At 53.2% G+C, this 139,630-nt stretch overlaps 5 protein-coding genes across 8 annotated transcripts; 2 read left to right on the top strand and 3 right to left on the bottom strand.

Moving 5' to 3' along the window:
- Positions 1–598: 598 nt before the first annotated feature.
- Positions 599–21,246, bottom strand: MMP15 (matrix metallopeptidase 15). 2 transcript variants are annotated; one of them, XM_082677371.1, is made up of 10 exons: positions 20,808–21,246; positions 10,128–10,276; positions 9,336–9,461; positions 7,232–7,539; positions 6,734–6,895; positions 5,546–5,799; positions 5,046–5,184; positions 3,887–4,037; positions 3,639–3,754; positions 599–2,566 (listed from the first exon to the last, which is right to left on the bottom strand). In XM_082677371.1, the coding sequence occupies exons 1-10, from the start codon at positions 20,967–20,969 to the stop codon at positions 2,100–2,102; spliced, it is 2,034 nt and encodes a 677-aa protein (XP_082533497.1). In that variant the 5' UTR covers positions 20,970–21,246; the 3' UTR covers positions 599–2,099. The 2 variants fall into 2 exon arrangements, with proteins under 2 accessions (XP_082533497.1, XP_082533496.1); XM_082677370.1 differs by lacking the exon at positions 20,808–21,246 and adding an exon at positions 14,559–14,672.
- A 12,601-nt stretch (positions 21,247–33,847) lies between these two features.
- Positions 33,848–53,854, bottom strand: USB1 (U6 snRNA biogenesis phosphodiesterase 1). 3 transcript variants are annotated; one of them, XM_082677385.1, is made up of 7 exons: positions 53,695–53,854; positions 52,667–52,833; positions 50,721–50,904; positions 40,033–40,086; positions 37,644–37,749; positions 36,008–36,091; positions 33,848–34,954 (listed from the first exon to the last, which is right to left on the bottom strand). In XM_082677385.1, exons 1-7 carry the CDS (start codon positions 53,790–53,792, stop codon positions 34,850–34,852), a joined length of 798 nt encoding a protein of 265 aa, XP_082533511.1. In that variant the 5' UTR covers positions 53,793–53,854; the 3' UTR covers positions 33,848–34,849. The 3 variants fall into 3 exon arrangements, with proteins under 3 accessions (XP_082533511.1, XP_082533512.1, XP_082533513.1); XM_082677386.1 differs by lacking the exon at positions 36,008–36,091; XM_082677387.1 differs by lacking the exons at positions 33,848–34,954; positions 36,008–36,091 and adding an exon at positions 36,719–36,838.
- A 3,307-nt stretch (positions 53,855–57,161) lies between these two features.
- On the top strand, positions 57,162–58,919 carry ZNF319 (zinc finger protein 319; the record flags this gene model as incomplete). The annotated part of the gene is made up of 1 exon (XM_082677815.1): positions 57,162–58,919. The coding sequence occupies one exon, from the start codon at positions 57,162–57,164 to the stop codon at positions 58,917–58,919; it is 1,758 nt and encodes a 585-aa protein (XP_082533941.1).
- An 8,625-nt stretch (positions 58,920–67,544) lies between these two features.
- SPMIP8 (sperm microtubule inner protein 8) lies at positions 67,545–74,076 on the bottom strand (the record flags this gene model as incomplete). The annotated part of the gene is made up of 7 exons (XM_082677017.1): positions 67,545–67,725; positions 68,862–68,894; positions 69,248–69,312; positions 69,525–69,586; positions 70,016–70,190; positions 70,416–70,477; positions 73,806–74,076. The coding sequence occupies 7 exons, from the start codon at positions 74,074–74,076 to the stop codon at positions 67,692–67,694; spliced, it is 702 nt and encodes a 233-aa protein (XP_082533143.1). The 3' UTR covers positions 67,545–67,691.
- A 7,344-nt stretch (positions 74,077–81,420) lies between these two features.
- CNGB1 (cyclic nucleotide gated channel subunit beta 1) lies at positions 81,421–137,953 on the top strand (the record flags this gene model as incomplete). The annotated part of the gene is made up of 30 exons (XM_082677209.1): positions 81,421–81,575; positions 84,085–84,142; positions 84,448–84,520; positions 85,308–85,428; positions 85,530–85,575; positions 85,768–85,804; positions 87,413–87,488; positions 87,688–87,727; positions 88,103–88,262; positions 89,346–89,421; positions 90,694–90,730; positions 96,350–96,509; positions 97,476–97,544; positions 99,819–99,851; positions 103,924–104,017; positions 104,671–104,707; positions 112,628–113,042; positions 115,954–116,052; positions 118,115–118,272; positions 119,739–119,894; positions 121,027–121,235; positions 122,269–122,319; positions 122,583–122,669; positions 124,819–124,883; positions 125,778–125,900; positions 131,646–131,787; positions 132,458–132,617; positions 134,441–134,538; positions 134,635–134,718; positions 137,663–137,953. The coding sequence occupies exons 1-30, from the start codon at positions 81,429–81,431 to the stop codon at positions 137,951–137,953; spliced, it is 3,402 nt and encodes a 1,133-aa protein (XP_082533335.1). The 5' UTR covers positions 81,421–81,428.
- Positions 137,954–139,630: the final 1,677 nt, after the last annotated feature.

Raw genomic sequence — 139,630 nt, 5'->3', positions numbered from 1 at the left:
CTGCACTCCTGGGCATCGTCTGCCCCCTGCCCGGGGCGAGGTTTTCTGCTTCTTCGAAGAGGGCAGGTCCTGGGTGGCCCCTCACCTTCTGGGCAGAGCATGCGGATGAGGGGAACTTCTGGAATCCACGGTGGCATCGTTTTTCATCTCTTCCTGTCCAAGCTGGGTCTTCAGGCTGCCTAGAACCAGTCCGGATGGGTGGGAAGGCTGGGTGGCCTGGACTGGTTATCCCACCCTTCCTAGACGTGCAGGGTGTGCGGGAAGCTGGGTGCCCTTTCTCACCATGAAGGAATGGCCAGTAAGTTCCCCACCCCTTCTCTGCCCGACCCCAGCAGGGCCACCCCTGGTCCCCTGCCTCACCCTCCTCTGGTCTATTGAGGGCAGCCGCCTCCCACTCTACCCGAGTTCTGCCCCTTCCAGGGCCATCGGGAAGGAGCCCCCGCAGAACTGTGAACGAGGTCTCTTTGGCGTGGTGGGGGGCAAGTCCCCTAATCCCAGCCTGGACCACGCCCTCCCCACCCTAGTCACCTGCAGCCCCTCCAGCTGTAAGCTCCAGCCCAAGGCCTCTTACAAAGGAGGCACATTCGCCGGCCGTACGATTTAATCAGTGCAGATTATTTACAGAAAGAAACGTATGGGGGTGGACACTGACCCCCTCCCTCCCCACCCCCCTTGGCTGGCTCACCGGTGGTTCTGAGGATGGAGCGGGGAGGAAGCTGCTGGACCCGCACCGGGGCCAGCCCATGAGGAGCCCCTCCCCGCAGGGGCCTCAGGGATTCTGGGCGGCAGACCTGCTTGCTCAGGGCTGCAGGGAAGCAGAGGGGACAGAGCCGGCTGTACAGTACCATTTCCCACAGCAGCCTCGCCTCCTGCTTACTTTGGGAAGGAAAAGAGGGAGGAATCATCTCCACGCTCAGGGCTGAGCCCAGGACGGGGAGGATCTCCAGGCTACCACTAGTGGGCTCTTCTGGGGGCTCCACAGCCCTGTCCCACAGCCTGTGTGAGGGGATGAGCAGCTGGCCTCTCCCTACCAGTGCCCCTGGGGGACAGGGAGCTGGCAGGGAGGAACACCCCCAGGCTGGTGGGCACGTGTTTGTGGACACCTACCGTGCCAGCCTGGGCGCCCATCCGCCCGTCTCTCCCCGGGAGAGCCAGGACACTGGCAGCTGAGCCTGAGGCTGCTGGGGTTCTGAGACCTCTGAGGATGGTGGTGTGGGTGACAGAGGGAGGGAGGAGGCTCACGGAAGGGTCACGGCTCAGAGAGGAGAAAGTGGGCGGGGGTGGAGACCCAGCCTGGGGCCGAGGCTGGTGCTACCCTTGGGGAAGGGGCCTCGGCAGACCCCCTTTGGTCCTTGGTAAGGCAGGCCCAGGGCCCCTTCTCCAGAGAGGGAAGGGGGTGTGGGCTCAAGGGGTCCAGGGGAGCTGGGGGCTGTTGGCCCTGTGCTGGCCAGGGCAGGGTAGGTTCTTAGGCACAGGGAACCAGGCTGCTGGAGTTGTCAGAGGTGGGTGGGAAGGAACCAGACCTCAACAGGACACAATCAGCGGGCCACCTCCCCCTCTGCCCCCTCTGGCCTGGGGCTGCCACCGGGTGAAAGCTCTTTCTAAGACCACAGAGACTCAGAGGGCTGGAGACCAGTTAGGCCCCACCAAGCTCCAAAGCCAGCAGAGCCCTCGGTTCTGGCCCTGGTGCTCAGGCTGAAGCACAGCCCAGCAGTCCTTTGGCCACTCTTCCAGCCGGGCCTTCTGACCCTCTGCTCCTCTGGCTAAGCCAGAGCGGGTGGGAGCCTAATTCCCTGTCTGGTGCAGAACTACTTTTAGAAAACTCTAACCCCCTGCCCTGAGGGACCGCCCTGGTCAGGAAAGTAGGAAGAAATGCTCAATTAGTGTGCAAAAAAAAAAAAAAAAAGATACCTGGGCATAAATAAACAAGGGAACAGGCCTGGCAGGGATGTTAGAGGGCCTGGAGGGGCCCCCACCCAGGGGCTGAGGGAACCACTGAAGGCTCTGGATGAAAGGCCCCAGGAGCTGTCTCAGAACCACAGGCGCAGCCAGCCCGGCCCCTTAGCACCCTGAGGAGCAGGACGGGCTGGTGCGGAGGGTCAGACCCACTCCTGCAGGGAGCGCTTGCAGTAGAGGAGCATGCGGGGCGCGCCCTTGCGCTGCATCTGCACCAGCGCGTAGGTGAGGCCCAGGATGCAGAGCAGCAGCAGCATCGGCGGCACCAGCACCATCACCATGTTCACCGTCCGAGTGACCTCCTCCATCTGCACCACCACGCGGCTGCCCCCGTCCTCGTCCGTCCCCTCCCCGAAGTCCCCCTCTTTGCTGCCGGGGCCCGCCTCGTGGCCCTCGTTGCCCTCCTCACTGTCACCGCCCGCCCCGGGCTCTGCACCCCCGTCAGGGTTGAAGGGCGGACGGGCCACGTCAGGCCATCGGGGCCCCGGCTCCACGTGCTCTTGGCAGCCCATGAAGTCCCGCAGGATGGACTTGGGGTAGCCGGGCTCCATTCGCAGGCGCTCGTTGTCAAACTTCCAGTATTTGGTGCCCTTGTAGAAGTAGGTGTAGGCTGCGAGGGCAAGCAGACCGGAGGGGTGTCAGGCCGGGGCCCACCCACCGGCCAGAGACCTCGAAGAAGACCAGGGCGAGCTGAAGGGGCCCCAGCTTTAAAACACCATCCTTCTCACTTGCTTACCAACTTATAGGAGCCAGACCATGCTCAGAGAAGAACAGGGTTTAGGTCAGGGGCACGACTAGAATCCTGTGCTTCCCGGCTGGGCTGACATTGACTAGGGCAGCGCACAGAAGGGTCCGGTAGCCTGCTGGGTTGTGGGCTACAGTCAGGGGACCCAGGCCTGGCTTCTTCCAGCACCAGAGAGGCCAGTGTCTTGCTCAAGGCCACACAGTCAGCCTGCATCAGACCTGGAGAGGGGACTGATGCCGCCTCGGACCAGATCTCTGGTCTTGGGCACTCCACCCACATCCCTTTTAACTCCAGGAAGGGCCAGGTTTGAACCACCAGGTGCGTCTATACTCAGCTGAGCACAAAGAGGTCAGAGCAGCTGCAGAGTGAAACCATCACGCATGGAAGCTGTGTGACACGCACAGGCAGCTGTGTGACCCACCCGAGCATTAGCAAAGCCAGCCGGGTCTCCCCTGAGGCCGAGAACCCAGAGGCTGAGAACCAGGGCTGATGGGTTTTCTTAAACTCACCAGAGACCCTGCTGGAGAAATAAAAGCCACAGCTCCCTGTTGCTCAGTTATAACGACAGAGATCATGCTTCCCTGCCAAGCGGGTGAGGGGGCACCCCGGGAGGACTCCCGCTCCCGTCGCTTTGAGCCAAGCTCACCGCCCACCCCCGCCAGGCTCAAGGCTCTGTGGGGATCGGGCAGCTCTGAGCACCAGCTCTGGACAAAGGCAGGTCTGGCTGGACTCCGTAACTTCCTCACTGCGGGATTTGGGGCCCTTTACGCAAGCTCTCTTTGGCCTCTGTAAATGGGGTAAATGGTAGCCTGGCACAGCTGTGTCCCCCATGCATTCCATCTCGATGCTGGTGACCTCAGGCAAGCCCTGTTCTCTGTGTATGGAGGAGGGGGGAGGGTGAGTGCTGGGTAGACTGGGAGGGGGCTGGCCCCGGTACCTGCATCGTTGCTCAGGAAGGCCCCTTTAGGGGAGGTGGGGATCCCCTGCCACACGCTGATGGGCTTGGGATAGCCGGGGTCTCCACGCTGCGTGTCCTCATTGAAACGCCAATACCTGTGACCAAAAGCACCAGGCTGCGGGCCAGCTGGGGACTGGAGCCCGGTCCGCACGGGCCATGGGTTCTTTCTGGGCAGGCCTGAGGGTGGGGGCCCAGTGCAGGCCTTTTCCCTTTCGAGGGGTGCTCACCTGTCCTCTTGGAAAAAGAAGGTGTGACCTGTGGGCTCCCACCAGATGGCTGTGTCAATGCGGTCGTAGGGGATACCCAGGCCGTAGCTAGTCAGTGGCTGTGGGTAGCCAGGCTCCAGGTTCGCTTCTCGGAAGAGCCAGTAGCGGCCACCTGTGGGAGGGGCGTGGGGGTGAGGACAGGCCTGGGGCCAGTGGGGGCTGTGCAGGAAGGGGGCACCGGGAGGGATATTCTGGGCTCCCAAATCTGTTCACATCCATTACCACACTCACCACACACACACACACACACACACACACACACACACATCCTCGTACACAGGACAGGCACTGATACCTACACACCCATGACAACATACAGCACAACTCACCCTTGCATCACACACAGTGGACACTCGTGGACACCTGCGACACACCCATTTACACACATACACATTGCCAGGTCACACCTGTACACACACCACACACAGTCGCACTGTATACGGGCCTCCATTCCCACTTGAACATCCACCCCCCACACAGTTCTTATACAGAGAGAGGAAAGAGGGGGAGCCCTGCTTGGCCTCTGGGTCTGGGGGCTGCATCCCTGGGGCACCCCAGTGCATGGCCCAGGGCTCCTTACTTTCAGTGTGGACCCAGCCCTGTCCTCGGGGAGTTCCTGCCTGGTTGAGGCTCAGGCCAGTGGGGCTAGGGACACAGCTGATCCATCAGGGGTGCTGCCCTTGAGGCCCTCCCCAGGAAGGCAGGCCCCAGAGGGAGGGCTGAGGGGAGGGAGCGCCATTGTCTCCACAGACAGACTCAGGAATCCTGCCCCAGAGTGGGCTCGGGGACCCATTGTTATGAGGAAGGGGCAAGGAAGGGGCACAGGATGCAAGGAAGGAGGGCGATGGGGCAGAGGTCCTGTGCTGCAGAAGATGGACACTTGCCTCCAATCAGAGCAGCCTCTGCCGCCCAGTCCTTTGGTCTCTGTCTACGTCCCCAACCCCTGCCTTGCTGCCAGAAGGACTCGGCTCCCCCGAGTAAGCCCGCAGTGGGCAACAAGACGAGATGTGCACGGTCCTTCCCTCTCCTCCTCCCTCAGTCCCGGCTGGGTCAGAGGTCAGGCCAGAGGTAAGGGCAGGAAGGCCGCCCAGTCCCCTCCCTCCTACCTGCCCCAGCTCACCTTTGAAAAAGACAAAACGCCCATCTTGGCGCTCGTAGGCAGCACTGATGTCACTGGGCAGACCACGCCAGAAGTGCCCGATGGGCATGGGGTAGTTGTCCAGGACCCGGTTGTGCCGGACCCGCCAGAACCAGCGGCCCTGGGGAGGGCATGGGTGTGAGCGAGCATGGCAGGCTTGCTGCCTTGGCCTGGGGGGAGGCCCTCCTCAACCCACCCCTTCCCCGGTCAGGGAGAGTCCAGGGGGAGGTGGCTTAGGAAGCCAGGGCGGCACCAGGGAGAGAGCCCGGGTGGGGTGTGGACTCCTAGGCTTATTGTACGATCCCGGGCAATCCTCTTGTCCCTCAGGCTGGTTTCTTCTTGGTCTAGGGTCTGATGGCTCCCCAGGGGCAGCTCAGTGAAGCAGGGGTGGAGGCGGGGCAAGGGTCTGGGGGAGAAGTGGGAGGGTGCTCTCTGCTCTGAGCCTGGGCCAAGGGGCTGGGGAGGCACAGGCAGGGCCAGACCTTGAACACGAACATCTCCCCACGCAGCACGGCCACTGTGTCAAAGTCCCCGTCGCAGATGTTGGGGCCATACTGGTCGGGCCGCTCCGTGGCTCGAGGCTGGGCTGGGGGGCCTGGCTTTGGGGGCTGCTCCGGCTTCCCGCCTGGGGGAGGTAGCTGAGGGGGTCTGGGGGGCCGGTGGTCTGGCCGGCCTGGCCGCCGGGGGGTCACAGTGGGAAGAGGCCGGGTGGGCTGTGGCTGGCCATCTGGGGTGCCTGCGGAGGGCGGCAGGGGGAAGTGAGGGGGTAGCCCTGGAACTCAGCCAGGATGCCAGGGTCTCCTACTTAGAGCCGTGGGAGCCTGGGGTCCCTAGCCTGGGGAGACCTGTGCTCCATGGGCAGCCCACCCAGGCAAAAGGCCCTATCTGGCCACAGCAGACCCCTCCCCTGCACGGCCATCAGCCCTGGGAGGACCTCCATCCTCCTCCACACAGCCCCTTCCTTGACCTCCCCACACTGGGCTTGGGTCACTGCGCCCCTGAGGCTGCCGCTGGCTCCACCCCGGCTCGGTGATGTTCCCCTCAGGATGCCAGCCTGCTCCAGTGGAGGCTCCAGGAAACAGTGGACACAAGCAGAGGGAAGAACTTGGTTCCCAGGTGGCCAGGAACACAGTGAGGGCTGAGGGTGGGCACTGAGTGTGGCCCTGACCCACCGAACTGGCCCCCAGGACACCTCCCCACTGGAGGCCTTCTCTGGTGGGGCCTGGTTGCAGTGGGACGGCAGGGATGCCACCTGCCTCAAAGGCACTGGGAAGTGATAAACCAGCAACACTCAGTGGAGAGCCTGGGACAGGCACGGGCTGGGAGTGACAGTGGTAGGAATGGGGGCCTGGGACCCCAGGGACACCCTCGGTCTAATAAGAATATCACTCAGGCTGAGGAGGAAAGGGGGGCAGTGAGGAGCCCTGGGGCCATCATGAAAGCTCTGGGTGAGGGCCTTGAGGGAGGGCCAGGTCCTGGAGTTGGCCAGCCCTGGGTTTGATTTCTAGCACCACCATTTACTCACTGAATGATGTGGACAACCACTAATGCTCTCTGGGCCTCAGTTTCCTCGTCTACAAAATGGGGTAGCAGTAGTAGCTACGCCTCATAGGGCTGGGAGTTGAGAGCAGCGTGCAGAGACCACGGCCACACCCATGCCGCCCGCTCACCGTACAGCTGCTGGATGCCCCGGAGGTCGTCCTCGGGCAGCTGGAAGTTGTCAATGTCCATCCACTGGTAGAATGGTGCCATGATGGCGCTGGGGTTGCTTGAGTGCTCCAGCCCCAGGGCATGGCCCAGCTCATGCACTGCTACCAGGAAGAGACTGTTCCCTGTAGTGGGGGCAGGCAGCACAGTCAGCTCTGACCTGGCCCAGGACCTGGACACCCCAGACAGGGCTGGGGTGGGCTGAGGGGGCCAGAGAGCCTGGCCATGCTTTACTCTTAGAAGAAGCTAAACTGCTCTGACTTCTGGGCCTCTAGCTTCCCCATCTGGAAAATGGGTACGATGATCCCTTCCCTTCCCTACCACCCCCGCTTGGAGATGATGGGCAGGAGACTGAGACCAAGCGTCACTGCTCCCGAGGACTGCACAGGGGATGCTCTCTCCTCTGAGCCCTGAGGCTCCAGCTCGCCTCCCCTGTTGTCACCCTGACCAGCTGTTCTCACCATGCAGGTCAGTGCTGGAGAAGGTCCAGGGCTCATCTGCATCGAAATGGGTGTCCCCGCCCAGACCAGGGCCAGGGAAATAGGCGTGGGCCAGAAAGCCACCTGTGCCATCAAACGGTGAGCTGTCGCCGTGGAAGCCAGAGGCAAAGAGTACCATGATGTCGGCCTCCTTCTGCCGCCGCAGCCGGATGTCCTCATAGGGTACCTCCTGGAAGACCAGGGGCGTGGCCTGCTCCCACACGCGGAAGGCCCGACGCACCGCCTCCAGCGAGTGGTACCAGCCCAGCTTCTCCGTGTAGTTCTGGATGCTGCAGGTGGGCAGAGAGAGGTGTGAGTGAACACAGGGCCTGGGGCTGCTGTCCACTGCTAGCACTCACTGGGCTGGGGGCGGGGACACATGGTCTGAAGGAAAGGGGATAAGATCTGAGCTGGTTCACGGACAATGCTCATCAATATCAACTGTTAGTTTACTTTGACATGAATTTAAAAAAAAAAAGAACGAACGTGAAGCCAAGGAATTCATTAGGAGATCACTGAATAAGGTTGCAATGTGCCAAATAAGCTTATTTTAAGAAAGAAAAACATTAAGTAATTAAAAGTATAGGTGACACAGAGCCAAGAGAAAGACCTAGAAAGTGGGATGCAAATGGCTGAGGTTTGGGAAACACAGGCCAAGAGGTTCTGAATGTTGGGCTCCAGGGTCAGGGTGACCTGAGTTCAAGGCTTGGCTCTAACATTTTCTGTGTGACCTTGGGCAAGTGACTTAGTCTCTCTGAATTTTAGTTTCATCACCTGTAAAGTGGGAAAAGGAGGACAGCGCTTTCATCATGGAGCGCCTGGGAGGATTAAATGACTGAACTCAGGTAGAACATGGGCATATATGAGCCTGCACATGACAAAAGCATGATGAAGCCTGTTCAAACTCAGGACTGCTGGCTTCCAGAACATACCTCTTTCCAACATGCCATGCTGTTTCTCTACTACCAATGTTCTGCAATTTAGTAGGTTAAATCTATGTATAATTCTAAAAGAGCTCTTTCTCCCCTTATATTTTACCCTACTATGCATATTCTCCTAAAAACAATTCTATCATTCTTGCAGATAAATATTAAGCAAATATACCAGCCCCTAATAATAAGTATCTGTCCTTCTAGATTTCCACTGCCTTGAAGAGTACAGACTAAAGGCAACTCTGCCTCACACTTGACCCAAACAAAACTGTGATGCCTATAAAGGGTACATATTCTGACTTTTTCTTTCTTACATAATTTTATTCTGAGAACATGTAAATGTTAAACATTAACAAGCATCACACACACAGACACACACAGACACTCACACACACACACACACACACACACACACACACAGCATGATGAAGCCTGTTATCTCCCACATAAAGCAGATTAAGAGTCCATGTGCTGGACAGATCTCCATCAAAGATCACGAATCAACTCATGGATCATGAATTCACTCTGGCAGCCTGGGTCTATGCGACCCTGTGGGCTGCTCTTCCTCAGGAGATGGAGCTGCGGGTGGGGTCGTGGCTGGATTGGAACAGGAAGGGGGAACCCTTGGGGCCTGCCACAGAGCTCAAGGCTCAGGGGGGTTTCTTGCCAAAGGACTCAGTGGAAAGGAGGAGGGTGCTTGAACCAGGGTCTGCGCGGGTGACTTGCTGCTTGCCTGCTTGCATCTGCCTGGATTCAGGCACCCCAGTCCTCCCTTACCCTTCAGACGCCTGAAGCCCCCAGTTTGCACTGGTGCAGGAGCCCATCTGGGCAGGTGAGGCCAGCCCTAGGTTGCTGGCGGGTCAGGGGATGGAGGGAAGGAGGACAGAGCAGAAGCAGTTCAAAGGTCCTGCCCTTCTCTGGAGGGAGACTTCCTGGGGTGGGTGGGTGAGTGGGGTGACCGATCTAATCAGCATGGGAGCGGGATTGGCAAGGTTGGATGGCTAGGCCGGACACCCTGCAGTGGGCTGCTGGGAAAGGAAGCCTTCCAGAGGAGCCCACTGGGAAGCCTGAGGCCTCAGGCCAGGCAGAGAGGGGCCAGCTGCTTCTGGAGGGTACCCTGGGGGGACACCACCCTGGGCAGCCAGGTTCCCTACCTGAAGGTCAGGTGGTGGTTGTTCCACTTCCTCCCGGTGAGGGCATAGCGCTTCCGCCGCCGCAGATTGGCTTTCACGCGTACCCCGAACTGGTCTGGTACTCCACAGCGGGGCCGCTTCATCCACCTAGGTGCACAGAGCCTCCCCTCAACACGCCTGCCTGCTGGGCTCTGCCTCTTCCAGGCAGTCCACCGTCTCCCACCCTCCCCCCACTGGCCTCCAGCTGCCCCTTATATGGGTGTGGAGGGGGTGAGGGACTCTCTCAGCTTCGAGCTCCTCATCAGGAAAACGGTAGTGACCTTGTACTGGAAGACTGGGTGCCCAGCAGTGGCTCTGCAAAGGTGAGCCCCTTTTCAGCACTATCACCCAGGAATGGGAGGAGAGTTACCCTGAGGCTTCTTATCCCTGATACCTTATGCTCTGTGCGTGCTCATCAAGGATGTGGCTTTGGGTCACATCACCTCTGCCAGATTCAGAGCAAGGCCTAGCTAGGCAACCACATGTGTGCATGTGTGCTGCACCTCCCCATTCCCATGCCTGTGGCAGACATCACTAATCAATCCTATGCTCCTTGCTGCTGAACTGGGCTTTGGCCTCAGGAGCTTTTTCAACACTAGGCAGCCGGCAGCCATTCCCAACCAATCAGAGCTAGCACGGAGGATCAAGCCATATGCCATCTCTTATCTAGGCCACTCTTTTCTGGAAACTGCACATGCCAAGCCTTCATCAGAGCAGGCCAGAAGGAGGGCAGGTGCCAGTGGGGTCTGGGAATGGCCCGACCGAGGGACTCACGCCTTGGTCTCTTCGTCCAGCACACCCGTGATGGGGATCCCGTAGAAGCGCTGCATCTCGGCGAGGGCCGAGGCCAGGATCTGGGCGGAGCGCATGGTGGACATGTGGCGGCTGGGCTGGGGCAGGTAGCCATAGAGCCGCAGCCAGTTCTGCAAAGGAGAGGCCATGACCTGGTCAGCAGGTTCTGGCTCCGCTACCTCCAAACACGCATGGCCTGCATCCCACCACCTCTCACCTCCACCACCATCACCTCCCGTCACCACCTCCCTCCAGGTGACCATGTGAGCTTCTGTACGCTCTCCGTGCTTCCACTTCCTACGGTCTGTTCTCACACAAGAGCTGGAACAAAAGGCCTTTACAAGTCAGGTCTGGTCAGTCTTCTGTCTAGAACCCTCCAAAGACTTCCCATCTCAGAGGAAAAGCCAATTCTCACAGGAACTACCTGTGAGGCCTCAGGGCCTTTGCACTTGCTCTTCCTGCTGCCTGGAGTGTTCTCCCCACAGAAATCTGCATGGCTCATGCCCTCATTTTCTTCAGATCTCTGCTTCATCACCTTATTGGAGGAGTGTTCTCTGACAAATGCAAAAAAGACACCCATCCGCTGTACCCTGTACTCCCTCTCCTGCTTCCCTGCACTTGCCACCATCTGACACGCTGTATGTTTCACTTAGGTGTTTATTATTTGCCTTCCCCCATTAGGACAGAAGCTGTGTCTCTGAGGACAGTCCAAAGTTGCCGTCCTTATTACTGTGCCGGCCCCTCCAGGGTGGGGCCTTCTACCATTCCAGGCAGACCACTGGGGACCCTACAGGGTTCAGAAGCTCTTCAATTCTCACCAAGTAGGAAAACCCGCCCCTTGGTGCTGCTCCCCAACAGACCCTGAACCTTCCGGAGGGAAAGCAGGTGGGTTCAGGCCGCCCACCCAGGCCCAGGAGGGTGGGACAGGAGGCCTGAAGTCCAGTCTCTGCTCTGCCACAAACTCTCCTCTCCGGGCCTGAGTGTCCTCGTGTGCAAAATGGGAGCCATGGGGTTGTCAGGGGGTGGGGTGAGAGAGATGGACCTGGGAAAAGCAGCTGGGACACAGTGGGGGTGCCCGTCCCCTTCAAGACTTGCTGGGCAAGTCTTTTCATCCATCTACCCCCATCTGTCTGTGTGTCGGCCCACCCAGCCAGCCATCCTGCCAAGTGTTTCTGAGCACCCTGTCTGGTGCCAGGTGCCATGCCAGCTGGAGGCCGTGGAGGAGGCGGCTGAAGTGTCCTGACCTCCAGGGGTTTATTATCTCCTTGGGGAGACCCGGTGCGCACGCAGAGTGAGGAATTCACGCTGGCAAGTCTGTGAGCAGACAGGACCACTGCAGTCAAAACCGGTGGACGGGATCCCCAGTGAGCCAAGCTGAGTGGTGGTAAGGAAGGGAACTCTGCCCTGCCCACCTGGTGCTCCCAAGGCCACGAGAACATGGTGACCACTGTGGGAGGCTGGTGAGCAGAGGCAGGGACTGCTGTGGGCCTGGGCTACATGGAAGCATGTCCTTTGAACCCTTCCTTGTCTATCTTTGGTCTCTGGAAACCCCCAGAGTGAGGGGACCTAAAGGCCTGCTCTCTGAGACGCTCTGGAAGGTGAGGGCTGCACATCAAGGGCCCACGGGGCAGGATGGCAGCTGGACATGGTAGTTGCTCTGGGCTGACAGCGATGTGTCAGCTGGCCTGGGCCACGCTCACATCTGTCTGCCACCAGGGTCACATCCAGCTCCAAAGGTACTGGCTTCCCTCAGTGCCACTCGCCAGCCCAGCCCTGGCCCCTGCCCAGGCCCCTGGTATGGATGGGTTGCCCACACAGCCCGGCTCAGCACTGCCCAGGCTGCTGCTGGAGGGAGCGGAGCCTGAGCCAACGAGGGCGGCGCGGGGAGACTGCCAGAGCCTAAGGATGCCCAGCCACAACTTCGAGGCCTCGCAGGACAACGCGGCAGACACCGAGTTGAGAAACGACCACGGCTCTGGGTACAGATCCTGGCCCAGCCACTTTGCTCGCTGTGCCTCAGTCCGTAAAAGGGGGTTGAATCAAGACCTGCCTCATCTCATGGATTTCTGTGAAGATGAAATGGGCAAGTCCACAGGAGCCCTTGGCACTGTGCTGGGCAGGGGAAAGTGCTCAGTCAACATGGTATTAATGACAGAGGCTGCTGGGGGCAGGGGCACTGCCCGGTTGTTCCTAGAGTGGCAGCCTGTTGTGTCGGTCGACAGGGTTGAAGGATCCAGGCTCCGACAAGGCAGCCTTGGGTGGGGGCAGGGCAGCTGGGGGAGGCAGGAGCACCCTGTGGCATCCCCCATGGACCCCCCTCACCCCTCCTGCCCAGGGCTCCCTTCCTTTAGTTCCACCAGACACTGGCAGTGTTACGGGCGCCCTCCCCATTCTTCCCAAGCATGGAAACCTTTCCTGAGGCTCCTGTGTGTCTGTGAAGGGGGATGTCCACCACCTTTAATGGACACGGTTTGCCTGAAGAAGCCTGGAAAGATCTAGAAGGCGAGGCTGTGATGCTCGGCCAGCTCTAACAGTGAAAGGAATCCAGCTGGAGGTGGGGGGAGAACTGGGGCTGCTGCTGACAGATGAGGGCACCTCTATATCACCTATTTGCATAAGGTAAAAATATCCTGGGGAGCGCAATCACAGGCCACCAAGGGACTGATTAGCAGTGTGGCGAGTGACAGGAGGAGGGCAGGGCGGGGGAGGCTCAGGCTGGGGCCCTGGGGAGGGGAGGGAGCTGGGCCTGTCTGCAGTGAAGAGCTCCAGAGCCCGGTGGGGGATGGGGCAGAGGGGCCCCTTCAATACTGGGCACAGCTCAGGGGGCTGACGGGAAAGGCCCGAGGGTGCCTGTGGACCCTCATTCACACAGACAAACACCCTCTGAGTCCCAGGGAAGCCAGAAGCTTCCATCTCGGTATCAGCCAAGGCTTCCTGATGACAAATGTCTCTCGGCCACTGCTGGGTAAAAAGCTGAGGCTGAGGACTGGTGACATGAGTGGGCTAAGCTGAAATACAGCCTTGGCCCAGAGCAGCTGAGGCCCCGGAAGACAAGGAGCTGACTGAGCCCGCCTGACGGGCAACGTGCCAGTCAGTCTACACTGCCCGCGGGGCTGGGGCTTTTCTTTCCCCCAGTGTCCAGGAGAAGTTTCTCATCACCTTACTGCTCTGCTAAGTTCGACAAGCCCTGGGGGTGGAGGGGAAAGACCATGGGGGGCACAGGTGCATGGCAGGTGCTGCCCTAACTCCAGCCTCCTGAGGGGCTCTGCAGCCCTGGGACAAAAGCGGGAAGCAATTCCCAAGGTCATGACTGACCCCTGGTCTCAAAGTCGGGGAGGGGCTGTGCTCAAGCCCCTGCTGCTCCTACCGGTACACTGTCCCTTCCATAAGGTGTCTCCTCCTTCCATAAGGTGTCTCCTTTTCTGTCTGGTCACCTCGAGTCTCACAGGTGGGGTGAGCCAAGCAGTGAAGCTCTGTTGCTCAGCTGGGGAAACTGAGGCTCAGGGAGGTCAGTAAGCAGCAGAGTGGTGGGCCCTCCTCCATGAGGACCACTGTCCAGTGGGAGGCAGGTAAGGGTTCTGCAGAGAGAGCTCTGGGCCACGAGTCCCCCTCCTGCCTGCAGCCCAGGGAGGGAGGCCGCTGCAGGAGACCCCACCCACCCTGGTTCTTTCAGCCATTTCTTTCTCAAGCTCCAGACCCCATCCCATAAGTGTGTGTAGAGGCTTCAGGTGAGTGGTTGGCCCCAGGCAAAGAGATGTAGAGCCATCAAGAGTCTGAGGGGGAATTCCTGGCCCCCTGGCCCCCAGGAGAGGACATAAATGCAGCAGCCAGGGGCTGAGAATCTGCTGGAGGCCAGACTGTCCACTCTCGTCACCCCATTCAATGTTCACAAGTACCCCATCCCCATTACACAGACAGCAAGTTTCAGAGAGGGTGAGGGGCCCACCCAGGGTCACGCAGCTGGTCTATGGCTAGAACCGGAGCCCATAAGCAGTGCTATTGGACCAGGCTGTTTGTGAAGCAGCAGCAGCTCCTCTGGGCCTGAGGCAGGGGACAGTGGGCTCTGGCCCTTCTCGGGAACAGCGCCCAGCACGGCACTGGGGGAGGGCGCCCAGCCCTCCCCACACTCCACATCTCCGGCTGGGTCTGGGCGCTGGGCCACAGTCAGCAGGGCTGCCCCCCAGGACTGCCGAGACAACCCCGAGGCAGGCCCTCCCCACGGGGTGGGCGTGTCTGGGAAGGAGCTGCCCGATCAATACTGTGCATTAAGCAGCGGTGGGGGCAGGGTGAGCGTGCTGCTGCAGACGCATCCAGCTCCTTGGGGCTCAGACAAACCAAGCCGCCTCCCACCCGGCCTTATCAGACCCTGTGCGATAAGAAAAATCTCTCCTGGCTCTGCTTTGCTTCACTCACCCACGGCTCTCTCTGCAGGCCAAGCAGACCCTAGCAGGGCTGCCCAGACAGGCACAAAAGGCGTCTTGTCAGGCGCGCCAGCGATGGACGCAGACCTTTCATGGTGTGCTGAGGTCCTCACTGTGCCCGCAGACGGCATAACTAGTCCGAGGCCAGGGAAGAAAGGGGGGCGCCCAGCCAGCCCAGCCTGTCCTTAGTGGATCATTTACTCCCTTTCGAGGCAGCATAGTCCATATTTAAGCAGCTCTGGAAGAACACACTTGCTCATTTGGGGCTCAAATCTAACCCACCCCCCCAAGATGGGAAAGTTGCAGGTGGGGAAGGGGCTCTGGGTGGTGGGGAGAGCAGGCCGGGTGGGGGACGTCCAGCCAGGGAAGCAGGAAGGAAGTGGACGCCACTTCTTTACCCTGTGGCCTCCCAGCCTGCCCCGCACTCCTTAACCCGGAGGGAAAAGCAGCCGGAGTCCTTCGGCCAGTGGGCGGGCAGGGGTGGGGAAAAGGGTCCTGTTTGCTAGTGGTTTCGGGCTGGCCGATGGCCAGGCCTGGGGCCTCACCTGGAAACCCCCTGTAGGTGTTGTCTCTTACATGGGGCTGCTTTCCAGGCAGAGCCTGGGTGGCTGGACAGGCAGGGGTAGGGCTCCAGGCTCACTTGCTTGGGGGCGGGCCCTGGCTCTACCTCCACACCCTCCTTCCCACCTGGCTCAGGCCCAGCAGGCTCCTGCCTGGCGGCACTTCCAAAGGATGACACCCTGGGCTCTGACCTGTAGCCTTTAACCCAGCTTGGGGGCTGGGAGCTCAGGCTCCTCTGCCACCACCCAGGCTGGGGAATCGGGTAATGTCTCTCACCTCAAGGTCTCAGCTTCCTCTTCTGTACAATGGGGTCATGACTGCACCTAAACTTACAGTTAATACAGGATTATATGTGAAAATGCTTATAAAACACCCCTAGGCCCTTGCCCAGGATAGCACCAAGTATGTTGAAGGTGCTCAAAAATAACACTTGATCCTCCATGGGCCCCACGTGAGGGGCATCGTACATAGCATTCGGCATTTTACACATAAACGCACTGAATTTCCCCAGTAACTCTATCCAGTAGATACTATTACTAGTCTCATTTTGTAGACAAATGAGAAACTCAGGCTCAGATGGGGTCAGTGACTTGCCCACAACAGCAAATGCCATGTGCTTCTCATGGTCACTGTATTTTGTCACCATTTTGTAAGCGCTTCCTATGTACCAGGCGCCAGGCCCATGTGTGGTGGACACGAAGCTGGGCTCCCACCCCTCTGGGGGGTGGGGGAAGCTGCTTCTGGGAGGACCAGGTGGTGTCCAGGGCTAAGGGCAAATCCTAGAGAGCAGTTCCAGACCCTGACCTCCAGGCTCCGTGGCTGTGGGGCATCTTTTGAGGGCTGGCTGATGGCTGGGATTCAGGTCCCCATCTGTCTGTCCAGATACTGGAGGTTGAGTTGGGTCTTTTTGCTCATTTCCTGCTATTCCCACAAGGGAAATGGGATCTGGTTAAGAGGCATCCCTCTTTGTCTCTCTGATCCAGGACCACCTCATACATCTCTGCTGTACCTGCCCGGGGCTGCAAAATCTGTACTACCTCCCCTAAAGGGCTCAGGCATCCCCAGAACCACTGTTCTTCTGGGGAACGGCCTCATATGAGCTCTAACTCAGCGGGGGCTTGTCCAGTCAGAAGGCACCTACTGTGTGCCTCAGGCCTGGAGTGTTCAGCTACCTGCAGGGTCCCGGGTCCTCACATTCATCTGTGGACTCCTCCCTGGGCCCTCTTTGAGCTGGAGAAGGATCTAAGCAGAGAGCCCCCAAGTCCTCTCTGCTTCTGCTGACTCACAGAACACATCTCCACGCCCAGGGCAGAGCTGGCCATGGGGCTTGACCCCTGCCCGAGTGGTCAGCTGTGTGAACTACATGAATGTTGGGACGATACTGAAGATGCCAACTGCCTTAATCCACCCTGGCTGCTATAATGAAAATACCATGAGCTGGGTGGCTCATAACAATATTTATTTCTCACAGTTCTGGAGGCAAGAAGTTCAAGATCAGAGCGACAACGTGGTCTGGTTTGGTGAGGGCTCTCTTCCTGGCTGCTAACTTTTTGCTGTGCCCCCACATGGTGGAAGGGGCAAGGGAGCTTTCTTAGGAAGTTTTAATTATCTTTTTTTTTTAATTTATTTATTTAATTTACTTTTGGTTGCGTTGGGTTCCACATTGCTGCACACGGGCTCTCCCTAGTTGCCATGAGCGGAGGCCCCTTTGTTGCAGTGTGCAGGCGTCTCACTGCGGCGGCCCCCACGCACTGCAGAGCACGGGCTCCAGTAGTTGTGGCACGTGGACTCAGTAGTTGTGGCTCACGGGCTCTAGATCGCAGGCTCAGTAGTTGTGGCACACAGGCCTAGTTGCTCCGCGGCATGTGGGATCCTCCCGGACCAGGGCTCGAACCTGGGTCCCCTGCATTGGCAGGCGGATTCTCAACCACCGCACCACCAGGGAAGTCCCCTCAGGCAGTTCCTATAAGAGCACTAATCCCACTTACGAGGGCTCTGCCCTCATGACCTAATCACCTCTCAAAGGCCTACAGCACCAACTTTAATTGGAGGTGGGAAGCAGTGGCCACCACTACAACCACCGCAAGCTGGCCTCAGGCAGAAGTCAAACTTCCAGCTGGGCAGAGGCGTCGATGGCAAGGGGCATCTGGACCAAGCAACAAAGGGGGCATGGAGGAGTGACCAGAACCAAGTGCTTGGCAGGGAGAGGATTTTCCTTGCCGGGCAGCATTGCTATTCTGAATTGGCATCAGAGAACATGGGTAGTATTTGGAGGGATTTGCAGGAAGTCTTCTAAGGGGGGTCTGGGTGTGTTTCTAGGTTGCTTCCTCTCCACCCTCCTTGAGGTGGGGCAAAGGAAGGCGTCTTGAGTCCAGGGGTCAGAATGGGCAGGCCAGGTGATGCACACACATGGAGCACACACTGGGCTGTTCTCTGCAAGGAGGAAGCTAACTGACTGGACCCCAGGGCAGACCTAACACAGGGCCCCGGCAAAGGGCTGGGCATGAAAGGCACAGCCCAGTCGGATCCCAAGTGCCTGGCAGCACCAGTCAGCCCAGTTCTCTCTGGGTTTTGAAATAAAGTATGGAGAGCAGTAGCTTGTTAGTGATAAGAGAACAGATTAAAAAGCAGAGAGGGAGAAAGAAGGCGAGAAGATTCAGCTTCTGTAGGTTCCCAAAGACAAGCCCTCACATTAACCCCTTCTCTTCGCAGGTGGGCACGGGGGCCCCTGCTGCTTCTGCTCCAGTTAGGAAAGGGCACTAACAGGAGCACACGGTGGGGCCCCAGCGGCCAGCATGGAGGCGCGGGCAGAGACTGGAGCACAGGAAGCCTGGGGCTGCGGCGCCACAGTCAGACCTGAAGGTCAAAAGCAGAATTCCAGCTGACTCCTACCCCTTTTTTTGCTCTCCTGCTGAGCTGCCAGGTAGGGGCAAGGAGGTGGGTGTGTCCATGTTTTAGTGGCAGTGGCACCACACCTTTGAACTCTAGCGGCCTGAGTCACCTCCATGCGGAGGCGTGGGTGGGCTGAGGGCCTAGAGGTGTGTCTGGGGGGTAGGGAGAGGTGGGGAGAGCCAAAGCTTCTCTGGTGAAAAATCAAAGGCACTTAAGTGGAGTATGTGCTACAGCCAGAAAGAGCAAGACAGAAATCTGAAGGAGGGCCTGGACTCTCAGGTCAGCGAGGCCAGGAGCTGCAGCTGGCACCTCAGTCAGGTGGGGCCTAGGTCTATGTGGGCCAGAATGGCTGGAGACTGGGACCTGACAGCCAAGGGAGGGAGCGGGACAGGGCAGAGTAGCTCAGTGGTGGCTTCCCCAAGGAAGACAGCCTTCTCCAGGCTGAGGCCTGGCAGCCTGCCGGTATCTACTGGCTCCTAGCACACGTCTGATTCCTTAGTCTGATGAGATGCCTCTGGTTTCTGCCCTGGGAGGGAGAGGGGCTGGCCTTGCCTCAGTTTCTAAGCTGCTCAGAGACAGTCCCAGCCATTGACCTGGCTGGAGGTCTGGAGCTGTGGTCAAGGACCAAAACCCTTCTCCAAGGGACAGAGCCTCTAGAAACAGGGTGCAGCCAGGCCCAGGAATCTCTGATGCTGGTTCTTGGTTAGCATGGACCTGGGGACAGTTTTCACAGCCTCCGGGCAAATGCGCTGGCTGCTGAAGCCATTTGACTCTTTAGGCCCAGCTCCGGCCAGACTTGACGGGACTCCATGGAACAGCCTGTACTCCAAAGCCACCTCTAGGCTCTGGGATAGCCCAGCGGTCTCTAATCCTGCGTCTACCTTGGCTTCCAGCACTCAGGGGTGCCCTGTACTTTCCAGAGTTTCTTCCCACAATAGCCCAACCCAAGTTTCTCCCGAGGGGAGGGGCTGCAGGTCAGTCACAGAATCCCTAGTCAGTGCCACACAGGCATAGGGCCATGGCCATGGTCTGTGGCCCAGTGCAGGCCCTGGGCTTTGGGTACTCCCGCAGCTGGGAGAGGAGGAGGTGATGGAGGAGCAGAAGCAAAGGAAAGAGAGAACGAAGGCCCTCAGACCACAGGTCCCAGTGCCCCAGCTCCTGGCCATCTAAAATGCCAAATCACAATGCCTGGCTACCAAATTCCAGTTTGGTCTGCAATTGCTTTCTGTGTGGAGATGCCGTTTCTAAGTATAGATTATAAACTCCTCGGGGGTGGGTCTATGACTTGCAATTCTTTGGTATTCAACTCCAGAGAGTGGCAGGTGGGCCCAAACAGCACTCTCTGCCTAGTACCTGGATGCAGGCTGAGGGGCAATCCCCACCAGCAGGGGTCCCCAGTAAGCCCCTGCCTGCCTGCCTGTGTGAATCGGGGGTGGGGTGGTGGAGCTGGACTGGGGATGGCCTGGGGTCCCACTCTGCCTCCTGCCAGGGCCTGGCTCCCTGTAGCTTTCCCTGGCCGGGCCGAAGAGGGAGGGCAGAGCAGGTGGGGAACTGGCTGGGAGGTGTAACTTGAGCTGGGAGGAATTCCCTGCCCTTCCTCAGTGCTTTTATTAAAGTAGGGCGGGGAAGGGCAGGCTTCCATCGGAAAAATCTCCCAGGCAGCCGGGGAGGTGGGGAAGCCGCTGAGAGCTGGGAGGGAGCACCGGCCTGGCTGCAAATAGAAACGTCACTCAGGGCAGCAGCCCGGACAGCAGGAGGCTCCCGGCCGGCGCAAGGGCACCGAAGCCCGAGCCTACCGGGGACGCGCTGAGGGGGGTGTCTCCCCACCATGCCAAACCTCTCCCCTTCTCCTGGGCGGGGAGCAGGGTCTTAGAAGTCGGGAAAAAACGTCTACGCTTTTGCTCTGGGTCAACGGAGCTAGTGCCCTCACTGTCCCTAATCCGGAGGACGGCGCTCGGCGACCCCATGGAGCCGGGGGCGCTGGCTGGACGCAGCTCTGCGCCAGGAGGCGGCGCCTAATCACCCACGGGACCGCTCCAGAGATGGGCCCCGGTAGGGACGTCTGCCGGGCTCCTGGTGAAAAAATGCTCGGGGTCCACCCTCTTCGGCCCGGGCCTTGGCGTAGGGGCGCTGGTGGAGGAAGCGCCGGGTGAGACCGGGTCTCCCTCTTAGATGCCATCTGGCCGTGGCGCGGCTTGCGCGCAAGAGTCTGAGAAAGTCGCCAAAGCGCCCCCTCAACCCGAATGGGCTACCTCAGAGGTTCGTACCCCCTCCCCCTATCCCAGCCCGCCGCGCGAGGCTCAGTGTCACCCAAACTGGAGTCTATCTAGGCGGGAGCGCTGCCTGCTGTGCCCAAGACCCACCCCCCACACACAGAGCAGCCCCCTTCCCATTCGCAAAGAACGTCACCGTGCGTCCGCAGAGCTCTCGAGGAATCAGGAGTCCGGTAGGGAGGGAAGGAGAGGAGCAAGGGCTGGGGGCAGCAGAAGCGGCTCCCGGGACGCGGGCTGGGAAGGATCAGTGCCCAGGGCGGGGCTGTAGGGGTAGAGAGCGGGCGCAAGCCCTACGCCCTCCAGGGTTTGGGAAGAGGTGCACCACCAAGGGCTAGCTGGGGAGGGGCAGCTTGCCGGGTCCCCTTTCTTCCCCGCCCCCAACTCCGGGACTGGGGTTCATCTCCGCGCCCTTCCTCTCCACGCTTCAGGCTGCGGGCGTGGCTTCCTTCCCACCCCAAGTCCCCCAGCCCCAAGTCCTCCAAGCCGTGGCAAAGGGACTGGGCGAGGGTCCTTACCTCGGCATTGACTTCTGCGTCCTCCGCCGCTGCGCCGCGGCCCAGGCAGCCCAGAAGCACCAGCAGCAGCGGCAGCAGTCGCGGCCGCGCAGCCGACTCCCGGCCGCTAAGGAGACTGCCCGCCCAGCCCGGCCGTCCGGGCGCGCTCCGGTCGCTGCCCATGCTTCCGGCGACCGGCCTGGCCCGGGGCGCTGCTGCACGCGCGGCTCGCCCGCTCGCCGGGTCCACGCACGCGGCTCGGAAACTTGCGACGCTCCCTGGCTTCCCGCCCGGCGGGCGCGAGGCAGACCTCCCGGTCCCGGCCACCGCGGAGCCGCTTAGGTCTCCTCGGCAAATTCCCACGCCCGAGGAAAAGCGGGCCGGGCAGGGCCGGGCGCGCGGAGCCTGCCCACGGGGGAGAGGGCGGGCCGGAGCCGCCCGCCGCGGGGTCCTGCAGCCTCGGCGCCCGCGGCCCGGCTCTCGAGAGCAAGCGCAACTCCTGAGCCTTTGTCTGGCTCAGCGCTCCGGCCGCCCGGTCCCGCGGCGCCCCCTGCGCGCCCAGCTCCTTCTGTCCATGTCCGGGGCCAGGCGCTGCCCAGAGCGTGCGCCTCCCGCCCGTGGATCCTGCTCGCCCCGCGCCCGACCGGGCCCGGGTCCCCGCGCAGCCCAGGGATGAGGCGCAGGGAGCCGGTCGGAGCGAGTGAGCGAGCCAGAGAGCCGGCGCCAGACGTTCCCGGCGAATTCCGCACAACCCCGAGCGCTCCCGGCCCTCCTCCCCGCGATGCACTACCGCCGCTCTTAAAGGGCCAGTGCTCTCGTGGCGGGCGGACCTAGGCGGGGTCCAGGGGCGGTACCTCAGCCAGAGGCTTCTTGGTAGCAGGTGCCGGCGGTGGAGCCGGACAGGCGACCCTTTTACTCTTCCCAGACGGCGGGAATCCTCCCCAGTCCGCCCCCGTCACTCCCCTCCTTGCTTTTGGGGAGCTGGGTTGACCCCCAAGAGACCCGCCCCACAGAGGGAGGGGCAAAAAGGAATGAAGACGCCTCTTTCTCCCGCCTAGTGGGTGGGTGGGGACACTGAGGCAGCGGTGAGCAGGGAGAGCCGAGAAGGAGAGACCCAAGTGTCTGGTCTTAGGCCAAAAAAAAGGAAAAAAAAGATAAAAATCTAGAGATTTGTTGGCCTGAGGTCTCTTTTCAAAAGCCTCAGGGTGTCTTTGGCCCTTCAGGACTTTTCTCAGTTGCCAAGTGAAGCGTTGGGTACCTTGGATGGGCAGTGCCAAGCGACAGAGACGCGGTTGCAGTCCTGGGTTGCCACATACTTGCTGTATGGAGGTGGGCAAGTTACTTAACTTTTCTGAGCCTCCAAGTCCTTATCTGGAACGCAGGGCAAAGGGCTGGGGTGGGGGGTTAGATATACTTCTGGCTGCTGGCCTAGCACACATTAGGTGTCCGAGCAAAGAACACTATTTTGTGCAAATGAAATGTGACAATGCAGCCCCACAGGGTGCTGGGCGGGTGGGCAAAACTCCCCGCAGAGCGGAGCTTAAAGTGCTAGTTTAATTCTATTCCAAGAGCGGCTTGAGATCCGGTCGGTTTGGATGCTGAAGGCTTGAGGTGGGAGGCCTGTGTCTAAGGTCCACAGAGGCTGCGCATCCAGACCAAGGGAAGTCCGGGAGGGGCAGAGTCCTGAGGTGAAGGCCCCCGCGGGAGGGCAGGAGGGCGGAGACCGTCCCTCTCCGACGCCACCTCCCAGCCCCGGAAATGGGAGCTTTCCTTACCTGAGGGCGGGTTTCCCTAACGTAAGCCCTCAGGTCGCCCGGCAGGCCTCACGTCCTGGAAATCCACAGAGATCTGGCAGAGCTTCAGAAATGGCCTGTTCACCGACCTGCCAGGTGAAGAAAAAGAGCCCTGTTAAAGAGAACAGGCAGTAAAGTGATGAAGATAGATTTTATTTAAAAAAAAAAAAAAAAAAAAGATTGCAGTAGAGACTCCGATATAGAACTGGGCCTGATTCAAAATACAACTGGAACAAGTGGGGATTTACTGCCAAGGAGCAAGTGGGGGGCGGGGCGGCATTGGTGGATGGAAAATTACTAAGGGGAGACATCAAGTCTGGGGGGATTCTGGCTGAAGGCAGGTGAGGGTGAACAGATATCCCCTGGGGCATAGTGGGGATGCTGCGTTTGATCAGATATCAAGGGTGGGGCATTCAGCTAAACTGACTTAGCAAGATTCTTGCCAAAACTGGATTCTGGAAGGAAGTACAGAGATGGGTTGTGTTGGGGAGAAGGTTCAAGGGAGACTGACTAAAGTTTGGTTAAGCAAAGGGTCTTTTTCACTTCCCACTTTTATTCAAGCGAAGGAGAGGCATTCTTTCCTCTGATCAATATACATCCATTTCTCATTTTATTGCTTTTTATTCATTTAGAACCAGCTGAATCATCTGTTGAGACTTGATGGTTGCTAATTGCTGTACTGCAGGATCCACAGACATTTGATGAGAGGAATACCTTGAAGATAAATGGAAAGATGAAGGTTAGAGGCTGAATTGGTCCTTGTGCCCAACTTTGGAGACCTTCAGGGATCTACCAGAAGTCCCAGGACCTGTTGTTCTTCCTCAGTGGGTGGTGTCAGCGCGACGGCGGTGATGCACACATTTCTTCGTTCACAGCTCGAACCTTCCTGGTTATGGCAAAGATGTCAGGTAGATTGCTGAGGACAAAGGTGCAGCAGTTGCTTCCAACCACTGTACACGTGCCCCCTTTTTGGGTCGTATCAAGGGCAATGCAGGTATGGAGAATAGCACACTGGGTTTCTCATTGTTGGTGAGTCACTGATTTCAGGCCAGTGGTGATGTTATCTGGGGACAGGGTGACTTGCTTCAGCAGTGAGTAGCTGATTCTGTCATTGAGTCAAGCTTCTTTTGTTTTTATTCATCTTTTAAAAAAATTATTTATTTACTTTTGGCTGCGCACGGGCTTTCTCTAGTTGGGGTGAGTGGGGGCTACTCTTCGTTGTGGTGTGCGGGCTTCTCATTGCGGTGGCTTCTCGTTGCAGAGCATGGGCTCTAGGTGTGTGGGCTTCAGTAGTTGTGGCACGTGGGCTTCAGTAGTTGTGGCACATGGGCTTCGGTAGTTGTGGCATGTGGGTTTCAGTAGTTGTGGCTCATGGGCTCTAGAGCACAGGCTCTAGAGCACAGGCTCAGTAGTTGTGGCACACAGACTTAGTTGTTCTGCGGCATGTGGGACCTTCCTGGACCAGGGCTTGAACCCGTGTCCCCTGCATCGGCAGGCGGATTCTTAACCACTGCGCCACCAGGGAAGTCCCGAGTCTAACTTCTTGAGCCAGGCTATAGATTCCTGGGAATGGTACCCAAAAGGTGGCAAACTGTTTCCCCCAAAATAGTGAGGTCGTGGATGGAATGTAGGCCCAGTTCCGTAGCTGTTTTTTTCTAAATTGTCTCCCCGCGAACCAAGATCATCTACAATGATCCTGGATACCTTTTGTTCCTACAATGAGAGGAGATGAACCTGAGGGAGTGAGTGATTGTTTTAGAGACAGTTTAAGAGAGGAAGGAGGTTGTGGGGAATAGAGTAAGATGAAGGGATTGGTAAGATTGGCAAGGTAGAAAGATCTGGCCCAGTTGGCAAGTAACAGCCAATAAACTTGGGTTCCATGCACAAAATAAGAATCATCTGGAGTTAGCGAGGGGCCATAGAGATAGTTATCTGATGGCTGAGGGTAACCAAAGGGTGCTAAATTTAGGGTGGGGAAAAGATTTGTTTGAAGGTGTCGTGCGGGGTTGGTCTGGGTCCCAGAAATTAGGCTGGGAGGGGCAGTGGGGTCATTGCCACTCATGTGAGGGATATCCAGGGTTCCTATAGTGGCTTGGGGGTTTTATGTTTGATCTAGTGGCAGCTAAGGAAGTATAATGGTGAATGCTCACTCTCAGAGGGGAGCCTGTGGTAAAATGACGATGGCAACAGACTTGACTCTTGTGAGGATAGACTGGAATAGGTGCAAGGGTTTCTTACAGTATAAAATGGTGGAGGGGTGACTTCCCTGGCGGCCCAGGGGTTAAGACTCCGCACTTCCATTACAAGGGACACGGGTTCCATCCCTGGTCGGGCGGGGAACTAAGATCCCGCATGCCACACAGAGCAGCCGAAAAATAAAAAAATGGTGGAGGGAAAGAGAGGGAGGGTTTTAGCAAAATAGATATCCTGATTGATCAAGGGATCTGGGAAATGCCAGATCAGATGTGCGCACAGGAAAGGGAGGACAGTACCAATAGTCTGTGGCGTTAATGGAAGTGGCAACTAGTTTAGCCAAGCTTACAGGTTCTGTGGGCAAAATAGTCTTGCTGAGAGAGGGAAAAGCAGGGCGTGGAAGAGGAGCAGGAACTCATAAATTTAGAAATGAAAGTGGAGACTCATCTCAGGTGAGGAAGTCATAGTTAAGGCAGAAGGTTATTGTGGGAAGAGCAGGAGGGTCTCCACGCAAATGCTAAGAGTAAGAAGCAGAGGAGAAAGGGGAGGGACCCAGGTGGGTCTTGTTTTGTGGTCTTGAGTGGAAATTGACTCCCTCCTGACCTCATTTACTGTTCCAAGGTTCTTGGGGCAACTCTCTGCTCTGGCTGTCATCTGCTTATGGAGGCTCTCAATAGAGACCCAGTTTGAAGTCCCACTTGATACTTCCATGGTCTGATTTTTTTTTTTTTTGCCGTATGCGGGCCTCTCACTGTTGTGGCCTCTCCCGTTGCGGAGCACAGACTCCGGACGCGCAGGCTCAGCGGCCATGGCTCACGGGCCCAGCCGCTCCGCGGCATGTGGGATCTTCCCAGACCGGAGCACGAACCTGCGTCCCCTGCACCGGCAGGCGGACTCTCAACCACTGAGCCACCAGGGAAGCCCTGTATTTCTTTTAAAAAAATTTTTATTTTATTTTATTTTTATTGAAGTTTAGTCGATGTACAGTAATATTATGTAAGTTATGGGTGTATAATATAGTGATTCACAATGTTTAAAGGTTACACTCCATTTATGGTTATTATAAAATATTGGCTATATTCCCCACGTTGTACAATATATCCTCATAGCTTATTTTATACCTAATAGTTTATACCTCTTAATCCCCTACCTGTATATTACCTCTCCCCCTCCCCTCTCCCCACTGGTAACCACTAATTTGTATTCTATACTTGTGTGTCAGCTTCTTTTTGTTATATTCACTAGTTTGTTGTATTTTTTAGATTCCACATATGAGCATACAGTATTTGTCTTTCTCTGTCTGATTTATTTCACTTAGCATAATGTCCTCCAAGTCCATCCATGTTGCTGCAAATGAGAAAATTTCATTCTTTCTTATGGCTGAGTAGTATTCCATTATATATATATATATATATATATATATATATATATATATATATATATATACCCCACATCTTCTTTATCCATTCATCTGTTGATGGACACTTAGGTTGCTTCCATATCTTGGCTATTGTAAATAGTGCTTCTATGAACACTGGGGTGCACATATCTTTTCAAATTAGTGTTTTGGTTTTTTTCAGCTATATACCCAGGAGTAGAATTGCTGGGTCATATGATAGTTCTATTTTTAGTTTTTTGAGAAACTTCCATACCATTTTTCACAGTGGCTGCACCAATTTACATTTCCTTCAACAGTGTGCAAGCGTTCCCTTTTCTCCACATCCTCTCCAGCATTTTTTATTTGTGTTCTTTTTGATAATGGCCATTCTGACAGGCATAAGGTGATATCTCACTGTGGTTTTGATTTGCATTTCCCTGATGATTAGTGATGTTGAGCATCTTTACATGTGCCTATTGGCCATCTGTATTTCCTCTTTGGAAAAATGTCTATTCAGTTCTACTCATTTTTTTTAACTGGGTTGTTTGGTTTTTTTTGACATTGAGTTGTATGAGTTATTTGTATAAGACTCTTGTGTTTCTTGGGCTTCCCTGGTGGCGCAGTGGTTGAGAGTCCGCCTGGCAATGCAGGGAATACGGGTTCGTGCCCCGGTCTGGGAAGATCCCACATGCCGCGGAGCGGCTGGGCCCGTGAGCCATGGCCGCTGAGCCTGCGCGTCCGGAGCCTGTGCTCTGCAACGGGAGAGGCCACAACAGTGAGAGGCCCGCATACCGCAAAAAAAAAAAAAAAAATAGACTCTTGTGTTTCTTTAGTTGTGAAACATGAGCCCAAGGTTGAATACCCTGTGATTTGACAGCAGTGTTAGCAACGAGTAAATCAGTATATGGTCATTTTTGGGCTCAAGATTGGTTTTCTAATGGTGGCATTTCTAGAATACCAGATGGCCTACTTGTAAAGCACATGAGGGATCAGGAAGTTCTAAAGGGAAGGCAATCAAGGGAAGTCTCGACTTGTTGATTATAGGATCGAGTATATTTTGTTAATCCTTGACAGTACCTAAGGATGTTGCATTGAATTAAGTTAGAATCTTCCACTAGACAAGATGAATAAGGCGTCTTTGTGGGCCTTCCTGTGATCATTTCTAAAGGGGATAGCTTGCCTGGAGAGAGGGGTGGTGATCTGAGAGTCTTAAGAGCAAGGAGCAGTGCTTGTGGCCATGTCAGTCCAGTCCTTCAGACAGTGGAGCCCGTTTGGTCTTGAGGATGCTGTTTCTATGCTCTTCCTCTGGCACCTGATGGCTGAGGATGGTGAGGATGGTGGAGTCTTTGACTAAATGTGTTCCCTTTTCAATTTCCTGTATAATTTTACCGATGAAAGGTGATCTTCTGTCACTAGAGGTGGCAGAGGGGATGCCCCAAGTGGGGAAGCGTTGTCGCAGGAACACTTTGGCATCTGATGCTGCTGAGGCATTTGGGCAGGGGAAAGCCTCTAACCGTCTAGAAAACAGGCAGACGACAGTGAGAACACGTTGGTAGCCTTGTGCTTTTGGTAACTGGATAAAATCTATTTGCTAGTGAAGGAAGATCTGAGGGGGAGGTGCCTCCCTTCCTGCCTTTACCCATCAGTGGGTAAAGGAAGCAAGGTAGCAGGGTTAAGGTTTTGACAGTGACGTATTGTGATGTGAGAGGGAAAGAGTAGTAAGATTTCATAAGAGGTAAGTCGAGATGCAGAAAAGTACTGTGTGTTTTCATTAGGCAATAGGGTCTGTGCAGCATGAGGGACATGTATGTTAAGCAGATGACCTAATACTCAGTCAGAGGTAGCCTGGACAAGTTTGGTGGTTGTAGCCATGGCTCACAGGCAAGGGGGATATGCCTTAGCTGCTGGGTCAAAGGCCAAACTATAATATCCCAGAGGTCTTTGGTGTCCATTATGCTTCTAGGATAACACTGAGGGCATGACCCTCTCATTCGTGCACAAACAAGGAAAAAGACAGGGCGTCGTTGGAAAGTTCAAGGGTGGGAGGTGAAAGCAGAGAGCCCTTAAGGTTCTTGAAAGCATCTTTGGATAGGGGGCCCCGGACTACTGGGTCTGGGGGGTGCCTCCCCAGTCACAGCATAGAGGGGTAAGGCAATCATAGAGAATTAGGTATCCACGGCCTACAATATACCACAAGACCCCAAAACCCTGTCCGTTGCCCTTCTCTTTCAGGGAGAGGAAAATGTTGAATAGCAGAGGCTCAGTCTGTGATCATTTTCCCTGCAGCTGAAATATCATGACCCAGATATCAGACACACAGAGAGCATATCTGAATTTCGTCTCTAGCCACCTCAGGGCTCTTTCTTGCGAATGCCTTAAAAAGGTATTCAGCGTCCAAAAGGAGTTGTCCTAACTGTCAGAACATAGAAGGAGGTCATCTGCATACGGGATTAAAGTGGAGTCTCCTGGGAATTTAAGTCCCTCAAACTGGCATTCAGGGTGTGTGAGAAGGAAGTAGGAGCCTTAGTCAATCCCTGGGGCATAACAGTCCAGGTATATTACTGGTTATCCCAGGAGAAGGCAAACAAGTACTGGATTCCTTATAAAGGGGAATCCTAAACAATGCGCAACACAAATTGAGGGCTGGGAAATATTGGGTGTTGGGAGGAACAGCAGACAGGATAGGGCCGGGATTGGGCACCAGGGCAAATCTGAGTTTCACGATTTTGATAAATCTCAGATCTGGACTAATGAACATCCTTGCCCATTGGGGGCTTTGATGATCCAAATGGGAGTTGTGCGTGGACTGCAAGTGGGAGCTCGACGTTTCCTGTCTGATTAATCTTGGATTATGGGGCAGAGCCTCTCAACGCCTTCTGGCCTTCAGTGCTATTGGGGAATCCTGTGGAGGGGCATGGAAAGATCGACTTCTACCTTAAGCGGTAGGCTTCCCCTCCTCTCGAGGTCTGGCCACTCCCAGACCCATGTCTTTTTTTCTTACAATTTCAGCAAGGGTCTTGATCCATAGGAGACCGTGATTTTGGAGCTTGCCATAGATTAAAATTTTCATGTCCTTCTAGCTCTTTTAACTGAAATGCCATAAGCTTGTGTTGTGTATTTTCCAATTTTCTGGAAATAACATCTTCATAATGCTGGGCAAATGTCTGGAGCTCAGACATGTTTGCATTTTGCCAGTTAATATTATTTCTCTGTAACGTGTCATGAAGCTCTGGTCTGAGGCCATGTACAAAGCTTGTGGCCAGAGCAGAGGCTGTTAGGGAGGTCAGGTCCAGCCCCAGATGCTCTTTCCTGTTGTTCCTAATTGATGGTGATGGTCAGCCACAGTTCATCTCTTTGCTGTTTACAATTTTGAATACACAGCCGGCCAGTTTTGGTGAGAGGGACCCGAGGGATGGCTCCTGGTAACTTTCCTCTTACTTCCTTCGTTCTCCAATGAGAATCAGGGTCATCTGAGACCCTTGAGGGTCTTCAGGGATGGTGCTCCATTTGGCCTTTCCAAGCCAAAGGGAGGTATCCCCAGGGCCAGTCAATAGGTGGATAAGTTGACATAAATTGGGGAATCTGGAGAGTATGCTCCCAGAACAATCTTCAATTGAAGACTGAATAAATCTTCAAGAAATCTTTCCTTTTTCATTCGGGACTCAGGAAAATTCTTTTCTTTTTAAAATTAACTTATTAATTAATTTGGCTGCATCGGGTCTTAGTTGTGGCGCGCAGGATCATTCCTTGAAGTACGCGGGTTCTTCATGGTGGCGCCCGGGCTTCTCTCTAGTTGTGGGCTTCTCTCTACAGGTTCAGTAGTTGCAGTGCGCGGGCTTCAGAACACGTGGGCTCGGTAGTTGTGCACATGGGCTCTCTAGTTGTGGCACGCGGGCTCTAGAGCACATAGGCTTAATTGTCCCGCGGCATGTGGGTTCTTAGTTCCCCAACCAGGGATTGAACCCACGTCCCCTGCATTGGAAGGTGGATTCTTTTTTTTTTTTTTTTTTTTTTGTGGTACGCGGGCCTCTCACTGTTGTGGCCTCTCCCGTTGCGGAGCACAGGCTCCGGATGCGCAGGCTCAGCGGCCATGGCTCACGGGCCCAGCCGCTCCGTGGCATGTGGGATCTTCCCGGACCGGGGCACGAACCCGTGTCCCCTACTTCGGCAGGCAGACCCTCAACCACTGTGCCACCAGGGAAGCCCGTGGAAGGTGGATTCTTAACCATTGGACCACCAGGGAAGTCCAGGAAATTTCTTGATGATGGCATGTAATTCTGAGAGAGACCAAGGTTTAAATGTTCTCTTTTCTGTTTGCCTCCCTTGAGAATGGGTAACAACCACACCCTGAGCTTCATCTACAAGAGGTGGGGATCTGGAGAACCTTACAGTTTCAGGGAGTTGAGGGGCTGGGGTGCCGCTGGTGAAGGACGTTCTGGGAGAGAGGGACAGATATCATGGAGAGCTGGGAGGGGAACTCCGGGGCACTATGAAGGTGTCTAGGTTTCCTGGGTCAGAAAACATTTTCTTTTTAAATATTTATTTATTTGGTTGCGCTGGGTCTTAGTTGCGGCAGGCGGGCTTCTTTAGTTGTGGCTTGCAGGCTCCTTAGTTGTGGCAGGCAGGCGGGCTCCTTAGTTGTGGCATGTAAACTCTTAGTTGCGGCATGCATGTGGGATCTAGTTCCCCTACCAGGGATCGAACCTGGGCCCCCTGCATTGGGAGCGCAGAGTCTTAACCACCACGCCGCCAGGGAAGTCCCAGAAAACATTTTCTGAAGACATTATTTAAGAACTTCAATAGTTTGAATGAGGTTTGAATCATTTAGCTGTTTTCGGCCTCTTCATACCGAGTGAAGAAAGTGGACCACTGTGCATCAGAAATTTTAGTTCCCTTTTGCCCTAGGGCTTCCCCTTGGGTGGACTAATTTGAGCAGATCCCAGGAGCCCCAGAGGGGCTGTGTTAGCTTAAGAGAGTTTGTGGTCAAGTTTTGCCAACAAAAGCAGACAGTACTAGGGCCGTAGAAGCATGTGGCCAGCAGGAGTCTGAGGAGAGTTCCCGGTGATTAAGAAGCCCCCATGTTCTTGACTAATAGTGCCTTTACACGTACGAACAGAAAAACATGGGATTCTAACCCAGCCTGTCCCTTACAGGGACCAGCCTCGTACCAACAGAAAAGCCTAGGACTCTGACCTAGCTTGTTACAGAGAAACCCAGGACTCTAGCCTGGCTTTGGCTTGTCTAGGGCTCTAACCCAGTTTCTAGAGTATACTCTGAGTCCTAAGAATCAAGATCTGTCCTCATTCCGCGTCAATGGACATTTATCCAGAGCACTGGGTTTTGGAGTCGGCCTCACCACTGGATCCCCAAACCAGCAAGCAGACCGGAGACAAGACGTGTAGGTAGGTGTGCCCTGTGAGGCCTGGCTGTCGCATCTGAGGATTCAGTGGTGGTTCTGATCCAGATCTGAATCATGGCACCAAAAACTGTTCAAGAGAACTAGAGCTGGACGGAGGTTAAAGTAGTAAAGAGACATTTTATTCAGAAAGACTATTGCAATAGGGGGAGAGTGATTCAGTTAGATATATGTATATCTAACTGAATGTAGCCTCAGTCACCCAGCTTTAAACCACCACCCCCATCTCACCTCTATCTTTTCATCTAGCCCCTAACCTCCCCGCTTTTTTTCCTGGAGTCTTTTGAATTAAAGCCCAGACACCTCATTTCACAGCACAGTTTCATTCTGAGACCCTGCTGTGGTGTGAGAGGTTATACAAACAGCTCTGGATCCGAAGCCAGGCCAGGGGTTCCTGCCCAGCACGAATTTACTCACTGGGCAACCTTGAGCAAGTTATCTCCCTTCTTTGGGTTAGCCTCCTCATCTGTTAAAGGCAGATTCTGGCTCAGGTAGAGACTGAGATCCCTCGCTCAGGAAAGGAAAGGCACTGTGGGCTGGAGCCAGGCCCAGAGACCCCACCCCCACCCCTGGCGCCCCCTGCGGGCCCCCTGGGCTTCTGGTACCAAGACAGGGAATAAACAAACAAGCCGAGGTAATTTCCCGCTTCCTTGGAAACAAAGCTGGGGTGGTCTGGAGAGGCGTGTGGAGAGAAGGGAGAGTGCCAGGTGGAAAAGGGCCAAACAGGCCGAGAGATGATGATTTCTCTGCCCTGCGGGGAACATCTGAGGACACCGAGGCCAGATGTGTTGATTTTGCACCCTCCCTGGTGTGATAAGATCCCCCTCGAGAGCGTGTCTTTATTCCGAGCCAGCCTGCCGAGGGGTGGACCCCAGCCTGCTCTGGTCTTGCCTCCTGTCTCCGGAGCACATCTCCTCTTATGGAAGAGCCCCAGCTGCTCTTGCACTGTCAGCGCGGCGCCCGTGAACGCACCCTCTCCAGCTGCACTCTCAGTGTCTGGGTGCCCGCCAAGCCCTGCCGCCTGCTGCCCCTCCCCGCTTGGTAGATCTCCTGCTTCCTTCCTCTATCACCACCTTCCATCCTCTCTTGAAGAGCCGGTTATTGATCTTGGCCCATTTATCAAAGTCGCTGTACTCTAATTCCATCCGTGCCACATCTTCCCCCAGGGGCCTGGCCGGCCAGTCTGTCCTCCTGGGTTTGTTAATGGTGATGCTACATGACATGGGGGCCCCTCCCAGGAAGAGCGAGTGCCTGAGATGCAGGCTCCATGTCCCTGATGAGGAAGATCAGGGGGTCTGTGCCCACAGAACCCGCCTTGTTGGAGGCTTGCCTCCATCCTGAGGTTGGAACCTGTAGGAATTTCGGTGGCTTTGCTTGTATCTCCCAGTATGAGATGTGCGAAGGTTGGGGATGGGGATTCTTCTCTGCACCATGTCTGCTACCACCATCCCCCCGCATCACTGCGAGTATCCAGAGGGCCGGAGGAGTCTGATTCACCCAACTGCCCAGGTCAGGGACTGGCACAGAGCAGGTGCCAGTAAGTGCTGGCTGCACAGATTTGCCAGGAAGGATGGCCGGCTTCTCCCTCTCCAGCCCGCGTGACCGCAAAAGCCAGAAGAACTGACTGGCCAGTCCTAGTTGAATCAGCAGCTCAATGCAGAGGGCTTGGGGAAGAAGGGCACAGAGTGTGATCTCCTGGGTCTCTCAGCATGGCGATGGGGAGCTGGCCTCAGGAAGCGCAGATGGGAGGCACAGTGGGGGCCAGAGCCACAGGCCCCCTCTCCCCACATCTTTCCCTTGGGGGCTCGGGGTGGAGTAGGGAGAGCAGGCCTGGCAGGCTGCAAAGGGCAGCATTGAGGTTAGGGCCTTACCTGACTTCTCATGTGACCCCAGGCAAGTCATGGAACCTGCTTTTCTGGAAAAGCAGAATAATCATTCCAACCCAGTTTACTTTTCATGGGTTCTTGGGAGGAACAGCTGAGAGGGTCCTAGAAAGGACTCAGAAGTGTTATAGCAGGATCGCGTCTAAATGTCTGTGCTTACGCCCTGGTCTAGGTGTGGTGTGTGCGACCCTCTGGCCAGCAGGCCTGGCAGGCCAGGTGACCCCACCCTGTACTGAGGGACCCTGTACTGAGGCATCGCTAAGGCCTCTCCCAGCCACCTTAGACGTCATAACAGAGACTCCCGAGAGCACCGCCAAACTGTGAAGCAGGCTGGGGAAGATGGGGGCAGAGGAAAGTCATCTTTGCACCTAGTTGAAAAGAAGTGGTCCAAAACAAAATCCAGAATAAAAATTGCAATTTTTATTTGCTGAACCTAATTTTAAACTAAAACATCAAAGTGTCTCTTCCTCCATCACTAGAAATCAGATGGCAACTGGTACTTTGCTCCCCGAGAGGGCTCGAAGAAAAACAAAAACCCCTGTGCAGCCCCTGGCCTTTCCTCTGCAGCCCCTGGGGTTGCCCGCAGGCCACAGCAGGCAGCTGGAGGCAGGAGAAAGAGAACTCTGCCTGGTGAAGGCTCCTCTCTGCTTCTTTGGGAAGCTGATGGGAAGCCAGAGGTCACAGAGCGTTGGAGGCCTGGCTTAAAGCCACCAGTCAGGCCAAGATGAAACATCTGCTCAAGTCTCCCCAGGCACCTGGCTGGGGGTGAGTGGGAGGAAGGAATGGAGAAAACTGATGCTAAACCACAAATTAGCACCCTGGGCCTTGGCCCTGAAATGGCCTCTGCTGGCATAGGAGGGGGTGAGACTACAAACAAATAAATAAAAGCGACACCGTGTCAAGGAGGGAGGATGACAGGCCGGTGGAAGCATGCTATGTCAGGCTTGAGCAGAGATGAGCCAGGGCATGATGGCTTACAAAACTCCTCATCTGGGGCCAATGGCATCAAAATGCAGACAGCCCACGGAGCTGTGGGGAAGGGGCCATTTGTTGGAGGGACTACAGTGGGGATTCAGGCTGAGTCTGGGTGGGCTCACCAGGTGACCCCCCATCTTTTGTTGTGTCTTGTTTTAGGCATAACCACCACAGACCTAGAACTAGGAAGCCCTGGCTGCCCTCTACTGGTGATTTCTGGGGATGATCGCAACGCAGCAGCACCCAACCTGCAACCCCAAAAGGGCCAAAAGAGAACCAGCTCCCGGGGAGGACCAGAAGCGGCTGCACATTTGGCCGGGCCTCCCAGTGGTGGGACTGGCAGCGTCCCCATCAGTCTGAGTGGGTTCCTCCATCTCTGCCTGGCTGTAGAGGGCGGGGCCCAGGACAACGAGGGCCTCTGGTGCTCACTTCAGAGGCATCGAGAAGAATTTGTTCCCAGACTTGCAGCGGATCTGCTCGGCGTGCGCACGCAGCAACGTCTCGGAGTCTTCAAACTCACCCACGATTTCCTTAAACCAGGAGAGGACCATCACGTTAAGGGGAATCAGGGACCCCGAGGGCACTGCAAACAAAGCCAGCCTACTGAAATCCTTCAGAGGTTAGGCCTGCTCGGGGGAGGCTGAGGGCCACGCAGGCGCCAGGCTCTCCAGGTTACCTTGTCTAATCAGCTCTGCAGTCTTGTGAGGTCAGTCCTATCATCCCAACTTTGCGGGTAAGGAAATGGATGCTCAGAGCCCTGGAGCACAGAATCCAATAAAACCAGGCTTGGGACCTGGGTCTACTGGAGCCTGAGACCGGAGCTCCTTGCTGCCTCCAGAATGATTAGACCAAGAGCAGATGTGGCTACTTGATGATGGCCCACGGGCTGTGTCCCGTCTGCACATGTGTTGTCTGGCTCGCAAAATGTTTTCTTAAAAAATACATATTGGTTGCCAGCATTTGAAAATAGAGGGATTACCCACAAAAATTAAGATTTCTGGCTTCTCTTGAAAAACAGAAGTGCTTGCAACACGAGGTCCACATTCCTGCATGGCAGCTGCCTGCACCAGGGGTGAGTACCGGCTTCTCTGAGGGCACTGACGGGAAAGTGAAAGATATCCCCTACTTATCACAATATGAGAAAGGCTGTGAGGGTGGACGTTCTTTAGACCTGGTGCGTTTCACTCATTTCCAGCACCTGCCAGGCCCCTGGGAGCACCCGAGCCTTTGACCTCTGGGTGAGGGTCTAGGACTTCAGGGGAGGCCCGCAGCATCCTCTCAGATTAGTGTTCTAGGGCAGGGCTTCTCAAATTTTAACGTGCACACAAATCCCTAGCGATCTTGTTAAATTCTGATTTCTTAGATCTGGATTGGGGCTTCAGTGAGTGTTGCTAATAAGTTCCCAGGTGGTCTGGGACTGCACTGTGAGGCGCAGGGTAAGGTGTTGGGGTCTCTGGCTATGCCAGTTACTTCCTATGTCAGGATTCAGGTTTGCATGCCTAATCCTCAGCGCCTGTCAGCTCCCCTCCATCCCCCAGCTTCTGGGGTTCAGCACCTTCCATGCTCCTGCCCTGGGAATTCACCTGTAGTTCCCGCAGGCACTGCCCTTCCAGCTGGAGACGTGCATCACCCACGCACCAGGCCAGACTGATGTGGAATGAGGGGTCCTGCAGAGGAACGGCGGGGAGACAGGCGGTCACCTGGAGGTCGTGGCAGGCGCAGACATCAAAGCAGCTCTGTGACAGAGTTGTCACAGTATCCCTGCTGCATCCCTGACCTGATTCATGGGAGACTAGATCCTCAGTGTTGATCCCAAGCACCCTCCACAGACAGATGAAATAGCCCTGGATTGGTCCCTGCTATGGACTGAATTGTGTCCCCCAAATTCATATATTGAAGCCTTAACCCCCACTGTGATGGTATTTGGAGAAGGGGCCTTTGGGAGGTAATTAGGTTTAGATGAGGTCCTAAAGGTGGGGCCCTCATGATGGGATTAGTGCCCATATAAGAGACGGCAGAGAGCTGCTTCCTCTCTCTTTCCATCATGTGAGGACACAGTGAGAAGACGGCCATCTACAAGCCAGGAAGAGAGGCCTCAACAGAAACTGACCGTGATGGCACCTTGGTTTTGGACGTCTAGCCTCCAGAACTGTGAAAAAGTAAATTTCTTCTTTTAAATCATTTATTTAGTTAGTTTTGGTTGCATTGGGTCTTTGTTGCTGTGCGCGGGCTTTCTCTAGTTGCAGCAAGTGGGGGCTACCCTTCGTTGCAGTGCGCGGGCTTCTCATCGCGGTGGCTTCTCTTGTTGCGGAGCCCAGGCTCTAAGCACGCGGGCTTCAATGGCTGTGGCGCTCGGGCTCTGTTGCTCTGCGGCATGTGGGATCTTCCCGGACCAGGGCTTGAACCCGTGTCCCCTGCATTGGCAGGTGGGTTCTTAACCACTGTGCCACCAGGGAAGCCCGAGAAAGTAAATTTCTATTGTATAAGTCATCCAGTCTATGGTATCTGGTTATGGCCGCCTGAGCTAAGACAGTCCTGTTCTGAGGCTCTCCTTTACATATCATAGAGAGTCATTACCTCTGGAATGTGGAAGAGAACACACGTCCCAGATTTAATGTTTTCTGATCAAAAATATTTCAAGAGATGACATACTTTTTAAGATGAACAAAAACCAAAATGTCTAAAATTATAAAACTATAAATTATCTCCACTCAAATTCATACTTATATCTCTCAGCATGATTTTAAAAGAATATATCAAGCAAAACCACTGGCCCTTTAAAGCCTTGATATTCGACTTGGAGTTCAAGTTCCCCTAGAGGGCACGGGGCAAGGCACAGGAAGGCACAGGAAGGTATGCGAAGCTGCAACTCTACCTGGAGTGTCAACGTGACTAAAAAGTATTGGGGAAAACTACTTCCTAAAAAATATAAAAATAAACATGGATACATTATAGAGTAGAAGACATAAATCTCATGCATATTGAAGAGAGACCAGAAGATTTGTAAGAAATGTTGGACCTCCGCTGGGCTGCATCCGACTACACCTCAGACCCTCAACTCTCCAGGGTTGTGTGTCCTCTGAGGGCTGGCCGAATGGACACTTCCCACGGGCAAGTTCTAGAGGGCTCTTCGGTTTGCCTCTAACAAGGGTTTCTTTAAGACTGATTTTATTCCTATTAGAGATGGGTCAGTGGAGAGAAAAAGACGCTGCTGATTACCTGGTAGAAAGTGGTGAGGTCAAACTCCTCCATGACCCTGTCCACCTCTGAAACCAGGTCCAGGAATTGGGTGTGTCCCGAGGTGACCTCGAGTCCAACAAAGGTCCTGGGGGGAGACAGAGGTGGAGACCACACGGGCATGAGACGCAGCCTGAGAACAGAAACCATCCTCGAGGGGGCAGAGGATGCGACAGAGGAAAGCCGGGAGGGAGGGAGGTCTGGGCCGTGAGTTCAGTTCGTTTCCCTGCTCTCCGAGCTGGCTCTCCATCCTTCCCTGGCTCTAATCGCACATCCCCCCTCCTTCCCCAGGGTCTAAGAGCCCTAGCAGGGCCGTCTTCATCTGCTGCTGCCAAGGCTACGGACCCCCAGGCTGTGGCGCCCAGGCTTGCCGGCCTAGCTCCCATGTCGGACTCTTTCTCCAGGGCTTCCCTCTCTGGCACTTCCCTCTCCCTCCCGTAAGCACCCTCTAATCTCTAAAACCCCTCCCTTGAACCCACACCCTCAGCCAGCCCCCATCCCCTGCCCGGTAAAACTCGCGTTCTGACGATTTGTCTCCCTCGGCAGTCTCTCACGCCTCCCCGCCCATCTTCAGTCCACTCGGCCAGGAACCGCTCCCGTCAAAGCTGCCAACCACCTGTGTTCCTGAACTCAGATACTTGACTCCTCCCTCCCTGAAGCCCTTTTTTCTCTTGGCTTCCAAGAGACCACCCACCACACAGTCCTGGTGTGACCCCACCTCTGGCCTCCTGTCCAGTCTCCTCTGCCGCTCTCTCCTTTCCAGCCTCTAAATGGTCAGGGGCTGCAGAGCCGGCGACGCCTGCCCTCCCCCGCAGGCTGATCTCACCCAGCCCTGCTTTCAGTATCACACAGCCCGATGGCTCCCACATTTCTATCTCCGGCTGGCACCTCTCCTGTATACCCACTTGTGTGTGCGACTCTTCCACCCGGGGGTCTCACAGGCGGCAAAATCCACCAGGTACAAAGCAGAACTTCTCATCTTCCTCCCACAGGTGTTTCCCATCACAGACAACGGGGCCATTTGTCTATATTTACCTAGCTGTTCAAACCCCAAACCCAGGAATCTACTTTGATTCTTCCCCTTACTGTGCACAGACCCAACCCACTGGTAACTCCAGTTGATTCTACCTCCAGTATATCGGGAATGTGTCTGCTTCTTGGCTCTTCCACTGCCATCGCCCTAAGCCAGGCCACCACTGGCGCCTCACCTGTCTGCTCTCCCTGCATCCAACCTTGCTCTTTTAGATCTTTTCTCCACTCAGGAGCCACAGACACAGACAAGATAGGGCCGGACTGACGTTTACAAACGTAAATCGGATCACGTCTCTGCTTAGATCCCTCCGATGGCTTCTGTGACACTGAAAATCCAAACTCCTGACCTTGACCTTGAAGGCCCTGCGGGAGTTAACCCTGCCTGACTCATCTCCTCACACTCTCCCACGTGCTCCCCAAGTTCTGCTTCACTGGCCTCCTCCAACATGCCAGGCTCTTTCCTCCTCAGTCACCTCCTTGGCTGTGTCCTCTGCTTGGAGGCTCCTGGGGTAGCTCTTCCCAAGGCTGATTCCTTCTTGTCCTCATGTCGCCATCAAATGCCACCTTGCTAGCGCCCTCCTCGGCCACTTGCTCCAGACTATCGTTTCACACGATAGTTATTAACGATCTCATTTCCTTGTTTATTGTCTGTCTCCCCTGCAGAATGTGAGATCCCACAGAGCAGAGACTATGCCGACCTTTTCACTGCTGATCTGTAGTGTACAGCAAGTGCCTGGCACCGGGAGGTGTTTAACAAGTTTGTGCAGCATAGAATGAATGAATGAATGAGCGAATGAGTACTCTTCTTAGAGGTGCTGCGAGCAGAAGGCAGCTCAGATCCAGTGAGTGGATCTGACAGGGAGGCTTGCTTTGAAGCCTTGATAACAACAGTTTCTTCTTATGTTCATCTCATCCTTGAATGCTTTTATAAAACTTGTTTCGTTCATCTGAGCTTCACAACTGCCCAATGATGGATGCTTGGAAATGGGACAGGATGTGATGGATGATGTGACAGCTTGGAAATGGCAGGTCACAGAGGTTGAAGGTATGAGCTCAACGTTAAATTGCAGGCAGAGCTGGTCAGGCACCCAGGTTTTCTTTGAGTCTCAGACTTTTCCCACTAAACCAAGATGTTGTTCTCTCCCTCTGTTCCTCCTCCCATGCTCCCTGAGTTATTTTTCTTAATGAAAGGTTCAGATTTGGGAACAGTTGCCCTTGTAGTCATAGGGCCGGTTAAAACACAAACAAACAAAAAATTGAGAGAGACAAGGCCTCCTCAAGTCTTTACTCCAAAGAATCCTCTTCTGGAAACAACTGGGGGCAGAGTGGGGAGACCCACCTGGTCTTCTCTTGATTGGTGTAAATCTTTACCCGGTCGGCAGTAAAGCAGAATCTGAAATTTAGAAGAAGGACCACATTTCAGGAAGAATAATAAGGAAAAAAATCAGAGAAAATAGTGTATATTAAAAAACATCACTTTGAAAATTCAGTTAACTCATTTCACATTTAGTATTGTCACCCTATTATACAGGTGGTAAACTGAACCCTAAAATATTAGAGCTGGGCAAGACCTTAAATAATCACCCAGTCCAGGTAACACATAGCTTGACTCAGATGCCAGCAAAAATTTTACTTTATTAAGAGCAGCTGATTCCAATAAGCGATTTGCGACTACCCCAGCTTTACTGATGGGAATGGAGAAAGTCATTAGGCCGGTGATAATAGATCACTTAAGAGCCAGTTTTTTTCTTTGCAGGTTAACAAAAACCAATTCTGATCCAGTCTAAGCAACAAGAACATTTCCATGTGCCTGGGCTGAGCTTGGGGATCCTCATACAACTCTGTGAGGCAGGTGCTACAATGACACCCATTTTACAGACACAGAAACTGAAGCTTGGTGAGGCTGAATTTGGTGAGTCACAATTTGAGCTTCAATCTGCCTGATTCCAGAGCCCTTCCTCTCACCTGATGCTTTAGTGAGGGGTCTCTGTTGGTGTGAGATTGCCGCAGAAATACCGTCACCCACCTCTCAGATCAGTTACACGGGGACCATCAAATTCTGCCAGGTAAGTGCTCTGACCCTGGCTGGTTCCGCCTGTGTTCTCTGGGACACCAGGTGATCTCAGGGAACAAACTGGCTTCCTGCCCTTCCTGGACCAACTTGGCAAATCCCATTACAGGAAACACTCATTTTACAGGCTCCAGGCCAAGCTCTCACCCTCATCTGAGGGAACACAACAACCCAGCTTGCCGGTTAGAAGCTCACAACTTGTCCGAGGGCACGAAGTCAGTTAACTTTTGGCTTTCCTGTCAGCCTTCAGCCTCCTAGTGCATCCCTTCTGGGGAAAATGTAAGGGGTGATAGAAGCAGCAGGAGCTCGGTTAAGTGTAGAGTACCTGCCAGATGTCCTGGGGTGGACATGGGGCGTTTGCACCCAACTATAAAGGGTAATTTTATGCATTGACTTGACTGGACTAAGGGTTGCCCAGATAGCTGGTAAAACATTATTTCTGGGGTGTCTGTGAGGGTGTTTCCAGAAAGATTAGCATTTGAATTGGTGAACTGAGTGGAGCAAATTGCCCTCTCCGGTGTGGGTGGGCATCATCCTACTTTTCAGAATAGAACAGAAAGGCAGAGGAAGGGCAAATGCACGCTCTCTCTGCTGGAACTGGGACATCCAGCTTCCCCTGCCCTTGGACGTTGGGGTCCTTGGTTCTTAGGCTTTCAGGCTCATATCAGTCATTACGCCACCGGTCCCCCCACCCCTCCCCAGTGCTCAGGCCTTTGGACTCATGCTGAATGACACCACTGGCTTTCCTGGTCCCCCAGCTTGCTGTTGGCAGATTTGGGACCTGACCTTCATAACTGCGTGAACCAATTCCTACAGTGCACTTCCTCCTATCTCTATTTACTCTCTCTATCCTGTTGGTTCTGTTTTTCTGGGGAACCCTAATACAGGTGTTGGCACTGAGAATGGTTCTACAGGAACAGAATTTTAAGGATGAGTTTTCTGAATTGGTTCTGGGATTTCTGGAATTCGCTCTCTAATCTGATTCGATTCAAAGATGCTAATGACTGTTATCTCCAGTAGTAAAGAGAGCACTGATAGGCTGCACGGACTGTTTCTGGAGATGTGAAAATGTCTTCCTTGATGCCACTCATCAGCCATTTATTAGAAGCAAGGAGCTGAGTGACCCTATATGCTACTTGCGAACATTTTTGGAAAACTAAGGAATATAATGATGTTGGTTGGCTGCTCCTAATGTTGCTGGACAAAGTGGTGAAATGAAAAGATGAGCTCAGGGTATTGAATTCCCAACTCAAGCATAAAGGACCTAAGAGCTTCTCGGTGTGCCCTAAAGGAGACCTTGATTCCCTGTAGCTGCAGGGCTGAAATTGCTGAAAATCAAATCTGGAACCTTATCCTGCCATTTGCTGAATTATAACACAAGTTGAACTCCTCGAACAAGCAGGATTTTACAGTTACAGTGAGGGCACTGATTGGGAAAGTATGGGGACTTGTGGGAAACTCTGATGAAGCTCGGCATATTGAGCCCTTAAATTCTTTTTTTTTTTTACTTTATTTTATTTTTGGCTGCATTGGGTCTTCGTGGCTGCGTGCAGGCTTTCTCTAGTTGCGGTGAGTGGGGGCTACTTTTCCTTGCGGTGCGTGGGCTTCTCATTGCGGTGGCCTCTCCTGTTGCAGAGCATGGGCTCTAGGTGCACAGGCTTCAGTAGTTGTGGCTCGCGGGCTCTAGAGCACAGGCTCAGTAGTTGTGGCACACAGGCTTAGTTGCTCCACGGCATGTGGGATATTCCCGGGCCAGGGCTCGAACCCGTGTCCCCTGCATTTGCAGGTGGATTCTTAACCACTGCACCACCAGGGATGCCCGAGCCCTTAAATTCTGATGAGTCTTCTCCGACGCAGTGGAAGTGTCCTCCCCCACCTAGTGTTATGGACCTTTCCACCTTTGAGGGGATTAACCCTGCATTGCCTGAGGAAATGGTAATGGCCTCCCCTGAGGCAGATGCCAAGAAAATGCTGAGTCCCCTCAGGACCCACCTCCAACACCCCTCTTTGCTTCTAGACCTATAACTAGACTCAAGTCCCAGCAGACCCCCTAAAGGTGAGGTACCATGTGTGGCCCACGAGGAGATGTGCTACACTCCAGAACTATTTGAGTTTCCTAACATATACAAGCAGAAATCCAGGGGACGTGTGTGGGAATGGATATTAAAGGTGTGGGGTGGGACTTCCCTGGTGGTCCAGTGGTTAAGAATCCGCCTTCCAGTGCAGGGGACGCGGGTTCAATCCCTGGTCAGGAAATTAGGATCCCACATGCCGCAGGGCTACTGAACCTGAACGCCACAACTAGAGAGCCTGTGTGCCGCAACTACAGAGCCCACATGCTCTGGAACCTGCGTGCCACAACTAGAGAGAAGCCCGTGCACCACAATGAAAGATCCTGCATGCCGCGACTAAGACCCGACACGGCCAAAAATAAAAATAAGTGAATATTAAAAAAAAAAAAAAGGTGTGGGGCAACGACAGAAGGATCAAAAGTGGGATCAGGCTGAATTTACGGATATGGGCTTGCTAAGCGGAGATTCGGCATGTAATGCTGCAGCTCCGGGAGTTGGAAAGGCGTCTGTTTGGTTAGGTGGCTGAAACACGGACCAAAAGGTGGCCCACAGTGAGTGAACTGGAAATACCTGGCCCGCAAGGTGGGCGTAGTTACCGTAAAGGACAGCAGAGTCGAAGCAGCAATCAGAAGTCTGACTTGTGCAGACACAGGGTGTTGACTGTTTCTAGAAGTGACATAGATAGGAAGCCTACTAAATTCTTCCTTCATCTGTATAAGCAGGAAAGTTCTAGGCCAGGTGAGCCAAAGTCTAACTTGAATCATAAAGGCAGAGTCATGGCCCCTCAATTCCCAGAATGGAGCCAGTTCACAGACCCAGAGCCGCTTGAATGAAGGGGAAGTCGGGTCCCCTTGAGGAAGGACCCCGGTACATTACTACAAATTTATACTGTTAATCTTTCTCCCAGCCTTCCCCAAAGGGACCTATGCCATTTTACCAGGGTAACTGCGCACTGGGGAAAAGGAAATAACCAGCCTTTGGGGAACTACTGGACATTGGCTCTGAAATGACACGAACTCCTGGAAACCCAAAATGTCACTGTGGCTCATCACTCGGAGTAGGGGTTAATGGAGGTCAGGTGATCAGTGGAGTTGTAGCTCAGGTCCATCTCACAGTGGGCCCAGCGGGTCCCCAAACCCATCCTGTGGTTATTTCTGCAGTTCCAGAATGTATAATTGGAATAGACATACTCAGCAACAGGCAGAATCCCCACACTGATTCTCTCACCTGTGGAGTGAGGGCTATTACGGTGGGAAAGGCCAAGTGCAAGCTATTAGGGCTGCCTCTACCTAGGAAAATGGGAAATGAAAAGCAATACCGCATCCCTGGAGGGACTGCAGAGATCAGCGCCACCATCAAGGACTTGAGAGATGCAGGGGTGGCGACTCCCACATCTCCATTCAACCCCCGTTCTGTCTGGGCAGAAGACAGACGGATCGTGGAAGATGACAGTGGATGATCATAAACTGATGATCGGAGGTGGTGGCTCTTCCAGATGTGGTTTCATTACTTGAGCAAATTAACACATCCCCTGGTTCCTGGTTTGCAGCTGTTGATTTGGCAAATACATTTCCCTCCATCCCTGTCCATAAGGACCAGAAGCAGTTTACTTTCAGGCCAGCAATGCACCTTCACTGTCCTACCTCAGGGCTATAGCACCCTCCAGCCCTATGTCCTAATTTACTATAGAAGGTTTGCTCACCTTTCCCTTCCACTAGATATCACACTGCTCCAGTACATTGATGACATTATGTTGACTGGACCTAATGAGCAGGAAGTGGCAACTACTCTGGACTTATTGCTAAGACATTTGTGTGTCAGAGGGTGGGAAATAAATCCAACTAAAATTCAGGGCCTTCTACCTCAGTGAAATGTCTAGAGGTCCAATGGTGTGGGGCATATCGAGATATCCCCTTTGAGATGAAGGATAAAGTAGTTTTGAAATAAGGTATGTACCTCTTTTTTTTAAACATAATGCTATCGCACACTTTATAGACATAACTTTTATGTGCATTGGGAAACCAAAAACTTCGTGTCATTCACTCTATTTTATTCTGGAACAGAACCCACAGTATCTGTATCTGCTCTGAATCAGCAGCCACATATGGTGCTGTTTCTCTTGTAGCCAGGATTCACGGGGCCAGGAATCAAGGGGTAGAAATGGGAGTGGTACCACTCACCATTGCCCTAGTGATGCATTAGCAAAACGTTTGCTTCCTGTTCCCACAAGTTCATGCTCTGCTAGCCCAGAGGTCTTAGTTCCGAGGGAGGAATGCTTCCACCAGGAGATGTAGTGCTTCCACTGAACTGGAAGTTGAGACTTGCCACTCTGGGCTCCTGTACCTTTGAATCAACAGACAAAAGAGTTACAGTGTTGGCTGGGGTCATTGATCCTGACTACCGAGGGGAAACTGGACTACTACTCCACAATGGAGATATGGAAGAGGATATCTGGAATACAGGAGATCTGTTAGGGCATCTTTTAGTATTACCATGCCTACTGATTTCAGGCCAAGGAAAACTACAACAACCTAATCCAGGCAGGATTAGTAATGGCCCAGAACCTTCGGGAATGAAGATTTGGGTCACTACCCCAGGTAAAGAACCATAACCATCTGAGGTGCTTGCTGAAGGCAAAGGGAACAGAGAGCTAGGTAGTGGAAGGTAGTTGTAAATATCAGCTACGACCGTGTGACCAGTTACAAAAATGAGGGCTATAATCGTCATGAGTATTTCCTCCTTACTTTGTTATGAATACGTCTGCGAGTATATATACACAGGACACCTCAGGGACACTGCAGATTTGGATCCAGAGCCCCACAGTAAAGTGAGTCACACAATTTTCTGGCTTCCCAGTGCATATAAAAGTTACGTTTATACTACACTGTAGTCTATTAAACAAAGCCATTATGTCTAAAGAAACAATGTACATACCTTATTTTTAAAATACTTTATCGCTAAAAAATGCTAACCATCATTTGAGCCTTCAGTGAGTCATCATCTCTTTGCCGGTGGAGGATCCGGCCTCGATGTAGGTGGCTGCTGACTGGTCAAGGTGGTGGTTGCTGAAGACTGGGTGGCGATGGCAATTCCTTAAAATGAGACGACAATAAGGCAAACGATGAAGTTTGCCACATCGATCAATTCTTCCTTTTATGAATAATTTCTCTGTAGCATGCAATGCAATGCTGTTTGATAGCATTTTACCCACAGAACTTCTTTCAAAATTGGAGTCAATCCTCTCAAACCCTGCCACTGCTTTATCAACTAAGTTTACGGAATATTCTAAATCTTTTGTTGTCATTTCAACAATCTTCACAACATCTTTACCAGGAGTAGACTGCATCTCAAGAAGTCACTCTTTTGCTCATCCATAAGAAGCAACTCATCTGTTAAAGTTCTATCACAAGATGGCAGCAGTTCAGTCACATCTTGAGTCTTCACTTCTAATTCTAGCTCTCTTGCTGTTTCCATCACATCTGCAATTACTTCCTCCAGTGAAGTCCTGAGACCTTCAAAGTCATCCATGAGGGTTGGAATCAACTTCTTCCAAACTCCTGTGTATGTTGATATTTTGACCTCTTCCCATGAATCACAATTGTTCTTAATGGCATCTAGAATGGTGAATCCTTTCCAGAAGGTTTTCAAATGACTGCCCAGATCCATCAGAGGAATCACTATCTATGGCAGCTACAACCTGATGAAATGTATTTCTTAAATAATAAGACTTGTAAGTAATAAGACTTGAAAGTTGAAATTACTCCTTGATCCATGGGCTGCAGAACTGATGTTGTGTTAGCAGCATGAAAACAACATTGATCTCATTGTACATCTCCATCAGAGCTCTTGGGTTACCAGGTACATTGTCAATAAGCAGTAATATTTTAAAAAGAATCTTTTTTTTTCTAAGCAGTATGTCTCAACAGTGGGCTTAAAATAGTCAGTAAACCATGCTGTCAACAGATGTGCTGTCATCCAGGCTTTGTTGTTCCATTTATAGAGCACAAACAGAGTAGACATAACATAATTCTTAAGGGCCCTAGGATTTTTGAAATAGCTAGTGAGCATTGGCTTCAATTTAAAGTCACCAGCTGTATCAGCCCCTAACGAGAGAGTAAGCCTGTCCTTTGAAGCTGTGAAGCCAGACACTGACTCCTCTCTGGCTATGAAAGTCCTAGATGGCATCTTCTTCCAATAGAAGGCTGTTTCATATATTGAAAATCAATTGTTTAGTGTAGCCACCTTCATGAATTATCTCAGCTAGATCTTCTGGATAAGTTGCTGCAGCTTCTACATCAGCACTTGCTGCTTCACCTCACACTTTTATGTTATAGAAATGGCTTCTTTCCTTAAACCTCATGAACCAACCTCTGCTAGCTCCAAACTCTTCTTCTGTAGCTTCCTCACTTCTCTCAGCCTTCAGAGAATTGAAGAGGGTTAGGGCCTTGCTCTGAATTAGGCTTTGCCCTAAGGGAATGTTGTGGCTGGTTTGATCATCTATCCAGACCACTAAAACTTCCCCCAAACCAGCGAAACGCTTTCTTATCATTCTTGTGTTTACTGGAGTAGCACTTTCAATTTTGTTCGAGAACTTTTCCTTTGCATTCACAACCTGGCTAACTGGGACAAGAGACCTAGCAGCTTTCAGCCTACCTCTGCTTTTGACATGCCTTTCCTCACTAGGCTTAATCATTTTTGGCTTTTGATTTAAAGTGAGAGATGTGTGACTCTTTCTTTCACCTGAATACTTAGTGGCCGCTGTAGGGTTATTAATTTCAACATTGTTGTATCTCAGGGAATAGGGAGGCCCAAGGGGAGGGAGAGAGATGTGGGGGAATGGTAGGTTGGTGGAGCAGTCAGAACAAACATATTTATCAATTAAGTTTGCCCTCTTATATGGGTGTGGCTCCCGGCGCCCCAAAACAATTACAATAGTAACATCAACGATCACTGATCACAGATCACTACAACAAATGTAACAATAATGAAAAAGCTTGAAATATTGCAAGAATTACCAAAGTGTGACAGACACAAAGTGAGCAACTGTTGTTGGAAAAATGGCACTGACAGATTTGCTCAATGCAGAGTTGTCACAAACCTTCAGTTTGTAAAAAATGCAGTATATGTGAAGCATGATAAAACAAGGTTTGCCTGTACATATGTTGAGCAGATATCTGTTTTCTTCTCTTATTCCCTTACCATGTACCATAATATGTAGTGACTTTATACTAGTATTCAAGTATTGTTAATTTTACATCATAGTATTCAAGTTATGGGCTTTTAGAAGAGTAAAAAGTATCGCCCAAGATTACCTCCTCTTCTGGGGAAGGGATTAATGCATTTTCAGATGTACACTGGACGTTGTATCATGTTAGGCAGAATTATGACCTTGTTGTGGTCTTAATTTAGAGATTAAGTATGGTTTAAGAAGATGCATATGTGTCAAGTTGATAAGGGGTGGACTTGAGATGGTTAATTTTATGTGTCCTCTTGACTGGGCTAAGGGATGCCCAGATAGCTGGTGAAACATTATGTTTGGGTTTGTCTGTGAGAGTGTTTCTGGAAAGACTAGCATTTGAATTGGTGAACTGAGTAAAGCAAACGGCCCTCCGCAATGTGGGTGGGTGGGCATCATCCAATCTGTTGAGGGTCTGAATAGAACAAAAAGGCAGAGGAAGGACAAACTCCCCCTCTCTGCTTGAGCTGAGACGTCCATCTTCTCCTGCCCCCTGACACTGGCGTGCTGGTACTCAGGCTTTCAGGCTCACACCAGGACTTAACACCATCAGCCCCCTGATTTTTAGGACTTTGGAATCAAACTGAATTACACCACCCGCTTTCCTGGTTCTCTCCTTGCAGATGGCAGACAGTGGACTTCTTGGCCTCCATAACCACATAAGCCAATACCTATAACAAATCTCTTCTTATGTGTATCTGTATACATCTTATTGATTCTGTTTCTCTGGAGAACCCTGACTAATACATCAACCAACACCCTTTCTCCTGGTGATCTTATATAGGAGGACTGCTCTCCCATTTTGTGCTGGTAGAGTGGTCAACCTGCCCCCACCCAGGGGTGTGTACTTGACAGGCCTGGACAATCAGAGCATAGCATTCCCTCAGTCACAGCCATAGAATCAAAGGTGCACTACCCACTCTTGGTCATCTTAGGCTCAACCAGTCAAACCTGAAGAGGCCACCCGGCCCAGCTTCCTTCAGGATACAGGCTAGGAAACACTGCACCAGCAGGGCAGCACCAGGGAGGGCCAACCCAGTGGTCCAGGGGCTGTTCCCTAAATGAGCAAGAGAACAAGCTATATCCACCCACCCCAGCCACCCTGGGGAGCAATACCTCTTGTAATAGCCCTTGCGCAAAGTTTCCAGAGGCCCAGCAAGGGACCTGCCTAGGTAGGGAACCACCGCATGCAGGGAGGCCCAAGCCATGGTTTCCCAGGAGGGGCTTAGTTCACTCACAGTCTTCCCAGCCCAGACATGACGTGCTCATAAGTCATTTTTACCATAAGTGACGTGGCCCAAGAACACATCTGGCATTCTACCTTTATCCAGGGACACAGCTAGAAGCAGGATAACTGAAGCATTCTCATGTAGAAGGGGAAAGGACTTGCTGCCATCTGACGTCTCCCGGTCCCATGTATGAAGCCAGTGCTACCTCTAAACATTTTAGTTACACCAGCCTATAAATTCCCCCTGTTTAAGCCACTTTTGGTTGGATTTCTGGCACCAGCGATCAAGAGGGTCCTGACTAACATACATGACTCAATAAAAAGAGGGATGGGGGCTGGATTAGGGAGAGAGATGAGTTTTAGTCCTGAGTCGCTGGCTAACTGACTGAATTGGAGCAAATCCCTTCCTCCTCTGGCCCCGAGTAGGGGCTACACAAAATGGGCAGTCCTCCAATGGGGCAGAGTAGTTCTATGGAATTCCTGGGCCTCGGGCCTCCTGAACTGCGAGGGTGGGGCTTTGGCTAAAAGACTTCTGTTTTTATCTCTCTTACCCAGCTACACATCAGGGATCTGTGTAACACCTCATCAGAAGAAAGGACTCTGCAGATAAGACCAGGAGTAGAAAACCACCACCTGGATGGCTTCTTAGGCTCCTACTGGAACCAACATTCAGAGGATCCAGAGGAGGATTTCTGGGCTCTCTCTCTCCTGCTCAGTCATTCAACAAACACCCATTTGATGCCTATAGTGAGCAAAGCACCTGGACAAAAGCTGTGGGGTAATTCAGAGAGCAGCCGCATTCCTGGCCTGCAGGAACTTGGGCTCCAAGCGGGAGATGGGACATGGGGATGACTGAATATGGATATGAGGATGAGTGGAACAAGCACTGGGGTGTAGACAAGCACAGGACAGCAGGGTCCCTGGGCCTGAAGAATTCTGGAGGAGATACCAATTGGGACAGCCTCAGTGAAGGAGCAGTGCTTTGATCTGGCCAAGTCTCGAAGGAGGGGCATTTCTAGTGGAAAGAAGAGGTATGAAATAGTCAAGGGAAAAGAAGCCTAGGCTGGCAGATAAAACCAGAGTGGGGGTGAGCTCTGATCGTTCGCCAAGTGCCACGTTGAGGGTATGCGTGATCTCATTCACTCTCACAAGTCCCCCTCTGAGGGAGCCACCACCACTCCCCTGACCCGCACACAGGTAAGGCTCGGAGGCTTCCAGAGCTTACGTGGCACGCCCAAGGGCACATGGGATGAAGCGCGCAGCAGGCGGCTCTGGGAGATGTTCGGTGTGCTAACCTTTAGGTTTGCCTGCTTGAAGGGCTAGTGCATCCCACAGGTCCATCCCCACAAGAGCTCAGGACAGGAAGAGGAGCCTTGAAGGGGAGGGAGATGAGGGGCAGAGGGAAGCACTGGGCACTCACCTCTGGAAGGAGGCCACGCGGTCTTTCAGAGCCTGCACGAAGGGGAGGATCCAGTGATGGCGCAGAACCACGCTATGGGACAGGCTGAGGTGGAAGGCCTCCATCCTTACCAGCCGGGGGACGTATGTCTGTGCGTGGGGCAGCAGCACGTCAAGCAGGTCCAGGAACTCCTCCCTGGCTTCATCTGGAGGGGAGGAGTGGAGAGGGTGGGCCATTCTCTTAGCCAGGGCGGCATGGCTGGATGAAGCCCAGAAGGCGGAGAAAGGCTTTTGAGAGTAGCCTATGTCTATGTATTTCGAATAATACTTTAATATGCATTTATGGCTACAGAAGTAACACATACATGCTCTTTGAAAAGAATTCAAGTGAGAAAAGAAATATGTGACAGAGAAAGTAGGGGCCCCTGATATCCTACCACGTACAGCAGTGGTCTCCAAACTACTGTGATTGCACAGGCCCTTAGTCAACCAAGCTTGCCCACATACCCACAATAAATGTGTATTTATTTCTAAATTACAAACATGTGCTACACTGCAAAATTGTGTGTGTTATAAAATGTACACTTGGAACAACAGAAATTTTAAAAGATGAGATAAAGAGAAACACATTAAAAGGTTTTAATACTTTTCTCTCTAATGGATCATCTTGATCCCGTCCCCAGGCACATACAGCCCACTTTCAAGATACTACCCTAGAGATAAAGGCTGTCAAATGTGATGCCTATTTCCCCAGCCTTTTCTCAGTGCATGTACTAACGTATATATCTTATTTGTTAAAAAAGATGAGGGCATACCAGTTCTTCCATTGGCTTTCTCCATACAACACTACATGTTGGACAGCCTTCCTCTCATTACATAAATCAAGCCCATAATTACAGCTCCACAGTAACCCATAATCAGAAGCAGTTCATTTTTTTAATCAGACATTTAGAATCTCCTGATTGTTCATAAAGACAAAGAATGCAACAAGGACCACCACTGTATTTTCACAGATTATTCATTTTTTTTAACCAAACATGTGACTAGAGCTGCATGGTTAATAGTCTGCTCACAACTAATAACTTACTGGATTTGCTCAAGTGCCCTGTAGAGTATGCAGTAGAGAGAATCATTCTCATTCTGTGGATGGGGAAATGGAGGTTCCAAGAGTTTACCTGATCTAACACAATGTAATAAGAGCCACCACATTCTCCGTGTATCATGCTAAGAACTTGACATAGATTATCTGATTTAATCTTCACAAAAGTCCTAGAGGATAGGTATTACTACTATCCCCATTTTAGAGGAGACTGAGGCTCTGAGAAGTCAGCAACTTACTAAAGGGCACACAGAGCAGTGGGTACTGGAGTGAGGTCAGACTCTGAACCCTGGGCATTTTCTGCCTGCCACTCACTCATTAGGGCTAGGGTGGGGTGGGACTGGAGGCCAGCACACCGACAGCCCTCTTTGAAATAAAGTACCAGCTACAGCTGCAGTCTGGGATGGCCTTGACACTCTGCCCTAGACCCTCCCTTGGTCACATCCTCATGAGCAGGGAGAACAGTATACACAGGGTTAGTAAAAAATATTTCAGGCAACGAATTCAAAACTGAACTGTACAGCACAGGGAACTCTGCTCAATATTATGTAACAACCTAAATGGGAAAAGAATTTGAAAAAGAATAGATAAATGTATATGTACAACTGAATCACTTTGCTGTACACCTGAAACTATCACAACATTGATAATCAACTACATCCCACTGTAAAAACAAAGGCCAGAAAACCTGAAACCAAGTTAACAGAAAAATTCCCTAGTTTTTGAAACTTGTTCTCTCTCTGTTGAGTTAATCTCTTTCCCACCACCAGTGTCAGAGGTTTCTGGCTTCTTCCTCCTTGTTGGGGCCAGCTTCCTCCCATAAGGGGCACCTGTCAGTGCCAGCCACGTGCCTGTCATGCGTTACTCACATGGTACATAGACGTGGGTGGCCCAGTTGCCCCGCTCATGGGGAAAGGTGCGCACCCGGCCCCCATGTTTTGTGCTATCATCCTCAGGCCTCTCCTCGGTGCCTGGGAACATGTCCAGCACACTGTCGGGTACTGGCAACTTCTGGCTGGGAAGGGGGCTCTGGCCCCTGCAAGAGAAAAGAAGAAATCAAGCACATTTAGCCTCTTAGCATTCTCTACCTCTGTACACACAATGAAAGTTGTAACACCTTGTACCAGGTGAGTCTGCGTGTCTATTTCTCACCAGGAGCTGTAAGCAGCTTCTAGATAACCACAAAGCTCTTTCCCCAACACTGTCTCTTTGGGGTCTCCCAACGGCTCGCGGAGGCAGACTTTAGCAGGGAACGTGGTCCCCATGGTTAACAACGGGGCAAGTGGCAATATGTGGTTCAGAGGTCACATGCCCTAACTGGACAGGCCTCAGCTGGAATGACACTTCCTAGCTCCGTGGACTTGGGCAAGTCACTGTGGGCCTCAGTTTCCTCATCTGTACAGTGCACTGCAACCTGATAGGGCTATTGTGAGATGAACCGGGACACTGCTTGAAAAGCACTCAGGATGCACCAGGCTTGGCAATTAAGAACTGAAGCTCCACAAAGTAGGAGACTTGGATGGTTTTGCTCACTGCTGAGTCCCCAGTCCCGAGCCTGGCGCAGAGAGGGTGCTCAATGAATATATACTGGATAAAGGAAAACACTCTCCAAATGAGGAAGCAGACCTAGGGTGGTACAGCGGTGCGCGCCGGGAGACGAGTGGGCCAGCGGCGGAGGCTGGACCCGAGCCCACGTTTCCTGCCTCCTAATCTTGGCCCAGCCGGGTGGGGGCACTCCGGGGCTTTGTCCAAGGCTGTCCTCCGGATCCTCCTTTCCCCCGGTGCCCCTTTTCCTTCCCTTGCGAGCAGCCCGGCACCCTCCCCAACCACCCCAAAGCTCGGGTCCGGTCCGGGTGCCAACCCGCACCCTCCCCAGAAAGTCTTCCTCGCTCCTCACCGACTGCAGCCTCTAGTCCCCGGCCGGACCCGGGCCCCGGCCTCAGCCTCATCCTCGGAGCCGCTGCTGCTGTAGCCCACCAGGGGCGCCGCACTCATGGGGGACCCCCTTCGCTAGGGCACAGCCGGCCCGCCAGCAGTCGAACCACACCCGGAATTCCTCTGCGCCGGAAGTGCTCTCCAGGGGGCGGGGCCCGGATTAGCACCGCCTCAGGGCGGGGTCCGGGGCGGGGCCCGGCAGGACTCGAGCCAAGAGGCTACCCACCTAGACTACGCTTGCTGGCTCGCCGCGCCTTGACCACTACCTGGACCCTCCCGGAACCGCCATCCTCAGTGTGCCCATTAAACAGATCGCTCTCGGCTGTGACCTCTCTGTCCGCTGCTCGGTCTGCAGCAGGTCGGGACCTCCCAGCAGCAGATGGTCCCTGGGTCAGAGGTCAGCGCATTAGACCCATCGGAGTCTAGTGCCCTCACCCTTGCCCTCGCCGTCCGGGCGGGGTCAGAGGTCCCGGGGCCTCTTCCTCAAGCAGGCCCAAAGTACGAGCTCCGGGGTCCCATCCCCTAAGAGCGAGCTGAACAGTCAGAGGCGGGTCACTTCCAGAAGTTCAGAGTCTAGGAGGCCCCTCCTCTCAGGTTCAGGGGTCGGACCGGGGACTGGGTCCTGGGAGCTCCCACCCTTATGGCCGAGTAGGGTGGTCAGAAACAGAGCGCCCTCCCTGGGTCAGCTGAGGCGTGCCGGCCGAGCGACTGGAGAGCCGGCCCGGCGCGCGCGGCTGTCCGACCCGGCCCGGCCGCGGGGTCCCCGGCAGGGGGCGGCCTCGCTCCACGCCGCCCGCTACTCCCGCTGCCGCCGCCACCCAGGCTGCCGCTCCTCCCCCCGGCCCCGCCTCCCTGGCCCCCGCGCCGCCCGCCTGTCCGCCGGTTTCTGCAAGGCCATCGGTCCGTCCGCCCGCCCTCCCAGCGCTCCTCCGCCCCGGCCCCGCTATCCCGGCCGCGCACGTCGCTTCCTCGGTTCCGGCCGCCGCTAGCCCGTTCCCGCCCCCGAGCCGGACGCCGCCGCTACGCGAGGCCGGGGATTGGCAGAGCGCGTAGGCCGCGCTGCCGCGGATGGAGTCGGAATAAAGGGGCGGCTGAGAGAGCAGCTGGTGGCCACTCGCCCTGAGCCTGACCCCGCGGGCGGCCTGGAGCAGGTGAGCGGCTGGGCGCCCGGGGCCGCGGCTGGGCGCCCCTCCCGCGCCCGCCGCACCCCTTCCCCAGCCGGCCCGGCCGCCCCTCCACTCCCTCCAGCCCGACCCTGCGGCCTCCTGAGCTCCTGGGCGGCCCAGGCCGACCTCGACGCGCAGCTGTCTCCCGGGCCAAGCCTGCAGCCCTGGGGCCTTTTTCGGGCCCAGTCGTCCGCGGGGCCGGCCCTCGGGCCGCAGCGGCCTGTCCATTCCCGGCGAGGGCTGACAGGAGGCAGCCCAGCTGGGCCGGCGGGCATTGCCGGCAGGGAGGTGATCGGCTTTCATTCGGTTTCCCAGGGAAGAGGAAGGGCTGGGGTGGGGCTCAGGTGGGGGCCTCCGCTTGCTGCCCTCACCCTAGTCTCTCATCCTCTTTGCTGAGTGATCAGAGAGGCCTCTGGCCGCACCTTCCTGGAGGGGGGACAGGGTGGGCAGCTGAGCTGGGGGCCTAGGACCGTGGACCCTGTGTGGCAGCCATTCATGCCGGAAAAAACAAAAACAAAAAACAGTTGGGTTGGCGCAGCCTGACCTAGACCTCGCTCAGAGTAGTTCTGCTTCCCTCTTTCCTGGGGAGGCTTCAGTACCTGCTCACTCATGCAACCTGCTGCCTCCACCCAGAGCAGCGGCTTCTTTACTTCTTCTCTTCCCAGAAAGATGCTGAGGTTGACAGCTTTTAGCCTGACTCTTATGTTTCTTTAGCAGTTAGAGGCCAGGCTGGCCTGTAAAGGCATCCCCTTCCTTCTCTTTTCATTGGGAGAAAACTTAGAAACTTCTAAATGTTAGAGGCAGAAGAGCTGGGAACCTGAAAGTGGGTTGTGTCTGATTCTAAAAGTTCTTCCCTCTCGCTGTCATTACCTTATGCTGCCACAAAGTGGTGAGTTAGAGATTTGCCTGAGCTGGGTGGTCTTTACCTTCCACTGATTATCCAAAATGTTACAGACTTGGAGCAAGGGAACAGGGTTCTCTCCGGAAAGGTGATAGGGACGAACGCTCTGTGGTTAGCATGCCACTTCCCACCTTGCAGGGGCAAACTCGAAATTGCTTACATTTTCCTACAGGCCTTGACACTGTCAGATGAAAAGGATTTAGGACTTGTTTTGGTGCTCTGGGAGATGACTAGACTAGGGAACTTCTGCTATGTAGACATCTAGGCTGCGTGGGTCTGTGGACCCGCCATCTAACCCCCATCATGCACTGGCTCAGGTCCCTGCAAAGCCATCCCACTTATGTGAAGAGAGAACAGACACATGGTCGAGGGAGGGCCTGGGGGGTAGTTGAGAGGGGTATGGGCCAGCCCTTGATGGGAGAAGGTTTCTGAGATGGTCCTCAGTTTCATGCAGTTGTTTTAGATATTGACTGACTGAGGCCGTTTGCTGTGGGGCCCTCAGGTCTGGGAGGCCTGGCCTCTTAGACCCACAGTCTGTTCTTATGAGCAGTTGTGTCCTGGGTTGAGATTCAGCAACAGGAGAGAAGCTGGCAGGCCTACAGGGAGGCCTCAACCAGAGCCTTTCTGCTTTTATCTATCTTAGGTACTGGGCTTCCAAGTAAGAAGTGTTTGGCAAAATATAAAGTTATGTTACTAAGATTCTTGTTTTGGATGCCAGGGCCCTATCTGGTCACCTTCTTCTTTCTTTGGAGCAAGAGCAGAACTTGTGACTTCTCTGTATTGTGGACAGATCACCCCGGACTGTCACCCGTGAGACAGCTAATTAAAGAGGGATGACAGTGAGCTGGGAGGTTGGGATGCCTGGCCCAGGGATGGGGAACTGAATGGGGGTTGGGCATGGAGACAGCCACCATCCCCTTTGCCGGAGGAGCTGAACCGCCAGCAGACTTCTTTGGTAGCATGTGAAGGGAGCAGATCTCCCAGCCCTGAGCCCCTCTTGCTTCCCTGATGTGGTTTATGTCAATGTGGCGAGTGCAGGCAGATCAGGGAGAGGCCCCGGGAGCAGCTGCATGTCCCTGCCTCAAGCTCACGATTTCTTTCTTCTCTACAGAACCAATCATCAGGGAAGGCAGAGCTTCCCCGCCATTGCTGGCACCCTGCCTCGAAGACCCCCGTCCTGTAGGCAGAGCCTTGTAGTCTGTCTTGGTTAATGACTTGGGCCGCCTGACTAGCCCCTCTCTGTGCCTTGTCTGAGGTCCTCATCCATACCTGATCCTGGGCAGCTTCTCTCTCTGGTGTGGGTCATCTTAAGCGGGGAAACTGAAGCCATTACTCTCCAAACCCTGTTTCATCTTCCCAAGCATGTCGGAAAGCTGGCAGCAGCCACCGCAGACGCAGCCGCAGCAGCCGCAGCCGCCGCAGCCTCAACACCACGCAGAACCACCGCCGGCCCTGGCCGAGCACACACTGACCCCAGGCACAGCTGAGAACCCCCTGGGCTGTGCCGTCTATGGCATCCTTCTGCAGCCTGACCCGGGCCTGCAGCCCCCGCAGCATGCGCCCCTGCAGCCAGCAGGCGAGCCAGGCCCCAAGTGCGGCGTGTGCGGTCACGACCTGGCGCACCTGTCCAGCCCGCATGAGCACCAGTGCCTGGCAGGCCACGACCGCTCGTTCCAGTGCACGCAGTGTCTCAAGATCTTCCACCAGGCTACCGACCTGCTGGAGCACCAGTGCGTGCAGGCCGAACAGAAGCCTTTTGTCTGTGGCGTCTGCAAGATGGGCTTCTCGCTGCTCACATCGCTGGCGCAGCACCACAGCGCGCACAGCGGCACTGGGGGCCTCGTGAAATGTTCCATCTGCGAGAAGACCTACAAGCCCGCCGAGGCGGCTGAGCCCGCGGCCACGGCCGCCCCTTCGCTGCCCCCGGCACCCCCTCCGCCCGCCGTAGCCCCTGCAGAACAGGCCGACAAGCCCTACAGCTGCCCCATCTGCCAGAAGCCCTTCAAGCACCTGTCGGAGCTCTCGCGGCACGAGCGCATCCACACAGGCGAGAAGCCCTACAAGTGCACGCTGTGTGACAAGAGCTTCAGCCAGTCGTCCCACCTGGTGCACCACAAGCGCACACACAGCTCGGAGCGGCCGTACAAGTGCGCGGTTTGCGAGAAGACCTTCAAGCACCGCTCGCACCTGGTGCGCCACATGTACGCACACTCGGGCGAGCACCACCTGTTCCGCTGCAACGTGTGCGAGCTGCACTTCAAGGAGTCATCCGAGCTGCTGCAGCACCCGTGCACGCCCAGCGGGGAGCGGCCCTTCCGCTGCGGCGAGTGCCAGAAGGCCTTCAAGCGGCCGTCGGACCTGCGGCAGCACGAGCGCACGCACAGCGCCGAGCGGCCCTTCAAGTGCGACCTGTGCCCCATGGGCTTCAAGCAGCAGTATGCGCTGATGCGGCACCGGCGCACGCACAAGACCGAGGAGCCCTTCAAGTGCGGCCTGTGCGAGAAGGGCTTCGGGCAGCCCAGCCACCTGCTTTACCACCAGCACGTGCACACCCTCGAGACCCTCTTCAAGTGCCCTGTGTGCCAGAAGGGCTTCGACCAGTCGGCCGAGCTGCTGCGGCACAAGTGCCTGCCGGGCGCGGCCGAGCGGCCCTTCAAGTGCCCGGTGTGCAACAAGGCCTACAAGCGGGCGTCGGCTCTGCAGAAGCACCAGCTGGCCCACTGCTCGGCCGCCGAGAAGCCTCTGCGCTGCACCCTGTGTGAGCGCCGCTTCTTCTCGTCCTCCGAGTTCGTGCAGCACCGCTGCGACCCGGCCCGCGAGAAGCCGCTCAAGTGCCCGGACTGTGAGAAGCGCTTCAAGTACGCCTCCGACCTGCAGCGGCACCGGAGGGTGCACACGGGCGAGAAACCCTACAAGTGCCCCAACTGCGACAAGGCCTTCAAGCAGCGTGAGCACCTCAACAAGCACCAGGGCGTGCACGCCCGGGAGCAGCAGTTCAAGTGCGTATGGTGTGGCGAGCGCTTCCTGGACGTGGCCCTGCTGCAGGAGCACAGCGCGCAGCACAGCGCCGCCGCCGCTGCGGCCGAGGGCGCCTACCAGGTAGCCGCCTGCCTGCCCTGAGTCCCCGCCGCGGCCCCCACCAGGCCCGGCCCGGCCTCCTCGCACCCATCCCTGCACCCGGCTCGGTGTTCTGAGGGAGGCCCTGGGCAGGTGGAGGGTGTGGGTGCCTGGCACTCCCGGTACAGGCCTGGGTGGGGAGCGGGGGCGGCAGATTGCTGTGGCTGGTCCTGACCCCACAGACCTCTTTCCCATTACAGGATTCGCTCTCTTGAGAGACCTCAGCCTCCCTTGTCTCTGGGGGCCTGGAACCAGGCTGGAAGTCAAATGGCCTCTCTCCACCCCAACGAGGGAGTGGTGCTAGCCCAACCTTCTCAGACCTTTCAGCCTAATTAGAGATCGGATAGGTTAGGAAAGAGGAGGGTCACGGTAGGGCCTGGGAGAAGGGCTGGACTCCAGAGGTAAGCTGGGTGTAGGGCATCCCCCTTCAGGTTGCTGTTTGCGGGAGAAGGCCAGTTCCGTGGTGTAGTCCTGGAACCAGGAGGGCAAACTGTGAGCCACCGGCCTCTCCGTCAGCTTCAGCCAGGGGCGATGCATCCTCCAGGTTTCTGGCAGGCGAGACATACAGGGGTGCTACACACCTGTGGGCTCAGTCTGCTTGGAGAACAATTGGCCCAGCCAGAAGGGAGGAGGCAGAGAAGTTCTCCTGTGACTCACTCAGCCAGGGACAGTGCTGTCCACAGGGAAAGGAGGAAAGGCAGCCTTTGCACCCAGGGCTAATCCCACTGTTTTGGAAGTGCCCCTCCCACCTTTGCGACATGGTTCCAAGCACTGGTGGGGAATGTGCTCTCAGCCCTACAGAACTACTGATGTGAAAGAGGGGGTTGTTAGATCACCTGGTGCCTGGGAGGAAGCAGGGCCAAGCCTGTGATCTTCCCAGTGGATGGGAACAAGTGTCACCCCTCTTACCAAAGCCTCAAGGGCGTGGCCCTAATCAGGCCGCCCCAGCCCTGCTTCAGGGCCAAGACCATGCCTGGGTACCCAGGGTAGGGGAGGTGAAAGGACCATGGGAACGCCTCTGACCTCACAGTGCCCTCCCAGCCCATGCGCACCCTCCCCCATCAGTCTGGTTGCTGGCCTGTACTTCAGGGGTCTTGCTCTACCAAGATGCTCTGGACAACATCCAGCTACTTCCAAGGCCATAGTGTTCTCCTTCGGGTCCTCCTAGGGTCCCCCTAGGTCTCTGGCTGCCCACTAGGCTCATGGAGCCGAGGGTGTCCAGGATAAGGAGTGGGCAGGGGAAGAGGGTTGTTAAGGAAACCGGTAGGTAGATGGAGTCGATTGGTATTGCTTGATGGCCGGGACTGTCCTCGGGAAGGCCAGAAGACCTTTACTATCAAAATGATTCTCTTGAACCCAGCTCTGCCCCACCCTCTCCCAGCCCCCTTCCCTGGGTCTTAAAAGGAGACTTTAATCAGTGCCCACCCCAAGATCCCAGAGGAGCAGGGAGACCTGTCTTGTCCCACTCTCACCTTCAGAAGTCTGAAAAGCCCTCATCCCCCTCCTCTGCCTAGGTTCCCTTCCTGTGCCCGCAGAGAGGGGCTGGTCCTTCCCCTCGGTGCTGGCTTTAGTCACAATGCCTCAAAAGACGTGGAACCCAGGCTGACAACAGTCCCAACTGCTAATGTTTTTCTTTCATTTTGCTTTCTAAAAGCAGTTGTTATACTGTTCATAACACTGTATAGTTTAATTTCATGTCATTTTGGATCTTATATAAAATGTGAGAATTTGGATTTTTAAAAAGAATGACTCCATTTTAGATAGCCCTTTTGATGTTAATATATAGTGAGTCCAATGTATGCTTTAGAAGTAAAGACATTGACCTTCACAGACCAAAGCACAGTTTGTTCTGGTCATTCTTCAGAGGGTAATGTTGGGACGTGGAGAGGGAGTGAGGTGTGCAGTCCAGGGTGGCAGGCTTGGGATTGGGACATAAGGCTGGGTTCGAATGTTTTGAACATTCTGTTTGTGTGACTTTGGGCAAGTCACTTAACCTCTTTGGGACTCAGTTGCCTCATCTATAAAATGGGGAGGTTAACCCTTGCCTTGCTTGGTTCTTGTGAGAATTAAGTGGAATCGCATACGGCGGCCCTGGTGGGGAAGCTGTGACGATGCTGACGGTACCAACTGCACGACACTTGGGATCCTTGGGCTGTGACCTCTTGACATCCTTGGGGTTTAACTGCAGCCCCTGTAAAGGGAGCTGATCTGTGAGGGACCAGCAGCTCATGGATGGTCAGAAGCTGGGCACTGGGCCTGGTAAGCAGGAGAGCTTGCTTAGCCCCTGTGGAAAATCAGGGTCTGCCTGGAGCAGCCTACAGGCGCCGCCCCCGAGGATCACACGCTCTCACCCCACTCCTGCTCACCCTGTCGCACGGTGATCCATCTGCATGTCCAGCCCAGCCGCCTGCATCTCAGCCTTCCTGCACCCCTCTTCTGTCCCCTATCCTGTCCCGCAGTGGGCCAACTGCAACTCAGGCTCCTGTTTCTCAAAGGCAAGGGTGGAGGTGGGGAGAGGAAGGTAGAAGCAACTCCCCCCAGGTCTGAGAGCCAGTGGAGGGTGGTCAGGAGGGACCCCTGCCCTGAAGGTAGGGGTGGAGGTGAGGGTAGAAAGAGGATAAGGAGCTACCCACACCGCAGAGAGCTCAAAACTGGCTGCAGAAGTCTTAGTGGAGAGGCCAGGGGGGACCCCGGATGTGATCAGGACCCCATGGTCCTCTTACTCCCTCCACGTGTGGCCACAGGAGGACTCTGCCCTTGAGAAGCCGTGTGCAAGCGTCTACCTCTCAGCGAGGACGCCCAGGGCCCCTTGTCCCTGTGCCCGGCTTGAATCCTGGCTTCCTTTCTAGTTCAGTGACCTTAGGCAAAACCCACCCACCTCGCAGAGACTCCTGGAAAGCACTGGCACGTGTTGGGTGCTTTATAGCTTCAGGTTGCTCTTCCTGAACAGATGGTGTTTTGCGTGTGCCAGGGGCCACAGGAGCCCTGGATGGGCCCACATGGAGGGTGCAATGACTTTTTCTTCCTTTGTCCCCACCTTGCCTCCCCTCACAAAGCAGTGGGGCTCCCACCTGGGCCAAAACCAGGGCCATGAATGGAGCCCTGGCCTGGGGGCCTGCGTGTTCAGGCTCAGGTCTTAGACCTTTGATAACAAGTGATCACAGGCAGGCTCTGTTCCTCTTGGGGTCTTGATTCCATCTGAAGCAGAGGTCTTGACCTCTGATCTCTAAGGGTCCTTAGAGACCTGTCGCTCTGATTCTGGGAAGGTAACCGGATCAACCCGTGGCCCCTATTCCCCTTCCTGCCTCTCTCGGCCTCCAGTCTGCTCCCCACCTGTCTCATTCTGGTCTCTCTTGATTGTAAGTGACAGGAACAGCGCAAACTGGCTTAAGCAGCCACACACTGTACCTGGCCACACACACAGGTACCTCTCCCACCTACCTGCCCAGGAGCCCCACCGCTTCCTGTGTCCCATAGCTGATGTGAGGCCCCATCTCTTAGAGCATGGAATTTTCATGGGGGAACTTCAGGTGCTGTGGCTAGGGCTACAAACTAGCACTATCACCTTTAATCTCCGGGTAATCATTCCTTTTGCCCCAACCACTGACAGGATGGGAAGAACGTGGTACCTTGGGGTGAGGGGTGACATGTGGATGAGGGCCAGAGGAGCGAGAGCGAGAGGCTGACATAAATTCACACTCTGGAGTTAATAATTTCCCCTTCCTGGGGAAAGAGGCACTGCTGGGTGGGATGGGGGTCCCTTTTCCTGGGTCCTCGAAGTCATTGCCAGAGCAAGCTGGGCTACCAAAGACAGCTTCCCTAGGGAGCCCATCATTTGACGGCTCTGTCAGACTCCCACTGTGCGGCTGGCTCTGTGCTCGGCCTCCCAGGGGGGCAGTGGGAGAGGACCCTGCTCTCCAGGGGTGGAGCCTGTGCTCGTGAACCACTGTGGCAGCGCTGTGCTGTCGTAGTTAAGAGCACAACAGTCAGGCCTGGCTGGAGTCCCGCCTCTGCCACTCATCAGCACCAAAGCTTTGGGAAGGTTTTTGGACCTCTTTGGGCCTCATTTTCCTCATCTGTGAAATGGAGCCATTAATGCTCTCTTCTGGGCTTAGGGTGAGGGTCCCATGAAATGACCTGAGTGGAGTGTTTGCCACATAGTGGCCACTCAGGAAAGCAGAGGACTGGGAGGTCAGGGGCAGAAGGGAGCCAGCCTAGCTCTCCTACCTGAGCGTCAGGGCTCTCCCACACGCACCCTGCTACACAAGACCTTTCCCATACCATCTCCATGAGATGGGCAGGGCAGAACTGAGGAAGTGTTTTGTGCTGATCCTTGAGAAGTCCAGGCGCTTCCCAAAGCCGTACGCTTAGTGATGAGAGAGGCCTGGCATTGTGGGGTCTGGCTAGGTGGGGGGATAGGCAGCGGGGTGGGACCGCCTGGGCTCTGAGCCCACAGACCTCCAGCTTCAGCCACTGAAGCCCGGGGCTCTGGCTCCAGCCCACTCTTTGCGGGCCAGGAAGCCGGGAACAATGGCCGGGACTGGTGCTGGCACCAGGGCTGGCCATGGAAGCAGGAAAGCTCTTCACCAGCAGGCAGAGGGGGCAGCCAGCCCTCGGGCCTGCTCTCAGCTCCTTGAGGGACTGCAGCCTCCGTTTTCTGTCCTGCCATCTGTGCAGAGGCAGCTCCATAGAGAGCCTCCCCCAGACCTCCCAGTCCCCAGCCTCATCCCTCCTCCAGAGCAGGCCCCAGACAGGACCATGGACTGCTCAGGCCTTGGAAACTTGCCCAAGGCCTCTGCGCCTGGGCCGGGCTGGCCTGTGATAAGCTCCGCATCCCATCCTCAAGACGGTGCTTTCTTTGTTCCTTGAAGGTCATGCCTCCAGGAAAAGCCTTGGCCCGCTATTGATTTTTGCAGATTCTGGCAGGAATGCCCAGTCCTCCTTCGGGGCCCTGAAAAGGAGGTCGAGGGGAGGGGCGGAGGTGGGCTGCGGCCCGTGGGGTCTCCCTCCGCACTGTGCGTGTGTGTCCATCCCCACTCTGGGTCTGCATTCCTGCCTTTGTTCATCCATAAGCATCACTGAGCACCTGCTGTTTGCCAGACACTGAGCTGGCGCGGCAGAGCATGAAGGTAGAACTTCAGATGAGAGAGTTTTGAGGTTTTCATGTATCAAAAGGTAGGGTCAGAAATGTCAAAGCTGCTGGTATTTAGTACAAAACATTACCTGTGAGAGTCCTCCCCGACCCTCACCCCGTTCTCCCTGAGCTAGGACCCTTACTCCACCCCTGATCCTCCCCATTGCCAGCCCCAGGGTGAGGGTATGTGTTTTGCGTGTTACTTTGTAATAAACACAACTATTACTTTGTAGTAGTTGTATCATTTAGTCCACGCCCGTGTGTTGGTTCTGGGAGGCCCCAGGCCCCATTCCTGAGTCCCAGATCCTGTTAGAGAGATAAGAGGGGCCGGCGAGTGCAGTATTTCCTAAGAGCCTACGGTGGGCCAGAGGCTATGAGTTAGTCCCCCTGAAACAGCTACGGTTCCTGTCCTCATAGTCTTGGGGAAGAATTGGGGAGAAGGGAGGATTTGAGAGAGGCCTGCCTGGAAGAAAGGGTGAGGTTTGGGTAGGAAGAGATGGGGAAAGCATTTCAGGTGGGAGGAAGGCGTTGACTAAAGGTTAGGAGGCAGACAGGAGCCTGGGTGTTTGAAACAGCAAGGAGACTGGTGATGCCGTTGTGGGTAGGGGTAGCACATGGAGGCCCAGGGCCTGGGTACTGGATTGGGATCAGGCCAGGAAGTCCTGGAGGCTGGGCTGTCCCCAAGGCAATGGCCACAGGGAGGATTTCTACTGTGATCTCTCTATGAGGAGCAAAGAGCCCCCTGAGGCTGAGAGAACTTCCAGGCCGGGAGACAGTGGCCCAGGCTGGGTGGCTTCTCTCCATCTCTTGGGATTTTCAACCTGCAGATTCTGCCACTGCCAGTAACTCCAAGAGAACTTTCTGGTGGAACATCTTCTCCTCTCTCTAAGCTCAGGTCGAATGTCCCCACTGGTTTCCCCCCGACTCTTGGCGTGCATCTCTCTCATAGCAGGAAGGCAGTAGAGTATGGTGGCCACAGGCTCAGGGGGTCAGGCAGGCTGGCTTCAATTCCCAGCTCTGCCAATCACCAGCTGTGTGACCATGGGCCAGTCATTTAGCCTTTCTGAGTTCATTTCATCATCTGTAAAATGGGTCTAAAACTGCCCACCTCCTGGGTACTGCAAAGTGCTTAATATTGATACATCGCCTTTGCACGTAAAAAATAGCAAGTGCATGCTAAATCAGACTTGTTAATGCACGTCTGCTCTGTATTTCCTTTATTCTTGGGCACATATTTTTATATCTACGAAATTAGGATTCAGTGTACAACTGGTGAGGAAGGACCTAATCAAATTCCTAGGCTTGAGGAACATGATCTAGGTGTGCTCACATTCTCACCTTCTGCTTTCAGGTTTGAATCAGCTGGGTTTACCTCTCTCCTACTGGACTAGAAGTACCTCTAAGGCAGGCAAGCCTTCTGGTCTGTGTCCCAGCACCCAGCATGGGGTCTGGCGAGGCCTTGAATGTCTGCTGGGCCAAATTCCCAGAGGGACTTGTCCAGTTATTCAGTGTCAAGGAAGCAGGGCCACGAGAAGACACATGGGCGCTTGATTCCCTCTGGTATCTCAGCACGCTCTCTGGAGCTCCCTGACTGCCCCCAGTCTCACACAGGCCAGGACTCCAGCATCTCTGCTATGAGCCTCGGGCAAATCTATTTCTCTCTGAGCTGTCATGTTGGAGGGGACACTCAGGGCTGAAGAATGTGGCTCTCACACCTCAGGGGCCTTCGCCAATGGCTTCCCAAGGTTCAATCCAGGTGGACTGCCCCTGGGCTTGGAGGAAAGTGCTTCTTCCTGCATGAAATGGCAGGAAGCTGGATACCTCCTTGACAGGCCCCCAAGGAGGAAAGGGCTCTGATCTGCTTACCACTTCCCATCCCCTCCTCCCCACGCTCCTGTCTCCTGCCCTGTTGTCAGCAGAGCCCCATACTTCAGGACAGAGAGACAAACTCCTTCCCTCACCTCGGTATAAGGGTGATGATCTCCAACACCACCCCCAAAAGAAATTAAAATCAGCCTCGAATTTGTAAGGCAGGCTCTGTCTGCATATCAGACAACAAAACAACTCATTTCCTTGTTTATTACCCAAGGTTGAACAGAAGACCCCCATTCTGGGAAATAACTTATTCTACGAATATTGAGCACAAACTATATGTGAGTACTGTGGCAAGTGCTGGGACTGAATTTGAGTCCTGGGTTCTGGTTTTGGCTGGAGGCTTTCCCTGATCTGGGCCTCAGTTTTCCCATCTGTGAAGTAGAGTAGCTTTGGTTCTGCTCACTCTCCTGGGTGCTTATGGAGTATGAGGCCTGGAGGAGGTGATGTGTTCTAACCAGTATAACACAGGGTCCAGAGGTGAGGGGCTGGTATTATTGTTTTAAACTCCTTCCACCTGAGACCAGGCTTGCATCCACTAGGTGCTCAGTAAATATTAGTGGAAGGGGATGAGGAGGATGTAAGTCAGGGTTTCCTAACCTTTGTGGGCACTGACTCGCCTGAGAATCAGATGAAAACAAGGAGACTTTCCATGGAAAATGCACATGTGGGTGGACCCACGGTTTTGCACATGATTTCAGAGGGTTCGTGGATCCCTGAGGCCTCAGATCCTAGCACCAGAAGTCCTGTTCAAACAGTTCTTGAGCTTGTTGGCTATTTACCCTGATCTGGGTCTGTCCTTGCAGACTGGCCACAGGTGGGATGGTATTTGGAAGGTCCTGGAGCTAAATGCTGATGCTGGCGGCTCTAACACCCAGCCACGCCGAGACACTCTTCTTTAGCCCAAAACTTTGAGCAGGGTTATTCTGGACCTGGCGCAGGAGCCCCACGGCTGTCCCCAGCACATCAGGCCTCCTTTCTGTAGGTTGGTAGGCAGATGAGGGCTAGTCCTGAAGCTATGTGAATAGAGCAGATAACTTTTTGCTTACATGGTATGTTCATTGGCGGTGCTTTGGGGAGAGGAAACTTTCTTCTCTGAGTGGGCCTGGGCACCTCATCTTACTTCCACACTCAGTTGCTTCACAGGGAATAGAGACCATAGGCCAACCCTCCAGGGCCTGATTCCACTTCTTCAGGGGAACCCTGGGCCCAGGGAGGCCCCCAGCACACACTGGGATGGCAAGGGCTTCTGAGAGAGGTGTCTAAAATCCCTTTCGAGCCCCCTCTTTTCTCTTTAGGGCTCAAGTTCAGAGTCTGAGGTGGAAGGGGCTTTGTTGTAGGGTTATGAGCAGGGGAACGGGGTCACAAAGGAAAACTAATTCTCAGGCAGGCCTGCCTCTGTACCTCATCCCTGGCGGGGCCCTGGGGCCTAGACCCTAATTCTCTACCTGGGGTCACCAGACATCTTTCCCAACTCCCCCCACCGCCACCAGTCCTCCAGGAGTTGGCAGGAGGCAGGTAAGGGCAAGACATCCTGAGGTCCTGAGGTCCTGACCCTCCCCCAGCCCCTGCACCACACACACACACACACACACACACACACACACACACACACACGGGTGTGGTGCCTCCTTATGGAGCATAAGGTTTATTTCCAGTCAGGCTAAACTCTTAGGGAGATCGGTGCTGCCACCATACACCCTCTGTCCTGCTGGGGACCCTGAGGTGGCATGGTTCGGCAGCCTGGGGATCGGCCTCCTTTTCACAGATCAACGCCAGGGGGTCATCAGGTAGTTGACACGACTGTGGAAAGAAACAGGTGAGGTGGGGGCCTCTAGGATGTCCTGGGGAAAAATCAGGCTGTCCTTCTCTAGGCCTTCCCCACCAAACCCACCTTCCTGCCCTCGAGGCTCTGAAAACACAGCTTCTGTCCTGTCTCTCTATGGCTCAAGAGCCCTCAATGGCTCCCTATTACCTTTAATATATTTTTGGCTGGTCTGTTTGACTTTCGAGCCCCACTTCCAGTTTGCCTCATCTTTATCTCCCGTGAGCTTTACTCACTTTTCAATCATTTAGTGAGCCTACTCTGGCAGGCATTATATAGTAGTTAAAAAAAAAAAAGCTTTCCCTTGTGTGTGCACAGGGTGGGTGAGAGAAGGCAAACTTTCATCAATAATTATAATGCAATAGCCTGTGTGCTCTAAGATGGAGAGGGATGCACATACGGAGACCAACTGGAGGGGGGTTGGAGCTGGAGGGGAAAGGCAGAAGGTCAGAGAAGACTTCAAGGACAATGGGACACCTGGGCTGGGCTTTAAAGTGTAAGGAGGAGTTTTCCAGGCAGAGGCAGAAAGATCACGTAGGTGCTGAAACAGCACAAGCAAAGATATGGAGTGTTTGGTTGCTTGGTTTGGGTTGCACGCAGGAGTCTGGTACTGCTGAAGTGTAGGGAATGGGGCTGGAGAGGTGGGAGATGGCCAAATTATGAAGGTGCTTGAATATCTTGCATTCTTCTCCTGGGAACACTTGTCCCAGCCCTTACCAATTCACCTGCTTCCTGGAAGGCAAATTCTTGGCTCCTTACATTATATTTCTTATATGTCTGTTTACTCTTCCAGTCCCTGCTCTTCTCCTAGGTAACCCCGCCCCCCCAATCCCCCTAACCCCCGTCTTTGCCTTTTGGCCTCCTCTGGGCCAAATCGGGAGGGAAAGGCACTCTACTCCCTCCATCTCCCAGTGGGCTGCACTTTTGCCTGGCGAAGATCTCTCCAGCGGAAGACCTTCGCGCCCCCCTGACATCATCCGGGAGGGTACCAATCCTCTGGCGCCTCCCTCACGAGGGCCCGCGCGCTGCCCGACTGGGGGGCGTGGCCAAATGTGGGGTGGGGTCGGGGTCATTTCCCACCCGCCCCGCCCCCCCACTGCAGTTGGAGCCCTACCTGTAGATCGAGCCGAAGCGTCGGATAGCATTCCTGCAAAAGAGAGAGGAGGGTGAGGCCGAGGTGAGGAAGGGTGACCCTTTCTGGGAACAAACACATCGGCAGGCGCCATCCCACCAAGATTACACTGCACCTTCGCCCCACCTTAACTCTTCCACTCTGAAAGGTGGAGTTGCTAGGGACTGGATGACAGGATGTTCCGTTTGGTAGGAATTAAATATTTAGTCATTTTGAAATCGCAATTTTCTTGTGGTGTTTTGGAGCCAATCAATTCTTCCTAGGTCTCACATTTTCAAGGGCCACTAGGTATGCGGTGGTGAAAGCAGCCAAGACCCCATTCTCCTTCCGCCAGGTATGGGGCCCCCGGGGTCTGTGGGGTCACTTACAGGGAGTCGAAAGGCAGGGGCTTCTGTCCATAGCGATCCAGGCTGGGATTCTGGTTAAGACAGAACTGGGGCGGGCCAGAGGAATGCGGGGGGGTCCACTGAGTAGAGGGGACACGGACTCCCCCGCCGAGGCCCCGCACAGCACTCTCTGCTGGGGATCTTGGCCCTGGGCACTGGGAGACCTTACTCTCGGTCTCCTCTCCCCCTCCCCGACCCCGTGTTAGCCGCTTCTCTCCCACCCCTGCCCCGCCAGGGACGGAGCAGTGCGCCTACCTACCCGCCAGTTCTGGGTCACCTCCGGCTTCAAGTACCGCACCGCATTGCCGCTGAAACTCTCGACTGCGGAGAGAGCGCCCATATCTGGCACCCCGGCCAGCCCAGAGCAAGCCCCGCCCCTACTCTTACCTGAGCCCCGCCCCTAGATCAAGCCACGCCCACGCCTGCTCCTAGAACCAGTCCCCCCTCCGGACTAAACTCCGTCAGTCCCAGAACCAACCCTGCCCTCCACCTCCACCACACTGGCTCCCACTGGCTCGGACCTGGCCCCGCCCCCTCCCCAGGACAAGCCCTGTCTCTATGAACCTCAATCTGTCTGGGTCCAGCCCGCTCTTGAGTGCCCCAGCTGCTCCTGTCTCCTAGACCTGTCTTTGTCAGAGCCCACCCCCGAAGACTCCCGCCCGCGGTCAGCGCTCGGGGTCAGGGCTCTAGGGACCCAGCGGCCCAGTTGTCTCTCCCACACTAAGGCATCCTGCCCGCCGGTGGACTGACCCTTCTTGCTCGGGCAGGGCAGCTTGCATTCGCCGGCAGAGGACACGAAGCGGGACCAGTCCTCGATGGCGCGCGTGAAGGTGGGCCAGTCGACCCTGTTGATGCCCGGTGCGATGGGCGCCAGCTTTCCCTCGCGGCACCTATTTCGGAGCCTCTGGCTGGTCGCCGTGATGTCCTGCCAGGACGAAGGGAGTCAGGGCGCGGGGGGAGGCACTTGAACTATCTGACCCAGGGGGTTCCTGAAGCCCCTGAAGGAGATGCGAAGGGGGTAGGGTCCCAAGCTGGTAGCTGAGGAAGTGCGTGGGAGTAGAGCCCAGCATTCGAGGTGCTTGGGGCTGGGTGCACGCGGGACCTTCAGGTCCCCAGAGCAAACCCAGGGCCAGGGGCAAAGGACACTCACCAAGCACTGCAGGGATTTGTTGGGGACACTGAGGAGTGTGAAGTAGGCATTGTCAAAGTCATCTAAAGGAGAAAGAGAAAGGGAGGAGTCCACCAGTGGTCACAGGCCCACACAGGAGAGGTTTGGTCCACACTGCTTTAAAAGGTTTTTGAAATACTTGACAACTTAAAAAAAATCTAAGATCAAGTGGATTTTTACTTAACACACCCCATTCAACAAAACAAACTCCAAATAGATAAAAAATTTCAATGTAAAATAATGAAACCATAGACGTACTAGAAGAAAACATGGATAAATTTCTTTATAACCTTAGGGTGGGGGAGGCCTTACCAACTCTAATTCAAAATCAGGTAGCCTAAAGAAAATGTTGATAACTTGGACTACATAGAAATAAACTTCTGCATGGCAACATAAGGAAACATAAGGAAAGTCAAAAGACAAATGGGAAAAGAATATTTCCATTTATTTTGTAGATAAGGTGCAATTTCCCTAATATTGAAAGAATTCCTATAAATCAAGACAAAATAGAATAAAATAAAACAAAATAGAAGAAAAAGAGAAAAAAAGAAAAATAGGTAAACAGTCTGCACAGGTAGTTCACACACAGACACAAGAAATACAAATGGTCCCTAAACTATGAAAAGACACTCAGCTTCATTCATAATAAGATGCATGCATATTCAAACTACATTGATACCAATTTTTCATATCAGATTGGAAAGAATCCAAAAGTTAGTGCAGTTATCAGAAACAGGGCCATTGCCATATGTTGCCAGCGGGGGGGGGGGGGTATAAATTGATTCGAGTCTACGGAAAGAAATTGGCATTATCTATTGGAATTATAAATACACATACCTTTTGACCCTATAGTCCCACTTCTGGGAATTTATCCTACTTCACAGTTGCACAACTGGGAAATGATGTGGGTAGAAAGTTTACCCATTTCAGCATAGTTTGCAATAGAAAATGATTGGAAATAACTCAAGAGTCTGTCATTAATGGACTGGTTAAATAAACTATGATACATCCTCACTATGCCTTGATTAAAAATCAGTAGAGGAAGTTCTTGATTCAAACCCTTCCAAGGTGCAGAAGAGTATATGCCTTTATATGGCTTTAAAGCCTAAAATTGAGACGATTGGAGGCAAAGAAGAATATAGATTCAGGTCATCACCTAACCAAGTCATCAAACGTAGCATCATGAATAGTGGGATAATGACATTATGTGCCTCCTTCTGAGCCATCATGGCAAATATGGCCTCCAACACCTGTGAAACCTTCTACAATCAAGCTTCTACATCTATCTTCTATTTCCCAGAAAATAGACTATCAAGGTAGACAACACCATAAAGAAACAGTCACTCAAATTCACAGTGTAGGACTCCTCTACAATAAAACTGTTTTGTACTCTTTAAAAAGTTAATATTATGAGGGAAAAAGGGAAAGTGGGTAGACTGTTTTAGACTAAGATCCAAGAGACATGACAACAAATTACAAGGTGCAATCCTAGATTGAATCCTGGTTCCAAAAGTTTTTTGACAGCTATAAAGGACATCTTGGGGAAAACTGGGGATGTTTTAATATGGACTGAATATTAGATATTAGGGAATTATTTTTAACTTTCCTAGATGTGATAATGGTATTGAGGTGTTTCTATCATTGGGAACTGCTTGCTAAAGTGTGTGTGTGTGTGTCTGTGTGTCTGTCTGTGTGTGTGTGTGTGTGTGTGTGTGTGTGTGTGAGAGAGAGAGAGAGAGAGAGAGAGAGAGAGAGAGAGAGAATGAAAACAAATGTGTCAAAACATTAATTGAAGCAGGTGGAAGGTAATGAATGTTCATAGTATTAGTCTTTCAACCTTCCTCTATGTTTGAATATGTTCCTAATAAAAAAAGTTGGGGAGGAAGAGAATAGGTTGTATTTACAGTAGTAAACAATGGAAGGATTCAGCAGGAGCTCAGAGTGGTTACCTGTAAGTGGGGATGGCGGGGGAGGAGTGAGAATTTTTAAAATGTACATTGTTACAGCATTTTGAATTTTGAAACTGTGACTCCATTGCTTTTATTAAAAACATACTTGCAATAATCAAGAGCTCTCCCTAAAAATCGAGACTCTTGGCCTCTCCTGGAAGCCAGGAAATTGGTAGAACTGTGCTGACCTTTCCCACACAGTATCAGCAGGATCCCATAGCTGCTCCCCTTTGGAGGGGGGTGTTGGGACTCCACCTCACCTTTCACCCCTTCCCCCCACTGCGTCCCCACCCACTTCCTGTATTTGTGTTTCCCATCCTGGCCCTGCAGGGGTCTCTGTGGGGCCTCTGGAGATCTCCCTATAGTCTCTGACACCCTCACTCCACCTGCCACCGGGGTCTGAACCTGGGTATCACCCTGGACTCCTCACTCTTGCCCCTCTACCCACACTGGTACAAATCGTGTTACTTTATCTCCTAAATACCTTCCAAATCCCTCCCCTGTGGCCAGACACTATCACTACTTCCTGAAGACTGTGGTCCCTCCCAGTGTCCTAATCACTCACCCTCCTCCCCATCATCCGCTTCTAGTCTCTCTGGGTCACCCACTCCCCACGGCCCCAATGCTCGGACCTCCTTCCTTCTTAAAGTCTTCAGAGGTTCTCATCTACCTCCCCAGGAAGCCCAGACCCCTGAGATTAGCCCTCCCTGAGCTGTGTCCTCCTCCTCAGCCACAGCTCCTGCTGCCCCCGCACTCCTTATCCTCCCACCTAAGCACGCCCCTCAAGTTCACCAACACCTCACGCAGCTTTTCCCCTCCAGGCCTCTGCAGGTGCTGTTCCCGCTAGCTGGAGCGCCTTTGTTCCAGGCACAGTGTCAGGCACAAAGCAAGCAGTTAATTAATGTGCTGGAATGAGTGAGTGTGGGTGTCTGTGTGGCACCGCTATCTCCATTCCCAAGCTTCTCAATCGATGAAGGGTTCTTCCTTAGCCCCGTGTGGCCTTTTACCCCAAAGGCTCCCATGTCCACCTCTCTTTCATGACAGGTGTCTTTCTCTTCCTTTTTCAAAGGGAGAGATGATTGGGCAGAAGTTGTTATTATTGCTATTATTATTCCTCCTCCTCCTGCAACTGTTGGCCTCTGCACAGTTCCCTCTCCATTAATAATACTAACATTATTATTGAGCACATATTACGTGCCAGGCACTACTCCAAGTGCTTTTCATGCCTTATCTCATTTTAATCTCAAAATAGCCCTGACAGGCCGGCACTGTCAGCATCCCCATTTTACTGATAAGGAAACAGAGGCTCAGACCTGGAGGATACCCAGACAGGGAGGAGCAGAGCTGGGGCGACTCCCTTTACCCCTTTCACCTGCCACTCATGGTTTCTCCCTCCGAGATCTCTCTCCTCCAAACCACCCACGCCATCCCCGAAGGCCCGAAGGGGCTGGTGGTGGCCAGGTGGCCTGACCTTTGCTGCAGTAGGTGGTGGACTGGCAGTGCTCGTCGGAAAGGCAGGCCCTGACGGAGTCCATGTCCATGCGGCGCAGGCTGGGCAGGGCTGGGTGGTAGAGCTGCTGCTTCACGCCGGCCAGCTTGTTGCGCCGCCGTGCCACGGGCAGCAGGGTGGCCGGGGATGCGTACACATGGGTGGAACCGTCCTCCCAGGGCACCAGGTTGATGATGCAGGCCATGGCTGGGGGGGCAGAGACACCCCAACCAGACACCCTTCTGTGTGGGAACACAACCTTGGCCAGTGCCAATTTGTCTACTCGTCCAACAGGTACTGACCACCTACTGTGTGCCAGGAGCTATGGTGGGTTCAGGGCCGCTCAAATACACACACACACACACACGGGATGTGCTGAGGACCTCGGCAGAGGTCAGTACAGGGGATGTGTGTCTGAGGAGGCTGGAGGATTCAGCGAATGGTCTAAAAAGAGATGCCATTTGTGTCTGTTCTTCAATAATGAGCAGGAAGCGGCAGCAGCAGCAAGTGGATTCACAGTTGAGCTCAGTCTGCCTCTGGGTAATTAATTATGGGCTTCTGGCCTTAGCTAAGGTATCTGGCATTTACTCAACATTCTACAGGGAGACATAGAAAGGTTTTAAATAAGGGGAGAGACCTGATAGACAGGAACTAGAAAAAATATGGCTGGTTCCCCAGTGCTTCGTTTTAAAAAGTGGATATTCCCAGAGCCTTTGAGTCATTTAAACTTTAGTGAGAACTTGTTGAGTCTCGTTGCTTTCTTCCTGACCCCAGTTGGAGGTGAGAGATGGAGGTGGTAGGGAGGTGGGCAGGTGGAGAGAGGACCTTGGGCCATGGAGGAGCACAGAGAGGGCATGGCGACCAGATGGGGAAGCCGGCTCGAAGGCTGGGCCTTCGTGGGGAAGGGACAGGGAAGTGGGAAGTGGGGGTAGAGGGGAGGGAGGGCTCCCTGCTCCTGGTCCGCCACAGTGGTACCTCACCTGCAGGCTATGGGCCCCAGGTGCACAGGCTTACAGGGATTTTCCGCTCTTCCGACTGCTCAATGGGGAAAAGAGGCAGGGAGATGGGCCGAGGCCCAGTGCCTTATGAGGCAGTAGGAGAATAAAGGGACATTCTGCGGAGACAACGCCCATTGCAGCCTGATTGTGAGGGCACCAGCTCCTCGGCAACCATGACAACCGGAGGCTCCGAGGAGAAGAGCCTGCTGCCAGGGGTCCTTGCACTGGCCCCCTCTTTCAGCCTTCCTGAAGGATGCTATCTCCCAGGCCTCACACCAGCTGGGCATGTTGGGAAAATCAGACAAGGAGCTGGGTCTCCCTGGGGGTGGCCATGCCAGGGCTGGCCAGGGCCGGCCAGGGCAGGCTGTGTGACCCTATACTACTTACTGTCTGTCTCTGGGCCTCAAAGCTCCCATCTGTGTTAGGCAAGGGCCCCCGGCCCTGCCGGGAGGAGTGCCTGTGAGCTGGCAGGGCTCACGGACACTTGCTCCCCTCCTCACAAGCCTCACGGAAGAGGGCACTGCCCTGCCTGCCAGTCCTTGAGTCTCCAGAGGTGGCGATTAGTGGCTTCCAGGATCCAGGGTCAGCATAAGGGGATCAGGGAGAGTGGTGGCCTCAGCAGGACAGGGATTAGCAGGTGATACTCTCCCTGCAGGCATACAGCCTCCCTCCCACCTTCCCAAAAAAGCGAGGTCATGAGGTCCTAAGCCCAGCACCCTGAAGCCCTGGGGCCTGACCACCATCAAGGTCAGAACCACCGGGGGACTTCCCTGGCGGTCCAGTAGTTAGGACTAAGCGCTTTCACTGCCGTGGTCCGGGGTTCAATCCCTGGGCAGGGGACTAAGATCCCACAAGGCTCGCAGGGAGGCCAAAAAAAAAAAAAAAGAACCACTGGAGGTGGACCCTGTCCCCCCATCCCCGTGAGGAAACCCTGGGGAGACTCTTAACTTATTTGCATATCTTGGCACGTGCTTTTGCATACACCTGCCCAAGTGCTGAGCCTGCTGGGCCCGGGCACCCCTACTGTGAGATTCAAGTAGGATTTGGCTCCCTATTTGCTTCTCCTCCAGTGCCCCATCCAGTCCCAGAGCAGCGTCCCCAAGTCCCACCCCTTAAAGAAAACTTTACCTGGACTTCATTCACCACCCCATCGCAATTTTTTTTTAACTCTTTTAAAGTTAAAAATACAACAAAATCCAGAAAGTGCATAAATATATAATGTAACTCATAATTTTATAAAGTGAGACCCTGTGTAACTACCAGTCAGGTCAAGACATGGGTATTACTTTGCAAAACAGTGTAACAGTTTCTTAAAAAGTGAAACATAAATTTACCATATGACCCAGCAATTCTACCCCTGGGAATCTTCCCAAGAGACATGAAGATATATGTCCACACAAAGACTTGCATGCAGATGTTCATAGCAGCATTATTTATAATAGCCAAAAGGGGGAAACAACTTAAGTGTCCATTGACTAGCGGATGGGTAAACAGACTCTAATATATCTATGCCATGGAAACCGACAGTATGCCATGGAATACTCTTGGGAATTAAAAAGAAATGAATTATGGATACGTGCTACAATGTAGATGATCATCAAAACATTATGCTAAATGAAAGAAACCAGACACAGAAACACTCCACATATTATATGCTCCATTTATATAGAATGTCTAGAAAAGGCACATGTTTAGAGACAGAAAGCAGATTAGTGGTTGCCTGAGGCTGGGGAATGGGGAGTGATTCTAACCAGCATGAGGGATCTTACTAGGCTGATGGAAATGTTCTGAAACTAGATATTGCATAGCTCAGTAAATTTACTAGAAATCATTGAGTTGTACCCTTAAAACTGGTGAATTTTACAGCATACAAATTACATGACAATAACGTTGTTTTAAAAAATTGATGTCAGCTAAAGAAAGCAAGTTAGGACCCCGCCAGCCCCTAGAAGCTTCCGCATACCCCTTCTCAGTCCCACCTCCTGCAAGAGGTAACCACTCTCCTAGCCGTGTAGTATAACCACTGCTTTTCTTTATAATTTTACTACCTATGTTTGCAGCCATAGATAAGACAGGCTAATTGTGCCCTATTTGAGCTTTGTACGCATGGGCCATTGGGGTCCTTTCAGTCTGGCTTCTTTCCCTCCGTATATATGCACACGAGAGTCATCCAACGGGGGTGGAGCTGAGGTTCGTTCATTTGCCTCACCCTAGAGCTCATTCCTCTTCAGCCAGGCCCACGTGACTCTGACCACTGGCCGGTCTCCATGCCCCCAGGTTGCCGAGCCTTGGGGCACAGGTCAGCCTCCGCTCACACGGTGGTCCCATGTGGCCAATCCTCCCCCAACACACTCAGCCGTCTTGGGTGCAGCAAACCCGGCTTCCTGGCTCTTCCCCTACCCCACCAGCAGCTCTTTCAGTCTCCTTTCCTAGCTCCTCCTCCTTTTCCCAACTTCGAAATGTGCCAGTGTGCTCCAGGCATCAGCTCTGGTCCTTCTCTTCTTTACTTTTGATTCAATGAGTCCTGTGGCTTTAAGCATCATCTACAAGCTGAGCTGATGCCTCCGAAGTTTCCATCTCCAGTCGTCCACCTCTCCCAGACTCCAGACAGTCCCCACCCCGCAAAACACACCTCTCACCACCTGGCGCACATTTCCACTCAGATGTCTCTCAGACAACGAAGTAGAGCTCAACGAAGTAGAGCCCCCCAGACTCTTCCACGCCACAGCCCCAGGCTCCCTCTTTTCAGTAAATGGCACCACCTGCCAGCTGCCTAAGCTGAACACCCTCAACACCTCCCTTTTCCCTCCCCTCCCCTTTTCTCTCTCCTGCCACTTGCTCGGTCCAAGCCTCGTCATCTCTGCACTGGCCTCCGTCGAGCTAGAGGCAAGGGTGAGCATCACCGATGACGCTGGCCGTCACTTGCACACCCAGGCAGAGCAGTAGAGCTCACTGTCCTCTCTGGCTGCAGGTGCCATGGGGAGGAGCGCTGATCCCCAGCAGCCTGGCGTATCGACAGAGCACGGCAGAAAGAACGTTCTCCCACACCAGTTGCCTTGGGGGTGGTTGCATAATAGAGGTTCTGCAGAGGAAGGAGAGGACAGGGGTCGTCCTGTCACACACTGGTTTGTTCCACCGCTACCTCCTGACTAGTGCCTTGCTTCCACACCTGCCCACTACAAAACAGCTGCACAGGTGGTGTCCGGCTCCTGTTCTAAACCATCATGGGCTTCCATGGGCCATCAGCTAAAACCCAATCTTCCGACCGTGGCTTACAAGCCCTACCTGATCTGTCCTGGACCTCATCTTCCACCACTCCCCCCTACACCCACTAAGCCCCTGGGCCCCTCTCTGTCTCTCAGGGGCATCCAAGCTCATTCCAGCCTCAGGACCTTTATTTACCCTTGCCTGGAACACCATTCACTCAGATCTTATGTCTCAGCTCAAATATGTCCCTCTTCATAGAGGCACCTGTGCCCACTCCCACTTCCCACCACCTCACACACGTCTCTGCCCTGTGTGTTTCTTTCATGGCACTCAGCATATCTGCAATATTTTTAAGTCCATCGTTAATCTTTTTTACTTCTGAATCTTCCATTGGAATGTAAGCCCCGTGAGGGCAGGTCCTATTTCTGTCCTTCTCAATGTGCCAAGGCTGGCAGGCTGCCTGACACATAGGCAAGGTCGAGAAATGTTGTAGCTGAGCAAGTCAATCCCCTGCCCCTTTGCTAAACAGCCCACTGCCCTGCCCCCCACCCAGGTCCTGCCACCTCACTGAGCCCCTTTGTGCTGGGCCTCTGTCCCTCTCCCGCTCTCCCCTGAGATCGCCATCCCCCTCCAGGGTTCGACCTCAGTTCAGGAGGCCGGCTTGGATGCAGTCAGTCATCTATCCGTCCTCGGGCCTTCCCTAAAGGCCCAGCCCTGGGACCACAGCCATTCTGGTGGAGCCCAAGGCAGGGGGTACTGAGGCCCTGCCCAAGCTGCAGAAGATTCTGAGACAGAGGGACTCTGCTTGAGTCCCTGCACTGGGGCTGGAGAGCTGGAATGTGCCTCCTGCCACTGCTGACTGAGTTGACAGGCCCCTGCTACCTTGAGGAGTCTCCCAGAATCACCTGGGGACTCCAAGCTCTTATCCTCCCACCAGCCACTCTGTGGGTTGGCCAGGGTATGCAGGGAACCAGGTCCCCTGGCAGCTCATGGTGCCCCAAACCAGGGCCATGTAGGGCTCCTTCCCCGGGGCCGATTCCGGTGGCCCCTGGGGTTTTCTGCCGGCTCCCTCCTCATCAATCTCGTCTCTTCCACTGCCACCTCCCCACCCTCTTTAGAACCTCCTAATCCTTTGCATACGGGCCGGCCCGGCTGCTGCCAATTAATCCCCTCTGTGTCTGAGAGGCCAGCTGAGAGAGGCAGGAAGAGGCAATTCCTGGCTGGTGGACGGCATCTGAGCAGGTAACTCAGGGTGAGGTCGCGGCTCCGTGGGACCCCTGATGAGACTCCCTCCGTGCTCTCCTCCCATCAAGCCATTTAGACATGGAGAACCCGGCAAGGCTGGAAACCCGAGGCTTCTGTCTTCCCCCGTGAGGCTCAAACCTTAGTGACTCTCCAAGGCAGCTTGTGAAATACGGATTCCAGATCCTGCAGAGGGTTTAGAGGGGCCTAGGGATCTGTATCTTCCGCAGCTCCCCGGAAGACTCTGAAAGGCTGGTGGTCCAAGCACTGTTGTTGTTCTGGGTACCACTCCCAGGTCCCCCTTCCCGCCTGCGCCTCCCTCATCAACGTGGAATCAGCAGCAACAGGGCTAAAAGATGGGAGGGGCCTGCACGTGTTTCTATGCAGGAGGAAATGGCTGAGTCTGGGGGAAGAAGGGAAACTGGGAGTGGGGAAGGATTCCCTAGTCATTTCCAGAAGGTTCAGAAGCACAAGCCAGCATTGCTGCCTGCTGGGAAATGGCTTGCAGGACTGGCCTGCAGAAGCAGCCAATCCTGGGCAAACGTCAGTACCTCCGGGGTAGATGTGGGACACCTGGAGCCAGGCAGACCTGAGCGTAAACTCAGCTGGGCCACTTACTGGCTGTGTCACTTTGGGCAGACCTGCAGACCTCTCTGTACCTCCATTTCCTTGGCTATAAAGTGGTGATGAAGACGCTTATTTACTGAGGCTGAGTGGGAGGAGGTGAGGATGAGGTGATCATGGCTTAGGGCGTGGCTGGGATCGGTGGAATCTGCCATCCTAAACATGCAGTCTTGGGCTCTACCAACCTTGGAAATCAGTGTTTTTACCCCCATACCCAACAAGGAAATGGAAGACCAGAGGTGTCATGTCTGGCCCAAGTCACGTTTTTGGTGGCTGAGCCAGGGAACTGACCTCCCACTCAGAGCTGTGTCCTTCAGCACAGCTTAGGGGAAGCTGGGCTGCTGAGGCCAGAGCAGGGACATAAGTCAGGGCTGTGAGTAGTAGGGGAGGCAGCATGGCCGGGACTGTGGGGAGATGGGCACTGGGGCAGGGGTCCTGGGCCCTGTGCCTGCCCTTTGCAGCCTGTGGCCAGGGTCCCTGGCAGACGAGGGACAGAGAATACTTTGGCTGCCCATGGCTGGGGGGAGGGAGGATACACCATGCCGGGCACGGCCTCGGAAGGGCCCTTCGAGGCTGGGAGTTTGCATATATTGACCTGTGTGGCGCCCGCTGGGCCAGGCCATCCTGCAGGGATGTAGTCATAAGGGCAGGGATGCCCATTCCTTGAAAGTAAATGATGCCAGAAACTGAGCCCGTGTAAGGTAGGGCTGAACTATCGTAGTAAACCATGAAAAAAGGGGCTTGTTATTTTCTCTTAAAAATTTCTAAATCATGAAAATAGGTTGATGTTTATCTTATATTAAACAAAAAATATTTTCCATTCATATGCTGCTCATAATGTCTTTTTAAAAATTTATAATGGGGTTATGCTGAACATGATAGTCTATCGTTAGCATTTTTGCTTAACATCCAATGATAGTCACAGCCAACATTTATTAAGCTCTCAGTGTGTGCCAGTCACTGTTCTCATCAGTTTATTTTATCCTCACATTAACCTCCACAAGATAGCTACTATTAACATCCCCGTTTTACAGACAAGCAAACTGAGGCATGGAGCATTTAACTGATTTGCTCATGACTGGAGTCCAAAGCGTGTAGATCTTTCCATGTTAGTTCAAATTGATCTACTTAAAAGAAATGGCTCCATAATATTCCATTATTGGATGTATTATAATTTATTTAATCTGTGCCCCTCTTACAGAAGACCGATTAGGTTCTTCCCAGTAACCAGTCTCCTACTGATGGATATTTGGATGTTTTTCATCTTTTGCTCTAACACTGCTGTGACCGACCTCTTTACACACATATGTCTGTGGGCTTGAGTATTTCTATCAGGAAAATACCTGGAGCTATAACTGCAAAAATATTTTTAAAGATGAAGAAGGAAAAGGGAAATATATAACTCACAAAAGGAGCCCATGAATGGTGGGAGCAACTGTGAGCATTCTGGAGAGGCCTAAGTACTCGGTCCCCTACAGGTGTCAGGATGCTGGGCTGGGTCCAGAGGGTGCTGCCTCAGCCCCCAGGGACACCAGTGAAGAGAGAGGAGGAGGAGGGGGCAGAACCAGAGCCAGAGTTGGAGCCGGAGCCTGAAACAGCCCCTGAGGAGACTGAGCTAGAGGAAGAGTCCCTGGTAAGAACTGAATGGTGAGGAAGGGCACACTGGCCTCACTGCTCGGAGAATCCCCAGCTCAGGTCAGCTGCTCCCAGCGACCTTCCACAACAGAGAAAATTGGAGCCAGAAGGAAACGTGGCGGTCACCTGGTTCTGTAAACAGCCAGATAGTAAATATTTCAGGCTTTGTAGGTCATGCTATCTCTGTTAATTTCTCAACTCTGCCACCGTAGTGTGAAAACCGTCATAGACAATACGTAAATGAATGAGCGTAGCTGGTTGTGCTCCAATAAAACTTTATTTACAAAAACAAGCAATAGGCTGGATTTGGCCCACTGACCATTGTTTACCAACCTCTAGAGCTACTCAAAGTAGCCAATCCATTAACTGTTTGTTACCAGTCCAGGAGGCGATCAGAAGCTTGCCAGATGTAAATTTACTATATAAGTAAGCACACTGCTTAGTTCAGCTGTATTTGTTTTGCGTTAAGACTTTCTGCATGCGGGAAGCAGTGTGTTGCTATACAATCTGCTGCAAACTGCTTAATCACTGTGGACCAGTAACAGTTTGCAGACTGACACTGGTTCCTGGACCACATTTTGAGCAGCACTGCTCTAGAACTTTCAGTCAAGCACATCAAATTTCCCAGCTCTGTATCCCATTCATTCGGGAACCTGATGACAACCAATTCAGAAACTCAGACAGATTTGATTTTGCTTCTAATTGATGCCAGGCCTGTGTGCAGTGCCGGGAGCACAGTGATGAATAAAGCATTGCCCCTGAGGGTCAGCAGACAAGAATCCACCCAGGTTATTCTTCTAGGAGACAGAGGTGATGAGGGAAGGTGGGGAGCTTCAACAGCATCCTCAGCTTACCCTTCCGGGAGGACCAAACAAGTGTATCAGACTGGAAACTCTGGGAGCTCAGAGGAGAGAGTCATCTTAATTTTGGAGATTGGAAGCTGGTGGAGGAGTGCTTCCTAACCACAGTGGGCTGGGCCAAATCGTAACGGGAGGAGATGAAGAGGTGGGGCCTTCCTGGCAGAGGAAAGGCTATTACTGGGTAATGCGGGGTGTGTTTAGGAAACAGTGAGCTATCCAGGTATAGGGTTGCTGTGCATATGTGTTTGCATGTGCACACATGTGTATGCACATACATGTGTGCCTCGTGTTCTTAGCGGTATGTTTGTGTATGCGTGTGTATTAGCAAACTGTGTGCCCACGAACACACGCATGCCGATTCACAGGTGTGTGTACACAATACATGTACGCACATATATGTGTATGTGCACACGCATTCGTGTGCCTGTAGTTCCATGTGCATGTGGGGCAGGCTAGTGTGTATAAGTGTGTGTTTCTGAGTCTGTGAATCTATTCATGTGTGTGTACATGTATGCTCATTTGCGTATCTGTGCTTGTATGTTTGTGTGGATGGACATATTGGTATGTGCCTGCATGTTTGTATATATACATATTTTGTGCACCTGTGCATGTATGCACATCTATGTGTGTATTTGTGTGTTAATACACATATGAAATAATGTGTTCATGAGTGCATGTTTGTGTGTCAGTGCAGGTACACGTGTGTATATGTTTATGTGACTGAGCATGCATATGTACATGTGTGTACACACAGATATCTGTGTATATATGCAAATGTATTGTGTGCATATGCATGTTTGTATGTCTGTCTGTACACTTGCAGATATTTGCACGTGTGTGCATCTGCATGCATGCACAAGTGGGCATGTGCCTATATGCACATGTGCGTGTGTTGGGGCATGCACGCACATGCAAATGTATATGCACATGTGCTTTGTGTCTTGCATGTGCACATCTATGTGTGAGCAGATGGACTTATTTTTGTGTCAGCTCGTGTGTGTATGCATGTGTGTATACACACGTGTCTGTGTGTCACTTTCTGTATGCACATGTGCTTGTGTGTGTCTGTGTGTGTGAAGTATGAGAGTGAGTGTATTAGTGTAGGTGTGCACACATGTGTGTCTGTATGCATGTGCATGCTTGTCTGTACCTGCACACATGCGCACACAGCAGCAGAGGTGCAGCTGCAGAGGCAGATGAGAGGCAGAGGGCAGAAGCTGAAGGCCGCCCAGCTACTAGGGAGACAAGGGAAGGTTTGGCGCAGAAGGAGAGGGAGCTGGCTGGGGGCTGGCCGGGGGCTGGGCTCTTCCCGCCTCCTCCTCCCCTCAGTTGCCACAAGGCCTTGTAACTCTCTTCCTCTTTCTTTTCAGGCCACTTGAGTGGGGCAGCTTCCTGGGGGATGTGACAGGCCTGGGGGGCACCTTGGGGGGGGGCGTGGTGAGGGCCCAGCCCTGGATGAGGGGCCCCTGGGGCTGGGAAGAAGGGAGTGTCCCAGGTGGAAGGTGAGGCCACCAGGATTTACAGAGACCACTGTGAGAATAGAGCTGTTTGATCCTGTGGGGGGTTGGTTGTGAGGGGGATCAGGGGCTGCTCCTGCCTTAGGCTAGTCTCTCTGAGGGTTTACATGGTCCTGTTTGAACCCTCCAGCCACCTGAGGAGGCCTGCGTGGGGAAGGAAGTGGCTGAGGCTGATCCGGGCCCTCAGGGTGAGTGCTGGAAGCCCAGGCTGGCAGGGCGGCTGGAGGCGGGGAAAGGGCTGTGTTCTCCACTGCTCGGAACCTTGAAGCAGCCCGCGAGGTTGGCAGACCCATTTCACAGATGAAGAAACTGAGGCTCAGAGAAGCTAAGGGTGGGCTCCTGGGGACCTTTTAGCTGAGCTGAGCTGGAACCCTGGGCTTCTGACTCCCTCAGGGTTCTCCCCTCTCCTCTGCCTCTGACTTGACCTCCCCAGCAGGGTAGAAACAGGTCTTTCTGAGGCTTCAGTTCTAAAGTATGAGGGACTCCTTTCCAGAAACCCAGGAGGCTGCCCCTTCTCCACCCACATCCCTCCAGGCTCAGGCCGCTGTGGTTCCAGAAGCGAACAGGTACTGCACCACCCTCCCCTCTCCTCAGGGCCAGCCCCCCACCCAAGCTAGGGAGCCATTGAGGGGGTGGGGATGGGCACTGCTCTCAGGTCTACAGTCACTCCCAAGCAAAGGCCCAGAACATCTTAGGAATTGGCTGAAGGGAGGCTCAGGCAGAGGTGGGGGTCTCCTGGGCCAAATGGACCATGTGACCAAGAGAAATGGAGCGGGGGGACCAGAGGTTTCTCAGCGCTTGGGTGAAACGCAGATTGAGTGTGGCCAGAGCTTCTGATTTTCCCAATGAAGACAGAAATCCAGACTTTTCCATGAAATCTCCCAGATAGCTCAGACAGTTTAGACCCTTGGTACTTATCCAAGTAAGCGTGTCTGCAGAGGGTGTGGAGGGCTGGCCTCAGACGGTGAGTCTGTGACCCTCATGTTTAGGCTGACTAGCCTCCATCACAAGGAAACACCTCACAGGAAACTCTCAACCCTTTCAGAGCACAAGACATGTGCTGAGTGCAGGAGGGGCCCCCTGGGGCCAGGCTAATGGGGCAGCAGGGTGATACGGTGATGCCTTTACTGAGTATCTGATGGCGGTGGGCTTGGAATGGCACCAAGGGTTGGCATCCCCCATTTTCCAGAGAGGGGCACGAGGTTCCAGGAGGGAGGTGATGTGTCTGAAATGTCACAGTGGGGAGATAGAGGTTTGGGGTTCAAACCAAGTTCTTTAGGATGCTGTGCACTGCCATGCCGACCAGAGAGGGGCTGGGGACATTGAGGGCAGGCCGGTATCTCTGTCTCTCAGTGGTCCCAGCAGCCGGGTGCTGACCTGGCTCAGAAAGGGTGTGGAGAAGGTCGTTCCGCAGCCCGTCCACAGTGGCAGGCCTGCCCAGAGCACCGCTGCTGGCTTGGAGGGTCCAGCTCAGGTACTACTGGGGCCGGGAGCTGAGGCAAGCCGGATGGGGAAAGGGTGGGAGGAAGGCTGATGGCCCTGGACTCTCTGCCCACGTCTGTCTGTCTGTCCCAGCAGGCAGGAGGACAGATCCTTGGGCACTGCAGCACTGGGGGCTCAGGTAAGGCCAGGAAGCAGGATGGCTTAGGGGTGGGCTCAGGGACTGTTGGTTGGGCCCTGCTCCCTGGGGTGAGTCCACGGGGCCAGAGCTTCTCATCTGACTCGGCCTGGGTTCGAACCTGGGTTTGAGTTGGGCTAACCGGGGAGCTCCGGGCAGGCCTCTTGTTGCTGACCGGCTTCCTTTCTTCTGCAGATGGACACAGTGAGGCCCCCAGGGCCCAAGACACCGGGTGAGTCCCCATCCTTGAGCCCCATCTGTAGTGTGTGTGGTGGGCTCAGCATGCCCAGAGCCCAGGGTCCACCACCGCCTGTGTGTGACCTTGGACATGCCCCTCATCTCTTCTGAACCTCACTTTTCTCATCCACAAAACCGGAACGATGGGTTCGGTGCTGCTCAAGGTTTTTTGTGCTGATTACTGAGAGATCCCCGGGTGGGGGCCACCTTCTGAGGATGGGAGAAGGCATGGATGAGCTCCTCAGAGATGGGCCTCGAGTAGGTGGGTGCCGTGTGAAGCCCGGAAGCAGGGCCTGGGCTACCGTGGGGGACATTGGAGTGCCCAGGTTGGTCTCACTGTTGGCAAGAGCTTCAGACTTCTCAGAGCTGACCGAGGCGGGTGGCAGGCTGGATGGGAACTGTGGCAAACGGGGGAGCCCACGTCTCTCTCCAGAGAGGGGCCCCACTGAACTCCACTTCCCTCTGCCCTGCAGGAGTGCTGACCCAGTGTGGCCAGATCCTCCAGTTTTTCAAGAGAAGCTAGAAATTTAGGTTTTTACATAATCCTTAATTTTTAGATGTTGCCAACGAATTGAAAAGTTTTCAAAAACACTGTGAGCTCCCGCACTAAACCTGAAGCCCCCAGTTTGCTGTCTCTGCTGGAAATTCAGAGTCACGCCTTCATCTCCATTCACCCCACGCATTCATTCCTTCCCTCATTCATTCATTAGACTGTCGGGTCCTTGAGCACGGGAGCTTTTGTCTCAGTCACTGCTGAACGCCCTGGTGCCCAGCACAGTGCCTGCCAGACAAAGGGGACTCAGCACAGAAGGGATGAATGAATATATGAATGAATGAATGAATGAATATGTACGATCACACACTCCATTCATTCATCCATTGCTCCAGTTTGCTGTCTATTTCTTTAGTTCCCTGGAGGCTGCCCTGGTCATGGGTCCCCAGGGCCACTCCACTGACTTGTGAGACCAGTAAAACGATTTAGGATGAGGGCACCCAAAGGACTTGCCAGCTTTTTTGGGGGCCGTATATGGGGGATGGGTTCCCCTGGGAGCATAGAGCTTCCCTGAAGAGGACAGGGCTGCCTGGAGGTCAGATGGATCTGGGGACCCAACGTTTGTCCCAGGGTCAGCTACATAATTGGTGGGGCCCAGTGCAAAATGAAAATGTAGGACTCCTTTAAAAAAATTATTAAGAGTTTAAGACAGTGACGATAGAGCATTAAACCAAAAATGGGCCCTTTAAGTATGGGGCCCTGTGCGACCACACTGCTCACATACCCATGAAGCCAGAGCTCTCTGTCCCAGTCACAGGGAGGCCCCCAGGCTGCATTCAGGTCCCCAGGCAGCCCCCGTTCTCATCTGTGCCCAGGAGGCCAAGGCTGGGCCTGTTGTTCCAGAACCTGGTCCAGCCCTGGGTCAGAATTTCAGGTTGGTGGAAGTCCCCCACCCTGGAGGCCCTTTAAGAGTATCCAGTCCAAGGTCCCCAGTATGCAGAATGGGAGCTGAGGAAGGGCTGCTCGAGGCCTGGGACCCCAGCAGGTGGTCAGGACAGCGTGGCTGGGCACTCGTGGAGGCCGCTCGGCTGACCTCTGGCCCCTCTTCAGGCCCGGGCCCTGGCTGCTCAGGTGGCTTGAGCAGAATCTGGAGAAAATGCTGCCTCAGCCTCCGAAAACCTCCGAGGTAAGTCGAGGCAAAGGGAAAGCAGGCAGCTGACCACCCAGGAAGTGCCTACCTACTCCAGCAGGCTGTCCTCACCCCTGGGACCCACCGAGTGGCTGCAAGAGGGGCAGGGCATTCAGGGGAAGGGTGGGCGGGGCTGGCCAGGGCAGGGAATGCGCCTGACCGTCTTTCCTGACGTCACTTCCTGTTTACGACGCAGGGCTGGAGAGATGAGCCTGCAGATGCTGCCTTGGGTCCAGGTACAGGGAGGGAACCTGGGAAGGGGCTGCCTGGGATGGTCACAGACTGGGCTGGGGGTACAACTGGGGCCTGAAGGATGCTCGGGGCGGAGTTCAGTGCTTGCAGGGAGCAGGCTGTTGTGGGAGTCCTAAAACCCCCTCCTTGGTCCAGGCTGGGAAGCCAGTAGCCTGGGACAGCCTTGTGAGGTCCTGAACAAGTCCCCTCCCCTCCCTGAACCTCAGCTCTGTGTTTGTCTGATGATGAGGGGAGTTGGGGTGGTCCCAAGGGGCTCCCCACTCAGTCACGTTGGCACCTTGAATCTGCACTCTGTGCCCTAGGGGTTGCATGGAGCCCCACCACGTCATCCTTAGTCTCCTGCTCTCCCTGCTGCATAGAGCCCCCAGGACCCACCTTGGAAATGGAGCCCGTGCCGCAGGCCCAGGAGAGCCCCCCCCTGCCTGCTCCTGTCCCCCCGAAGCCCGAGGAGGAGCTGACTCCAGAGCCCCAGCCCGGCATCCAGGCCTCCTCCCTGCCGCCCACCCAGGACCCTGCCAGGTGAGCCTCCCAAACGCCTCTCCTCCCACAAGCAGCAGACTCAGTGCGTGGCCCCAGCCCAGCATCCACCAAATGAGTCTTTTAAATTAGAAAAGTAACACATGCACCTGAGAGAAAATTCAAAGGGGTTTGCAGCGCGCCCTCCCCGGGCATTCGCATCAGCAGCTTCTCCTGCTTCCGCGCTGTTTCCTACACGTAGACAAGCTCTGAGCACGTTTCTCCTTTAAACTCACGTACCCGGCAGCAGCAAACTCTAGATACTGTTCCTCATCTCACTTTTTTCACCTAAAGACGTAACTCAGAGGTGGTTTTATGCATAGAGGTCTGCTCCATTCTGTCAACGGCTGCATAGTATGTTATACGGATGTACCAGCTTTTATTTAAGCATTCAGTGGACATTCAGGTTTGTTTCCACTTTTGCTGCAGTTAATAGCGCTGTACAGGCATCATTGCGTTCACGTGCAAGTAAATCGGAGGAAGTGGAGTTGTTGGTCCAAGTGGTACATGCATTTAAAATCAGGATAGGGACATCCCCGGTGGCGCAGTGGTTAAGAACCCGCCTGCCAATGCAGGGCACATGGGTTCAAGCCCTGGTCCAGGAAGATCCCACATGCCGCGGAGCAACTAAGCCCGCGTGCCACAACTACTGAGCCTGCGCCTAGAGCCCGTGCTCCACAACAAGAGAAGCCACCACAATGAGAAGCCCGCGCACCGCAACGAAGAGTAGCCCCCGCTCGCCACAAGTAGAGAAAACCCGTGCACAGCAACAAAGACCCAATGCAGCCCAAAATAAATAAATTTATTAAAAAAATAAAAATGAAAAAAATAAAATCAGGATAGGTACTGCTAGGTGCTCCCGCCCTGGCAGTGTGTGAGGGGCCTGAAATGCACCTTGGGGGTGGCAGGGAGGGTAGGGGGGGACAGAGTTACCTGCTGGGGTCGGAACAGTAGCCAGAGGCTTTCCTGGGGAGGCCAGGGATGGGGCAGTGGTTTTCAGGGCCGGGGGCTTGGGTTCCGGTCCACCTTCGGGTGAGCTTGCTACCTGCCTTGGGAGGGATCTGACTCTCTCTCTCCCCTTTGCAGGTTGATGGCGTGGCTCCTGCACCGGCTGGAGATGGCCCTGCCGCAGCCAGTGGTCCGTGGGAAGGCTGGGGAACAGGTCGGTGCTGGGCTGGGGGGAGCGGGGGCCTTGAGTGGTGGTTGGAGGCGTCTTGGGAGCTCAGGCAAGGGTGGAATGGTCCCTGGGTGGGAGGGGAGGGCACAGAAGGAAGAAGGGAGCCCGCAGCTGGAGCTCAGCCCACCCAGCCCGCCTGTCTGCATGGCTCACACACATTCCACACACACTGTCTGGTCACTGTGGCCACAGGGCTGACAAGTGCTGGCCCAGCCCCTCCTGCCAGGTGGTCACAGTCAGTGGGGGAGGTGCTTCCCGGGGGGGCGGGCAGAGAGGATGCGGGGTGCAGAGGAGGAGCCTCCCAGGAGCATCAAGGAAGACTTCCTAGTGGAAGTGGCCTGCAAGCTGAGAACTGAAGGGGGAGGGGGAGGAGGAAGAGGGTGGGTGAAAGTGAAGGGGGTGGTGTAGGAAGGGCCGTGCAGGCAGAGGATCCGTATGTGCAAAGGCCCAGAGACAAGAGAGGCCCGGAGTGTTCTGGGAAGAAGTGGGGCTCTCAGGAAGCCAGTGGGCCCTGTGTGCATTTCTGACGACCTAGAGCTCCCACATGGGTGGGTGGGAGGAGCAGGGCCTCCCCCACCTCTCCCTCTCCCAGAACCTCCCACCTGGCCCTTCACTCTTGGAGACAATTGGCCATCTTCATAGAAGCACCTGGAACTCGGGGGCAGGAGGCCTGGATCGCAGTCCCCCTGCAGTAGGAGGTGGACAGGAAGCTTCAGGGTCCCTTCCCTGTGGGCTGAGCCTGCAGGCTCCACGTTCATGGCCTCTGTGGGTGGCAGAGGAAGCTCAGCTTTGGAGCTCCCCAACAGGAGGAAAGCGGGGTGTCCAGTGGCAGGAGCGATCAGTGGATGAAGATGTGCTCACTGAGGGGGCGATCCCTGAGGATGGGGCTGTGGGGGGATGGTGTGGTGCTGGCGGGGAGAGGCCTTCGTGCAGATGGAACTTTGAGACAACACTCCAGGGAAGGATGGGAGAGGTTTTTCATACATAGATAACAAGAGAGAGGGCATTCCAGGCAGGGGCCCAGCCTGGGCAAAGGAGCTGAGGTGGGACGAGGCAAGTGGTGACCCTGGTGGCGGAGTGACTGGAGGAGCGGGTGACCTCTGAGGCAGGAGGGAAGAAGCAGGACGGGATCTTCTGCAGTGTCCTGGGAGCCGTGAGGAAACCCCGTTGCTCCTGCGTGTGCCGGGAGGGCTGATGGAAGCAGGGAGGCCGGTGAGGAGTCCACAGCAGTTATTTTCTCCTTTTCTCCCCATACAGGAGCCTGACTCCCCTGTGACATGTGACGTGCAGAGCAGTAAGTGACACGTTCGTGGGTCCTCGTGTGTGTCTCCATGGGGATGCTTGGTCTGAGCGTGCGCGGGTCGTGGGGCAGGCAGAGCCTCCGGACCTGGAGCTGGGAGAGCCCCATGTTCTATAGGCCCTACTTCAGGTCAGCCTGGCCAGGTCACCAGAGCCCGGCCCAGAGCCAGATGGTGGCTGGAGGCCCCTCTTGGGAGCCGGGGGTGGGGGGATGCACACATGGGCAGGAACCTGGCTTGCCTTCCAGCTTCTATCCAGAAAAAATAATTCTGAGGTCAAGTTGGATGGGCCCCCTTTTCCTGCTAGGAGCCCCTAGTGAGAACTCCCCACAGCCCCCTGGGCCAGTGGGTTTGGCTAAGCAGAGTCCCTGATTGTGGGGTGAGAGAGGGGAGATGGGCTTTCTCTGGGGGGACTGGGTCCCTTGAGCTGGGAGGGCGTCCCCTCCCTTGTGGGGTATGTGTGCTGCCTTTTATCCCAGCTGTGCACCAGGACTGGGCCCAGACTGAGGCCAGGAGGGGAGGGCTAGGACCCCAAATCTGCTCTTCCTTCATTTCATGGCTTCTGGAAAGGCATGTGGTGTATGGGGCATTCATTCATTCATCCATTCACAAATGCTCATGGAGGGCTGCTATGTGCCAGGCCAGCGATGAGCGCTGAGGGTGAGCAGAGCAGAGTTAAGGCCTGGGAGCAGTGGCCCTATTCCACCCTGGACACAGGCCCTTGGACCGTGGGCCTCGGGTGTCCCAGGGCTGCCAGCCCCAGGCCCGCTGGGCCACTGGTGGCTTTTACGAGCGCTCTGACATGGGCGGCCACCACAGGCTGGCCAGCTGTGGAGCTCGGGTGTGGGTGTCACGGGGTTTGTATAATCGTGACAGCGTCATGAAGGGGAGGCTCAGAGCAGGGCTCGCTCAGTCTCCAGCTCGTGGCCACCCTGGAGGGCCCAGCGCGGGCCGCCTATGGCTGTTGGGGAAGGCAGAGGGGCAGAGACGTGTCCAAGGTCACAAAGCAAGTTGTCGTGGAGCAGTGACTAGAGTCCCCTGGGCGAAGCAGCTGCTCAGCCAGGCCAAGGTTAGAGGAGTGGAAAACCTTCCCTGGAACAGAGCCATCCACGCGACCCTCCTACCAGGGGCCGCTGAGAGCGCTGAGGACGGAGCCCCCAGCCCTCTCACCCTCCTCCCTGCTCCTCTGGAAGGAGGCAGGTCTCAGCCAGCTGTAGCAGGGCCTCCCTGCGTGCCTGGAGCGTGCGGGTCATGGTGGGGCCTGGGGCAGCCCCGGGGCGGGCTCAGCCCCGGGGTGTGTCAGTTTCCTGGGGGTGCCGTAACAAAGGACCACGCAGGGTGCCTTCAAATAGCAGAAGTGTCTTCTCTCGCGGTTCAGGAGGCCAGGAGCCCAGAGTCCAAGTGTTGGCAGGGTTGTTTCTTTCTGGGGCTCTGAGTGGGAGACCGTGCCTGGTCTCTCTCCTGGCTCTGGTGGCTGCTGGCCATCCTTGGTGCGCTGTGGCATCTAGCTGCCCTCCAATCTCTGCCTCTTCCTCTGCGTCTGCCAAGTCTCCCTCTCCTGTCTTCTATAAGGACACCAGTCATTGGATTAGGGCCAAACCTAAATCCAGCATGACCTCATCTTGAGATCTTTAACTAGTGACATCTGCAGAGACCCTATTTCCAAATAAGGTCACACACGTAACAGAGGATAGGACTTGGATATACGTTTTTTGGGGGGACACTATTCAACCCACCACAAGGGTGACCCTGAGGGGTGAGGGATGCGTATCCCGCCCCCACTCCGTCCCCCAGTCTCCCCATCCTTTCGCTCATTCATTCCCTCCGCCTGTCCACCCCGCCACCCACGCTTCTCTCTTCTCCTTTGTTTCAGGGGTGGCTGCAGCTGGAGGCCTCTGAAACAAAAGGGAGGGGAGCCTGGGAGAGCGCAGATGGACAAATGGACAGACGGATGGAAGGAAAGAAGGGTTCCCTGAAGAGAAGACCTGCAGGGCAGGGGGATGAGGTGGACATTGACCCCCCTACCCTCCTTGAACCCCCTGCTTCCCGCCCCCAATCCCAGGCAGGGTGAGGGGGATCCAGTCCCAGAACTGCCTCTCGGAGACCAAGTTGGCCCCTCTCCACCAGAGCAAGGGGAAGGCCAACCAAGGGCAGCCTGTGGGATTTAGGCTAGACAGCAGGAGGACTTCCCACCAGAGGCTGCGGGAAAGCCCGCGGGCGCAGCCTCAGCATGGTGCCTGGCACACTCAGCGCCCCCCCGGGACACAGTTTTTCCCCAAAGAGGATCTCCTTAGGCTCGGCTATGTTCTCCGCCTCAAAGAGTCGGGGACTACCAGTGGACAGCGGCACGTGCTTTACTTGACATTAAAAAGCATACGGTAGCACATCAAACCTGTGATCGCATGATATTATTGCTTCAGATAAGGCTAAAGCGAGAATCTAGGTCTGAGAAGTGGGTGGATTCATACGGCCCGTGGTATTGGGGTTGCCGGAAGGAGTTAGCCAGGGGTCCTGAGCCAGTTGCCCTGGGTCCCAGCTGGCTCCACAGATGTCTTCATTTGGGGCAAGGCGTGATTTTAAAAATTAGAATTAGTTGTCAACATTTAAAAATCAGGTGGCTTTGCATAGAAAAATCTGGCTTCTCTTGAAAACTGGGAAGATCGAGCTGTAATGGTCCCGCGCTGTGCTTGTGAGGACGGTCTGAGTGGCAGCTGCCACCTGAGGGCAGGTGGCACCCTCCGCTTTACCCACATGCACCATCTCCCTGGCTACATAGGCCTTGGAGTTTGAGACCCCTGAGGTCTCAAACTGGCAGGGAGGGGAGGGCAAGCTGGTAGACGTAATAAAATGAACATGTGCCAGGAGGTGAGAGTGTGGGCACTGCAGCTAATCTGGAGCCCAGAGTCCTTGAGGCAGAAGGTAAAACTAGAAGAGTTGGGGCCTGATGTTGGGGGACGAGGCTGTAGGCAGTGGGGAGCCATTGAAGGTGGTTGAGCAGGGCAGTGACTTGACCAAGATTACTCCCTGGCTGAGCAAGCATTGGAGGCAGAGAACGCAATGGACACAAGGGTTCTTGAACTTGAGGCCACATCTGGGGGGAGCTGTGAAGGATGTCCCATGCCCAGACCTTTCAATTTGAAGAGTGTGGGAGCCTGATAATCTGCATTTTCAAGAAGCACCCACCTCCCCAGATGATTCTGATGATGGGGTAGCGGCAAGGACCATGATTTGAGAAATACCAGTTAGTGAGAAGTTAGTGCTTTGGGGGTCAGATGGGAGAAGATGTGGTTCTGGACCGGGGAGAGGCAGAGGGAGTGGGTATCACGACCTAGGCCTGCCAGGGAGGATGGGGGTTTCGAGTCAAGGCCTGGGCTTTGCCAGCAGCCCAGGGACCGGGCGGGGGCCTTGGCCTAGAATCCATGCTCCTGGGTTTCCTGCCTGCTGCTCCTAGAAACAGCAGCTTCCTCCCCATATGGGGCTATTGGTCTGCACTGCTGGGGTCAGAGCCCTATTCAGCTGCCCTGAGGGCCATGCCAGGCTGGCAGAGAGGATGCTGTGCCCGTGAGGGGCTCCAGGGGGAAGTTTAAGCCCTGGACGGAACAGCAGTTTCCATGTGAGTTTGAGCACCTGTGGTGCATCGTAGCCCCATCTGTGACCTGGGTGGACCCTGGAAAAGCCGGGAGAGCTGTGAATCAAATGCCCGCAGAGAGGGCTGGGAGCTCCACGGGAGGAAGGGCCCTGCCCAGGGATTGGTATCCCCTGCCTGCCCTTCCTGGCTCGTACCCTCCGGCACCATCCTCTTCTTTGGCTGTAAAATGGGGACAGGCGTGGCACAAAGATGAAAGGAGGAAGTGTTTCTAAAATGCCCACTCGCTAATTAGTACCTAAAAAGAAAGGGTTAATGCAAGGGAAAGCAAGGATGCAAGTAAGGACAGCCTCCAGCGCCCATTATGCAGTGGCCGCCAATGGCAGGGAGGCGCTCCTGGGGCGTGTTTGTCACTTGGGATGGCACCAGGGCAATGAGTCAGGGGACCTGGCACTGCTTCCAGCATCCTGTGTGGCCTTGGACAAGTCACTCATCCTCTCTGGTCGATAAAATGGAGGAGAGTAGTGTTCTTACCCGGCAACGTTGCCGTGGAAGCTCGTGAGCTCACAGGCCAGGGGATATTCTGTCCCCTGGATGTCACCTGGATGTCAGGCAGGAACCTGAACCCTCAGCGGCTGATCAGGATGAAGACACTGCAACATTACTGGGTGGCAACATAGAACGACACACACCTATGACATGTATGTCCCACCAATGGATTCAGGGCCACAGTTGGAGGATCCTCCCTGGTCAAACCCCAGGGCTGCTTGTAGGGATGGGGGAGCCAGGACCGTAGTTCAGGAAGCATGTGGGAGGCTCCTCTGGAGGCCAGGCAGTAGCGTCCTCTGTGAGGCTGGATGACATCGGTACCTGGAAGCCAGGAGGCAGGAGTGGGGAGTGAGGTGACTCTTGGAAAGCAGACAGCCTCATGCCTGGCACGTGGGGAGAACCCCGTAAAAGAAGGTATTAACCTGCATCTCAGCGTGCTCACCTGTAAAATGGGGAATAAGATATAAAAGAGGGAAAATAAAATGAGGGTAATAGTTATTCCCACTTCAAAAGGTTGATGTGAGGACTGATTGAGTTAGTCCATGTAAATCACTTAGCACAGGGCCTGGCATATAGTAAATGCTCAATAAATGTAGCTGGTGTTGTTATTATTACCATTACTATTATTAATATTATTAGTCTACACCATGAACAATAACTTCCAAAGTCAAAGGATGAGACTTGAGGCTAGCTTCCATTTAAAGTCGCCGTTAGTAACTCATGCCTGGCCTGAAGGCCACCAAGACTGCTGGAGCTTTTTGGGAACCCCTGCTACCAGGCAATCTCCACCTTTCTCCTGTCTTGGGGTGGGCTTAAGGCTCCTGATGAGACTCCCCTGCACCCACTTCTGCCAAGGTCACAGCCCCACAGTGTTTTCATTGCCAGGGACCAGGGTACGTGGAGAAAGGTTGAAAGTGAGACCACCTCCACGAGAAAGTCAAGTTCAGTTCCCTTGGAGGTTGGAGCCTCTAGTCCAGGAGGAAGTCTTCCTAGACTCCCGGAAGGAGGTTCTGAGATGATGGGCATGTAGTACGCTGTCACCAGGGGGCGGCATCTAGAGAACAGGTGGTGGGCAAGCTTTGTCTGCATCCCTCGGGACATCCCAGGCCACTGCACTTGGATGTGGCAGGGTGGACTTCGAGCCTGGGTCTCTTGGCATCACCTGCAATACTGTGGTGGAAGCATAGTTTCTGCTTCTGCACAAACCTCCAAGAAGGAGGCTCCAGTGAGAAACAAGACTAACTGTAACTGAAGCTCTGTCTCAAGGGGAAAAAGAGAGGGAAAACTAATGGAGGGAGACAGGATGAGCGATCGCGGGGGGCTTCAGCCCATCACTTTAGCACTGACCTGGCTGTCAACGGTCCCACTGATAGCGGTGCCCTTTCTGCTGCTTGGCTGAGAGCTGGCGTGTAGCTGGTGATGACCAAGGTGATGCGAGAGGCCCAGGCCCAGTCTCCCCCTCACCCTGTGTCCCCTGTAGTCAGCATCCTCCCGGGAGAGCACGAGGAGCCCAGTCTCATCCTAGAAGATGTTGACCCTCACTGGGAGGAGTATGAGTACCAGGAGGTCAGCAGCCCACGGGGCTCAGAGGCAGCTCCAGCTGATGAAGAGGAGAGCGAGGAGGTGGAGCAGATGCCCAGGTGGGAGCCAGAGAAAGCCCTAAAAAACAACAGTGCTTGGGAAGATAACAGGCACACGGTACAGAATCCCAAAGGTATAAAAGGGCGTAGAGCGGGCCCCAAGTCTGCCTCTTCCTCCCTTTCCCTCCCGCCAGACACGCATCCCTCTCCCCACGGGCACAGTGGCTGCCAGCATCTTCTGTACCTTTCCAGGGCCCATCTGAGCATATATGAGCATGGATTCCCTTCATTTTTTTGTACAAAAGATAGCATATCGCATGCACTGACCTATCTGCACCTTGCTACATTCATTCAACAGCGTACCTTAAGATCTTTCCACATTTAGTACGTGGAGATCATCCTCATTTTTTTTTACAACTGCATAGTATTCCATCCTATGGATATGCCAGAATGTATTTAACCTTGATGGCCTTTAGGTTGATTCCAAAATTTTATTACTATAAACAATTCTGCGACAAGCACTCTTGTCCACATGTCCTTGCATGTGCATGTGTGTACCCCCTGCAGGACACATTTCCAGAGGGAGTTGCAAGGTCCTCGGGGAAGGGAATGTGTAACCATGGTAGTGATGTCTGGGTCACCCTCCACAGGGGCTGAACCATCTTAGTTCCCACCTGTGAGCTGGGTGATAGCTGCTCAAGCCAGGAGGCCTCAGGTCCTCAGGCCTATGACCTCCATTGCAAAGATGGGGAAACTGAGGTCCAGGGAGGATCAGAGACTGACCTAGGGTCAGCACCAGGACAGCTGGGTGCTGGGACCAGCTCCTGATGCAGTGAGGGAGCTCTGTTGCTAGAGAGAAGCCGGGGCTGCTCAGGCAGGGCTCCCCAGGTAAAGTCTTGGGTGGGGAGTTAAGGTCTGGTCTCTGGGGGGCGGGTCACAGTCCATCGTACTGAAAATAGGGGTCAGGAGGTAGATTCGGGGTACAGCTACAGGCGACCTGACCTCCTGCCTTTGACCTCAACTCAGGGAGCTGCCTCAGATTCAAGAGGAGAAAGAAGACGAGGAGGAGGAGGACGGAGAGGAGGAGGAACCTGAGTAAGGACCCGTGCCCCTGGCTGAGGGATGGCCCGGGGAGGGGCTGCCAGGGCTTCTGGGGTCAGGGTGCTTTCTGCCACTCACGGAAGCTCCTCTCTTTCTTCCGTGCCCACTTCCGCTGGACACTGACCAGAAAGGCTGAGGCGGTGCTGGGGGACCCCACTGTGCTCATAATGACCTTGAGATTCACAGTACCTAATACTCAGCGACCACCTCCACGCCACCCACACTCACACGTACAGAGGTAGAATGCACCTCCACGGGGTGGGGATTTTTTTTTTTTTGCGGTACACGGGCCTCTCACTGTTGTGGCCCCTCCCGTTGCGGAGCACAGGCTCCGGACGCGCAGGCTCAGCGGCCATGGCTCACGGGCCCAGCCGCTCCACGGCATGTGGAATCCTCCCGGACCGGGGCACAAACCCGCGTCCCCTGCATCGGCAGGCGGACTCTCAACCACTGCGCCACCTGGGAAGCCCCGGGGTGGGGATTTTTGTCTGTTGCCTTCACTGCCATGTCTCCAGAGCCCAGAACAGTGCCTAGCACAGTAGGCACCAAATCAGTGTTGGCTGAATGCATGGAAGGATGCGCTGACCCATGCAGTGGGCGCCCAGCTCTCCCGTGTGACTAACAGAGCCAAGGCGCAGAGCTGTCTCCATCCCTCACACCCTCCCCAACAGTCGGTCCCCAGTGGCTGCCTTTGATGCCCCTTAAGGCTGCCGTGGATTCTGCTCTATCTTCCATAATGGTTGATTCTGTATCCACATCCATAAAAATTTCAACATCAAAACACACCAAAGAATTCAGTTACAGTAAGAGCTTAAAAATGGAGCTCAGAAAACGCTAAAAGTTACAATCAAGCTTGCCAAGAACTAGATCTTAATTATTCCCACCACTAAAAAGAAATGGTAATTAGGGGATGTGATAGAATGGTCATTATCGCTACAATGGCAACCGTATCATAATATACAAATGTATCAGTCAGCATGTTGTACACCTTATAAAATGTTATATGTCAAATATATTTGAATAATAAGAAAAGAAACCACTAAGAGGGAGGTGATTCTGAGCAACGTGGGCTGGACAGAAGGGCAGAGGGAGAGGTGGATGCACGTGGAGGTGATGAGCAGATGGCTGGATGCCTGAGTGGAGTTAGGGGATGAGAGGCTGGACCAGAGATGTAAAGATGGGCGTCTGATCTCACAGACGGAATGAAAGTGGGGTTGGAGGAGATGCCCGGGGAGTGAGTGTAGATGGAGGAGAGGCCAAAATGCCAGATCAGAGGTCAGGGAGATGGGGAGGAACCAGAAAGGACCAAGGAGGGGGAGGCGCCCATGGGGGGTGAGGGAAATGAGAAGGGTGTGAGGCCTGGAGGCCCAGTTGGAACGTGTCTCAAGGAGGAGGGAGTGAACTGCTGCCTCGCGAGCAGCCCGCATGTCCCAGGAAGAGTGACAGTGTAGCTTGTGGAAGGGGTGGGAGATGATCCTTCGGAGGTGGTGGGGCCAGATCGTGAAGGCCTTGAACTTGATTTCCCGGGAGCAGTGGGGAGCCGTGGAAGGTTTGTGAGCAGGGAAGTGACAGGCTGGCAGCTGCACTGTGCAGAGACCGAGGCAGGAGGAGCAGCGTGGTGGCCGTTGTACCACAGATCAGGCCAGATGATTTAACCTGTCCCCTTGCTCCATCCCCCTTGTATTATTCCCTGCCCTCTGTGGTACCCCCGGCCCATACACTTCCTCCCTGCCCCTTTGGCCATGGCCTGAGGCGAGGTATCATCACAAGTGTTGGGAGCACAAGCTTTTCTTCTCTCAGCAGAGTGACCTGGGCAAGTGGCAGGTGGGCACAGAGCTTCTGCCTCCACATCTCTAAAACGGGGTTGATAACAGCCCCTCCTGAGTGGTCAGAGGGCTGGCTGTGAGAATGGATGCGGTAGGACCTGGTGTGGAGTAAGTGCTCCATCAAAAGTCACCCATCTTCTCATCCCTACTGAGGGTCACTTTTAGTCCCAGTCAGGAAAGAGTTAAACCATGAGGCCACACAGGATTTGGGGGCTAGAAGCCTGCTTAGTGTCATCTACTTTGAGTCCGCGCTTGCCCAGTTCACCTATAATCTTTCTATCCTCAGCAGGAGGCCACACAGCTACTTGATTGCCTCCAGTGACAGGGAGCTCACAACCTCTCAAAGGCCATCCATTTCATCCATAGGCACCTCTGAGTTAGGAAATTATTTCTTCTGCCAAAACTATGGCTTCTGTAACCCAGTCCTAATTCTACCCTCCAGGCCTCTCCAGAGCCAGGATCCTCTCATTAACAGGTAACTGCCCCTCCCCTAAATGAAGACCTTAGATGCTGCCTGGCTGCATTAGTGCAGTTCTGTTTGCCCCCTGCTTTCACCTGCCTCTGTGTAGACTGCAGAGCTCTGAGCTGTTCTGCCACCAAACCCGTATGCCCAACACATAGGTCTGCAAATCCCTTTATATGTCACAGCTCCTGAGCTAAAATACCACTTGAAAGCCAGTGAGCCAACGTGCACACACACAGGCACACACACTAACTACACACGTGTTCTCTGCACAGTACACACAGACACACATATCTGCACCGCACATACACACCTGCACACAAACACAGCCACACATGCTGGGTTATGTGCACACTTATGTGTAGGCAGGGCACTTACGGCCTGATACATGCACAAGCAACACACACGGGCACACGTGTACACACTTGCACTTATCCACACTAGACACAAGTGCATACATACAGTTACCTACAAACACTGCAGGCACACACAGGCTCATACAATGTTCACCCAGAGCTTCAAACTCAGGGCACTTTGGGGCCCGGGGCCCCAGGTAGGGACAAGGGCCCTGTGGTGACAGAGCCAGTGATCCCAGGGCCAAGGCCAGAGGGTGTCAGGCGTGGGACAGGTGGGCTGGGCTGTCACTGGCTGGGGAAGGATGCTTTTGCCAGCTTTGCGGAGGCACAGGGGTTACTGACGACAACGCACAAGCCCTGGTAACGGGCAGATGGTCGCCTAGCGACCTGGTCTCTGTTGGCAACAGCTCAGCTTTTCATAGCAACGGAAGACTTTTGGGCCCCACCTGGCCTCCCTGGGGCCATTTCCGCAGAGTTCCCCCCCCCCCCCCCGCACATTCCCTCAATCTGATTAGAAGCAGGAAGGATTGGTGGCTCATCTGCCACCCGAGCCACACTGGCTCCAGAGCTGGCCTCACGGGCTCGGGGCCGGGCTCGGACTCCCCCAATCCTCCTCTGGCATGCACCGACCTGGGGCTTGGAATGAATGTCATCGCCCCCAGCTGAACTCCTGCACCACGGGCGTCCTTGTCAGCAGAGACAGAGAGACCCAAGTAGGTGGCTGCTTCTCCCTAAGGGCTCCCCTCCTTCCTTCTTTCGGGGCTGGGGGACCAGGTGACGAGTCTGCTGAAGGCAACAGTGAGGACCTTAACTTGGGGGCACAGCCTGTTTTGTGACTTGGGGGAGGACAGTGGGCTGGCCGTTGCGGCTACTCCCCACACCTTTAACTCGGAGAGCCAGGACCTCTGGGATGCCCGCCTCAGCCAGTCTGTCTGATCCTCTACTTGGAAATCCCTGGAACTTGGGAACTTTCCAGAAGTTGATGGCCCGCTGCATCTGGGCTGGTCAAGAGGGGGCCTCAGCAGGCACCAGGCAAACTGCCAACCAGGGGCAACATGATTTGGGGGTACATGGGTCCCCAAACAGCCCCTGGTGGGGCTGACAGGCCCACCGTAAGGCTTGTTACGTGTCTCCGTAGCTGGAGATGTTTGTGCAAAATGTTCCGCAATCTCTGTGGGTGGTTCACAGACCTGCAGAAGGCCGCCTCCTCTGGGATTTATAATAATAATGACAAGAACAGTCATAATAACAGCTGTCACCTGATTAGCACTTGTTTTCCGTGCCAGACGTGGTGCTAAGGCTCCTACTGCTAATCCCATTTCACAGATGAGAGAACTGAGGCTCAGAGATAACAGCCCACACATCCACGGGTGTCCTGCCAGCAAGCACAGAGCTGGGATTCTGTCCCAGGTCAGGCTGGGCTCCTAAGCGGACACCTAGTACTACAGACAAGGAAAGCTGTTTACCAGTGTTTAGAGACGGAGAACCCAGATGACACCGGACATGGGGAGGTTTTTTGACTTTTCCATGAGCTTCTCACTGGCCCTTCTGACCTCATTCAAATAAGCCAGTCTGTGCAGTACAGGCTGGATGAGTCCTACCCATTTGACAGATAAGCAAACGGAGGCTTCCCGGGGACTTGCTTTCCAGGCCGGATTCTAGAATGAGCAAGACGCCAGGAAGCCTCTGACTGGGACTGTGGGAAGTTCATTTCCTGGGCCTTTGCACTCTGAGAACCGAGGAGGCCCCTGCATCTGTTCCAGGGAAGGAGAACCCAGTCTGCCCCTCGCATCACAAGCCCATCCCACCCTTCCAGGAAGGGCCGACTTCTCTGTCAGGTGTGGAAGGCACGGTTCCTGTAATACTTTGAGAGGCCCCCAAGAACATTTTAATTTCTTTCAAAATCAGACCAAAAAATGAACTTTTAGTTGGAAGAGAATATTTTAATATATAATATTAACATATTAATCTTCATATGAATGCAGTCACAAAATGGAATTTTAAAAATATATTTATGGAGGAAGGGGCCCGTGAAGGCTGAAGTGCCCAGGCCCTGTGGAAGTCATAATATGCCCTTTTCTTTAAGAAAAGCTGTGTCTTCCTGGGCAGGGTAGAGAGTGTGACTGACACTTCAGGCCCCTCACAATGGAAATACATATGCAATGGAGAGAAATAAAGTGAGTTAGGTGCTTGAATCCTCCAAACACTCGCCTCACTCCTCCACGTCACCTGGGGCTGTGCAGACACTCAGAGGCAGGCAGTGGAGAATTAAAGACTTGGTGCTAGAGTCAGAGACACCCATCTTTTATCCAGGTTCACCTGGTACAGGCTGTGTGACCTCGGACAGGCCATCTGGCCTCTCTGAGCCTCCGATTTCTGAGCTCAAATAGGATCCGTCATAGCGGGGCTCTCGGGTTTATTTGGGTGAGGATTTGGTGAGACGCTGTGCGTTCCATGTGCTTGGCCCGGCGCCTGGCACACAGCCCTTGGGAGCTGCTGTGACAATATGATTGCTGGCTGATTCCTGCTCCCAGGCTGCTGGCTCCAAACCGACTGGGCTGTATTCCATCCCCATCTCCTCACCCACCTCAGGAGGGCTGAGACTTGGCCCTCTGGGTAAAGGATGGGGAATTCAGGTTTTCTGGGCAGCGGATGCCAAAGGGCATCCTCCATGAGCCCCTTGGCAACAGTGGTCCATGGCATGGGGTGAGGCCGTTAGGAAGCAGAATCTAATTCTAACCACAGAAATCACATTAGCCCTTGGTCCCAAGCCATCATTTTAACCCAGAGATTGCACACAGGCATCTCAGGGCCCAATTTAGTCTGGAGACAGGCTCTTTTGGATATTGACATATTAATATAGATATTAATATAGATAATACAGATGTTAATATAGATCTATTCATTTGGATTAATTATCAGCATCTAGAGATGGGGAGGTCCCCCCTTTAAAATGTGTAGTTCAGGCTCCTCTTGAAAATCAGCAGATCTGGCCACGGGACTCCCATTCCAAGCAGAGTGGGGTTGCTGACTCAGATGGGCACAGGTTCTTCTCTCCTTCCTGTAGTCTCACCCCGGCCCCCGTCACTCATGTATGCCTCTGCCTGGGCCAGGGACCGCTGAAACCTTCAGCAGTTGCAGTGTGGCTCTGATCTCATGGCATGGAAAAAACCAGGGTCTGTGTCCAAGGTTTGTGTGATGTGGGACCATTTGCTGTGTGATTTTGGCAAGGCCACTTGACCTCTCTGTGCCTCACCTTTCTCATACTCCCTGCTCTGCCTATATCCCCAAGGTTGCCTGGAGACTCTCAGAGGGGAAATGCTGGGCATAGATTTTGAACACTCTACAATGCCCTTTGGTCAGCCCCTAAAGGACAGCTCCTCAAAACCGTCCTCCGTGATTTTCTTTGCACTTGCTGTTCCCCTTTCCTGGACACTATTCCCTACCTATGCCCAGCTCGCAGGCCACCTCCTCTGGGAAGCCCTCCTTCCTAGGCAGAATTGTGCTGTGCCCTTCATAGCTACTTGCTCCAGAGGTGTGACTCAGACTGGGAACTTGTTAGCAGGATGTGAGATCTGCCACCTGCCTGTGCTGGGAGCTTCAAGAGGGCGAGGACCTATCCTTAGGCGTCTTTGTGCCCCAGCTCCTGGCACAGAGCCTGGCACTCAGCACAGTTCAGGAAACATTTAACACCCCTAACCCCAGCCCTTCCCTCTGCCCCCTCGCAGTCACAGTGTCCTGCTGGATAGCTGTCTGGTGGCGCAGGGAGGCGAGGACCAGAGTGGAGTAGGTGGAGCCGAGCGCCAGAGCGCCTCGCACCAGGTACCGAACAGCACCAGGCTGGCGGCCGGGCTACCTCAGAGGCCTGGACTGGAGTCGGCGGAAGGGGCTGGGCCTTGTCCCCTTTGCTTACAGGGGCGGGGTTTGGCTCATGAGATGCCCATGGGACAGAAGTGAGCAGGCTGGTGCGTGCTGTGAGGCCCTGCTTGTAGCAGGGGTCAGATGGTGTCAGGAAGGGCCCCGGGTGGTACGGCCATGGGTGGGAAGCAGTGGGCTTAGACTCCAGTCCTCACGTGGCTGTGTGACCCTGGGCAAGTCACCTCCCCACTCTGGGCCTCATTGGCCACCTCTGTAAAATGGGGCTAAAAACCCTTCCCTGGAGTGCTGTATACAGTCCTACGCTGTGAAGTGCGGTGCTGGGTGGAGAGTGCCACGGTGGCTGCTTCAGTTGCTTTGTCCCCACGCGCAGAGGGCTGCCCGAGAATTTCCCCTCATTATATGTGACAGGTCCAGGTGTTGGGGCCTGGGGCTCCTATGTGCACTGGACGCCCCAGAAGGTGAGTTGGAGGGTATGACCAAACGGGCTAGTCTTGGGGCCCATCCTGAGGGTAGGTCCCCCCACAGGGGCTGGGCTGGACTAGGGCTAGGACAGGGCTTGATGGTCACAGCTTCGATTTCCTCTTTATCTTTTGCAGGAGCTGCAGGAGGAGGCCGTGGCCGCCAGCTCAGGAGGTAGGCGTGTGGTGGGGTTGCATAAGAATGTCCAGGATGCTTTCAGGCTGGGGGCAGCCAGGGTACAGGGGCAAACCCTCCTCCTGTCCCTCTCAACTCGTCCCCCTGCCCCATCCCATCCTCAGGCAAAACCCATTCTGTGCATCTTAGGGCCACTTTGTCAGAGCCTGATGATGTATTTCAAAGGCCCCAGGGGAATTGCACTGAGGCCCCCCCCTGGACCCCAAGAGGCCTGGGGAAACCATACTCCCAGCCAGCCCCTCCTGCCACCCCCCTCACTGGGAACACAGCTCTCTAGGTTACTGCCCAGCGAGCATTTGGCTCAAATGTAACGTACCTGAGTGAAAACTGGGGCCAGAGCTCGCTAAGGCTGTGTCCTAGACTCTGTGTCCTCTGAGCTTTTCCTTACTGCTAAGATCCCCAGCACAATTTGATTATTTGTCACTCCCACCCCTAATCCTGAGAACTTCAGGGATGGTGGGGACAGAGCCTAGGGGAGTGAGGATGTCTGGACACTGAGCCCTGGCCTCGCAAACTTCCACAGGCCTCAAGACACGGTGGTGCTCCACCTGCCCTTTGAGGCAGACAGACCATTTTACAGATGAGAAAACTGAGGCTCCATGTGGGCAGCATTTGGCTCAGTGGTCAAGGACACAGACCTGCATTTCACTATTGGCTCCTCCCTCTTCCTCACTCTTCTGTGACCTCTCTTAACTGTGGCTCCCAAATCAAGAAAGAGGCTATAACAGTACCTACCTCACTGGGTTGTTGGGCAGAGTGGGGGTGACAATGCATCACTGGAACTGAAAGAAGAGACCATAATGGGGACCACGACAATGACGTTTGTGTCCCAGGCAGCCATTGGTGGAAATGGGACTGGACCCGCGTGTCTTAACCCCAGGTGTCCTGAGCCTGCCCCCCACCTGATCTTTGAAAAAATCCTCTGTTAACTTTAACCCAAATCTGCCAGAAACCTACTAAGTCTGCACCCCACACGGATGAACAAGACCAGGATCACCCGGTTGCAGACTCAGGTTCCGTGGGGCTGGTTCCACCCCCTTCCCCAGGTCATTTGGAAGCAGGTGGCCTGGGAACCACACTTTGAGAAACACTGAAACACAGCCCTTTGTCTGCCGCCACTCGAAAGTATGGCTCTTGAACCAGCAGCTTTGGTGTCACCTGGGAGCTGGTTAGAAATGCAGAATCCCAGGCCCCATCCCAGACCTGCTGAACCAGAATCTGCACTGTTAACAAGATCCCTGGTGATTTCTCTGCGCATTTGTGTTTGAGAGGCAATGGCCTTGAGCCCTTGTTCTCAATCATGACTGCACATTGGAATCATCTGGGGAGATTTAAAAATCCTGGGGCCAGGGCTTCCCTGGTGGCGCAGTGGTTGAGAGTCCGCCTGCCGATGCAGGGGACACGGGTTCGTGCCCCAGTCCGGGAAGATCCCACATGCCGCGGAGCGGCTGGGCCCGTGAGCCATGGCCGCTGAGCCTGCGCGTCCGGAGCCTGTGCTCAGCGACGGGAGTGGCCACAACAGTGAGAGGCCCGAGTACCGCAAAAAAAAAAAAAAAAAAAAAAAATCTTGGGGCCAGTCCTCACCCCAGACCATTAAATCAGAATCTCTGGGGATGGGCCCACGCATCAGGCATTTCCAGACCTCCCCAGGCGATTCCAATAGGCAGCCCATTTGGGGAAACAGGGACCTAGGAAAAGTTATTGCTTCTGGTTGGAAGTGAAATTAATTGAGCTCCAGGATTTCTTTGGGATGGAAAATCCTACCAGGCTAAGAACGTTTGAGTCTGTGAGCCTAAGCCTGAGGGGTTCTGGGTTCTCTGATTCTAATTTCTTTGAGTCTAAAGTATGAAATGCTACGATGGTTGGTTAGCAGAGAAAGCTCCAGAACTGGGGCGCTCAGGGCTGGCTCTCAGAGCTGTTGGGTGGACGAGCCGCATGACTGGTGATGCTCTTGACACTGAACTCCAGGGACAAGGGTGACGCTCCAGACTTTGGGTGCAGCTGCTGCGAGCGCAGGTGGGCACCGGGCTGGTCTGTGGTGGCGCTGGTGGGGAAGAGCCCCACCTACCCTGCCTCTCCCAACTCTGTGCTCCTCATTGCAGTCCCCAGGGTCCCGCCTCTGCCTGAGATCCCCTGCCCCTAGCACCATGGCTAAACCAGGCCGGGACGTGGAGCTGAATCGCCTGGTCCAGGACCAGCCACCTGGCCAAGTGACCCCTGGGCTTACTCCCCCAAACCTGGTGGAGCACCTCCCCAATGTGCCCAGTCACCACCCCCCGATCACCCGCACCCCTGTCCTCATCTCCCGGAGGACAGCCTTGTCCAACTCCAGCTTCGCCAAGGAGACCAGGAGCTCCATCGGTCGCCTAGGTAGCGTGAAATTGACCACCCAGCGCGCTGGTGTCTGTGGTGTGCTTCTGCATGGCTTGGGCTGTTTCCTGCATGGGTGCCATGGTCTTGGCGTGGGACCACTATTTGGGCTCATGGAACACCACCCCTTCTTCCTCTGCTGACCAGTGCCTTCATCTTGCTTTGTGGTGACTTGAAGGGTATTAGTCCCCTTCTCTCTGTGCCTAAAATTCCACAATGAGCAATTCATTTCTTTGGGTTAAACACGGCTTTTTGCAGATCATCAATTTTTATACAGGTAGTCACTCATACCCGAGTTTAAACAAGTCACTCAGATCTCCAGGCCAAGAGGCTTGGGGCAGGGAGCTGGGTGGGGGAAGAGAATAATCAGAGGGGAATGAACCAGAAGAGGAATGTGGAGGTCCGTTGCAGACAGAATCTACCGACCTTGAGAGTTGGCTGGGAGCTAGACTTTCTGAGGACTGTTGTTATCTGCTCAGCAAATTCCCTTTCAGGAAAGGGGAGGCCCCCAGGTGCTGACAGGCAGACCCAGAGGAGGCGTCCTCAGGGGCCAGTGCAGAGAGAGAGCCTGTCTGGATCCATTTAATTGTGACAAGATCCCCGCAGTGGCCTTCGGAAAGTGCTGGGGGACATACTGGTGCCTCTGGGCTAACCCCTGTCACTTTCTGCCTTGACTCAAACCAGACCTGCCATTTTCCCTTTAATTTGTTTCTTTGTTTTTGGATTACACTGGGCAAGTTTGCCTCTGAGATTCACAGGCAGGTCGAGCTGAACATTTCACAAGAAGAGATCCACTCTCGTCCTCTCCCTCCTCCTGGCCTGGGGTGGGCACAGAGTTGGGGCAAGGTGGCACGTGATCAACCCCATGACAGGGGATGGCACGCCAGGCTCAGTGTTCCGGGTAGGACCTAAATCTCCTCACTCCAAAGGGTCTTCCACGCCCTCTACCCTTATATCGCGGCTCGAGTTTTGTGCACTCTGTACCAACTCTGCGTTTATTTACTTACCATCTTTCTTTCAGTGGATTCACTTTTTTCATGTAATTGAGTGTATTTAAACAGGAAGCTTTACATTATAATTCAAATGGAAAACCAGCATGGCCTGCCATAAATATAGAGAAGGCATAAACAGAAATAACCACAGAGGTATGGAGAACAATGCAGAGTCGGTAGTTTCTAGTGAGGTGCGTGGCCTGCTGAAGGCTCATAGCTGAGTCTGCTCTCCCAGCTGCAAAGGGGCATTCAGACGTGTCAGAGAGGTGTTAAGGCCATAGCAGCACTAACCTGAGGCTTTCTCTCTGCCTTCTCAGGATCCAGACAGAACCGGACAGGGAGAAATGGTTCCGTTCTGTCATCCTTTGCCTTGGCTATGCCATCTAAAGTCATCGTGTGCCTTCTCTGGTCCCTGGGAGCCCCACACTTTGAGAAATAGTCCCAGTGACACATTGGGACAGTGGGTGGAACCGGCTGTCATTGACACATGATGATTTTATTTTATTTACTGATGAATAGGCAAGGATGTTTACTGCAGCACTGTTTAAATAGTCATTAATACAGACTATTTATAAAATGACTCTATTAGCCATTAAAAATAAAACAAGTAGAGAAATAGAAAATATTGTCAGTCAAAAAAATCTTTCAGATAATTAAAAGATTTAAAAAACAGGGATTTCTATAAGGCTTGGTATTGGCCACGGTAGTGGTCGAATTTACAACACAGATGAATAGAGAGATGTAAATCAAGGCCTTCTTCCCCAGACTTGGTTCTAAAACATTTACTATCTAGGATCAAGAGCAAGGTCCTTCGGTGATAGTTTGCGGGTCTTATATATGGTTTCTACCTACGCCCAATCTAAACAGTAGGACACACGATGATCTTAGATGCTGCAGACAAGGCGGTGACAGCATGTAGTGAGAACATTATTCCCATTTCAGTGGTGCTGCTTGGCACCTCTCAGCCGAGGTTTCTTTTTTTTTAATTTTTTTATTTTTTAATTTTTTTTTTTGCGGTATGCGGGCCTCTCACTGCTGTGGCCTCTCCGTTGCGGAGCACAGGCTCCGGTTGCGCAGGCTCAGCGGCCATGGCTCACGGGCCCAGCCGCTCCGCGGCATGTGGGATCTTCCCGGAGCGGGGCATGAACCCGTGTCCCCTGCATCGGCAGGCGGACTCTCAACCACTGCGCCACCAGGGAAGCCCCCAAGGTTTCATTTTGACAGAGGCCTCTACGTATGTTGGTCACCAACCTCAGGATGGGAGAAGAGTTTCAGCTCTGGAGCCAGGCTGCCTGGGTCCAAATCTGGGCTCTGCTGAAAGTTTCTTAATCTCTCTGTGCTTCGGTTTCCTTCTCCACAAAATGGGGACAATGGTAACAGGGACCTCATAGAGTGGCCGGGAACGATGAAGGAGTTTATATATATAAAGCGCTTAGAGTTTAGTGAAATTAATGCCTAGCAGGCATATAGGAAGTGCTTAACAGTAAATATTGTTATTCTCTAAACCAATTTAAGCATAAGATATTCTTTATATTCGGAATTATAGTATTCTTATTCTATAAATCAGTATAATATAAACGAATATAATTTCTACTTTGAGTTTCTGCTCTGCCAAGCTGGCAGGAAATGAAACATCAGGCTTAGGAGTTCCCCGCCCTCCCCTGGGAGTGATTGAGTTCATAGGGTCTTGTGCAGGGCGAGGCAGGGGGTAAGGGGACCACCTTCTCCTTCCCAGGTTCCGTGAGACAGCTTCATGGATGCTGAGACCAGGGTGTTTTTTTTGCTGCCTGGGGGCCATGCTGGGGGCACCCCAGGGCCCTGAGCATTTTTGAGAAGCTGCCCTTGTCCTGGCTGCCTCCACGCCCCTAGCCCACCTCCAGCTCACCTCTCTCAAGGTCTTCAGGGAAGCAGGGGGAAGTCCCCGCTGCACCGTGTCTCTCTCCTGTGAGGCCCTGAAGAGGTAAAATTGTCACTCTATGCAAAAACATGATACTATATATAGAAAATCCTAAGGACTCCATGCAAAAACCACTAGATCTAATAAATGAGTTCAGCAAAGTAGCAGGATACAGGATAAACATTCAAAAATCGGTTGCATTTCTTTACACTAACAATGATATATCAGAAAGGGAATGTAAAAAAAGAATACCTTTTAAAACAGCACCAGAAAAAATAAAATACCTAGGAATAAACCTGACCAAGGAGGTGAAAGACTTATACACTGAAAACTATGAAACATTAATAAAGGAAATTAAAGAGGATTCAAAGAAATGGAAAGATATCCCATGCTCTTGGATTGGAAGAATTAATATTGTTAAAACGACAATACTACCCAAAGCAATCTACAGATTCAATATGATCCCCATCAAAATACCCAAGACGTTTTTCACAGAACTAGAACAAATAATCAAAAAATTTATATGGAACCATAAAAGACCCAGAATTGCCAAAGCAATCCTGAGGAAAAAAAGCAAAGCAGGAGGCATAACTCTCCCAGACTTCAGACAATACTACAAAGCTACCGTAATCAAAACAGCATCGTACTGGTACAAAAACATACATACGGATCAATGGAACAGAATAGAGAACCCAGAAATAAACCCACACACCTACAGTCAATTAATCTTTGACAAAGGAGGCAAGAATATAAAATGGGGAAAAGACAGTCTCTTCAGAAAGTGGTGCTGGGAAAGTTGGACAGCTGCATGTAAATCAATGAAGTAGAACACACCCTCATAGCATACACAACAATAAACTCAAAATGGCTTAAAGACTCAAACATAACACATGACACCATAAAACTCCAAGAAGAGAACATAGGCAAAACATTCTCTGACATAAATAGTACCAATGTTTTCCTAGGTCAGTCTCCCAAGGCAATAGAAATAAAAGCAAAAATAAACAAATGGGACCTAATCAAGCTTTCAAGCTTTTGCACAGCAAAGGAAACCATTAAAAACAAAAACAAAAAAAAGACAACCTAGGGAATGGGAGAAAATATTTGCAAATGATGTGACAGACAAGGGCTTAATCTCCAAAATATACAAACAGCTCATACAACTCAACACAATAACAAAACAACCCAATTGAAAAATGGGCAGAAGACGTTAATAGACATTTCTCCAAAGAAGGCATAGAGGCGGCCAACAGACACATGAAAAGATGCTCAACATCACTAATTATTAGAGAAATGCAAATCAAAACTGCATTGAAGTACCACCTCACACTGGTCAGAATGGCTATCATTAAAAAGTCTACAAATAACAGATGCTGGAGAGGGTGTGGAGAAAAGGGAACCCTCCTATACTGTTGGTGGGAATGTAAATTGGTGCAGCCACTATGGAGAACAGTATGGAGGTTCCTCAGAAAACTAGAACTAGAGTTGCCATATGATCCAGCAATCCCACTCCTAGGCATATACCCAGACAACAATATAATTCAGAAAGACACATGCACACCTATGTTCATAGCAGCACTATTCACAATAGCCAAGATATGAAAACAACCTACATGTCCATTGACAGAAGAATGGATAAAGAAGATGTGGTGCATATATACAATGGAATACTACTCAGCCATAAAAAAGAATGAAATAAGGCCATTTGCAGCAACATGGATGCAACTAGAGATTATCACACCAAGTGAAGTAAGTCAGAAAGAGAAAGACAAATACCATATGATACCACTTACATGTGGAATCTAAATATGGCACAAATGAACCTATCTACAAGACAGAAACAGACTCAGACATAGAAAGCAGACTGGTGGTTGCCAAAGGGGAGGGGGTGGGGAGGGAAGGACTGGGAGTTTGGGATTAGCAGAGGTAAACTATTATACATAGGATGGATAAACAACAAGGTCCTACTGTAGAGCACAGGGAACTATATCCAATATCCTGTGACAAACCATAATAGAAAAGAATATTAAAAAAAGGAATATTGATATGTGTATAACTGAGTCATTTTGCTGTACAGCAGAGATTGACACAACATGGTAAATCAAATATAAAAAGAGTGTGAGGCCCTTTAGCCCCGTGTCTCATGCCCCCACAGGCCTGGGAAAGCCTTGTCACTCCTACCTTGGGATGGGGAAACTGAGGCCCAGAGAGGGGAAGCAGCTGAGCCAGGCCGCACCAGGCGAGGCCCTAGGACGTGGCACCCCCAGGCTCCCCGTGCTCTATCTGAGTGATGCACCCCCATCACCCACTCCAGGGCCTTGATGCTCCTCCAGGCCCAGGGAAACCAGGCTGGGTTTTAGAGAGCTGGGCTCCAGGCTGTGTCCAGGAGCTCCTGTGGCTTCTGTGGCATCGTGGCTTCTTCTGTGGCTCCTGGGTTAGTGGCTGGCATGGGCGTGGCTGTCAGAGGGCCCTGGGCTCTGCATCGTTGTGCCCGCTGCATGGATCTCTCCTGTGGGCCCTGTTGGGAGGCAAGGCTTCCAGAGGCCCCTCCACACACGCTTTCTGTGGCTTCCCTGTAGAACACAGCAAGGCCCTGGGACCTGGCTTCTCTCTGACACTGTGCCTCCTTCCTCTCCCCAGTACCTGCCACGGAAGAGCACCCAGAATTGCAGGTGGAAGACGCTGATGCTGACAGCCAGCCCCTCAACGAGGAGGAGAATCCACCCTCTCCCACGGAAGAGCCCCCGGAAGTGCAGGTGGAAGACGCTGATACTGACAGCCAGCCCCTCAACGAGGAGAAGAATCCACCCTCTCCCACGGAAGAGCCCCCGGAAGTGCAGGTGGAAGACGCTGATGCTGACAGCCAGCCCCTCAACGAGGAGGAGAATCCACCCTCTCCCACGGAAGAGCCCCCGGAAGTGCAGGTGGAAGACGCTGATGCCGACAGCCAGCCCCTCAACGAGGAGGAGAATCCACCCTCTCCCGTGCCGCTGCCCCCGTCTCCTGCCAAATGCGGCACACTCGGGGTCCCAGGATCAGCCACAGGGAGCCTCAGGTCACCTTTTATGCTTCTCTTGGGCTTTTCATAGCACAGTGCCACCTGTGCATTTGGCATTTGAGGACACTGGGGCCAGAGAGGGGAAGAAGCTGGCCCAAGTCACTCAGCAAGTTGCTGTCAGCGCTGGGACTATGGCCCCACCATTTTCCGTTCTCCTAATTTCTGGCTTCAGGCTCTATAGAAAGAGCTCTCTGAGGGAGCCCTGTCCAGAATACCCTCAATTGTACATTTGAAGGGGGTAAAAAATGTGACAGGGCTAATTTTATTGTTAAATAATACAATGGACATACCAAAGAACACTAGATATAATAACCATCCCTAACCCCACCACTCTAGGTGGTACTTTTATTTTTCTGCCTTCTCTTCCATACCTTGTCCGTGGGCCCATGCTTTTGAGTGGTTTTAGTTGAAGGAGTGATTGGATCATATCTCATTTGAGACCACATCTTATTTATTGAGCCCTTTTCCGTATTGCTAGTCTGTCTCCTTAACACTCATTGTGATGCTGTGTTGACATCCTCCAGCTCCGTGTGCCAGGATAGACATAACAATCCTCTGTGGTTGAATACTGTCCACAGTGGTGCTACAAATATCTCTTTGGTCTTCTGCCCTCTGTCCTTGGGCTCCTTTCTCGAGAGTGGGTTTTCTGGTCAGGGTTGCGTGTGTTTTTGTGCCCCTCGAGATAGGTTAGTTGCTGCATGGTTAGAGTTGGTTTTGGACAATCTGAGCCAGGTAACTGAGAGAGGGCCTGCAGAGAGCTGTAGGTAGTCTGTGAAGTGCAGTGCAGTGCTGTGTGAATGGTCAATTAAGCTAAAGGGGAGCTGCCAGTGCATCTCCTTTGCTGGCTAGATTGAGGGATGGTTCTTTTTTCTTGATTAATTCTTGCTTTTATCCATGAACCCTTGAGTAATTTCTCAGCTGAGGTCAGAAGACTGCCAAAACAGAGATGGTTGGACGTAGCAAACAGAAGGCTCCTGGATTTTGATGTGGAGAAAAGAGTCATGATCTCACCCAGCCTTGGAACACAGCTCACAGACACATCAGTCCTCACGTTTAATTCACTGAATCATGCACAAAGTACAGAGAGCAGAAGACAGGGCACCACCATAATTGTAGACATCTGGTCTACCGCCCTCTGTTCCCTTTATAAGGGTAGGGAAACTGTACAGGCTGGGTTAGAGGTGGATATTCGGGAGGAGGGAGGGGACTAAGATCACTTGGGACAAGAATCAAAGCCTCCTGCCTTTTGCTTATGAGCTGGGTCTGTGAGGCTCCTCTTATTATCATTCATTCATTCATTTGCAAACATTTACTGAACATCTTTACGTGCCAGGCTCTGCTCTAGGTGCAGTGGTTGCATCAGGGAGAAGCCTGAGAGGGGCCTGCCCTCTTGGAGCTGACATTCCAGTGGGGCCGAGATAGACAATGAACAAGTAATCACACAAGGTTTTTCCAGAGAGTGCTAAGGAGAATGTGACTGTGAGAAACTGGGACGCCTCAGCCTGAGCTTGGCGCCAAGAGGGAATTCTGATGCCTGACATGAGAGGCCAGTGCAGCTGCCTGTGGCCCGGGATGGAATGAGCACTGGGGGCAACTGATGGGAACAGAAAAGCCACCAAAACAGAGGGGCACACGGGCAAGGCCCTTCTCACAGTGCAATGCTGTGGTTTGGAGTGAATCCCGAACATCCCCTGTCTACGAGGATTATGAAAATTCAACAAGCTACTGTATGTGAGGTGCTCAGCACAGGGCCAGGCACTGGGCGGTGCTGGAGGAGCATAGCTGCTGATTTAGTTCCACACTCTTGATTCTCTCCAGGCCCGGAGAGGGCACTGGGCTGGGAGCAAGAGGCCTGAGTTTAAGTCCCAGTTGTGAGATTTTTGCCCCAGTCTTCTTGTTTGCAGGCATCCTTTTAATTAGAGCGTAAAAGAGGTGAACCCATGAGTTTTGCCATTCTAGGCGAGTTGGCGGAAGGTAATAGGGTGGTTTCAGAGCCTTGTGGAATAAAGCAAGTGCTGCACATCCCTCTGACTGTATCCCTTTACGAGCCCTAATGATGGAGTCCTGAGTCACAGTGGTTGAGTATGGGAAGAGTACCAAGTGGATTCAAATCTAGACACCAGCAGCTGAGACACCAGTGATTCCAAATGCAGCACTCTGTGGCAGACTTGGACTGAATGATGGGGACCTGGACATAATTTAGCCTTCATTCTTCAGATAGGGAAGCGGGAACTCCAGGAGGGCATGGGCTTTCCCCAGGTCACACCATGAGCTGGAAAACAGACTTCATGGCCCGTGGGTGTCAGCTTTTCCAGCCAGGGGCACATCTGCAAAGGGAGAGAAGCTGAGCTTCCAGGAGAGTTAATAAGATGGAATGTGAGCCCTCACACCTTCTCAGTACCTGGAAGGGTGGTGTGATGGAGAAGGGGACGGGGTGGACTGGGAAGGGCAGTGCCCTCAGACTGGGAGGTGGAAGGGAGAAGGATGTTTAAACTGAGACCCGACTGAGGGACAAGCACCTCACTGAATTGGGTAGGTTTAGTCCCATTTTATAGAGGGGGAAAACTGAGGCAGCTCAGAGGGTTTGAGTAACTTGCCAAGGTCACACACTGGGAAGAAGCAGGGCTGGGGTGCAAATTCGGGTTTGCCCGATCCCAAGTCAGTGCTGTTACTTTTATGCTAGGCCATTGAATGGATGCAGAGACCGAGATCCAGAGGTTGGATGTGTCCCCTCTTCTCTTTTTTGTTTCCCTGCAGGCAAGCGAGGACCCTTTGGCAGCACCATCCTCTGTCCCCACCTCCCCCCCAGGATTCGCTCTGGGTGATCTGCAGGGCTCAAAGTTGGTTCACCCCCTCGCGGCCCCTGCCTCCCTGAAGGCCCCTCCCTTCCATGTCTGTGCTCTTGCAGGAAGAGGCTGTGCTCCCAAGATGATGAGGCTGAAGAGCTGTCACCGGCTGTATCGCCCGTGGTCGCTTGTTCGGACCCCACCAGCCCGCAGGGCACTGAGTAAGTGGGGGCCACCTCTGGGGTCTCAGGGAACCAGAAGTCTGGGTGGGGATGGGCAAGCAAAGGGAGGTGAGTTGAGGGGAGAATGGATGTTTTTAGAACCTTCCACCCCAAGGCAGACTGTGCCCGTGGCTTCCCGGCAGTAAGAGAGGGCCGGGTCTCCTGCCCAGGCTGCTTCTGACCAGCCCAGAAATTCTGAAAAATCTGGTCAGCAGAATGGGCTCAAGCTCTGGGCCCAGCTGTGTCCAGAACCACAGAGAGTGGGCCCTGGGGAATCCACATCTTTATAAGCTCCCCAGGTGATTCTGATGCAACTGGTCTGTGGAACAATGTTTAGAGGCAACTACGAGGGCATCGGGACCTGTGTCTCTGACATCGAAGTGTCACAAGGGCTGGGCCAGTGGGAGGTGTTTTCCTGAAGAGTCTACGTAGGCTGGTGACAGTGAATACCCCAGCCCTGGGCTCTGGCCTGGGATCCTCACCTCCTCTCCAGCCATTGCTTCTGGAGTGACCTTAGGAGACAATATACTTTCCTTCCAGTCCTTTTTTCTGTCCATAATTTTGTGGAGTTTATGCTTAACAGTATTGTGGAAAGTTCAGAAAAGCAAAAGAAGCAGGAAAAAACCCAAACCTCACGTATAGTCCAGTGATCCATTTTAGCATACAGTGGAGTCACATCTTATGCAGTAGGGTAGGGGTAGGGGTAGGGTTTACTATCAGAAAATAAGCCAGAAATCAGGTATAATAATAAAAACTACCTTTGAAAACTCTTAAGGTGGTCAGCATGGAACCCCATGTATTACCTGAGTAGGTTAAGAGGCTATAACAAATAGACCTCAGTGATTCAGTGGCTTAAGGAAGAAGACGTCTCATATGTCACAGTTGTGTCACTGGTGGTGTGTTTCAGGTCAGTGGAAGGCTCTGCCCCCTGCAGTCATTTAGGGCCCCAGCCAACAGTGGCTCTGCCACCTTTGTGTGGCTTTCAAGACCCTGCTGGTCACCACTAGAAAGGGGGAGTGCCAGGACGCTCTTCCACAAGGAGGCCCGGAATTGCACTAGCATGTCCACCCGTGAGAGCTCGCACGGCCACACCTGGGCAATGTAGTCGCTGGCTGCGTGGTGACCCCTCCCTGCAGGAGGGAGTGGGTGTGGGTGAGCAGCTCGTGTCTCCTCTGCCCCCCAGCACTATCTCTCATTATGACCCCCCCACTGATTTTCTCCAGCTAGCTCCCTCAACTGACACAAGAAGAGTAGTTGGCTTGAGTTTCAGTGCCTCAATGTATGAAAAAAAACAGTAGATCTGTAAACATTAGTGTTACCCTCAGCTCAGCAAGAAGATCACAGGCTACTCAGAGGAGAACATAGAACATAGGCTGGTTCACACGGCCGCCCGTCTCAACTCACCCAGGGCTCTTGACACACGCTGAGCGGAAGACTCTCATTCATTCTCTCTGTCTGTGTCTGTCTCTCCCTTGCTGCAAGTTCATGCAGTTTAAATTCCTATAAACTAAAAGAATATGTAATGTATCTGCACTGTTTTTAAGATTTATTTATTTATTTAGGCTGCGCTGTGCAGCTTCTAGGATCTTAGTTCCCTGACCAGGGATCGAACCTGGGCCCTCGGCAGTGAGAGCACAGAGTCCTAACCACCAGACAGCCAGGGAATTCCCTGCACTGTTTTTTCCATCAGTTATTTCCTAAGCCTAAAAAAGTAGCCCCTGTCCCCTCTCTGATCTGTCCTGTATCTCATGTGAACCCCAAACTGAGACTAACAGCCCTGAACTGAGTTCCAGAGTTTCCCCCTGAATCACAAGTGGAATCCGAGTGTTTTTGGAATTGCCCATCTGAATCAGAGCATTCGTGGTACATTTTCTGAAAGCTGGGCACCCGGGTGTTTTTCCTCCCAGGAGATATTAAGGTGGGTTTAATGTTTTGATGTCAGAAGAAGACTGGGCCAGGATTTACCCCCTAAGGCCAGGTGGGATATAGATTCAGCTCTTGCCCGGTGGCGCAGGGGTCCCTCCCCACGCAGCCCGCTCAGCTCTGGGTGGTGTTCCCTCAGTGACCAGGACCGCGCAGCCTCCACAGACAGCCAGACCAGTGCCCTCATCAACAACCGGCTCCAGGAGCTGGTGAAGCTTTTCAAGGAGCGGACGGAGAAGGTGAAGGAGAAGCTCATCGACCCTGATGCCACCTCTGATGAAGAGAGCCCCAAGCCCTGTGAGTCCAGAGCTGGGGCTGGGCCACCTGACCAGGGGTGGGGTGGGGCCCCTTAAGGCCCCTGTCAATTCTTGGGGAAGGTGGCCCCAAGGAAACGGTTGGGGTGCTTGAGAGAAGCCCAGATCTCCATTCTCTGGAATTTGAGGTCCTTTATGTACAGGTTTAGCTACGTGTCCAGGGGAGGAAAGAATGTCAAAGTTCTGACCAGTGATCCAGTTGTACTTGGCTCTCCCTCCCACAGGGCAAGTTCCCTTGTTGACCCCCTGCCCCTTTCCCGCTGGCGGGCAGGTGGTCCACCCTGGGATGTATCTCATGGTCTTGCACTTAGATGGTGTCCATAACCCACTCTGGAACTACACAGTCTTATTTTTCAGAGGCCTCCACTGCAATATTCTTATGGGGTTACCTGAAAGTTTCCTGCTTTCAAAGTGCCAGGAGGAAATAAGAACCATGCTGTCTTGCCAGGGAGGTTTTCTAGGTCTTTTCAAAGGAGGGTTGTGCCTTAGAACTCATGGTGCCAACAGTGGACCTAGCAGAGCCTGACTTCATACTCCTAAAGCTGGAAACATAGCCATATTAAACCTGTAAGAACCAATTTCTAGGTCACCAACAACATCACCATAGATGCACAGGAAAACTGTGATCCCATCTGGTGTCTTGTTTTAGAGATGAGACAGCTGAGATTTCTGCTCTGAAAAACCTAGAACAATGTTTTCCTGATTTCTGGCCCTGGGTGGTGGAAGTTCTGGGTACCAATGCCCCTAGCCGTCCAGAGAAACCAAGGGGTGCAAGCACAGACACACAAGCACACACTCAACTGAAACATCCGGCTTGCCCAGAAACACCTCATTTTAGTCAGTTCCTGAGAAGCGGTCCCAGACTGGTAGCTGTAAGAGTTCGGAGCAGGTGCCCAGGTTGCTATTAAGGAAGATCTTTGTGGTTTGCTGCAGGAGAGCACCCAGAGCTTGTAGCAGGTTATGGGATGGTGCCAGGGTCCCCTCAGCTTCAGTTCCAGAGTCTGCAGTTGGGAGCCTTCTCTTTTTTGTGTTTTCATTAATTAATTAATTTTTGGCTATGTTGGGTCTTTGTTGCTGCGTGCGGGCTTTCTCTAGGGTAGGGGTAGGGGTAGGTAGGTAGCAGGGGCTACCCTCCGTTGCAGTGTGCGGGCTTCTCATTACGGTGACTTCTCTTGTTGCGGAGCACGGGCTCCAGGTGCATGGGTTTCAGTAGTTGTGGCGCACGGGCTTCAGTAGTTGTGGTTCGCGGGCTTCAGTAGTTGTGGCACACAGGCTTAGTTGCTCCGCAGTGTGTGGGATCTTCCCGGACCGGGGCTCGAACCCGTGTCCCCTGCACTGGCAGGTGGATTCTTAACCACTGCGCCACCAGGGAAGTCCTGCGAGCCTTCTCTTTGCATCCTCTACCCGAGCCTCAGGGCTGGGTCAGAGGGTCACAGTGTCATCCCATAGCCCCAGCCAAGAAAGCCCCAGAGCCGGCCCTGGATGTGAAGCCAGCTGAATCGGGGCAGGTGGAGGAGGAACACTATTGTGAAATGCTCTGCTGCAAGTTCAAACGCCGCCCCTGGAAGAAGTACCAGTTTCCCCAGAGCATCGACCCGACGACCAGTGAGTCCTGGGAAGGCGGTGGGCGTTGCCACATGTCACATGAGAGGGCAGGAGAATGGGAGGGGGTGGGGGCAGTGCAAGGGCGGGCCCCAAACAAAGTCCCTGAACTAGGACCATAAGATCATACCCATCTTAACAGACAAGCAAACTAAGGTACAGAGAAGTTAACTGGCCTAAAGACACAACTAGTCAGTGGCAGACTCAGGACTCCTGACTCTTGGCCAAGTCTTTTTTCTACTCTGCTCTTCCTGGCTCCTTCCCAGAGCTGCTGCTCTGAGCAGAAAAGGGGAAAAGTTCTTCCAACATCTAAAGTGAAGTCCCTCTCACTTGCCTTTTAGCCCATTTTGTATTCTTCAGGAATAACGACACTTCATATGTGCACAGCACTTCACAGTTTACAAAGGAGCGCCCTGCCTTTTTTCTCTGACTTCTCCTTATGACTTCTCTGAGGAGGACAGAACAGGTGCCAGAGAGGGACTTTCTTAAGGACACATAAGAAGTCACTTGGGGGGCAGGACTTCAACCCTGGTGTCCATTGGTCCTTTAAAATGCCCAGGTGGAGGGAATTCCCTGGTGGTCCAGTGGTTAGGACTCTGTGCTTCTCCTACAGGGGGCATGGGTTTGATCGCCGGTCGGGGAACTAAGATCCCACACGCTGCCCAGCATGGTCAAAAAAATTAAAAACAAAAATAAATGATAAAATGCCCAGGTGACCTACAGTATCCATCCATCCATCCATGCACTTGTCCATCTGTGTATCCATCTGTCCATCTTCTATGCATTATTTACTGTTGTGTATTTACAAAGGCAGGAAATACATTTTTGGAAAAAATTCAACAAGAATGAGAGCAGAAGTGTTTTCTGGTTAACTGTCTATTAACTAGTAATGACCCCATATCCCATATCCCCTACTCAGAGTACTCAATTTGTTAGGGCCTAGCCGTGATTTATTTTTATATCAAAGATAGTTTTACATGCCCCACCCCCGAAATTACAGAAGGGCCGCATATAGGGCTTGTAGGAAAGTACAGACAGACAAGTGGGGAGCAGAAAGTCCCACCCTCATCCCGTGGCGAGGAGCCCTTCTCTGGCTGACGTTCTAGCATTTTCCTGGCCCCTCCCACCCCTGCAGACCTGATGTACATCGTGTGGCTGTTCTTCGTGGTGCTGGCCTGGAACTGGAACTGTTGGCTGATTCCCGTGCGCTGGGCCTTCCCCTACCAGATGCCGGACAACATCCACCTCTGGCTGCTGGTGGATTACCTGTGTGACCTCATCTACCTCCTGGACATCACCGTGTTCCAGCTGCGTCTGCAGTTTGTCAGAGGCGGGGACATCATTGTGAGTCACAGACAGGTGTGGGGGGGTGGCTGGGAGCAGACCCTGCAGCCAGAGCATTCGTGGGGCTGACCCCTGACGCTGGGAGGGACCAGAAGCTAATGAACAAGGAAATCTCAGGACGTCCACCCATGCTTATTCAACAGCGTCATTGCTTGTTTCACACATCTTTGATACGTTCAAATTACACACATCAAGTCTTGCTCATGGGTGAAATGGTTCCTGGACCACCTGAGGCAATGAGAGATGAAGAAGTGGCCTAGAGATTGACCTTTAGAACAGGCAGACCTGGTTCAAATCTCGGCTCAACCAGGACAACTGTATCACCTCTTGGAGCCTCAGTTTCCTCATCTATAAAATGGGGATAGTAATCGCTCCCACCTCATACCATTGCTGTGAGGATCTATGGAGGTGATGTATGCAGAATGCTCAGCACAGGTATCTGCTGACAATCAACATTTCCTGCCGCACTACCCAGACCAGTTTGGGAGCCTGTGTTCTGGTGCACTTATTAGGGAGAAAACCTAAGTCCTGATTGTGACTTGGCAGAGTTCCCATCTCCCTGTGCATGTCACTTTTCAAAATCCCATGCTGGCAGAGCCTGCTCCACTGTGTGCAGACAAGTTGAGTTTGACCCTCTAAAACAATTTAGAGGAAAGAGAACTCCCTGAGCAACCTCTTTCCTGATCTGATCAGAGCAGTGGCCAGCTCCTCAGTGAATAAGGTTACAAATGGTCCAGGTAAGAGAGAATAAGCTCAATGTCCCTGCTTTCCATCCAGGAAGTTGGAATTGAGCTGAGTGCCCTTGGACAACTTCCCCCCTCACCCACCATGCCTCCCCCAGGAGCTCGACCCTCCCTATCTGTAGACTGTGAGGCTTTCATCGAAGCTCTGCTGGTCCCTTCCGCTACACATCCATGGGGCTGTTACTTCAATAGGAAGGTGGAGGTTGTGCGGGGATTTCCATCGCTGCTCCCGTGGGGTCAGGGATTAAGCTCTCAGGCCATTTCACAGTCAGTATTCCATTTTATTCCAGACAGACAAAAAGGAGATGCGCAACAATTATCTGAAATCTCAGCGCTTTAAGGTGTGTGCCAGGGATCTTGGGAGGTGGTGTCTCTGGGGTCCTTGGCTGCTTTGGGGCCAACGTGACGTGGTTCCTGCCAGGACCAGCACGGGCTGGAGCTCGTTGGTAGGATGCCTCCTGCCCTAATTTTAGCCCCTCCAGGGGCATTCTGGCCTCACCTTTCCAGGTGGAGGAAAGGTGGAGACCCCTGCCACTCACCCCAGCCCACAACCCTGGGAGTTATATACTATTTTATGCACTGTGGTGTCCTGCTGGGATTTCAGATGGATATGCTCTGCCTCTTGCCCTTGGACTTTCTCTACTTGAAATTCGGTGTGAATCCCCTCCTGCGCTTGCCCCGCTGTTTGAAGGTAAGACCATCCAAGGCCTTCAGCTCCTCCGTGCTCTGCACCTGCAGTGGCAGCTTAATGTCTGGCCTGAGCAGCACTGGGGAGCAGGAGGCATCTGGGAAGGGTGGCCCCGAGGGGAGATGGGAAATTCCTTACAATTGTTAGCGCTTCTTATTTGTGCTGTGTGTTACATATTGTTCTGGAGGCTTTACAAGTGCCTACTTCTCAACAGCATGAGATGAGTGTTGTTAGTACCAGAATTTCACAAATGAGATGCCTGAGGCACAGAGAGGTTAAGTAACTTGCCCAAGGTCACACAGGTAGGAAGGAGTAGAGTCTGGATTTGAACCCAGGCAGCCTGTTTCCACTGTCTATGCTTTCAGTTACTATAGAGATTCAACAGAGAGACTTCTGCTTTATGATGGTCTTCATCTAAAAGATGGAGAAGCAGAGGCTTGGAAAGCTTGGGTGACTTGCCCAAGGTCACAGGAACCAGGAAGTGCCCAGGATGGATTTGAACATGCAGCCCGACACCTGTTTCATCATTAGTTGTTGTCATTACAGTGTCACTACAACCATTCCTCTTGTCACCGGGGCAGAGCCAATGTCTCAGAGAGGGTGACACAGTGTAGAGTAGAGACCTGGCAACATCCTTTAATGTGACCAGAGTGGACAGCTAGTCAGAGCACTCAGGATCCCCCAAATGGATTTTTCTGGCAGACCAAGTAAATTCATCTTTCTCCTTACATAATACCTGATGCTTCTTCCCCAAAATGGTAATGAGGGAATTTACAAAAGAGGAAAACACAATAACCTTAATAACTTGGAGAAATAGGGCAGAGAAAAGCTGGAAGAATGCAAGTACCTCGATGAAAAGAAAGCATATCTGGAATGGAGCATGAAAGCTGCTTCTGAGCTTCCTGGCTGCCCAGAGGAAGAGGGAAACTGGAAGTGGCACCAGTGTTATTTGACACATGCCAGCCTTCCAGGGGCGGCAGAGGTTGCTTTAGAGCCATACATCAGAGTGAGGAGGGTTAGATCCACAGCCCAAGTTTTACCCCAAATACAGAGGCTGGATCCATATCTTGGTCCACGTGGTAGTAGTGAACGTAACTCAAGCACCTAACTTCTAGCAGGACTCAGAGGATGCAACTCTTTGGGTCCAAGGTGAGGATCCAAGTCCATGGTCCTTCTTCATCCAATGCAAACTCCAGGTGGAAATTAGAATGAACACCTGGATGATAGCTAGCGTGGCCCACAGGGAATCTTCATCAATGTTATTTTCAAAGGTCAAACAACATGTGTGCAGAGATCTAGAGGCAAGTGTAACATTGTGGAAAGAGTTTGCAGGGGTTTTTTTTGTTTTTTGTTTTTGTTTTTTTTTGCGGTACGCGGGCCTCTCACCGCTGTGGCATCTCCAGCTGCGGAGCACAGGCTCCGGACGCGCAGGCTCAGCAGCCATGGCTCACGGGCCCAGCCGCTCCGCGGCATGTGGGATCCTCCCGGACCGGGGCACGAACCCGTGTCCCCTGCATCGGCAGGCGGACTCTCAACCACTGCACCACCAGGGAAACCCCGAGCTTGCAGTTTTGAGTGTGATCTGGCTTCGAACCCTGGCTCTGTCACTTAGCAGCTGTGTGTTTTGGGCAAGTTCCTGAACTCCCCTGAGTGCCAGTTTCCTCTCTGTAAAAGGAGAAGGATAATACATGTAAATAAGTGCTAAGGTAAAGTGTATAAAGTGCAGTCGTACAAGGGCTCAGTAATGGGCAGTTATCTTACACTTTTATTATTATAAATAAGCCTTTTGAGGAGATCAGAGAGCAGCTGTTTCTTTATATAATTGTTGTCTTTATAAGTAAACCTTGAAAACAGGGTCCTTAACCTGGGATGCATGTACCTTAAAAGTTTCATGATAGGATTTGGAAGGTCTAGGAGTCCCTGAAGTTATACACAAACTGTGACAACATGATTATATGTAATTTCCAAGGAAGAGGGTCCAGGGTTTCCATCAGATTCAGAAATGGAGTTTCTGGCCCCCCATTCCTCAAAGGGCTAAGGACTTCTGATTTTGAATGTTCACTCTCCAACCCGCTCCCACCGGGGGTCTGTGGGGAATGGTCTGGGAGGTGAGGGCAGCGGGCCGCCCCTGATGCCTTGCTGTTTCTCCCAGTACATGGCCTTCTTCGAGTTTAACAACCGCCTGGAATCCATCCTCAGCAAAGCCTACATTTACAGGTGAGACCCCTACACACACACACACACACACACACACACACACACACACAGAGAAGTGCACACGTGCACACACATGCACGTACACACATGCCCCAGGACATTTGCAGCAAGAACGGAGCAAGGCATTCTCTACCCCCATCACTTCCCCTTTCGGCTCCCCTGGCCCCCAGGCCCCCTCGCCACTGCCACTCACCGGAAGCTGGGCCTCTTCCTGGCCCTTCTGCGAAGGGATGTTTGTTTTTTAGAGAACCAGGAATGTCCCGTTTCCCCCAATTGTGAGGAGGTCTCACGTAGGTTGACATGCACGGCTCCCCTGCATTTCCAGGGAACTGGGTCTCAATTTAGTCTCAGCTCAGGAAACTGACCCCCCTCACCACTCAAACACGGGGGTAGTGGCTGTATGGACACAGTGGGCCATCTTGCAGATGTCCAAGCTTGGGACCCAGGACCAGCCAGGCCACGCTCGGGGACAGGGCTCCTCTCCCCATCTCTCACGGAGCAGCGCTCCTCTGTACGCATCTGTCCCTTCTCTGCCCCCCCGCCCCGCTGCCTCCCCCACTCAGCTCTTCCGCTTCCCTGGAATTGTCTGCACGTGTAGCCCTGTGCCTATTCCAGCCCCCAGTCTTGACAACTTTCTGTTCAAGTATCACCAACCCTAACCAGCACAGCCTCAACAGAGCAGCCAGTTGGCCCAGTCCAGCCACTGGTTCCCATCGGTCAAGTGTCCGTTGCACCAGACAGCTGGACAGGGCTGTGCAGCTCCGACAGGGAGGGCTCTGAGGTGGGCTTTGGGAAGGGTGAAGACTGGCTTGTTCCCTGCAGTTCTGACCCCTGGGGTGATATGTCATTGCCACCCTTTCTGCTACTGTGTTCGTGCCTTTCCTTCTTTTGCAGGGTTATCAGGACCACAGCCTACCTGCTCTACAGTCTACATTTGAACTCATGTCTGTATTACTGGGCTTCAGCCTATGAGGGCCTTGGCTCCACTCACTGGGTTTACGATGGCGTGGGAAACAGGTGAGCCGCGGTCTTCCTCCTGTGTCTTAATAATTCACGGTACCGAGACTCCCAGAAAGGAGTCCCACTGCCGCCATTTTGCCGAGGTCACCTCGCTCCCAAAGAATCATTGTCATGATAAGGTTCAAGGGCCAAGTCTCCACATCCTCACTAATCTAACATTTTTCTGAGCACCTGCCACGTGCCAGGCAAAAGGGGGCAGACATGAACAAGACCTGCTAGAAAGATCCTTTCGCATCCCAAAGTCTACTGAGTTGGCCAGTTCACAGCACGTGCGTGTCCACTCCTCCACCCTGTGGGCACGGCTGTGCGGGAACAAGGCCAGGGAATACTGCTCGACATGCTTCCTGGGCATTGCTAGCCGTGGAGGAGCTAGCAAACAAGGAGAAATCTACTTGCCAGTCCAGAGAGCTGCCACACATAGAGGTCCATGCTCAAATGTTAATGATGGTGACAATGATAGTAATACTAATAATAGCAAGCATTGGAGAAGGCTTATACAGACCAGCCCTGTTCTAAGCACTTCACGTAGTATCTCACTTAATCCTCCCAACAATCACACAAGACAGGAACCATCAGCATCCCCATTTTACAGATGAGGTAACAGACGTGAAGTGACTTCCCCAGATCACACAGAGAGCTGGGATTTGAATCCAGACAGCAGGGCTACAGAATCTTACATGTGGTACCATCTGCCCAGTGCCCTGGGTGGGGGGAAGGAGGCGTGGGATGGTCAATTCTGAAAAGTTAAGTTTGAGCTTGGCCTGGGTAGGTGGAGGGAAGGGGCAGAGAATCCCAGGGGGAGGGAACAGCAGGAAGAAAGTTGTGGAGTAGCGAAATAGTGGAGTCAGGGAGCCAGGGGTCCTCTGTCGCTGGAGGGGGCAGGGTGTGTGGAAGGATCCAGAGAGGGAGGCGGGGCCGGGTTGCCAACCAGCCTCCTACCTGAGCCATACCGAAGCCACTGGCTGCCCCGGGCTGCCCCGGGCTGCCGGGTACAGTACTTGAAGTGCAAGGGCCACTGAGATACGCTGCAGCTGTAGAGAACACACAGGTTTTGGATTAGTGTCTTATTACTAATTTTTAAAATATTGGTTACATGTGGATATGATATTAATTTTGATATTTTGGGTAAACTGAAATACATTATTGACATTAATTTCACCTCTTTTTACTTTTCAAAAATGTGGTTGCTCAAAATTTTTAATTACATATGTGGATCACATCATATTTTTATTGGATAGAGCTGCCCTAGGCAAAACCAGCAGAAGTCTCTTTTTTACTGTTCATATACATATATATATATATTCTGATTATAAAAGAAAGATCGGGAACATACTCTCTTTCTTTGAGTCTAAGATGCAGTTAATTATGATACATTATTGAGTCAATATAGCTTTTTGGGAAAAAAGGAAATATTACATTAAACGTATACATGGATTATAAGATAATCCTTATTTTAGAAATGTGAAAAGAATTGTCACCAACAAGGAAATAGAATAACATAATATTGTGCATATTTTCCCATCAGTAAATTTTTAAAAACCGTGGTACCAATGCCCCACCACACAGAGATACCACCATTTATTTAGCCATTTCCTTGTCATTGGCTACTTAAGTTGTCTCCAGTTTTTTCATGATGACACGTGGTGATGCTGCAGGGAGTGTCTGTGTTTAGGAATCTTTGTCTTCTGGTCTGACAGTTTCCTCATAATAAATTCCTACAGAGGGATGGCAGGGCCAAGGGTATGAACATTTTATGAAGTGTTTAAAAAATTATTATTATTTTTTTATTAAGAGACTATTTTTTTAGAGCAGTTTTAGGTTTACAGAAAAGTGGATTGGAAAGTACAGAGAGTTCCCGTCCACCACCTCATTTCTGAGGCTTGGTTGGTTATTGAAAGCTGCCCATTTACCCTCTCACCACTTGCCTTTCAAAGCCTTTTAAGCAGGAGAATGACAGGACCCAGGGGAATCCCAGAAAGATGGTTTTCCCAATGATGGCTGATGGGAGGATGGATGGGGAGGACAGGCAGGAAGCAGACAGATGAACTGGTTAGGGGTTAGGGCCCTGTCCGTGAGGGCAAAAAAAAAAAAAAAGAAAAGGTCAAGAGAGGGTTTGTGTGATAACGAGGATGGAGGGCAGTGTGGGAAGGAGACAGAAGCACTTAGGGTCAAGGTCAGGGATGGGCCTGGAGATTCAGAGCACAGGCTTTAGAAACAGGAATCCGGAGCTCACTCCTGGTGCTGCCACCTGCTAGCAGTGGGCAGCTCACTTCGTTTCTCTGAGCCTCAGTTTCCTGATCTGCCCAATGGGTCTGATAATAGGAGCCCCACACCTTGAAGAGGTAACTGTGAGGACTGGGTGCATCTGAGTCACCGATCCCATGCCAGGCCACAGCCGGCACTCGGTCAGCTGTGGTGACAAAGAGGCGGAGGAAGAGTTCAGGCCCAGGGGGTCAGTGAGTCCCCTCAGGCAGGCCCTGCCTCACCCTGGGCTGTGCCCACTAGTGACACAAAATGCTCTCAGTCCGGCTGTCAACACATTCACCTCCTCCACGTGCTTGTTTCCAGTTGGCACTAGAACAGGCCACTTGTGTCCAAGGTGGCTTCTCTCTAGAGTGATTGTTGGTCCAGAAAGTCCCTTCTCAGTACAGATGCCCCAACCTTGGCCCCAATGGCCACAGCCGTCTGCGACGGGCCTGTGGCCTGAGGGGAGCTCACCTAGAGAGTCACAGGGTCCAGGGCAACCAGGCAGGCGGGGGGAATCCTGCCATCTGCTGTGGGGTGGAGTGTGTCGGGGATGGGGTCAGGGCCCAGCACGCTTACATCACCACTGGCCCCGCTCCGTCTTCCCCGCGGCTGAACCCACCCACAGCCCTGCTCCTGAGCCCATGACTAGACCATTCATTCACTCATTTATTCATTCATTCATCCCCTCACAAGGGGGCAGAGGGAGGACTCGAAGACATTCTATGCAAAGGGAAGAACAGAAGCTATTCATTAAATCTTGCTCTGTGGCCTTGGGTAAGGCCCTTACCCTTTCTGAGACTCAATTTTCTCATCTATAAAATGGGGGTAGGATTACACTCAGATTTCTCGTGAAGAATAAATAAAGTATGTAACATGTCCAGCCTGTGCCTGGACAGGAGTCAGTGACCTCACTTCCTAGCTATGGCCATTCTTATGGGGAAGCCGGCACACCAGGAAAGGGTTCCTAACCAGGGGTCCAGAGATTTAAGGGGGTCACAACCACCCCTTGAAATTGGAACTAAATTTTGGGAACATGCTGGCTTTTCTAAGGAGAAGCTTCCTCATAACTTTTGTTAGCTTTGCAAAGGGGTTTGTGTCCAACAGGCTAAAAACCCACGTCCTGGAGCTGGGCCTGGCCCCCATCACGGGTAGGCCTGGGAGGAATGGCAGGCAGGGCAGGGGAGGACAGGGCCAACCATCTGGGACTTCCCTCTGCATGGCCCTGGGGAGTTCTCACTGCTCCGTAGTGGAGGGGCACACTTTTCTGGCAGCGTTACCCTTTTCGAAATGGAATCCTGTAGGGAACCCCAGGATATGCAAAAGCACAAGTAGTGAAGGAGAATTCCTGTAGAAATCCAACATCATCCGTAATAATAACTTTCAAAATAGTGACCATTCCTTGAGTACTTGCTATAGGCCAGGGAGCGTAAGGACCTAAGTTCCTATATATTAATATTTGGGTTCTTCATCCTGCTCTGCTTTGGCCGGGTCTGGGGCAGCATGCAGGGGTCCCCACAGACCCAGCGGCGTGGAAGACTTGGGAGGCCCCTAAGATGTGCCATCCATGCCAGTGGCTGACTTCTGCAGCCAGTAAGGGTTTAGGGCAAAGCAGGAGCTGTGTGGATATCACTCATCTTCTATTGGTGGCCCAGTGGCACCCAGAGTCCAGGCAGTACCCAGGCAGCGCCCAGCTCAGTCCTCCTAAAGGCTGCTCAGCACGCCCTCTGGTGGCCAGGACTGGTATGATGGGGATTGACAGGGCAGGCCTGTCTCATGATTCTGAGATTTTTCTTGCACTAGGTGGTAATGAGGGGTCAGGAGGCCCAGAGCCCTGCCCCAGGCCTCGCAGCTATTCAGAGGTAGAGCCTCCCCCCCACTGCCCCAACTCCCCAGCAACCTCTGCTTCCCCACCCACCAGTGCTCATTGCACGTTGACTTGCCTGTCCCCACTAGACAGTGAACTTCTTGAGGACATAGGTGAGTCTATTGTTCCCCACTGCTGGCACCAGTGACAGGGAAGGCTCTGATAGCTGACATTTACTGAGAGCCCACCGTGTGCCAGGCGCTCTTTTGCACCTCATGTCACCCTCATGATCGCCCTGTGAAGAATGCTCTATTGCCATGTCCCTTTCAGGGGAAGGGTGCTGAGGCTTGACTAGATGAGTAACTTGTCCAGGTTATGAAGCTAGAAAGTGGCAGAGCTGGGTTTGAGCCCAGGCAGTCCAGCTCCAGAGCCCATGCTCTAAGCATAGTGCTGCATAAATAGCTGGTGAGCAGAGCCCAGGGGAGGACAAATGTGGGGTCATTCTTGGACCAGATGATTGGCCAGCTGGTTGATGTTCTCCATTTCCCAGTAGAGCAGGGACCCTGGAAACATGGGTGTATCAGGACACTGGAGCCAGGGCAGGCTCTGGGCAATTCCTGTGCCCTGGTGGGAGAACAGGAAGCACAGGAAAGCCTGCTGAGACTGCCCTGGCTTTAGGCCCTGCTGACCTCAACCTTGCTGACGGGAGGGCACGGTCTGAAGGTATGAACATAAACACCTTGGTAACTAAATCCCTTTAAGTAGCTATAAAGATTTTAGTTCTGTATTGTTTAAGATATTGTAAAAGCTTAGGTTTATTTTTGTAGGACTTAGTGGCTAAAAATTAGAACATAACAATGGGGCTGCTCTGTTGGAGTAGTGTACACTTGTAATTATAAATAAACATGCAAAACTTTAAAAAAAAAGGGAGGGACTCTCACTGCTTTGTGATAATTAGACAAGCACAGGCATTTCCTATGCCTTTTACCACACAGTAGGGCCCCATCACCCATACCTCCCTTTCCGATGATTCATGAGCTGTGTCAAAGGCTTACTGATGGTGGGTGCTAGCTCAGAGAAGCAGATGACATCTGGTTTCCAGTCTGAGCTCTGGAACTTGCCAGCTGGTGACCATGGGTGTTCCCTTTCTCTCTGCGGCCCTCAATTTCACTATCTGGTTAGTGGACAGGCAAGGGGGAGGGTCAGAAAAGGTGATCCTCCAGATATCTTCCACTTTTGAGCTTGTTCTTAAACCTCATGATGGGATAGCAAAGGAAAGACTGCGGACATTGAAAACATATTGAGGGAAACTGAGGGATCCCAGGCATCAGGAGCCGGAAAACCCTGGTTTATCCTCCTGCCAAGTCTTCTAAGTAATGTCCGGAAGCCTCAGTTTCCACATCTGTAAATGGGGATGACAACATATCTCTGCAGCGTCGGGGCAGAGCCACAACAAAACCACACAGTACCTGTGAACGTGCTCTACAAGCGGCAGAGGGCTCTGAAGTTGGGACAGGGTTTTTGCTTTTTCCTTTTTTTTTTTTTTTTTTTGGTTTTGTTTGTTTGTTTGCACTTATGAGCCGTAAAGCTTTTTCTCTTTTGTACAGTGTACACGTATCCACGCCAGGCTGCCCAGGATCCACAGGGCGGGGCCTGTGATGACTGAGGTCCCCTTCCTCTTCTCTCCCTAGTTACATTCGCTGTTACTACTGGGCTGTGAAGACCCTCATCACCATCGGCGGCCTGCCCGACCCCAGGACGCTCTTTGAAATTGTCTTCCAGGGTCTGAACTATTTCACAGGTGTCTTCGCTTTCTCCGTGATGATCGGACAGGTAGCTGGGTCACTAGTCTGTTCCAAACCACCTGCCTGCAGGGCCCTTTGCCCTCTTGCTGCCATTTCCTCTCTGAGGTTGCTTCCCATTTGAAATGTCAGTCCTTTGGGACAGCTGGAGAGTTGGGCTGAATGGCTTTCTGCAGGGGCTGAGGATTTGGGCTGTTCCCTTGGAGAGAAGTCCCCGGTGGATTCTAATGTACTGGGGGTGCGGCTCATACTGTAGTCAGTGCCTGAGGCAACCACCAGGGGTCCTCAGAGTTACCTTTGGGGGCTCTGCTCCAAGGAGCAGCACTCCTGGTTCATATTTCCTCGGGGCGGGGAGGGGCGGGGCGGGGCGGGAGGGTGGCGCATGGTGTCAAAGTGACCTCTGGCACCAAGGGGCCACGTTGTACCAGAATCAGCCCAGCCCAGGGAGGCCTTCCCTCCTTGTGTGGCCCCAGAGACCTGAGGCCACGGGAGGGGGCCAGCAGCCTCGCTCCTCCACGTGCAGCATCGTCGGAAAACCTGTGTGTGGACATGAGAGGGGATTCCCTCTCTCCTGATCTCCCCCCAGCCCCGCAGGCACGTACCCCTGGCCTGTGTTAAGTAAAGGTGCCCACAACACACGTCCCCAGAGCCCGGCCCCGCTCTGACCCAGCGGCTCCCCTGACCACCCACCTTACCCCCAGATGAGAGACGTGGTGGGGGCCGCTACTGCGGGAGAGACCTACTACCGCAGCTGTATGGACAGCACAGTGAAGTACATGAACTTCTACAAGATCCCCAGGTCCGTGCAAAACCGGGTCAAGACCTGGTATGAGTACACCTGGCACTCCCAAGGCATGCTGGGTAAGACCACGCCCCCTCCCCACTCCCCTCCCCGCCCTAACCCAGCTGTCACCAGCTCCCCCAGCCTGACCCGGTGCCCTGCCCTGCCTTCCTGGGCCCTGGCCTCATCCCGTGTCCCTGAGGCCCCGAGCATGGGGGCCTCTCTTGGCCCCAACATTTAAGTGAGAGCGGCCTGGGGAGGCATTGGGCGGTGCCCAAGTTAAGCCATCAGGAGACCCCTGAAGACATGAAGGGCTTGTCTTCTGAATGCCGCCCCCCACCTTGAAATGCATCTCCATTCGAAGATGGAAGTACAGTTGGAACCAGGAGGGAAGACTCTGTCTGTCTCTGTTTCTCTCTCCTCTCTTCCTCTTCATATACATCCATACATATAATACATATTTTGTAAATTTTAAAAAATTCTTTTTCAGATTATTTTCCATTAGAGTTTATTACAATATATTTTAAAAAAAATTTTGATGTTATACTTTGCTTCTGAAATTGGCTAAAACAATGCATTTTCATTCACTGCTGTTTCTGCTTTCTTGTCAATGATGAGGTGTGCTCCGTTATTCTTGCAAAGTGGGAGAATCTTACCTGTAAACTTTCCAAATATAGTGAAGTTTTCACAGATTCTAAATGGAATCCTTAGTGAAATTTGAATAGGTTAATTACATGTTAATTGACTGTATTTTTTTCCTGTTTCCTTTTTATTTTGGGGAGCTAGTAATTTTGTTTTCAGAGCCTAGACATCGTTTTGGAGGGCTCTGAAAAGCTTATGGGCCACTGGCACTGTGCCTAGAGTCTCCCAAGGCCCTCAGAAAAATGAAAGGGCCCCCCACTGCTTCTGTGGGGTTCACTCTGGTCTCAAAGAAGCCACACTCGAGGCCCACGGTCTCCTGAGTTGGGGGTGTTGGCAAGTCTGTGGACAAAGCACATGACTACAGTTTCCAAGCCATGATCATTTCCACTGCCTCATTCTGTTCTAGTGACAGCCTTGTGACTTTTCACAGGGGCACATGTTGAGGACCAGAGAGGGCTCTGACCTGCCCAGGGTTGCACAGACCCAGCACTTGAGCCCTAAGCTAATTGTGGTGCAGTGGACAGAGCACGGGGCTGGGGCCCCGTGGTACATTTCTGTCTCCAGTTACCGACCTTCACTCTGTGCCAGGCTCTCAGCTGCGCACCATAGACCCCATGGTGGGCAGACATACTGCTCTCCCAGCATAGGTTCTGAAGTCACAGGGCCTGGGTGGGGTCCTGATTCCATTCCCCTGGGCTGCATGGACATGGGCAAGTCACTGCCCTTCAGAGTCTCCCTGTCCTTGTCTGTAAAGTGGGTTATAGTGGGCACCTCTTGAGCTGCTGGGAGGATTTAGTGAAATCATCTTGGTAAAGCACTCTGTGAAACTGCCTGGCACATAGTAAGTGCTCCAAATACTTCATTTCTTGCTAATGTTGTTCTTATAACGTGAGTGGAGAAGACAGATCATTGGCAAACAATTGCAGTAAAGGGTGTGATATGTGCTATGGCACAGGGACTGATAACGTAATAGCTAGGTGGGAGGATGTCAAGGGAAGGCTTCCTGGAGGAGGTGACATGAGTGCTGGGTTCTGCAGAATGAGTAGGGTTAGCCAGGAAGGTGAAGGGGGTTGTTCCCAGCAGAGGGAACGGCATTGGCAAAGGCCTGGAGGCAGAGAGGATACCCTCCCAATCTAGAGTGGTTCCAAGTGGTAGAGGAATGGTGTGCCTGGGGTCCCCACCAGTGTGGTGTGGACAGGCCCTGTGTGTGTGAAGGAGGGGCCCGGCTGTGCCTCTGAACCTTGCAGGGTCTCATTTGCAGACGAGTCAGAGCTGATGGTGCAGCTTCCAGATAAGATGCGGCTGGACCTCGCCATCGATGTGAACTATAACATCGTCAGCAAAGTGGCACTCTTCCAGGTATGGCCCACCCAGTGTCCCCACCCTCAAGACTCTGGAAGGTCCAGAGCCCACACCTTCCTCTAAACGGCTCCTTTCCCGTCCTCTCGGGGCCAGGGCTGTGACCGGCAGATGATCTTCGACATGCTGAAGAGACTTCGTTCTGTTGTCTACCTGCCCAACGACTACGTGTGCAAGAAGGTGAGTGGCCCAGGGCAGCCTCAAGGCGGTCTGGGATTCACAGCCACTGCCTGTCGCAGCTGGGCTGGAGTGGGGGCCTATGAAGGCACAGCGGGGCGAGCGGAATTGCCAGGAGGGGAGGAGGGTGGTGAGCTGACCCCAGGGCTCCTGGCTTGTTTGGCACGAGGAGGCTCTGTCCAGCTCTAGGCACTGAACTCAGATGTGCCTCAGGCCTTGCTCCCTCTTCCTGGGGCCATGGGGGCCAGGACGAGGAGCCCCACTTTATAGAAGAGGAAAGTGAGGAGCATAGAGAGGGGCAGGGTCTTGACTGTGTAGATGGACCTGCTTCCAGGGTCTTGGTCTTCCTGTCAGGAAAATGGGGCTGGAGGAGGGGTAGGATAGGTCAGAGGTTGCAAACTAATGGTCCTTGCATAGGAGCCAGCCCACAGATGTTTCATGGGGTTTTTTTTTCCTTCTTTTTTTTTTGGACTAATCTAAAAATAAAAATTTGAATTAGTCTCCAGCCTTTAAAAGTTGGAAGGTTTCGGGAATTCCCTGGAGGTCCAGTGGTTAGGACTTGGTGCTTTCACTGCCGTGACCTGGGTTCAGTCCTTGGTTAGGGAACTAGGATCCTGCAAAGCGCGCAGCATTGCCAAAAAAAACTGGAAGTTTTCACATAAAAATCCAGATTTCCGGCTGAAAACAGAAAATCGGCTAGCATTGAGCCCCACTTTCCCAAACAGCCAGAATCATGAGGAGTGGAGAAGGGGCTGGCCCTGAAGGGGATGTCGTCCTCTCCTGACGCCACAGGTCCCACCACTCTCCACTGCCCCACAGGCTCCCTCCTCTCCTTGACATCATCCACCTGATCCTGGGACTCATTTGGGTTTGAATGCCAGGGCCAGACAGTGTCTAAGGCCCCTTCTGCTCCCATTTTTTGGGATTTGAGGTGAGACCGAGCTCACTTGGTGAGTGAGTGATCAGGGTGGAGGAGCTTAGTGTGTATACAGGGGTGAAAATATTGCCCAAGAACCCCCTGTGAAACTCAGGAACCCCCAGCCCCAGAAGGGCCCCATCTCCAAGCTGTATGCTGCATAACAGTGAAGTTTCTGGAAGCAAAGAGCTGGGGGAATGGGGACAAGGGTATGGCTGAGAATTTAAAGCTGCAGCCTTAGCGGCCAAGAGAAGTTTGGGAACAATAGAAGGATTTGTCTGACGTTGGAGCCATTTCCTAGCTGTGCAGCCTTGGGGAAGTGGCTTGCCCTCTCTGAGCCTGACTCTTTTCATGGGTAAGTAGGGATATTGATAGTATCTTCCTCATGGGGTGATTGTGAGAATTGAAGAAGATATGCATAGGGAGTTTGGCACCATGGCTGGCACAGAGTCGGTGCCATTGCTGTTGCCAATATCCTTGTGGGTGATGTAGACTTTACCTCTGATGAGGAAAAATGAATCAGATTGTTGGGAAGTTTGCCGTGGAAGCTGAAGTGAACACTTGGTGAACGTGTGTAAATGGCGCCCTCTGCTGACAGGTTTGGCGCTGTGACAATCTTGCTGAGACAACCCGAGGCCACCCCAGGACCACCCCTGGCGTGTCAGTGAGATGAGGGTGAGCTCTGCAGCCCCTCACACTTCAGCCTCGTGTCAAATTGGACACTGAAACAGGGGAACGAGACTTTCTTCCTTTTTGTTAAGAAGGCCATGCATGTGTGAGATGCCCAGGGAATATTTGTCAAATGAATCAAAAGCACAAGCCACTTACCAGTCTTTGGTCACTCTCCCTTTACACACACCATGTGTGGCCGATAGGTATCAGGCCAGGGCACCGGTCTATGAAGGCATGAGGATTGGAAGGTGCTGGCAGACTGGGTATTTCTGATTCTAGTCTGAAGCAAAGCTATTCATTCATTCGTTCATTTGGTTTCATTTGTGATTAAGACCGTTGTATCAGTCTGCTAGGGCTGCCACAACAAAGTACCACAAATGGAATGGCTTAAATGACAGAACTGTATTGTCTCACAATTCTGGAGGCTAGAAGTCCGAGATCCAAGTGTCAGTGGGGTAGGTTCCTTCTGAGGACGGTGAGCACAGGATCTGCTCCAGGCTTCTCTCCTGGCTTGTAGATGACTGCCTTCTCCCTGTGCCTCTTCACACTGTCTTCCCTCTACGCCTGTCTCTGTGCCCGAAGGTCGTTTATAAGGACACCCATCCTATTGGATTAGGGGCTCACCCAACTGCGGTATGATCTCATCTTCTTTTAACTAATTACATCTGTAATGACCCTATTTCCAAATAAGGTTACATTCTGAGGAGCCGGGGGGGGGGGTTAGGATTTCAACATATGAATGGGGGTTCATAACAACCATGAACTCTGGGTTCATAGAACCAGACTGCCTGTTTTCAAATCCCGGCTCGGCTTTGCTTAACTTTGTGCCCTTGGGCAGAGTTCCTACCGCAGAGGGCTGTTGAGGACTAAGCAGCTCAGTCACATAAAGCACTCAGAGCAGCGCCTGGCACAGAGGCGTTAGGTAATGGTGGACATTCCTATTAAAGCCGTTATCGTTCCTATTTCAGTAAGCAAATGCCGCCCGGGCTCCTGATAGGATATGGGGGAGGCGCAGGTATCAGCTGATTGTATGAACCGCTGTGAGCTTTTCCATGCCTCTGGGCCCTCCATGGGTGCGTATAACTGGAAATTTACCAAATACCACTACACCTGGGCCTCGTTATCTAGCATTTTCCATCACACCACTAACTCCCCACCATAATCCTGCAATCTACAGGTGGGGAGACTGAGAGCCCGGAGGGGAAGTGACTATCTCTACACCACATACCAAGTCGGTAGGAGGGCTCGATCCCAGCCCAGGTTCCTCTGCACTGTGCCACCAGCGCCTGGGCCCAGCACTGCTGCTTCTGTGGTTGCTTTTGGTGATGACAGAGGGACTTGCCCCCTTCTCTGTTTCAGGGGGAGATAGGCCGGGAGATGTACATCATCCAGGCGGGGCAGGTGCAGGTCTTGGGTGGCCCGGATGGGAAGTCCGTACTGGTGACGCTGAAAGCTGGATCTGTGTTTGGAGAAATAAGGTCAGAACGGGGTGAAACAGGGGGACCTCGGCAAAGGCTGGGGAAGGGAGGGATGGCCAGTGGGTGGGACTACGTCCTCAAGGGCCCTTCGCTGGGTCTGAGGAAACCGCTATGCATACAGCACTGGCACCTGCTGACATATGCAAGGTGGGCCCAGCTGTCACCCGTGTGAGGCCATCGTGATGCTCTAGGCAGGGGTGAAAGTGAAGATGCTAAGTGTGATCAGAACTGCAGCCTCCTGAGGGTCTCACCTCCCTCCCTTCTCTGCCCCAGCTTGCTGGCTGTTGGGGGCGGGAACCGGCGCACGGCTAACGTGATCGCCCACGGGTTTACCAACCTCTTCATTCTGGATAAGAAGGACCTGAACGACATTCTGGTGCATTATCCGGAGTCTCAGAAGTTGCTCCGGAAGAAGGCCAGGTACATTTTTTTTTTTAGTAAAAGAAATCCATATATACTTTAGTGTGCATTTCTTAAGGACTCAGACTTTCTTTTACATAACCGTAGTACCTTTCTGAAAATCACGAAATTCAGTATTGAAGCAATACTCATCCCTAATCCGTAGTCAAATTTTGTTAATCGTCCCAATAGTGTCTTTTATAGCTTTGCTTTGCTTCTTTTCCATTCCTGGATCCCCCTCTGCATGATGTTGCCATTTGAGTCTCCTTTGATCTGGGATCAAAGTTCCTCACCTTTTCCTATCTTCAGTGACTTTGACTTCTCTGAAGAGGACAGGCCAGTTATTCTGTAGAATGTCCCTCCATTTAAGTTTATATGTTTTCTCATCATTACCTTCAGGTTCTGCATTTGGGGCAGGAATTACTCAGAAGTGATGTTGTGTCCTTCTCGGCACAGTGTATAGAGAGGCTGCTTTCTCCCTATTCTGATGATTTTTTTACTCTGATCACTGGATTAAAGTTTCCACACTCTCAAGTTACTATTTTTCCCTTTGAAATTAATAAGTAATGAGTGGCGAGTCACCTTGAGATGATGTAGATGTCCTGTTCCTTATCTCACTTTACCTCACTACCTTCAGCCTCCACTGAAGGTTCCTTGCAATGATTGCCATGGTGGTTGCAAAACGGTGATTTTCTAACTCTGTCATGCTTTCTACATTTATTAGCTAGCAATGTACTGTAAGGAAGAACTTTCTTTTCTTTCCCATTTATTTGATTTTTCATTTATCTGTTTATAATGGTATGGATTTGCTGTATTCCATGAATATCCTGTTACAATCATTTTCAGGCTCAAATTGTTCCACATTGGCCACTGGACACCTCTTTAGGCTGAATATAGTGAACTTTTGTTACATCCCTGTTATGTTTTAGCACTTTTTTGCTCATAGGCACACTAAGATGCCGTCGATTCATCTTCTACTTTCCCTGCTGCATCCCTGGAAATGGCCATTTCTCCAAGGAGGCTTGATTCCTTTTAGAGGGGAATGGTTTTTAGAAACCAAGATATGAGTACTAAGTGCTCTCATTGCTACTGGGGTGTTACTAGGCCTCCACAGTGGACAGAGCTGGGAAATACATCTACATATATACCTGTATGTATAAATGCAAATATATATATATACACACACATACATATATGTATATGCACAGACATATATATCAACATCTATTTTTTTGTCTGTGTCTATCTATATCTCTGTATATCTCTGTCTCTACTTCTACCTATCTAACAATTTCGATCCAACATCACAGAGTTCATTCTAATCTCCTTTTCTATATTTGTAAATTCCTCCTCCAACACTGAGAAATTTGACTCCCTTTATCCTCATTACATTGATTCATTTGTTCAGTCCTACAATGTAGAGAAAGTAGCACCAGAATCCCTATTTCAT

This window comes from Grampus griseus (assembly GCF_964374135.1).
Source record: "Grampus griseus genome assembly, chromosome: 19".
Classification (NCBI taxonomy): domain Eukaryota; kingdom Metazoa; phylum Chordata; class Mammalia; order Artiodactyla; family Delphinidae; genus Grampus; species Grampus griseus.
Note: the sequence above shows the minus strand (reverse complement) of the source record. Positions and strands in the feature narration are given on the sequence as shown.

Coding starts and splice junctions, on each gene's coding strand:
- USB1 (XM_082677385.1), bottom strand. CDS start 53,792: ATGAGTGCGGCGCCCCTGGTGGGCTACAGCAGCAGCGGCTCCGAGGAT. Junction 40,087..50,720: donor CGCGTGGCCTCCTTCCAGAG/GTGAGTGCCCAG, acceptor TCTAAATTTCAG/ATTCTGCTTTACTGCCGACC. Junction 37,750..40,032: donor ACCAATCAAGAGAAGACCAG/GTGGGTCTCCCC, acceptor GTCTCCCCCCAG/GACCTTTGTTGGACTCGAGG.
- MMP15 (XM_082677371.1), bottom strand. CDS start 20,969: ATGGGCAGCGACCGGAGCGCGCCCGGACGGCCGGGCTGGGCGGGCAGT. Junction 7,540..9,335: donor AACCACCACCTGACCTTCAG/GTAGGGAACCTG, acceptor GCCCACCTGCAG/CATCCAGAACTACACGGAGA. Junction 2,567..3,638: donor CTTCCTGAGCAACGATGCAG/GTACCGGGGCCA, acceptor TTGCCCTCGCAG/CCTACACCTACTTCTACAAG.